This window comes from Ambystoma mexicanum, chromosome 11 (genome assembly GCF_040938575.1).
Source record: "Ambystoma mexicanum isolate Mex_15411 chromosome 11, UKY_AmexF1_1, whole genome shotgun sequence".
In the NCBI taxonomy this organism is placed as follows: Eukaryota; Metazoa; Chordata; class Amphibia; order Caudata; family Ambystomatidae; genus Ambystoma; species Ambystoma mexicanum.
The window spans coordinates 1,486,395,280-1,486,539,458 of NC_090934.1; the positions used below are offsets into that span (position 1 = coordinate 1,486,395,280).

At 45.9% G+C, this 144,179-nt stretch overlaps 1 protein-coding gene across 9 annotated transcripts; it reads left to right on the forward strand.

Annotated features, from left to right (window-relative positions):
- The first annotated feature begins 22,558 nt into the window (after window positions 1-22,558).
- On the forward strand, window positions 22,559-111,905 carry LOC138504630 (uncharacterized). Of its 9 annotated transcripts, none has more exons than XR_011279875.1 (13): window positions 22,559-24,592; window positions 24,676-24,751; window positions 25,526-26,435; window positions 26,882-26,949; window positions 37,810-70,999; window positions 73,266-76,082; window positions 78,673-81,490; window positions 84,081-99,577; window positions 100,958-107,939; window positions 109,965-110,074; window positions 110,194-110,296; window positions 110,565-110,637; window positions 111,125-111,905. XR_011279875.1 is itself a non-coding variant. In XM_069625227.1 (6 exons), exons 3-6 carry the CDS (start codon window positions 107,813-107,815, stop codon window positions 111,431-111,433), a joined length of 612 nt encoding a protein of 203 aa, XP_069481328.1. In that variant the 5' UTR covers window positions 93,653-95,337; window positions 96,762-99,577; window positions 100,958-107,812; the 3' UTR covers window positions 111,434-111,905. The 9 variants fall into 9 exon arrangements, 5 of the variants coding, with proteins under 5 accessions (XP_069481328.1, XP_069481330.1, XP_069481329.1 ...); XR_011279876.1 differs by having other exon boundaries at window positions 110,197-110,296; XR_011279877.1 differs by lacking the exon at window positions 100,958-107,939.
- Window positions 111,906-144,179: the final 32,274 nt, after the last annotated feature.

Consider the following 144,179-nt stretch of genomic DNA (forward strand, 5'->3'; position numbering starts at 1 on the left):
ACAATCCCCCCTCCCTCCAGTGAACACCCAGCACACAATCCCCCCCAGTGAACACCCAGCACACAATCCCTCATCCCCCCAATGAACACCCAGCACGCACTCCCCCTTCCCCCAGTGAACACCCAGCACACAATCCCCCCTCCCCCCAGTGAACACCCAGCACACAATCCCCCCAGTGAACACACAGCACACAATCCCTCATCCCCCCAGAGAACACCCAGCACACATTCCCCCCTCCCCAGTGAACACCCAGCACACAATCCCCCCTCCCCCCAGTGAACACCCAGGACACAATCCCCCCTCCCCCCAGTGAACACCCAGCACACAATCCCCCCCAGTGAACACCCAGCACACAATCCCTCATCCCCCCAGAGAACACCCAGCACACATTCCCCCCTCCCCAATGAACACCCAGCACACAATCCCCCCTCACCCCAGTGAACACCCAGCACACAATCCCCCCTCCCCCCAGTGAACACCCAGCACACAACCCCCCCAGTGAACACCCAGCACACAATCCCTCATCCCCCCAGAGAACACCCAGCACACATTCCCCCCTCCCCCAGTGAACACCCAGCACACATTCCCCCCTCCCCAGTGAACACCCAGCACACAATCCCCCCTCCCCCAGTGAACAACCAGCACACAATCCCCCCTCCCCAGTGAAGAACCAGCACACAATCCCCCAGTGAACAGCCAGCACACAATCCCCCCTCCCATTGTGTATTGCCTTTTTATTTATTATTTTTGTTTTTTCCTTCTCGCTCCGCACTCTCCTTTTGTTCCCCCTTCCATGCACTTCTCCCCTTTCCCCCTCTACCCTGCACTTGCACGTTCTCAATGTCACTGGGCCTAGTAAGATCGTTGTTTTTGTTCTCCCCTGTTCCCCTTCCCCTGCCTTGTCGCGCTCTGAAACACTTGTGTGTGAGCGCGACAGAAATAAAATATCAATATCAATATCCCCCAGTGAACACCCAGCACACAACCCCCCCTCCCCCAGTGAACACCCAGCACACAATCGCCCCCAGTGAACACCCAGCACACAATCCCCCCCAGTCACCTCCCAGCACACAATCCCCCCTCTCCCCAGTCAACTCCCAGCACACAATCCCCCCTCCCCCAGTCACCTCCCAGCACACAATCCCCCCTCTCCCCAGTCAACTCCCAGCACACAATCCCCCCTCCCCCAGTGAACTCCCCAGAACACAATCCCCCCTCCCCCCAGTGAACATCTAGCACACAATCCCCCTTCCCCCAGTGAAAGCCTAGCACACAATCCCCTCTCCCCCAGTGAACACCCAGCACACAATCTCCCCTCCCCAGTGAACACCCAGCACACAATCCCCCTCTCCCCAGTGAACACCCAGCACACAATCCCCCCCAGTGAACACCCAGCACACAATACCCCCCAGTCAACTCCCAGCACACAACCCCCCTCTCCCCAGTCAACTCCCAGCACACAATCCCCCCTCCCCCAGTGAACTCCCCAGCAAACAATCCTCCCTCCCTCCCCCAGTGAACATCTAGCATACAATCCCCCCTCCCCCCAGTGAAGACCCAGCACACAATCCCCCCTCCCCCAGTGAACACCCAGCACACAATCCCCCCTCCCCCCATTGAACACCCAGCACACAATCCCCTGTAGTGAACACCCAGCACACAAACCCCCCTCCCCCAGTGAACACCCAGCACACAATCCCCCCTCCCCCAGTGAACACCCAGCACACAATCCCCCCTCCCCCCAGTGAACACCCAGCACACAATCCCCCGCAGTGAACACCCAGCACACAATCCCCCCTCTCCCAGTGAACACCCAGCACACAATCCCCCCTTCCCCCAGTGAACACCCAGCACACAACCCCCCCTCCCCCAGTGAACACCCAGCACACAATCCCCCCCAGTGAACACCCAGCACACAATCCCCCCAGTGAACACCCAGCACACAATCCCTCCTCCCCCCAGTGAACACCCCAGCACACAATCCCCCCTCCCCCAGTGAACTCCCCAGCACACAATCTCCCTCCCCAGTGAACACCCAACACACAATCCCCCTCCCCCCAGTGAACACCCAGCACACAATCCCCCCCCCCAGTGAATACCAGGCACACAATCCCCCCTCCCCCCAGTGAACACCCAGCACACAATCCCCCCTTCCCCCAGTGAACACCCAGCACACAATCCCCCTTCGCCAGTGAACACCCAGCACACAATCTCCCTTCCCCAGTGAACACCCAACACACAATCCCCCCTCCCCCCAGTGAACACCCAGCACACAATCCCCTCCGGTGAACACCCAGCACACAATCCCCCCAGTGAACACCCAGCACACAATCCCCCCAGTGAACACCCAGCACACAATCCCCCCTACCCCCAGTGAACACCCCAGCACATAATCCCCCTCCCCCAGTGAACGCCCCAGCACACAATCCCCCTCTCCCCAGTGAACTCCCCAACACACAATCCCCCTCCCCCAGTGAACTCCCCAGCACACAATCTCCCTCCCCCAGTGAACACCCAACACACAATCCCCCTCCCCCCAGTGAACACCCAGCACACAACCCCCACCCCCAGTGAACACCAGGCACACAATCTCCCCTCCCCCAGTGAACACCCAGCACACAATCCCCCCTTCCCCCAGTGAACACCCAGCACACAATACCCCCTCCCCCCAGTGAACACCCAGCACACAATCCCCTCCAGTGAACACCCAGCACACAATCCCCCCCAGTGAACACCCAGCACACAATCCCCCCGGATGAACACCCAGCACACAATCCCTCCTTCCCCAGTGAACACTCAGCACACAATCCCCCCTCCCTCCAGTGAACACCCAGCACACAATCCCCCCTCCACCAGGGAACACCCAGCACACAATCTCCACTCCCCCAGTGAACACCCAGCACACAATCCCCACTCCCCCAGTGAACACCCAGCACACAATCCCCCTTGCCCCAGTGAACACCCAGCACACAATCCCCCCTCCCCCCAGTGAACACCCAGCACACAATCCCCCTTTCCCCCAATGAACACCCAGCACACAATACCCCCTCCCCCAGTGAACACCCAGCACACAATCCCCCCTTCCCCCAGTGCACTCCCCAAAACAGTGCATGTAGGTGCATGTCCTCAGGGCACATCCAACAATGCCATGTCCATCTATGATGGCCGTGGGCGCTTTCCAGGTCCTGGGCCCTCTGGTGTGTGGGATCTCAGGTAGTGCAATGAACGGCGCCTCGGTGAAGGTTCCAGGGATCCCTCCGTGGGTGTAGTGGAGGTCGATGGGACTGACCCAGTGACCTGCAGCTGCTGGCGGAGAAGGTTGTTTGATTCCCTTGTCTGCTCTGCATGTGCAGATACTGCCTCACACAACTCCCGTACCCTTTGGCCGAAACCTGTCAGGGCCGTGGTGCATTTCTCCACCACTTTCCGTGTGCGTGCGTTGTCTCGGGCCATGTACTTGCAGCCATGCCGTATGGCTCCACTGATGGCCTTGATGTGCCGGCTGTGCACTTTGGCCATGGACTCCACTTTTGCCTGTTTGGCCTCTATTATGTCCAGCCGTCCCATCACGGCAGCTCCCGTGATGAAAGCTACACCAGGTGCGGCTGGGACCGGGCAGGCAGCTGTGTGCTGCCTGGGGGCGTGGCTGCATGGGGACATGTTGCCAGCTGCGATGGGGCTGCTGTGGTCCGAGTGCCTATCATCTGGGGTGCCATATGATGGTGTGTCGATGTCAGGCTCTGGTGTGCGGACACGACGCACATGAACACGTGGGGTGGGTGCTACTGGTGTAATTGGCTCCAGGCTCGCATGAGGTGTGGACATCCCTTCGCAGTCGCCGGGTTGGGCGAACGCAACAGTCCTGGATGAGGTGCAGCTGTAGGTGTGTCTCCCTCATTGGGCTCTGCCCCACAGGTGGCTCACTCCACATCGCGTGTCTGCATGATGGGTTGGGGTGAGGTAGGCGCTGACCACCTGCGGCCATGTGGGTGCTGCAGCCGTCTGGTAGGGCTGCGGTGTGGTGATGTGGGATGGGTCCGGCGTCGGTGTGCTTCCGGGCGGCCCCTTTGCGGGTTGGTGGTGCTGGTCAAGGAGTGCTGCCTTGGCCACTGTGATGCAGTGGCCTTTTTACCGTCACCGTCATCCTGTGGTGATCCCTGTGTGCCTGTGGGGGACATAGGGTGTGGATTGAGTTGAGGGCGGTCTACATTGGTATCATGCATTTCATGCCATAAAGTGGATTGTAGACAGTAGCAATCATGGATTGCACTTGCATTGTGTTCTATCCCCATCTTGTGATTGGTGGAATGTGTCAGTGTGGAGGGACACTGCACGGACATGATTGTGTGTCATCATCACATGCGCCATGGGGATGCACCGTGCACATGGTGCTGGGGGTTGATTCATGCATACTCACACTCTACGTAGCTGTGCCATGGCCATGGATGTCTGTCCTCTGGCCTTTGTTTTGATGCAGTGCACGTACAGGAGTGTCTAGGGGGTGCTAAGGTACAGTGGTACTAAGGCTCAGTTATGGGTGTCTGCAGTGCCTCACACACATTCCATGCACATTAATTCACTCAGGGTCTGCATGTGTGGTCCTTTCAGATTCATGCATTTGGGGCTGGGGTCTCACCTGGAGCCTGCTAGATACCAGTGCCAGCCTCTGCTCCGCCAACTCCCTCTATGGTGCCCATGTCGATGAGCGCTGTCATCCTCTCCTCCCAGGGCGTGAAATCGGGTGGTGGTGGCCCTCCTCCAGTGCCCATGCTTGCACTCCTGGGCTGAGATAGTATGCCATGTACTCTCACACGCAGGTCATTGAGGCGCTTCCGACAGTCCTCCCCATCCTGGGGCACGCGCCCCACTGCAGACACCCTCTGGCTGATGTCCCGCCAGATCTGTGCACAACGCTGCCTGCTTGTCTTGCGCTGCTGTGCACTGTGTAGTTCATCATGGTGGGTCACTGCCTCCTCCACAAGTACAGCCAGCTCCTGGTCACTGAATTTAGGTTTCCGGATCCTGTCCAGGGTTGACTTGCCCCTAGTGCGCTCCTGTGACATTTTTACTCTTCCCGGGGGTGGATGGCTTGCAGGGGCTGTGATATTTGACGGATTGTGATTGCCAAGATGGCCGCCGCTTTATTTCCTGTTCCGCCGGTGATGTGTTTCCCGCCGCTAATAGCGTGTGCTATTGGCATGGCGGTAGCGCACAGTGCGCTGGATTTACGGGTTCTTGGCCGATTTCTACGTCGTGCGCTATTTGTGTTAACGCCATGATCCAACTTGTGATCTGGCGGCCTTTCCGCCGGGGGGCTTGGCATTAGCGCTAATACCACTCGACAGGAAATCCGCAGGATTACCGCCCAACTCGTGATGAGGCCCCTAGTGTCTTAACTTTATCTGAGACTCCAATTGTTGAATCTTTGATTCTAAGGGATGAATGGGAACTGAATGTCATTAGCTCGGTCTTGATTCCATTGAGGCACATCCAACTTGTTTTCATCCACGACTCGATGGAATTGTAGATGACCGATAGCTTGTTATTATCTGTGGTGTGGTAACCACTCAACTCCAAGATCAGTTGAGTATCATCTGCAAAGTTTGTGGAAAACACTCCCTTGCTTGTCAATAGGGTACATAAGCAGCGTAAGTGGGAGTGGAGGGGAGGTACTCTGGCGTGGGATAGAGGGATAGGCTGGTGGCCTGCCTGAGGCCGCCCTGCAAGATGCAACCACACATACAGGCCATCCACTGGTCTCACTCTTCATGTTGGAGGTACCTGAGTTTAGGAAGGAGATTGGTTGTGGCAAGCTCATCCTTAGGGTCCCTGAGACCCTCCAAGGAAGGGTGAGCTGACGCGGCCGGTCCCTGCTTGGATGCAGCTCACATCAGTGGAATCCTAGGGTCTAGATTTTAAGAATGGGTATGTTTAATAATGAGGGGTCCTCATTGGGATCCCTATAGAGTTCACTCTGGTGCCTGTCTGTTAATCACCATAGAACTCAGGGTGTAGCCCATCTCCTGTTTACAGCAATTTTATTTGGCAGGTGCAGCGCCCCTCCCTACCCAGCAGGCTGGGGCGTGGTATTCATGGGAACTGTCTCTGCTCCAGGGAAGGGAAGAGTACACCCTTGCACGGACCACGGCCGGTAAACCAGGGACGCTTAGCTGTTACAGTTTCCGTGTTGTGGTCAGGGACTCCTCGCTCACCGCTCCGGCGCTCCTACACTCCTAGGAGGCCTCTCTGGTCTAGAGGAATTAACACCTTCAAGGTTTCTGTCCTTAGACAGCAACTTTCCACACCATCCCCTTCCGGCTCCTTGGAGGCACGGCTCTCTGGCCACACTCTCTGTGGCCCTCTCAAACCACTGCCTCTCAGCATCTCTGTGGTCCGTTCTCCACCAGCCTCCCTCTGGGTGCTCAGACCTTATTGATAGCCTCTTAGCTCAGTCTCTGACTCTGGTTCCTTCGCCGGCTCCAACTCGCTCCTAGACTCTCATTTGGTTACTCCTTTTATACACCTGATGAGTAGTAACAGGCTTCAGGTAGCTACAATGTTCATTCAGTGCCTGATTTCGCCTGACCTTGTTAACGGGACATTCATGGAAATAGTAGCGTCCCTGTAGCTTTTCCGTCACAATGATATCTTGACTGTTTAAACGAGGAGCGTTCAGGAAAAAAAGGGGTTCTGGGTTACAGAATGTCATGTCTGCTGAGGGAATGTTGGATAGTGGGGGCTCTGAAAGGGGGTATACTATGTCTCACTGTTGGTTAATCCCTCCTCAATCCCAGAGGACCCTCCACCCAGGTGATCCTCCTTCACCAGTCCACCCCCAGGGTCGGGATCATAAAGCCATGGCCCTCCCCTGGCCACCTGTTTGGAAGATCCCCAGTAGGGGGAAGGGAAAAACCCTCAGGTTTTTCACACCATGCAAATTTAACTCCTTTCTTTAGCAATTGAGTAATGTGAGCTACTTTATGTGAGAAGTCTTTAATGAATCTTCTGTAGGAATGTGCAAATCTTGAAAAGCTTTGCACCTCCTTGTAGCCTGATTGAGACGCCCAATATCTCACTCTTGCTCCCTTACATGATTCATGTCAAGACCACCTCGGTATGGAATCGGCTCTTTTCAAGTTTTGCCAACAGTCAGGTTTTCTCTAAGCTTCTTCCATACCTTCCTCACATGCTCTGGGTGTTCGTCTTGACTGTGTGTGTAAATCAAAAGTTCGTCAATATAGACAAGCACAAAAACATCCATGAATACCCTTAACCCTTTGTTAATGAAGAACAGGAATGCAGCCGGAGCGCATCAGGGCGCGTCATACTGTCTTATTTAGAAACGCAGGTCGCATTGCCATTCACGTCACTGTAGCATAGATGTTTTGCTTTATTCAAAGATGCCTTATCTTATCCTGGTCGTGCAAGTATGTAACTAACTATTTCAACCGTTTAACTTAGCTATCGCCTTGTTTCCTCAGGGTTTTACTTTTCCCCATATTTGCCTTCTGTGTCCCCGCTTGTCATCTGTGCTGGCCCATAACTAGCACCTAGATGCCTCTGGGCTTTGAGCGCTGCTGTAAATGAAAAAATTAATAAAATAAATAAGCTGCCTCGGTGTATCTTTTATGGTAGGCTGTCTCTGTGGTGGTGCAAAAGCCTGGCACCATATGAGACGGTGGACAGTGTCTTCCCTCCTCTACTCGGGCACAGGGGCCTACAGGTCCAATATACCCTCAGATGCCGGCGCTTTCTGCTATCTGTGATAGGCCAGTGCAGTTACTGTTGGGGCTAATTGCGACAGTCTGGCTGTCGTGACAAGATTCTATCGGTGCCTCTAGTCGGACCGGCCTGCACCCCATTTCCTCCACCTCTGATGATGCTCATCAGTGGTTAGGACAGGGTGACCAGTTATTTGCTGGGTGCTTCGCCACGGGTGGTCATTTCTAGGGCGCTGTAGTTTTCAAACACATGCTGTCTAAATTCCTGCTTGTTCTCTTGTACGCCAAAAAGGAAGAAGACATCTTCATCATCTTCATACTTAGGCTCTTTCCCTTCAGTTGGTGTGAATTGAGCAACAGACTGTTTGTGCAGTAGTGCCCAAACTCTCAGTCTGGCATATTCTCTCGAGGGGGTGGCTGGTGACGGGGCTCGACAAACCCTTGCGAAGTGGTCAACCATCCTGCACCTCCCACATGGGGGACCTTTGGCAGGACATTCATTTACATGCGGTAGATACCATCCACACTGTGGGCAGGATGGAGCGTGTCCTGCACCAGAATCTTTCCTGGGCCATTCACTCTTTCTGAAGGTCTTACCTCCTTGCAGTCTCCGTACCACACAGACGTCTTCCAGCTTTAACGCCTTCATTGTCGCATCCATGGCAGATGCTGTCACTTCTGCGAGCCCATGGGATCGCCCCACCTCCAGGATTCTAGCCAGCATTATTCCTGGCTCCCAAAGGGTCTGTCTCCTCATTTTGGCAGAGTTGCACACAAAGATCATCGGTTGCCTGATTTCTTCCTCCTCATTTCCTATTGCGCAGGACAAGATGTCTCAATCTCCCATGGAATGCATCTAGGCTCTCGTCCTCATTCTGTCTCGCCAACCTCAACCAGAAGCGCTCGTAGTCGAGATTGACCATGCGAGTACAATATTCATTGAGCACCTCGAAAGCAGCAGTGTAGGGGTTGTCTCTGGGCTGCAGTGTCTTGAAAAGCTTGTGGACCGCTGGGTCTGCAGAGTACAGCATGGTAGATAGTTTGGCACATTCATTGATCTCAACATCCTGTGAGGAATCTGAGAGCGTCCTCACTTCTTTCCCCAAAATATCCTCCTCCTCGGGGGCTAGGGAAAGGCCATCAATTTTGGATCCTGACCCTGGGGTTGGATATATGATGGAGGATCTCTGGGGTGGAAGAGACGTGGGAGGGGTATGAGGCACCCTTGGATGAGATGCAGTAACCCCATTTCCCTTCATAGGGAGTTAAATATCCCCCAGGCCTTTAAAGGGTGTTATCAATCCTGTCCCTATTTTCCCATTGACACTCACCCACACGTTGTTTGCTTATTTATTTGTTTGTTTATTTATTTGTAATGCGCACCATACCCAGGGTTATCAGGGCGCAGAGGAACATGAAGAAACATGAATACTTTCAGCTTATAGTTACACAGGTTACATAGGAGGTATACAGTTTACAGATAAGATACCATGAGGAGGCTGAGTGCCAAATATATACACGCACAAGGGAATAATCAGAGTGTAATTACATCATTTACAAGGTTGAAATTAAACATATATTAAGCTTTGCAGTATCTATTACTGTGGGATCTGGCGGGTAAAGCTGTGAAGCATTAAGACAGAGGTCAGTCACTGGGGCAAGTTAGTGGTCTTTATCTCTGAGCCATTTAAGGGTGTTATGTCTGAAGTTCAGAAAGGTTTGGGGGGAGGGAGTTCCATAACTTGGTTGCTCTGACCGGGAAACTGCTCCCTCCAGCTTTTGTCAATTTGAACCTAGATCCGACTAGACACTCTGTGTTGGCAATCCTAGTTGGCCGGCTAGGAATGTTTCTGTTAATTCTCTCCACAAGGTAACGAGGTGCAGCAGTGTTCAGGCATTTATGGGTTAGCGATGCAGTTTTGAGCAGGATTTTGTCGCTGGTGGACAGCCATTTGTTCTGTCTCCTTGCCTCTGAGATCTGCTCCTTTCTAGTAATGCAGTGTGCCGCTCTCAAAGCATTATTCTGGAGGATTTGGATCTTTTTAACAATGTACTTGCTAGCGCCTAGGTACAGGGAGTGTCAGTAGTCCAATTTGAGCAAAATTAGGGCTCGGGCCAGTATGGTACAGCTATTCTTGGATAGATAAGGTTTGCCGGCTCTGATCAGCTGCATGTATATGCGGTGGCCGAGGCCATGGAATTGACCTGTTTAGCAAGGGTGAGGGTGGAGTCTAGGTAGAAACCTAGAGTTTTTACTTTTTTATCAACTTTAATGAGCTTGCCATCGATGTTAAAAGAGGTGTATTTGTGGCCAAGTTTATTGAGGTTGAATGCAGTTCCCAGAATGAGGAGCTCAGTTTTGTCATCATTCAGGCATAGACCTTGGGCCGCCATCCATGCCTGGATGATGAGATAGATATTATTTACCAAGGTCAAATCCTTGTCATAATCCCCGGTAAGTGGTATGAGAATCTGGGTAGCATCTGCATATTTAGTGTAGGTGACACCAAGATGGTCCAGATCATCGAAAAGGGGCTTAGTAAATATATTGTACGTTGTGGGTGAGACACAGGACCCCTGTAGCACACCACATGTAATAGGAATGGGGTCTGCTGCTGCTGATGGTGAGAAGACTCTCATAGTGCTGTTGCTCAGAAAGGATTGGATCCATGTTATGGCATCCTGTGAGTAGTGAGCTGCAGAGTTGAGGTGATTACATAAAACGTTATGGTCCACCAGATCAAAGGTGGTCGAAAGATCCAGGAGAAGTAGCAAAGCTGTGTTCCCCCTGTCCTCAAGTTAGTCAATCTGGGTTTTAAGATCAATCAGCACAGTTTTGGTGCCGTGTTGCGGCCTGAAACCTGATTCGTGGATTCCCAGGAGCTGATTGGACTCCAGATACTCCTGAATCTGGAGATGGGCCACCCGGTCTAAAAGTTTAAGTAAGATTGCACTGTGATGATAGGCCTATAATTGGTGGGTATGGTTGGATCTAAAGATTATTTTTTGAGGAGGGGAAGCTCCCAAGACTCCTTTAAATCATTGGGGATGGTGCCAGATAAGAAGGAGGCATTAATTAGCTTGGTTATGAAAGGTGCGAGGTGTCTCGCGGCATGTTTGATAATTTGTGCTGGGCACTTATCTCCCTGACAGTTTGAAGGTTTAAGGGATAGGATGATTTTTTCTACCTCAAGGACTGAGACTCTTGAGAAGCTGAAGCGTTGTGACGGATTATGGGGATGCGTGGAAGTACTGGCAGGTATGTCTGCGTTAGGTAATTTAGCTTTTTTATCTGCAATCTTGTTCTGGAGATGGGTAATTTTGTTAGTTAAGGCATTCTGAATATTAGAGCACCACAGGTTGTCCTTCACGCAGTTGTCTGACATGGTTAAAGTGGCTTCTGACTCTTTTAGGATTACAAAGAGTTCCTTTGTACTTGAATTTGCTTGGAGAATCCTGTTGTTATACGTTTCCTGTTTGGTAAGTATTATTTCTTTCTTATATCTGGACGAGATATTGATAAGGTACTGGGACGAGAAAGAGGACACCACGAACAACAACATGGAGAAGGGACTTCCCGAAAAAAAGAGAGTGAGTGGTCTAGTTGTCGGAAGACCAATCAGTCTGGTGAGAACTTTAAATTCGCCAGCACCTGTGGGGTTGGAGTGGCTGAAGCCAGCTGGCAGAGCCGGAGCCACAATCGGTGGCGTACACAAAGGCAAGAGGCTTGCAGGAGTGACAGAGAATGCAGAACTGAGGCAGCGAAAGCAGGACACGATGCGAGGTGGAGATCCAAGCTGAGCTGCTCGAGTGAAGCTGACGAGAGCCGGAGGACCTACAAGGAAGTGCCTGCCCCGACTGACAGCCTGCTGGTGAAAGAAGCTAAGCCGCTGAATGAAAGCATACCACAGATGCAAGGCATTGCATGGAGAAGCTGAACCGTGGCAGGCAGGAGACTCGCAGAACCACTGTATGCAGAAGCCAGTGAGTCCCCCTAGCGAAGGGGGCCCGGGCACGGCGAGAGGACGGCTGAGCCTGTGTGAAGTGTTGAACTTGAAGTATTTTTGAATACCAACCTGAAAGATAGAAGTAGTTTTGAATACCGACCTGAAAGATTGAAGTAGTTTTGAATACTGACCTGAAAGATTGAAAACTCAACAAGGAAGAAAAATGATGTGAAGAATGTGTTGGAAAGATATTGAACTTTAAGAATAAACATGGCCCAAAGCAGCAAATGAATCATAGAGCAAACATTGGTCAGCCTGAGAGAAAGTTGAAAAAGAATATTGATGCCATTCTTGTGGGTATAAGATTGAGTTAAGAGAGATCCTTTAGCCTGCCAGGCGAATAAACCAAACTCCACTGTAGAATGGAAACAGTGGCAACATGTGCGTAAAGGATTTTATGAGAAGCACCAAATATTGTGTATCGGTTGCGTGACCTGTAATATGTGGACCGTGCGGTCCAAAAACTGTGCCTACACTGAGAACACATGTCTATTGAATATAACAGATGTTTTGTGTTACAATAAACCAGCCATCAAAGATAATGGAAGTTTTGTGTTTCAGGTGAAAAAAATGTTCATATTGTGAACTTTATGAATGATAACTAGAGGAACTGGACGTATCCCAGGTCATTGAATATTGAAGATGCTGAAAGACTTGAAAGCTTGGGGAAGGGAACCCCTGTTGCATTGTGAACTATCTTGAAAGCTTGGGGAAGGGAATCCCTGGTGCATTGTGAGAGACTTGGAAGCTTGGGGAAGGGAACCCCTGTTTCATTGTGAAAGACTTGGAAGCTTGGGGAAGGGAACCCCTGGTGCATTGTGAACTATCTTGAAAGCTTGGGGAGTGAACCCCTGTTGCATTGTGAAAGACTTGGAAGTTTGGGGAAGGGAACCCCTGTTGCATTGTGAACTATCTTGTAAGCTTGTGGAAGGGAACCCCTGGTGCATTGTGAACGACTTGAAAGCTTTCGGAAGGAACCCCTGTTGCATTGTGAAAGACTTGGAAGCTTGGGGAAGGGAACCCCTGTTGCATTGTGAACTATCTTGAAAGCTTGGGGGAAGGGAACCCCTGTTGCATTGTGAAAGACTTGGAAGCTTGGGGAAGGGAACCCCTGGTGCATTGTGAGAGACTTGAAAGCTTGGGGAAGGGAACCCCTGTTGCATTGTGAGCGACTTGAAGCTTGGGGAAGGGAACCCCTGGTGCATTGTGAGAGACTTGAAGCTTGGGTAAGGGAACCCCTGTTGCATTGTGAACTATCTTGAAAGCTTGGGGAAGGGAACCCCTGTTGCATTGTGAACTATCTTGAAAGCTTGGGGAAGGGAACCGCTGTTGCATTGTGAGAGACTTGAAGCTTGGGATGTGAACCTGAAAAATTCTCCAACATGTAGATTGTAGTTGTAATAGATGTTATTACATATATCTCCAGATCTTTTCATGTCCCACCGGTCTGCTACACTTCCTCCTTCCAACTCCTCATAACATAACGCTCAACCTTCCAGGTTCCACATTCTCCTTACACATCTGTATTCCATACCTCACCCTCTGCAATGCTTGCATATAAGATGCTACACATCTCCCTTCTTTACTATTTGAACAAAGACATTTGCAACTATATTAATTCTAACACTGTATCTATCTCACAAAATCAATCAGACATAAGCACAAGGAAATATTAAATAAACAAAAAGATAGATTTCCTAGTTGACTTGTTTTGCTAACTAATGGTAAATGACACATAACAGTATAATAATAATAATACAGTGAGTCCAATTTAGTACATAGTTTTAACTAGTCAATTTTTTACATACATAGCAGGTATTTCAGGTAAGAAAGTTATATGTGCGGATAACTAACTTTTTGCTTTTGAGTAGGTGTGATGCTAGAAATGCATTGGAGGGACAGGCCCCCCTGTCCTTGTCCTGTAGTGCTTTTTCATGTGTGTTCTGTATTGTTTTCTGCCCAGGGTCCATGTGGGACTCCTGACAGTGCAGCTCTTCCTATTTTTGGTCACTGTAGACAGTCCCTTGGGATACCTTTATGGCACCCATGGGTGGGGGTACAACCCTGTACTCTTAGTGTATGTTTCCGGGCACCTGTGGGTGGCCCACACAGCAGGGTATGGGCTGGTGGCAGCTCCATGCTGAATTTGACAGGTACCCTGAGTATCCTCCATTTTGGGACACCCAGGCTCTGCCATTTGAATCCATTGATTCCTGATAGGAAACAAGATGGCCCCTATGGCCTCTTGCTTTCTATCGCCTGTTACCTTGTTTTCCCAAAGTCCCGGGAAGCCCTGACTCTGTCCCTTCCCCCTGACTGGCTGTGGGTGGAAGTTCCATATATGGTATTTTGGGGAAGTCCAGGCCAGACTGGCTGGAGCCTTCCCAATGGCGGTATGTTGTGGGTACGCCCTTAGAGTTGGACATGGGTGAATGGAGTGTGTGACCAATATGCACTTCATGTTATGAGTGTTTGGTTTCTGGTATGAAACACAATGAATGAGATAGCCCTGCCCGAAACTGGTATGAATGCACCGTGGAGTGCTAAGTGACTAGCTGCTTGTCCCAATACACATTCCTTGTTGTGAGTGTCTGGAGGGAGTAGAATGGCCTGAATGCACTGTGAGCCTGATTGGCTGCCTGCCCGCCCAAATGCCCTTCTGAATGATTGGTTGCCTGAGTGTGAACTGCAGAGTGAATGAGAGACCAAACAGTATATCTGGGGGCCTCTCACTGATGGAAATCGTTCAGAAGCTGAAGTCGATACTTGATGCTTACTCTTGAAGCCGAGGCCGGAAGAAGAAGGTGAATCGCTGTTTCCCTTCAACGCAATCTGAAAGCTGCTGTGTCTTCAAGAAATTGATCCAAGAGAGGACCTGGCTAGGAGACCTCTTCCCGAGCTACGAGGGACCATCGTGTACCAGCTAACCTTCGCAGAAGCACCCTGGAAGTCAGTCCTCGAAAGGCTGCCGACCGCAGACGGGGACCGCTGCAGAATCGCAAAGTGAAGCGCCCGGACATTGAAGCCAATCACTGATGACGATTATCATCGTCGACCAGACCTTCAACGCTCCATCGCCCAAGACATTCAAATCCAAGGGCTCTCTCGCTAGCACCGACGACCGCTTTGTCCCGCCGGAGAAAGTCAAGGCCACCGACGACCGAGGAGAATCCGCTGGTGGGTTTCCCGCCAACCAAAGACCACAAAGACGCTGACGACCCAACGCCCTTGCTGGGCCAAAGTTCTTCATTGGTTTGCTTTACTTTACTTTAATACATTTATATTGTGCAGCCATAAACCTGTAGGTGTGAGGGCGAAGACAAGACAAAAAGAAGAAAGGTCAGGCATACTAGTAGATCCGGAAGCGGAAGGAGAGTTTGAGGATCGTGTACTACTACTTGAAAAGGAAGGTTTTTAGGTCCTTCTTGAAGTTGTTCAGGTCTATAGAGTATCTCAACTGTAGTGGTAGGGTGTTCAAGATAGCTGGTGCCACAAAGGCAAAGGCACCCATTGGGCTTTTTTGGTTTTAAATTTGGGCTGGTGGAGCAGGTTCTGATTGTTGGAGCGAAGATTTCTGCGATTGGATTCTATTCCTATGTATCTTTGAAGGTAAATGGGCATAGTGCCCTTGAGACATTTGAAAGTAATAAGCATGAGTCTGAAGGTGATATGCGCATCCACGGGCAACCAGTGCAATGCGCGGCGTGCCTCAGACACATGTGCTCTGTAGGCCAGGCCCGAGATAACTCTGACTGCTCCATTCTGCACCACCTGAAGGCGACTAATGGTCTTTTTGCTAGCACCTGCTAAGAGGCTGCAACAATAATCCAATTTAGATCCTATGATGGCCCAAGCAATGGACTCTGCATTGGGTTGAGAGATAAATGGTCGCATGTGGGATAGCAATTTAATATAGTAGGTGGCTGAGGACACAGTACTAGCCACATAGGAATTCATAGTAAGAGATTGGTCCAGCACCACCCCTCGGATCTTAACTTTGGGGAGAGAGGGAATGAGAGCATTTCTAAGCTGAAAATGTTTATACGCTGGGTCTAATTTAGACAAGATGCTGTCAGATCCCACAACCATGAGTTCCGTCTTGCCTCGATTTAAGGCAAGATTATTAAGCATCATCCAGTGTTTGATGATTGTGAATATGTGATTTAGTTCTCTTTCATCCTGGTTGTGCTGACCCGTGAGGGGGATGACACATTGTGTGTCATCTGCGTAATTAGAGAATAAAATACCCTCCTGGGCAAGGTGGGCGAAGAAAGGAGTCATGAAAATATTATATATGCACGGAGACAGACTGGCTCCTTGAGGTACACCGAAGTGTATCTTAATAGCAGGAGCTTTGGCATGATGAGCGCATACTCTACTAGATCTATTAGAAAAAAAGGAGAGTAGCCAGTTAGTAGCGGACTGTGAGCAGTTGGCCACAGACATAAGCCTTTCTGCCAGTATGCTATGATCGACAAGGTTGAACGCCATGGGCGTAATTTTAGGGGGGTACGGGGGTGTTTGTCCCCCCCAACTTTCAGGGCACACTATTTTGTCCCCATTCATTTGAATGGGGCACCTTTTTTTCAGAGGTCATGTCCCCCCCATCATTTTCAGCAAAGTTTCTCCACTGTCGAACGCTGCCGATTGGTCCAGAGAGATGAGAAGAGAGGCCTTCTGATTGTCCATTCTCTGGAGCAGTTGTCACTTAAGATCCAGTAATGAAGTTTCAGTGCCGAAGCCTTGTCTAAACCCTGACTGGAAAGAATTGAGAATAGGGTGTGAATTAAGGTGTTGAGCCAACTGAATATAGGCAACTCGATCCAGTATCTTTAATTGGAACACTGTATTAGTTATTGGCCTATAGTTAGTGGGTACTCCTTGATCTAGACTAGGTTTTTTCAATAATGGGGTAACTCAGGCTTGTTTCAGGTCATCTGGAACCGTACAACTCTGAAGTGAGGCATTGACAAATTTACATATATCCTGTACCAGCGTGGGGGGGGCAGGTTTTAATGATAATGGAAGCACATGGATCCCCTTTGCAGTTAGTAGCTTTGAGTTTGTCGATAATGGAGGTTCTTTGCGGCAACAAACTATCATTGCAGAGGTGCACCGCATGCCTCATCTTCGCAGGACGCCCACGACAGATCGTCGACGAGCACCGCCAGGACCGAAGCTGCAGCTTCGCCGCCCTTGTTCACTCTTTTCTTCGTGGGATCTTGACAATCCGTGGCTCCTGTCTTAAAGGGAGTCACTCAAGAAGGATCCGTTGACGACCCAACGTCGAACTCTGCTAAACCAGGTACATTGGGGTGGTGGAACCTTTGTAGAAGGAGATAAGACTTTAATAGACAATGGTCTTCATTATAAGTTTGCCGGTCTGGGAACTACGATACCGGTAAGCATGCCGGTACCGTAGTTCCCGGACCGGCAAACTACGAGTTGTGCTCACGGGTGCCTTTCTGCCCGCCAGGTCAGACCTTGCAGGCAGAAAGGTGACCCTGCGAGCACAGCATGTCGGATGCACCGGCACCATTATACACAGTGCCAGTGCATCTGAACTCCCCATTCCCATTCAGCCCTATGGGGCCGAATGGGAATGGGGAGCATCTTTTTTCCGGAACCCGCAAATGGGCAATTACCGGGGCCGGCAGGGCTGTAATGACCCGGGAATTGCCCATTCGCGGGCGCCGGAAATAAAATGACACTGGCGGCAGCCTTGCCTGTATTACAGGCACGGCTACCGCCAATGTCATAACGAGGCCCAATATAAGGACTGGGCTTGTTGAATTACTTTATTTACAGGCTGCCCAGGTGGGGGATCCTCATACAGAACTGTGCCTGACCGTAGGGGTCCGGTATTCTGCCAATTGTTTAACTACTTGTTTTCTTCATAAGTCTACTGTTGGTTCACTTTATTAACTGTCAACAGTTGGTGCATTTTAAGGAAATCCAGAGTAATTGTGGTACCACATTGAGACTGTGTAGATTTAACATTTTAGAATGACCTGAGCACAAAGTGTGTTATTGTGATTGTGTACATAACGTGAACCTTATTTATATAAAGAACTGTGTTATCACTAACATAGTGTGTGGACATTCCTTTGTGGGTGCTTGGGAACTACACTGTTCTTAAGAAACAGCCTGAATCACCTCCTGAGAGCTTAAGCCTTGATTGCTAATCCACGTTTACCAAATAGAGAATCTTGGCTGGGGTCCTCTGTGCTTCTACTCTGCCATATAGAGGGCAGGAGTACAGATACCCCCTGTTGTCTGTGTCTACTTCATGATGCCTTCACAAGCCTCAAAATACATTTCCAGTCTTTCCACCCTTTCAGTCCATGAAGGTCCAAGGCTGGATGGGGTCGCAAATACGTCAAATTCAACTAACAGTGCTAGTGATCCCTGCTGTCGAGGCACTTAGCCAGCTGCTCTATCCTCATCGTCAGCCATGGGAGCGATGTGAGAGGCTCAGATAGGGCAACTTGCTTTGTGTGCACAAAGTGGGCTGAAGCGATCTGCGGGGCTGAAGTCATGGGTGAACAACTGCGTCCCTACGAGCAAATCTGGCTCTTGACCAGACCTCGATGCCTCACTGTGCCAGGGCTTTATGAGTGCATGCACAAGTATTGGGGAACATTTAGTGCGCAGCCTTTCTCTTGAAATGTACACCAAAGTCCTTTTACCCTTGAAATATTGTGCTGTATAGCTGTCCCAGGTACACAAGTACCTCAGAGTGGAGCTGCAACCCCTATAGGCCTGCAACGATGAACGTGTGAGTGTCTGGCAGGTCCTGATCATCTGAGTTCTCCTCTCCTTTTCCTTGACTGGCTTGTGGGGCCTCAGTTGCTGTGTGCTACACTGTAGATACAGATGAAAAAAGGCACATGAGCACTCCCAAGGAGACGCAATTCTCAGGGACACACACTCGAGGCATGTGCTGGATAACCCTGCCACTGGAGCAGTGGAGACCTTAATTTGGTCCTTCTCAAGGGTAGGTGTGCCTGCTTACCAACTTGTTTCCAGCTCCGGTCACAGAGCACACAATAATCACCCGTGTTTCTTTTTCCTAGAATCGTTCACGGAGCCCACAGGAAGCACCTTAGTATTCTTAAGCTCTGATCTTTTTTTTTCTGCTCTGTTCACGGTGTACACATAATTCGCTGTCCTCGAGGCCCAGGCACAGCCAGGGAAGAGCACGCTCTTTTTTTCAGTTCAGACCATGGAGCGCACAGCATGCACCGTCCTCGAGGCCCAGGAACACCCAGGGAGGAGTGCTCTCTGTCGCGAGCGGAACAGCATGAAAGCACAAGTGTTGCAAGGTTGGAATGAAAAAATACGCCGAATACCCTTCCAAAAACAAGCCCAAAAAAAGCTGACGCCTATCTCAATAAGCAGAAAAAACAAGCGCACACCTAAACGGCGTCGATAGGTCCCAAAAGTAAGAAACATAACAATAGTATAAACATACACAGAAAGAACGACATATTGTGTTAGAACTCAAATATTTTACTAGAATGACATGTTTCTGAAATGTAGTATACCTTGTTTCCATTTCTTGTATGTATGCTATTTAAAAGCATGCAAGTAGTTTCTCTGGTCTGTCACCCAACTGGTCCTTGGCTCCTTGATGAGTCGCTCTCCTTTGGTTTTTGGCTTCTTGAGCCTTGCAGCCCTTTTGACAAGCTGATAGTCTCTTGGTTGCTGTGGGAGGCCTTTGTCTTTGGTACATGGCCTCTGTTCCTACCGTTCATAGATGGTTGTGGACGACTGGTTTCTTGGCTTTTCTGTCTGCTGGTGCTCCTTCTACCATGGGCGCTGGGTGTTTCCATTGAGGGGTTCTGTGGGACGGCTGCTTGGGCTATTGGCGGTGCTTTTGTGCGTCACTGCTGCCTTGCTCTTCGCGCAAAGGGGGAAAGTGCCTTTGGTGACAGGGTTCTGTGGGTGTTACCATGTGATTCCTGCTATCTGCTGCATTTTTACTCTCAATGGATTGGTAATGGGATGCACATTTTCTCCTGGTCTGTGTGTTCCTTCATCATTCAGCGCATGCCTTCGGTATTCCTCCTATGTGAGTACTGGGACGAGGAAGAGGGACGTGGAGGTAATGTGGGGATTACTTACCGGTAAAATTCATTACTCCTAGTCATACTCTTACTAGCCTCAGTATTTGAGTCCCACCTCTACCTCCCGGACTGGCTGAATGACGAATTGACTTGGTTTAGGTAACTGAGATGGCTGAGTCTGAGGTGGGGTTATAGCCCCATCGGGGGAGGGGGGGTTCCTACGGAATAAACAGATGAGGTATTCCTGTTCTCCTCTGTTATTCTTCTTTTCCATTGCTTATAGTTCGATCCAACTATTGTCCATCACCTAGTACGGAGGAGATCCCCTTGCTTGGTACAAAAACCATAAATGCATGCATTTTTCCAACAACACATACCTGGTAAAGAGTCTTTAGCTGCTTTCAAAATAAAAAACATACACTTCCCTTTTTATTGCTGCCCCATCACACTTGATACACACGCCACTCCACCTAAAACACACAAAATAGCACTAAAACAACACCTCTGTCACTAAGAACACACCATGCCTGTAATCTGGGGCACACATTAAACACTTACGGACAGCATGCTTTATTGCCTGGTAAGCTCCCTGTTTTAGTCCGGGAAGAGGATTCTTGCAGTAAATGTGTTCAATTTCCAGCACTGATAGCTCTGGTCGCTATCATGGTGCAAAACAACAGATACTAACAACCAGTTTAATAGTTTCAGTAGTATGTTACTTCTTCCTTCCTAAAACAACTGACACTTCAATGCAGATCAGTTTGCAACCGCAATTTTAACTATTTGGCTTTCAAAAAAAATCTCCCCTACGTCTACGAAACATTGGCATATACCCAGAACATGATTTGCTCACTTTTGTTGCACAGAGTAGGGGTTCGCAGTGCAGGGCGCATTGCTCAAAGTAGTGGGAGCTGACACATAAGGATGTTGCTCCTGCAGCTCTGAAAAGCTCTGGATACAGACACCAATCCTGTTGTTTACAGACCGTTAGTAAGTAGCTCAAAGCCTGAGGAGCAGACAAACTACCACCTCAGAGAACGCAGGGGCCAACTTACTCTCTGCAATAGACAAAAGCACCCCATCCTCCAGAGACTCGAAAGGAGAACGGGTGTGAAGGCTCGATAAATGTGTGTCTGTTTCCACAGCGTGCTCCAACCTCCCCTTCAGGGAGATTCTTCCTTTCAGAGCTAGTACACACCTGTATGTCCCCACTGACAGCTTTCGAAAGATTCAGCACAAGCATGTCAAGCGCACACTGATGAAAAGTAAGGACACTATACCCTACTAACCGCTCCGACCGCCGCCTGTTACGCACCCTCCTTTTCAGATCCGCCAGAGTGCCAGGGGACCACTTGGTGGTGATAGTGTGCAGTACAAATCCTCTTTAACATTAACTTCCCGCCAATCCCCGCTGCTAATGAAACTTAGTAGCAGGGGTCGCGATAATGAAGCTTAGCAGGGCCACAGCAGTAAAGTGAACATGCACAATAATAAGCGTTGAATAAGGCTAGTAAGCGGACAAAAACCGCAACAACCAACCAGAATAAAACATAATCGACTTTGAGCAAAAAGAAGCCCACAGTCGCTTATTGTAAGCGGACATGGCAACACTGGAAGGCACAATGGGCAGACGCGATGCTGGCAGCTGCAGGGCACCACAAGTTACCAGGTGACCGCATCAGCATCGTGGGTGTCGGAACCCCCAGTCGCCTGTTGTGTGGGGCACTGTGATCACATAGGCTTGTCCCCATAATTCCCAGGTCACACAGAACTAACAAATCCCAGGTTGTGATCACACGTTACACATTAATGAGACAGACACAGGTATTTCAGTCAGTCAGCAGCCGCCATACTGTTCACGCATAGCTCTCAACCATTTGTCTCGGAAAGGCAGGTGAACACACCAGATTTTATTTTTGGCAGGTGAGAGGCCTATTGAAACGAATGGGCATGCAGGAGGCTTGGTGGGTAAGTCAGCTGTTTACAAGGCGGGTGACACCCGCCAAAAGTGTGTGAGTTGAGAGTTATGTTCACGTGCTGGCACGAGGATCCTTTTGTGGGGAGTGCGTCACAACATGGTCATGACTTACAACTTTAAAGGGGACATCACCACATTATTTTAGGAGGGAATGTTAAAAGATAGCAAATGTACTCATAGAAAGATCCTGAGTTTCCCACATGAATCAGAAGGGTTGGCAAGTATGGATATAAATGAATCTCATCCATACAATGGCATGTCTGAAGGTGAATACAACTAGATTATGGAATACAAATGTTCCATAAAATAAATAAATGGCAGTCCGATGACTGTGTTTTCACGGTTAATCAGAATATTAAGATGTAGTGTTTGTATTATATGTGTTGCACACACCACCGGACAGGTCTGTGTTTCATAATGAAGATATAGGACAGCCCCTTCCCATCATATCTTCCTGATAATCGTTTGTGCGTACCCTGATCTAATTCGGGGATGGCGGAGAGGGCCATTTTAAATGGAAGGAATGTCACGTGACATGCGCAGACTGCAAAATCAGTCACGTACTGACTGACGCGTCCGTGCGTCAACGGAAAGGAGAATACGCCGCACGAATAGGTACGTCACTGTGACGTCGCTACTGGTCACCTTCACCCTATAACCAATGGGAGGGCGGGGTGTGGCAAGGAAGGCACACTTTAGCCTATCACCATCGGGACTATATTTCGTGTTTCGTTCGCGGATGGATACTGTAAAATCTATAAAGGCCGCTGACTGAAGTGATGATGCGCATCATTCGACCAGGAAACTCTGTTGGGTAAGTTAGCGGGGTGGGGTGGACAGGGCCTATGTAGTGTCTGGTTCACGGCGCCATATGGGTTTAGTGGTCTGTGTTTGCGTAGTAGCGACGACGGAAGGGGCCGTTTGTTTTTCCCGCTCTACCTTCCTATTAAAGGCGCCGATTGACTTGGATCAAAGCAGCGGTATCGGGCCGCGGGACATTCGCTTTTAGCATACAATGACGGCGGGGGTTCAGTGTGAGTTTTAACGGATGTTGGGTCGGGGTTGGCTGTGTATGTGATGGCCGGGCCTTTTTTTATGAGATGGTAGTGATTCGTGAGACGGCGGATGACGCGGCGTTCCTTATTGAGCGCGAAATTGTAAGGTTGGTGTTAAATGGCGGGCGGAGGGCCGTAAAATTGCGGCCCTGCTTAGACGGCCTCCCAAGGTTGCGGTGTGACGTCACTGCTGAGAGAATGCGGTGAAATTTATCAGAGGATGATCCGGCGAGTTATGTGCGGCCGCGCGCCTTCTGCTCCTAAGATGGCGGCCGCGCGCCTTCTGCTCCTAAGATGGCGGCCGCGCGCCTTCTGCTCCTAAGATGGCGGCCGCGCGCCTTCTGCTCCTAAGATGGCGGCCGCGCGCCTTCTGCTCCTAAGATGGCGGCCGCGCGCCTTCTGCTCCTAAGATGGCGGCCGCACTTTACTTTCGTTAGACGATGGTGTCATTTCCCTAAAATGGGCCTTTTTAATTTCAGCATAGATGGAGTGTCTTAATGTTTGTCTACGTGGCACCGCGGTTTTTTTTAATACGGCATCTTACGATGGGCCTTGTACCCTGTGTTTATAAAAGCGATCGGTAGCTGGCTGTCCGGGTTCTTGCCGTCTGATTGGATTCAGTTGCATAGCTTGAGGGTAAACCACCCAATTGGGGGCAGGGGAGTTTGGGAACTGGTGGTAAACATGCCGATGGGGGGGTGTCTGGCGAGTTTGGGAACTGGTGGTAAACATGCCGATGGGGGGGTGTCTGGCGAGTTTGGGAACTGGTGGTAAACATGCCGATGGGGGGGGTGTCTGGCGAGTTTGGGAACTGGTGGTAAACATGCCGATGGGGGGGTGTCTGGCGAGTTTGGGAACTGGTGGTAAACATGCCGATGGGGTCTCTGGCGAGTTTGGGAACTGGTGGTAAACATGCCGATGGGGGGTGTCTGGCGAGTTTGGGAACTGGTGGTAAACATGCCGATGGGGGGTGTCTGGCGAGTTTGGGAACTGGTGGTAAACATGCCGATGGGGGGGGTGTCTGGCGAGTTTGGGAACTGGTGGTAAACATGCCGATGGGGGGGTGTCTGGCGAGTTTGGGAACTGGTGGTAAACATGCCGATGGGGGGGTGTCTGGCGAGTTTGGGAACTGGTGGTAAACATGCCGATGGGGGGTGTCTGGCGAGTTTGGGAACTGGTGGTAAACATGCCGATGGGGGGGTGTCTGGCGAGTTTGGGAACTGGTGGTAAACATGCCGATGGGGGGGTGTCTGGCGAGTTTGGGAACTGGTGGTAAACATGCCGATGGGGGGGTGTCTGGCGAGTTTGGGAACTGGTGGTAAACATGCCGATGGGGGGTGTCTGGCGAGTTTGGGAACTGGTGGTAAACATGCCGATGGGGGGGGTGTCTGGCGAGTTTGGGAACTGGTGGTAAACATGCCGATGGGGGTGTCTGGCGAGTTTGGAATCCTGTTGTATTGCTGCCGCGTTCATGGGGGGAGGAGCCTGTTGGCCGCGCCTGCGTGCAGTTTCAAGATGATTTTGGGGCGGGGGGGTTTAAGGCAGTGCAGGTTAGCTCCACGCTAGTCTTCCATGGACACGGGACAGCCCCCACCCTGCACAGCGGCTGCATCGGAAGCTTGTGAACTTAGCGCCCTGAAGCTGAAAAGCGCCTTGGACAGTGGCCGAAGCTTTTCACGGACTGACCGCCTGCTCCTGCAGCCCCATGGACATTGAACCTATGCCTCTTGGACACGGGGACTGGCGCTCTACCCTGGCCCTGGTAAAGCATGCTGCGGTGCCCGCCCTGCCCCCTCCAGCCCCGCACGCTGCCAGCGCAGTATCTAAACCTATGCTCTCTTCTAGGACTTGCCGCCCGGGCTGAAGGCGGCTCTGCTGCTTCTCGTGGAAGGCCGATGCTGGTGGAGCGCCCTGTGCAAAGGTGGAGCCCCGCTTGTTCAATATTGTCCGTGGGGGGGGTAACAGCGCATCTACTTGCCTGGGAACGGCAGGTTCCTGCTTTTCTGACAGCCTCTCTCCGTTGTAGTATGGAATGGTTTGTGGGGTGGGCGGGGGTAACCTGCTAGTATTCAGGCTTTCTAGGAGAATTGTTCCCTTGAGTCCCACTTAACTTAGCCGGAGAATGTGCTCGCTTTTATGGTTCCCCTCTTCCCGCTGCTCTAAATTAAGTGGCAATAAATAGCCCGTTTTAGAGCGGACCCCCCTGGCGTGACACCTGTTTGCAACGTGTCCCTTTGCCCCTAAGTGCTTCTCTACAATCCAAACCGGGCCATATGGGGGAACGTTCTATATGCCCTGGGTGGAAATTGGGTATCGGTTACAGCACTGCTGCATTATCCTCGTTTGGTATGTTTTTTTGCCACCTTCAGGTAATAAAATACAAAACGATTATTATAAACTACACATGAGATGTGAGTTGAATACATGTCTCCATCTGCTGACCCTTTAGCAAATGTTTATCAAGTAAGCGTTTTCCAATGGTACTTTGTGCTGTACATAATTGATGTCTAATGTACAACTTTTCACTTTACGTTTCTAATAAACTGAGAAATAAAACTGAACTTTCACTTTATTTTTGGGAGAGGTGTGATTGCTTAACTGAGTGTTTTTTTTATACGTTTACCTGCTAATATAAACTGGCACAGCCACGTTCTAGTTTAACAAACAGCTCTTTTCTTTTTCTTGGTTCCAACAGCTGGTGAAAGACCTAACATTTCTCGGAAAATCAGTGTGTATAAAATGGACAGTTGTGGCAATTCTAATGGCCTGATCTAGGTGTTCAGGGGCCTCGTGAGGGCCTGGTTCCGACTCTTCACGCGGATCCGGAGGTAAAGCGCCGCTCTGGTAGCGTCTTGCATTCGGCAGAGTAGGTGCTACCTGCATATAATGGAAGGTGCTCTGGAATTGGGCGTTGGAACATACGCGTTTTCTAGCCCTTTCCACGATGCCCGGTTGTTCCTTCCCAGCACATAACCCGTTCTTTTTGATTTCAGCAGTTGGTGCGATACCCAATCGGCTAAAACGTCAACACCTGCTGCTGAATTTAAGGCCGAGTTGTCACCACTAAGTACTTTTTAAATAGGGCAGCAAATGGACCCCTCCGTTCCCCCTACTATGCTCTGGACTACAAAGGTAAAAACATAATTTACATAAGTATGACTACAGGGTGTGTTGTGCCCAGCAGCATGGGTGCACACGCCGGTGAACTGAATTGAAACTGCACTTTAAAATCACAACGTCATGCGTGTTGGTTATTAAGGGACCTATACATGAATTCCCCTTACTGCTGTTGCGGGGGTATTTCTCACAATACCACATTTTAATATTAAATGGTATGCACACTTGAATCTACAGTAGTTGTTGGGGGGTTAGGGGGGTGCTGGCGGGCAGTCACTTTGTTGGCAGCAGTTGGCTGGCTTTCACGCCTTTCTTTGTGGTTCCCTGGTGTTTGCTTTCAGGTGTGAAGTGAAGCTTTCTGGGATTAGTCAGAGGTGTGGCTTGAAGCACTGATAGTTGCCCTCATGCCCTGTCCGCCGCGCCCCATGAAGTCTGGCTTTGGCTTATCGAGGGTTTCGCAGGGGCTCTCCCTCTTTATACACGTGCAGGTAAGGAAGCAGTGACCGGGGGGGGGCGGGGGGGTAGTATTTGCCGTTTGGTGCAGCTCTTTCTAATCCTAGTGTTCCAAGGGGGCGTGTAACTTTTGGGGTCTGGGCCGCACTCGCGGTTTTTATGCTCGCCTACTAGGACATGCCCAACGGCTTCCCATTGAGTGCGGTTGAATCAACCTTTACCATCTGCCGTGCCAGGGCATGTACGTGAGTTCCTGGTCCACCTTCTTAAAAATGCTTTAAACCCTACGTTTGTGGTTTCGACGACGCACAAGTAATACTTTATAAAAGGCCGGTATATAACGGGTATCTTGTGAGGTCAGTTTAAACCCCCTCTTGTCTTGATGCACAAGACACCAAGGCACGCTTATATTTTATCTAGCGCCAGATGTGTAGACTGTTATAAAAGTTCCCTGATAATAAATTGAAAACTTTTTTTATAGTGCAAGTTGGTGAAATCCAGAGTTCGGCTTCCGTGTTTATCAAAGCACTTGGATGACTGTCATTTGAGGTAAAGGAAACCATTGCTAAACTACTACACGTCCGTGCTAATTAAGACCACGTTTTCCATTACGGTTGGGCAGATCGCAAACTTTCAATGTCATTTGAATTCCATGCATATTTATAACGTGGAGACCATTTTTATACAATGCAGAATTGGGGGCAAGTTTGGTATTCGGCCGAATTACTGCCAACCTTGTTACCACAGCCTATTCTGTAGGATTAGTGGTAGTGTGGTTTACTGCTGGCAGTAATAGAATTATTGGCAGTTGACAAGGTTCGAAGTTCTGGCATATTAGTGCCCAACACATGACCCGGTCCGCGACAGGGAAGAGACAATATGTAGCAATGTCGATATTTACAGCAGTAATGTTCACGTTTAATGCAGAGTGAATGGAATTAATCTCTAAAACAGACCGGGAGGGGGTGGGGGGCATGTCGGTATTTGAAGCTCGTCACTTGCAGCAGTGATTTGCTACAATAAGATAAATGGCAAACCAAGTGGCTCAAAGTGTGGGCACGTGCATGTAGGGTTTTGTTGCGTTCTAAAGTTTGCTTATTGAAAGGCGTGTGGTGTGATAAGAGAGCATGGGACCTATACCAGTCTGAAAATGTGGTTCTCTCTGGGCATCGTCCCCTCCAGTGAACATTGTGAGCAACACAGGTTTGATCCCCAGGTCCGTGCTTGCAAACCTCGGTGTTATGAATATCCAATAATAATCAAGGCAGCCGGCTAGGCCACTCTGCCCAGCTGCTCCCCTGGTGGATCTCTCGCAAGTTTCCAGTGCTTGCTGCTGAAACGCTTGAAGGGTTGGTTCTCTTGTTTAAGGAAACTAGTCCAGCAGTCTGCTGTCCTTGAGGGTGGGATCAGACTACCCCCTGTTCGTACGGTGATTCCATTGAATGGGGTGTTTGAGTCATGTTCTTGGACTGGATCCCACTTGTAATTAGTTATTTGTAAGGTGCTAATACGCAGGTGAAGTGCTTAAAAAGGGGGAAAGGAACGAGGGACTACAGTAGTCTAAAGCAAGTGCGCGACAGGAGGATTGAGCTAATGGGGGCGGGGCAGAAGAGCATCCAATCAACTAGTGTACTGACTGCTTGTCTGATAGTGCAAGTAAATGCATGACAATGAGTGAGGAGAGAAGGGGGGCGGTGGGGAGGGGAGATAACCTCTCGAGCAATAGACTACCGTATTAGGGTCTGGCACTAATATGCTCGAGTATTTCAGGTACATCCAAGGGTGGGGAGCCAGAGGGAGGACGGACTTGCTAGGCCTAGAGTACGTTCAAGGTTGTGCGGGGGGAGGGGGCAGGCAAAGCCTGGGTTTCTCCTTTCATAAGACGAATTCTGGGTGTAGTAGTGCCGAGCACTGATGGGGTAGCCTGGGACTGAGGTGCACCAGGCGACAAGTCGGCACACTGAGCAGGTTGCAAAGAGGATCTTGGAGTCTCCGGAACTGGAGGTCTGCTCAAGACTGAGGCAACAAGGCTGTTCCAGATCTACCCCAAATCTGTTTGGAAAATCGGCTCACCCGCACAGAGTTGGAGGAGGCCGAGCGGGGGCACTAAGGGCAAATAAAACACGTACATTCGGGTAACTGGCTAATAATGCAGTGCTGTTAGGGTGTCAAAATAGAAAAGGCTTCTATTTAGTAACCAGCCTTTGGAGCATACAATTCTTAAGCGGGTTGCCCATGATCAAAGGGTAGCCACTGTCTGTTGCATTCGGTTGTTTGCATATGTGCATGTTGCCAAGTGTAGGAGATGGGTTTCGTCACCAGTTGGGTTTCCACTACACCTTTCAGCATGGATCATTCTAAAATTTGAGCCTGGTGTTTTCGGTTCAAACCTTTTTGTCTGCACATTCTGTCACACCTTACGCCATACTAAAATGCTCTGTACAGTTGCCCACACTGAAGTTAAGATTGCATGGCTCTAGTTTAATGAGCATTTGTAAGGGCCCTTGTCCGGGGCAATACCGCTACCTTTTGTCATCTATTAGATTAATATGCTCTTATGATATGATAGTTTATTTATGTAGCGCTTATACACGATGTTTCAAAGTGCTTCAAGATAAGGGTAAATACAGTGACATTCTTACAGGCCATGAACAGTAAGGATGTGAAATTAACTATCGTACTCGGCCTGGCGACATTTCAGATAGTGCAAGAGCTAAGACATAGATAAGGGAGGGAGGGGGAGAGTGGGAAAGATATGGAAACAGACAGGCGACTACCATACTAGGCCTGACGACATTTCTGGTAGAGCCGGAGAAAACAAAAGGTAGAACAGACGAGGTGAGGTGTCTGAATTTTTTCTGAGTGCACTGAACCACAGGGAAGAAACACTTATCAAGTGACAGAATCGCGGTCTGTTATCACTCACCATAGTGAGCTTGTCTTTTAATTTGCATCTTCTCAAATCGGGCGATGTTCCCACTTGCTTATACCGGATCCTGTCCTTCAGGGCTCACTTAAATCGACTCTTTGTGCGTCTCCCTGTGAGGCAACTGCTCCCGTTGAAAGGGACGAATACTGCCTGGCTGAAATGGTCACACACCCATTTGCCTTCCGTCTTGAAATGGGGAAATGTCTGCATACTTAATGCAGAAGCCCTGTTGGTGAACAAAGGGTGTTAAACTGTCAGCCAAAGACTTCATATCTATGTAGTGCCAAGTTACTGTTCACTAGTGCACTTGATGTTTATAACTGGGTTGAAATGCGAAAAAAGTGTGGCCAGCCCAATCAAATAGCAGCCTGGGCTGCATGCAGGTGCTTTATGCAGTTTGGGGTACACCAGACACTCTTCTTCCTTTCTTTGCTTATCACACGAAGTTTACTAGATTGCAAGGAATTTGAACCAGGCTTTCGTTGTCCCGAGCTGTGTATGGTCCTTGAATTTGCAAGAGTGAGCCGCCACAAATGCTTGGTTTGCAGAGCGGTTGTTAGACGTGGCATTTGCTCGAAAATCACAAGCCGTTGAATCATGGCGCTGCTCAGCTTTGTTTTGAGACCATGTGTGCACGATGATATAAAAGGACTGATGGACAGGGATTTTAACGAAGGCTGGCTTTTGAGGGCATTGTGCATCCTCCAGTTGCCAGAATGCCTCCCTGTGATAAGGGTGCCTCCTGAAGTCTACTTCCATCCCCCTAAGCTTCTAGTGTACACCCAGCATGGAAATTGGTGAAAAGGCTAGAACGAAAATTGTATGGGTTCCTAAATCCTTGATTTAGAAGATTGTTTGATATTTGAGCTTAACAATTGCCAGGCACAGTTCACAGATAACACTCAAATGGCTAATGGGGGGAGGGGGGGGGGGCACAAAAGAAAAGCTTGTAGTGGTTTCCTAAGAGGCAAAACCCACCATGGGCAGGTTGTTGGGATTAGAATGCCTCTGGTCTAGTTAGTATACCAGTTTATTTTTGTTGGATCATTTGGAAACATGAATGCCTAAGAATGACTACCTTTTCCTTTACCCTTCACACCTTGATGCACTTCACTTGTGTATATAAGCGCTCTACACATAATTACAATTTATTACATTGTCATGTTTCAATCAAAACATGAGCAAGTGGAGGGAAGAGGCAGGTGGTGACCACAAAGTATGGTCACTGCAACATGTTGACGGTAGGCTTTGTTTCACTGGGGAGGAACTTTGCCATGTTCACAATAGGCTTCGGTTCACTGGGGAGGAAGAGTTTTAAAATAACTACGGTTTGAAGGTAACGAGGCTGAGGGTTATTATAACTGCTTGTGGGCGGGTTTTTTTGGTACTCGCAGGCATGTGCGACTGCTCCTGAGCTTGACTGCCATGGCATTTGAGCATACACCTAGCACACGCTGGGTAACCAGGCATATATGTTGGCATGGATATTCACAGTCCAGCAGGACGTTTTAGAGCCACCAGTTCATAATGGTGGTCCCTTGGCTGACACCGACTGAATTCATCATTTCTGTGAGATGTGTCCTGTTCTCCCTAGGTGGCTGCTGCCCCTTTATAGGTGGAGCACTTGGGCCTATAGGGTTGGGTGGGAAAACTGAGCAGTAATGGCAAGCCCTGTGCTCGATTTACTTGCACGACCAAGGTGCTTATGCTATTTGCTATTATATCCAGATTTTTAAAAATGCTGTACTGAATGCATACACAAGAAAATGTTCATGTTTACAGGGGGGGGGGGGCGGGTCGATGGAAGATTAGCTGTTGCTGAACATAAATTGCAAAAAAGGGGCAGAAAAAAGATGAAGTGGAACTGAACAGCTAGTGTAGATGGTAAATCTCATGTAACTTAAAACTATTAGACTGCAATACCAAGACTATGGAACAGAAGCTGGCCGTTCAAAGAAAGATAACTGGGGGGGTGCAATGGAAAGGTTAAGTGAGATGGCGGGAAAGGGCTAGTGTAAGAACAACCAAAGCTACCAAATTACCCTCCCCACACTGCTACTAGCTACAATGCAGTCACTTCTGCTCCTCTCCCTATTATAACTTAAAACACACTACTCTTTCTCTCCTTCCTTCCTGACAAGCTAACCTACCTCCTCCAACACCTATCCGTCCTCAAACTCAACTTGTGTACTTTACCCTTACCTCATCAACTGAATATTGCACTACCACTCTAGGAGCTCTGCGCTACTCCAAACTATCATTCGTTCACTCCCCTCGATTGGTTGGTAGAGATGGGTGTGTTGGACACCTACACTCTTCCCACCTCAATGCCTCTCCAATCCACCATCTTTATTTAGTATTGCTCTGCCTCACTCGGTTCACATCCATCTATTGCCTCTTGTTCCCACTGGACATTCTTTGATCTTGGGCATCTCATGGATTCTCTTTCCAATAAACCACCTCATTCTCCTCCTAGGCCACTTTATAACCATCCCTCTACAACCATTTCTTAAATTTGAACTGCAGTCTTTTCTTGGTGAGCACACTCCACCCTATATTCATAACCTACCCACCCAAGAGGCAACTCTTTGGATCTGTTCATCTCCACCTCTCTTTCCCAGCCACTAAGTGTCACGTCATTCATATCTGATCAGTCAGTTGTTTTTACCATGATCTCCTTTCCATCCTCGCCCCTTGCTTCTCCTATTACTAAAAGGAAATTAAAACCATTTGCCATGCTCCCCTTTCTGAACTAGTTCTCTCTCCTTCACATCTGATACCTCTTCCACCAACACTGCCTTCTCCAGCCTCCTATCCCTACTTTGAATGCTCCTCTTCCCACTGCTTACTTTCACCCTCAAGTCTCAGCACCCTCAACCGTGGTTCACCCCATTCATAGTTCTATCCGCACAGACTTGCCTCGGCTGCTGTGCAAATGGAGGCGTACCCACTCGGATGACGGCCTGCACCTCTATCTCTGCCCTGAACTCTCTTGATAGAGCTAAAAGAGAATTCTATGTAACCCTCATTGACAAGTCTGGCTCCAACTCCACAATCGCAGCTAATGACCTAGATGAATACTTAGCTGCACATTTCCAAAGTGAGAGACTCTGAACCTTCCTCACACTCCAGCCTATTACATTTTAAACTCTATCATTGTATGCGCACTTGAGTCAACTAGTAAGTGCTCTCTATTGATGAAGGCTAATCTCTCTTGTGCCCCATCAGACCCTCTTGCTCAGCAGCTAGTCACACCTATAGCCTCTCACTTGCTGAACTCTTCAACCTGTCCTTTGGCTCTGCTTGCTTTTCCCTCTGTTTTTAAAACTGCCACGGCTGTCCCTAATAAAAAAGCAAGGGGCTGACCTGAACCTTCTGGCTAGCTTTTGTCGTGTCTCCTTCCGCACTACTATAGTGCTTGAAAGGGTTGTGTTCAACGGTCTTACCAATTTCTTAGACACCCGCAACCTTTAAGATCCCTACAAGCAGGTTTTCGCTCCCATCACAGTGGAAACTGCTCGCGTTAATTGCTGCCTTTGGCACGGTATATCATTGTGATATCCTTGATACTGTTCTTGGGATTCATGATCAAGCACGTTCCAGGATTGAATCCTACCTTGCACCATTCGGTCTCAAGATCTCTAACCTGGTGTTCCACAAGGCTCTCTTGGTTCCGCGCCTTGCTACGCTTCTGCTCTTGTGGCACTATCTCAACTCTTGAGAGTTTGGGTGGTGTCCACAATCAAAATTTTCAAAATGTCTGCCGTTACATGTGATGGCTACATACTGATGTTTAACTCTACCAAAACAGAAGTACTCTTCTTCTGTGCCAAACCACTCTTGTCTCAGTACACTGTACTACTGTGCCTGCCTCCTCCTCCTACATCTCCGCAACGATGCTTTCTGGCCTCTCGACAAGATCCTTAACGTTGCTACCAGGACTCTTTAAACCCCCTCACTTCACACCACTTTCCTCGTTGGATGGCTGACAGGGCCAGGTGTACATTTCTTCTCCAGCTTCACAAATCTACTATCGATAGTAAAACATCACTATCTACCCAACTCTACAAACCATCTCTGTTCTGTCTCCTCCCGTTTGGCTTCTCTCCTTGTGCTTCTGCTCTCTCTTCTTGCTCGCTCCACTTGATTAGAATTCTCTTCCCCTGAAACAGTCCATGGAATTTTTTCAACCAAACCTACCTCACCTCGGAGATACCATCTTAATTTACCTGCTAGCTAACCATTCCTCTTGCCTCTAACCTGCCTGTCTTGCTTCCTCTGCCTCCATTCTTGCACTTCACCCGTGGTCATGTCCTGAGCACAGCTGGCTGTACTTCCTACCTGCAATGTTGGCTGTCATGTTTGCCCATTTCTATATTGTCCCCGGTGACTGTTCCATTTACTCTGCTCCGCAACCTTGTTAGAATGTCCCTTCAACTTGCCCCATTGTAAGAAGCTCAATGCTTCCCATCAAATCTGATGTATCGCTCACTAAAGACCAAAATGTGTGTATTGTATGGAAGACAGAATAAAATATGCATGGATTACAGCAGGGAAGGAAATGGCACGCATTTGCGGCTGATTGTGTGGGGGAGGGGCAGGTGCGGAGGCAAGGGGTAGGAACATAAACTTGGCTTTGCTGAATTACAAGAACGTTAGAACAATTGGTGTTCGGTGCAGAGACCTCCATGATAATATCGGTGAAGTAAGGGCATACACATTTGGTAATCGGTGGATATGGAAGGGCCAACATAAGGTCCATAGTTGAAACTTCTGTGCGGGATACTGAAGCATAGAGTAAGCACCAGCGGAGCTGCTGGGTCCAGAACAAAAGGCAAACAATAGCTTGAAACCAGGATAAAAGTGGAGCCAAGCATATCATGAGAGACACCCATAATGTTGTGATCCACTGTCCAAAGCTGCAGATAAATACAATTGTATGAGAGACCTGGATTGCTGTTCAGGTGATTTTTTCCAGAATTGGCTCTGTACAGACTGAAGAACATGCTGAACACAGCCAGGCTTATGGTCTGAAAATGCTGGTAACTAGGCTACCAGGAGCTACATTTGGATCCCCAAGGAATTTGAGGCCATACAAACACACCTTTGTGTGAAGTTAACCCTGCTTGAGACTGTGTACAAATGAGCGTTGGGACCGATTTGGGAGAAATTGGAAGCATAACGTGTCTCCTAATTGACAATGTAAGTTTACATCTTCTCTGGGAATTGCACGTGTGCTCTGCTAAGAGCGCTAACACTTTAATTTACTCAAGTGTAGTAAAGCAAGTGAATAAAGAAATAGAACCAGGTAAGTCATCAATAATTTGAGAAAAAGTTAGCAAACAATGAATAGAACCTTATAATTAAGGTTCTAACCATAAAAGGTCCTTACCTAGCTAGAAAAGCAGGTCCCACTGTTTTTTGTGGGAGGCTAGGAATCCCTTTATGAAGATTGTACAAGTGGCTTGAGCCAACAACTAGTTATAGTTGTTACAAAGTGTAGGAAAAATACAGTGGGAAAGTCTTTAACAGACCATCTCCCAATCCAGCCACCTTCGGGGAGACACATAGGAGGGTACCAGGCTGGGCAAGTGAGAGATCGGGCTATGGCTTTACACCCATACAGCCCTATGGAGTCTGGAGCAAAAAAGGCTGTTTACTCACCCCCTGTCTAGTTCACGCTGTGCCCGCTCCTGAAGGAAATGGACAAAAAGATTGACTCTAAAATGCCGAATGCATGCTTAGTGTGCATTCGACATACTGGATTAGATTGCAGACCCAATAGGGGGTGGGGGGGTTGTGGGGGTTTCTCCCGCTCCTTCAGTTTGGTATTATGGGCTGTCGGGGTTTCCCCTGCATACATTAAGGAGTACCGTAGCTCAACTCGGGGTGGTGAATGTTGAAGCAAAGTAGCTCACCAGGACCTCTGGCTAGCCACAGCATGGTTCTGAGACTGTTCCATTGGCTGGATTTTTGAGCATAGGTTGGGACTAGTGGTCGAAGCACCAAGGAAGGTCTTCATGACATCTGCAAGAGGCAGGGCTTTGCCGGGCACGTGAAGAAAGGGCTGCCAGCGATCATCCGGCAACGTCCTCCCAACCAATGATCTGGTGAATGGCAGCAGATGTTGCCCTTCAATCTAGAATCAGGGCTGGGGTTGCCCCCCCCCCCCCCCGTCAGGAAGGATCTGCTTTACCATACTTTGAAAATCCATCTCCACGACAGGCAGATGGTCAAACTACAAGTTGCAAAGGACAGGTGAAAACCTTGTGCCACAGTCATTTTTGAGAATCTGGTACTCTAATGTCCATTGAGCAGTAAAATGCCAAAGTGTCGAAGACTATAAAGGAAATGCCACTTAACTATTTGCGGCCATCTGTATAAAATGTGCAACTAACCACAAAGTTAAAGGGCGACAAAAAGTCCCTACTACGATTCACATATTTGTGCAGGGCAAACCAAGCTTTACTATGGAGAACTCAGGGATGTCCTTTCACCAGAATGGCAGGAGTAGCAGAAGTGACATCATGACCCTTGGCCCCTTGATGACATCACGGGAAGTGATGTCATTTGATCACACCCTGAAGTGATAACGTGGGAAGCGATGGAACACGACCTTTCACCTGTTGACAAAACAGGAAGTGGCATCACAGCATTGTACACTACGTTTCGATATCACTATAATGTGATGTATATTTCATACAAGACTGGATCGCCATATGTATCGTTAATATCAGTGTGTATAGGTCCATATTACCAAATTACTGTGAATGCAAGCAGATGTCCATGGCCAAATGATAATGATGTGTTAGTATATAGCGCTTATGCGCTTTATATAGAAAAATTACACCCAATATCACCCAACCTGTGTTGGTACTCATTTATCGACCTCAGAAGGATGAAAGGCTGAGTTGAGGCGTTTAAGAACAGACTAAATCAGTGACTCACCCCCCTGAAGTGTGCCTGAAATAAACCTTTTTAATCAGTCTAGTAATTATTGTATAGAATTCTGGAAGAACACATTGTTATTCCTATTCTTTCTTATTTAGGGTCAGTGCTGAAAGTCCCACATGGTGCTGGCCCGTCAGTTGCAACCCCTAAATGACGTCCCTGGGACAACGGTTTTCCTGCACTGATGTCCATTAGGTGTAATCTATGTTCCCCTCAAAACAGGTGGGCTTAGTAAGGTGTAAGTGAAGCAAAAAGCTACACTTGCCTCAAGGTCAGGCCATGTTAACAGTGGGGGGGTGGGGGGGGGGTGTCCCATTGATGTCTATGGCGACAAGAACAAACGCTTGCTTACTGTGGGTCGAAGGCATGTAAAAGCATTGACGTGAGCAGGGTGAAAACTAGGCAAAGCTGAAAGGTGTGCACCGCGAATCAATCACTATTGCGAGGTAGCTAGGAATGAAGAGCAGTTTGGGAAAGTTTAGAGGGATCAGATGGAGGACGACTCATTTAAAGGACAAGCTGGCTCTAGATCAGGTTAGACATAAAGGAGATGCACTGGAGATGAGGGTAGATGGCTATGGGGTCTGGTGTGGAAGCAGTGGTAGTCAAACTTTTAGAGGGCGTGTCGCTCGCTCAGTGGTCAACAAATCTCTTCTGTCAAACGCTGCCCTGTCCTCTGCTTGGCAATCTGATCCCCTCTTTTTTTCTAGCAATATCTTAAGCACCTCCTCAAAGCTCTTTGAAATCAGTCTAGGTCTACACGCTCTGGCTGACCATATTCTAACTGCTTCCCCCTGCTCCCAAAGCCTCCGACTCATCCTCCATCTCACCTTGTATTCTGCCTCTGAACCATGACACTGGATGCTCTCAACTTTCCCTCCACTAAACAGAAATTGCAACCTGACAGTATGGACGGCTGTCGCTATTGCGTGTCTGGCGAGTAAGTTCAGCACTTTGACCTAAGTCTCCATTGCTCATGCCCACAGCCATAGATTGCCCCCCTCCACTCCCAATAAAACAGCTGAGGATAATGGGGTGCCTCCACCTGCACCCTCGGCATAAACCCCACTAATTTACTTCCCACAAGGTTGACTCCTTGCCTAGCTCTGGACTCTGCAAAGTCACACGCATATCCATTTTATCTGTTCTTGGCATTGCTGAGCTATCCATCATGGTTGCTCCTCGCTGTGACTTTCAGCACGTCCTCTGTGGATGGCTTTGCCAATTTTCTTTAAGGCACTGTATGGTCTACTTACTCTTCCTCCCTCCTTAGCACCACCTCAGCCCCTCAACCGTATATTTTTGTATTTGGGATTCAGAGGCTTGTCAATTATTGCACCATGCATGCGTTGGCCGGGTGAGGTGTTTTCAAGGAAGTGTCGACAGACGTTGTTGTAACGCTATCGGTACGCATGCAGGTACCCAGGAACCTTCACAGATTGATGCCTTCAGATTGTTTTATTCTGCCGTTGATGTGGTTGCAGTAGTCGGAGTGGCAATTTAATAACTGCATCTACCAATGATCCTAGATTGCACCAAAGATGTCCACACTGAAAACGATCTCCTTGCAGTGCCGATATCAGTGTATCACTGTCTACCAGTAAAAGTGGCCTCGAAAGAATGAGACGACGCCCTTTTGGTTTGGTCCCCAATGCAGCACCTACAAAGTTAGTATCCTGCCAACCTTCTGACGAAAAGGTAGGTGCCAAAGAGGTTCTTGAAGTAGATATTCTGTGAGAGACTAGTTGGGCCCAGAGGAAGCCATAGTATCTACATTTGAAGCAGAACATGCCGAGGAGTACCTTACTCATTAAAAACCAGCCATGCAGGGACAGCCATAGTCTTGCTTGCAGGTTTTACCATGTCTTTGCAGAAGGTATCTGCAATGCAACACTGTTGGTTATATAATTGGTTTTTTTTCGATACCTCTTCCCCTTCCCTACCTCCCAGCTGCCTCTGGGGGACACCCATTTATCTCCTGCATACTCTCCTCTCCCCAGCCCTCTTGTCCAGAGGACATCCCAGCAACCATGACTGCTGCCTTGTCACCCAGGCCTTTCCAGGCTGTTTGCCCCTCCCCCCCACGCCCCTCTCTCCACTGGGCCAATTGTGCACCTCCTACTCTGCCCCCTTTTTTATTTAGCTGCCTTTCCTGGTGAGGTTTCACGCTGGATTACATGAGAAACATCTTTTTTGGAGCACACAAGCAGGCCATCTTCAAAGGGTTGAAGAAGGGTAAAACACTTGGAGCGTTGGTTCCATACACCCAGAGATAGTACGTTTCTCATACACTACAGATGGAAATAGAAGATGTGTGTTGGGTGTGCTTGCTCCCTTTTTTCAATTGGTTTTGCGCTTAAGTCAGAAACAATGTCTGAGAAATGGAAACCATTTACTGGAAATAATGTATAATAGTGTAGATTGGATGGCTCAAAGTTCTTCACAGACCAGCTGTTATTAAAAATGTGGCAGCGAGCACTTGGCACTTGCTGCTAAGTTAAGCGATTCTTTCCCATACATCCTGGGTTTCTTGCATACATATAAATGCTTTTGCAGTTTCTCTGATCTGTCTGACAGGAGGCCTCTTTGGAGTTACACACTTTGCAGCATCGTGTTGTGCATAAGGGTTTGAGCGACATACAATAATCACATAAGATAATTAGCTCTGCAAATATAATGGATCGTTGGCAACTGGATAACAAAAATGATGCATTTCAAGTGCGGATATACTAAAATAAATAGCCTGCAGAAAAAGTTTGCTGAAAGCCGAAAAGTGACGACAATTCATCAAAAATGCTACTCTACAGAAATTCACATGTCTGTTGAATTTAGAATTATAAAAAGACCTGCTTCACGGCAAGTGCCCTGAGCACGTGATAGAGGAAGCTTCGCCAAAGGATCGCGTGGATTAATACAAATAAAAGTGCATCAGAGCTGCTAATGTGAATGATTTGGGAAAGATCTGCTTGCAATTCTTTGCCTCGTACAGTCCAGGATTCTGTCCACAAGGCATGGCCACAGCTTATGACGGAGAGAATAGCACAGGTAATGCAAGCTCACTGTCACCACTGGAAAGGCGTGAAATTGTCACACTGCTGTGTGACTGTTGGAGGGACTTGCAAGTTGCGAGACTGTTTGTTTTTCTGCAGTTTCAGTGTTTCAAAAAGATGTCATCCTCATTCATGGCTGGTTTGGGTAAATGGTCAAGTTCTGTAACAGGAGCTAGGAATTGCAAATTAAATTGTAAATGTCCTGACGTGCATTATTTTTGTGGGACTGGGCAGACTTGCGCCTATGGTGCGTTACGATCCCCACCGTTAGCACGGCTGTACCAAGGGTTGCATACTCTCGTCTTCTGTGAAGAAAGAAGGGTTGCTGGAAAGCCTTATGGTCAGATAAGTTCTGGCTGGTTATCCTAGTGTGCAAAAGAAGCAAATATTGTTTATAGTTGGGCTGTTAACTATTTTCTTGTGAGAGCGAGCTCAACTTGTTGGCCTTTGAGTTGTGTTGTGTGCCTCTAATGAGCCTTAAATGGCAATCCTGAATATTTATATGGAAGCAGCAAGAAGGCCATATAGCTATCAGCCTAAAACATGTCATTAGAGGGAACGCAACACTTCAAAGCTATGTGGTTATTAGTACATAAACAATACGATTTCTCTGTAAAAAAAAAACAAGTGATGAGCTAATCTGTTTGTCAAATGATTTCTTGAGTGTGGTTCTTTTGGTGTGGGTCAGGGTACAACTTGGTTTTTGTGTTCACAGCCTGGTGAAAATATTGTTCCTGCAATTGTCCCTAAACATTCCTTTGGTAACAATAAGAATTGCACAACTGCTGCAATATGATCTCTAGGCTTGAGATCTGCATCTTGGCTTGAAGTACTTGTTGCACCTGGACAACGGTAGCATGCTCGGCCTGAAATATTTCTTAGGACGGAGAGTGATGCTGCTTGCTTGGATTGGCTAAGTACAAAAAAACAAACCACTTCTCTCTTTATGTAACAAAAAAAAAATGTGCAGAGGAAATCTTTAGCTGTCAATTAATTGCTTGGGGACAGTATTTTGAGTTGGGGTGGTCAGGGCACAACTTGTATGTCTTTGTGTTCACAGCCTCGTGAGAATCTTGTCCCCGTGATGGGTCTAAAAATGCAACCCTGAAGTTTTGTTTGCTAATAGTACGAATTGCACCCATGCTGCAATATGTTCATCATGTTTGAGACCACTTGTCCTACACCTGGACCAAGGGTTACAAGCTCTCAGCCTAAAATATTGCTGAGAAGGGAAAGCGACGCTGCGTGGTTAGATAAGTACAATCAAAAATATGATTTCTCTTTTGTTTGGTTGTTAATTACTTGGGAAAGAGTTTGAGTTGGGGAGACGTAGGGGCGCAACTTGTTGGTCGTTTGCTCTCACAGACTTGTGAAGTATAGTGTGTTTTTGAAGAAGTTGCTTTCTATAGAAAACCTACATTTTGTTTTCGTGCTGCTTTCCGTTTTGCAAAATGTGACCCGTCTGTTGCATGTATCTGTACCTGCTTTGTATGTGTTTGCTTTGCCTCTGTTTTTCGAATTTGAAAATTGCACACATCGTTTAGTTGTGTGGTGGACAAGAATGGAGCAGAGTGAGAAGATGATGAAATCAGACTGTTGATTAAGAGAGAGGTGTGAATGAAGTTGAAAGGAGGGGAGCTGGGCAATCTGTCTTTTTACAGACCAGTCTGAAGTTACAGTGGCGTTTTCAGATGTGTGCTTTTTCCTGATCCGATGCAGCTGGAAGTAGAACATGTGTGTTTGGTGTGCTTTCTCCTTTTTTGTTTCAATAGAAAAGGAATTGAAAACTGCATCATCTATTGCTTTTGTGCTGGTCATAAGTAAGAAGCGGAATCCCTTTGAGAAATGGAAACCGTTGTAAATAAGTAGCAAGAAATGGTTGGAATTGCCTGATCAAGCGCCACGGTATGATCACAAATTGGAGAATGCATTTCAAGTACAGATATCACAAAATCAAATGAACGCCTAGTGCTACAAGTTTGCTGGAAGCAGGCAAGTGAATTGTATATGTTGAAGGAGGAGTGCCACTCTACAGAAATGGGTATGTCGGCTGAGTTAAGAATGATCAAAGGAACAAGCAATACCTGCTTTGAAAAGGAGTTTGTGCCTTACGCATGTAGCGGAGAATGCTTCACCAGTGGATTGCGTGAATGCATAAATGGAAGAAAAAGTGGATGAGAGCGAAGACTGAATTGATTAGAAAAGATGCGCTTGCAGCGCTCTTTTGTGTCAGACAGGCCTAGATTCTGTCCACCAGACATCCTCAGCAGCAGTCATGACACAGGTAATGTAAACTATTGTGCAACATTGGGGTGTCTTTGCAATTAATGAGCCTGTTTATTTTTCCTGAATTGTATTAGTCAATAATCCAGTGGGCTTTTATTATTTTATTTAAATCTTTGCATGCGCTTGCAGCAACTACTCTGGCTATGTAAAAATGCAATGGGCCTCATTACGAGGTAGGTGGTAAGGGATAACCGGCACCGGTAAGGACACCAGTGCCGGTAATCCCGTACCACCATATTCCGAGGTCCCTTAGCGGGGTCCCTTCCTTAACGCCGGGTTTTACCAGGCGTTATGGAAGGGACCCGTTAAGGGACTTCAGAGCTAATAACGGTACCGCAAATTGCGGTACCGTTATTAGCTCCATCCCCATTCCCATTGAGCCCTATGGGGGCTCGAATGGGAATGGGGAATGGTTCCCGGAATGGGGACTTATCGGGTCCTCCAAGGTTGGAATGACCCGGTAAGTCCCTATTTCGGGAACCCGGACCCGGAATGCGGTAAGGGGGTAGCCATGGTGCTAATAGCACCATGGCTACCTCCTACCTCGTAATGAGGCCCAATGTCCTCTTTTGACTGGTTGCACTAAAGTGCTTGTTTTCTAGCTTTTGTAGTTGTGTTGATGATTTGGGTGGAAATGTTTCCAAATTGTCTTAAAGTGCCAGTAGCGCTACTAAGTAAATGAATTGGTGACATTTCTCACTTTTGTATTGTTTTTGTGGGACTGTGCATGCTTTCTATATCTTCCAACCGGAACCTTTAAAGGAATACGTTTTCCGTTCTCGACGATCGGCCCTATATCTCAATTCTGAAAATTGCTTTGCTTAGCAGTAAGACTTGCACGCATGTTGCGCTAAACTCTCGTGTTTGAGACCCACATTTTTGTTTGGACAATTTGCTGTAATAATGTACCAAAGGGTTTGTAAAAAAAATGTCTGGTAAGATGCAATGCTATGTGGTCAGATAAGTACTAGATGACTGGTTATCCTAGTTTACAAAAAATACATTCCTTAATTTTATATAAAAAAGGCCAAGGACAGTTATTTGGTTCTTGATTTCTTGTGATCGTACTTGAGTTGGGGGCAAGTTGGGGCACAGCTTGTTGGTCTTTGTTTTCACAGCCTCGAGATTATCTAGTGCCTGCCATGAGTCTACAATGGCAATCCTGAAAATAGCTTTGGGAGCAGTAATCATTGTACCCATGCTGCAATTCGGTCTCCAGGTTTGCACCAATAAACTTTGATTGGAATACTTGTCATACAGCTAGTGTACGGATTACAGGCGATGTGCTTAGATAAGATTCCTCTTTCCTTTGGTTCTGGATAGTCTTTGAGTTGGGGCACAAGTGGAGGTGCACATCTTGTTGTTTTATGTTTTCACAGCCTCGTGAGAATCTTGTGCCTGCGATGGGCCTGGATGCTGCATTACCATCTCTAGTTTTGAATCCTCCATCTTTGCCTGGTATATTTGTCATAACAGCTGGACTACGGCAGCCTAAAAAATGTAATTCAAGGGAAAGCACCGCGTTAAAGCTACATGGTTAGATAAGTACATAAACAATCCAATATCTCACAAAAAGAAGTGATGAGGAATTGATTTTTGGGGGGTACTTAATTTGGAGGGGGGGGGCGTTCAGGGTACAACTTGTTTTTGTGTTCACAGCCTCGTGAAAATCTTGTTCCTGCGATTGCCTGAACATTTCTTTGGTAGCAGTATGAATTGCACCTGTGCTGTGCTACGAATTCTATGTTTGGGTCTTAGAACTTTGCTTGGAATATTTGTCATACAGCTCGACCAGGACTAACATTTCTGAGAAGTGAAGGCGATGCTGCTTGTTTGGCTAAGTAGAAAAAACAATACAATTTCTCTTTTTTACATTATTCCTTCGATTCCAATTGATTGCTTGGGGCAGTATTTGAGATGGGGGCTTCGGGGCACAACTTGTTGGTCTTTGTTTTCGCAGCCTCGTGAGAATCTGGTCCCTGCAATGGGCCTGCAACGGATTCCAGACATTTTTTTTGGCAACAATAAGAATTGCACAACTGCTGCAATATGATCTGTGGGCTTGAGGAAATGATGAGGAAATACTTATCGTACACCTGGACCACGGCTGCATGCTCTCTGCCTGAAATATTTCTGAGGAGGGATCGCGATGCTGCTTGTTTGGATTGGATGAGTACAAAAACCCAAACCACTTCTCTCAATGTAAAAAACAAAAAATTGAAGAGGAATTCTTTGGATGCCAATTGATTGCTTGGGGGGGGTACTCAATTTAGAGGCGGGGGCTTCCAGGGTACAACTTATTTTTGTGTTCACAGCCTCATGAAATTCTTGGTCCTGCGATCGGCCTGAACATTTCTTTGGTAGCAGTAAGAATTGCACCCATGCTGTGGTACGAGTTCTAGGTTTGAGTCTTGGAGCTTTGCTTGGAATACTTGTCGTACAGCTCGACCAGGACTAACATTTCTGAGAAGTGAAGGCGATGCTGCTTGTTTGGCTAAGTAGAAAAAAAGACCATTTCTCTTTTTGCGTTATTCTTTGGATGCCAATTGATTGCTTGGGCAGCATTTGAGTAGGGGGGATTCGGGGCACAACTTGTTGGTCTTTGTGTTCGCAGCCTCGTGAAAATCTCGTCCCTACGATGGTCCTGCAACGGATACCAGACATTTTGTTTGGTAACAGTAAGAATTGCACAACTGCTGCAATATGATCTCTAGGCTTGAGATCTGCATCTTGGCTTGAAGTACTTGTTGCACCTGGACAACGGTAGCATGCTCGGCCTGAAATATTTCTTAGGACGGAGAGTGATGCTGCTTGCTTGGATTGGCTAAGTACAAAAAAACAAACCACTTCTCTCTTTATGTAACAAAAAAAAAATGTGCAGAGGAAATCTTTAGTTGTCAATTAATTGCTTGGGGACAGTATTTTGAGTTGGGGTGGTCAGGGCACAACTTGTATGTCTTTGTGTTCACAGCCTCGTGAGAATCTTGTCCCCGTGATGGGTCTAAAAATGCAACCCTGAAGTTTTGTTTGCTAATAGTACGAATTGCACCCATGCTGCAATATGATCATCATGTTTGAGACCACTTGTCCTACACCTGGACCAAGGGTTACAAGCTCTCAGCCTAAAATATTGCCGAGAAGGGAAAGCGACGCTGCGTGGTTAGATAAGTACAATCAAAAATATGATTTCTCTTTTGTTTGGTTGTTAATTACTTGGGAAAGAGTTTGAGTTGGGGAGACGTAGGGGCGCAACTTGTTGGTCGTTTGCTCTCACAGACTTGTGAAGTATAGTGTGTTTTTGAAGAAGTTGCTTTCTATAGAAAACCTACATTTTGTTTTCGTGCTGCTTTCCGTTTTGCAAAATGTGACCCGTCTGTTGCATGTATCTGTACCTGCTTTGTATGTGTTTGCTTTGCCTCTGTTTTTCGAATTTGAAAATTGCACACATCGTTTAGTTGTGTGGTGGACAAGAATGGAGCAGAGTGAGAAGATGATGAAATCAGACTGTTGATTAAGAGAGAGGTGTGAATGAAGTTGAAAGGAGGGGAGCTGGGCAATCTGTCTTTTTACAGACCAGTCTGAAGTTAAAGTGGCGTTTTCAGATGTGTGCTTTTTCCTGATCCAATGCAGCTGGAAGTAGAACATGTGTGTTTGGTGTGCTTTCTCCTTTTTTGTTTCAATAGAAAAGGAATTGAAAACTGCATCATCTATTGCTTTTGTGCTGGTCATAAGTAAGAAGCGGAATCCCTTTGAGAAATGGAAACCGTTGTAAATAAGTAGCAAGAAATGGTTGGAATTGCCTGATCAAGCGCCACGGTATGATCACAAATTGGAGAATGCATTTCAAGTACAGATATCACAAAATCAAATGAACGCCTAGTGCAACAAGTTTGCTGGAAGCAGGCAAGTGAATTGTATATGTTGAAGGAGGAGTGCCACTCTACAGAAATGGGTATGTCAGCTGAGTTAAGAATGATCAAAGGAACAAGCAATACCTGCTTTGAAAAGGAGTTTGTGCCTTACGCATGTAGCGGAGAATGCTTCACCAGTGGATTGCGTGAATGCATAAATGGAAGAAAAAGTGGATGAGAGCGAAGACTGTGAATTGATTAGAAAAGATGCGCTTGCAGCGCTCTTTGTGTCAGACAGGCCTAGATTCTGTCCACCAGACATCCTCAGCAGCAGTCATGACACAGGTAATGTAAACTATTGTGCAACATTGGGGTGTCTTTGCAATTAATGAGCCTGTTTATTTTTCCTGAATTGTATTAGTCAATAATCCAGTGGGCTTTTATTATTTTATTTAAATCTTTGCATGCGCTTGCAGCAACTACTCTGGCTATGTAAAAATGCAATGGGCCTCATTACGAGGTAGGTGGTAAGGGATTACCGGCACCGGTAAGGACACCAGTGCCGGTAATCCTGTACCACCCTATTCCGAGGTCCCTTAGCGGGGTCCCTTCCTTAACGCCGGGTTTTACCAGGCGTTATGGAAGGGACCCGTTAAGGGACTTCAGAGCTAATAACGGTACCGCAATTTGCGGTACCGTTATTAGCTCCATCCCCATTCCCATTGAGCCCTATGGGGGCTCGAATGGGAATGGGGAATGGTTCCCGGAATGGGGACTTATCGGGTCCTCCAAGGTTGGAATGACCCGGTAAGTCCCTATTTCGGGAACCCGGACCCGGAATGCGGTAAGGGGGTAGCCATGGTGCTAATAGCACCATGGCTACCTCCTACCTCGTAATGAGGCCCAATGTCCTCTTTTGACTGGTTGCACTAAAGTGCTTGTTTTCTAGCTTTTGTAGTTGTGTTGATGATTTGGGTGGGAATGTTTCCAAATTGTCTTAAAGTGCCAGTAGCGCTACTAAGTAAATGAATTGGTGACATTTCTCACTTTTGTATTTCTTTTTGTGGGACTGTGCATGCTTTCTATATCTTCCAACCGGAACCTTTAAAGGAATACGTTTTCCGTTCTCGACGATCGGCCCTATATCTCAATTCTGAAAATTGCTTTGCTTAGCAGTAAGGCTTGCACGCATGTTGCGCTAAACTCTCGTGTTTGAGACCCACATTTTTGTTTGGACAATTTGCTGTACTGATGTACCAAAGGGTTTGTAAAAAAATGTCTGGTAAGATGCAATGCTATGTGGTCAGATAAGTACTAGATGACTGGTTATCCTAGTTTACAAAAAATGCATTCCTTAATTTTATATAAAAAAGGCCAAGGACAGTTATTTGGTTCTTGATTCCTTGTGATCGTACTTGAGTTGGGGGCAAGTTGGGGCACAGCTTGTTGGTCTTTGTTTTCACAGCCTCGAGATTATCTAGTGCCTGCCATGAGTCTACAATGGCAATCCTGAAAATAGCTTTGGGAGCAGTAATCATTGTACCCATGATGCAATTCGGTCTCCAGGTTTGCACCAATAAACTTTGATTGGAATACTTGTCATACAGCTAGTGTACGGATTACAGGCGATGTGCTTAGATAAGATTCCTCTTTCCTTTGGTTCTGGATAGTCTTTGAGTTGGGGCACAAGTGGAGGTGCACATCTTGTTGTTTTATGTTTTCACAGCCTCGTGAGAATCTTGTGCCTGCGATGGGCCTGGATGCTGCATTACCATCTCTAGTTTTGAATCCTCCATCTTTGCCTGGTATATTTGTCATAACAGCTGGACTACGGCAGCCTAAAAAATGTAATTCAAGGGAAAGCAACGCGTTAAAGCTACATGGTTAGATAAGTACATAAACAATCCAATATCTCACAAAAAGAAGTGATGAGGAATTGATTTTTGGGGGGTACTTAATTTGGAGGGGGGGGGCGGTAAGGGTACAACTTGTTTTTGTGTTCACAGCCTCGTGAAAATCTTGTTCCTGCGATTGCCTGAACATTTCTTTGGTAGCAGTATGAATTGCACCTGTGCTGTGCTACGAATTTTATGTTTGGGTCTTAGAGCTTTGCTTGGAATATTTGTCATACAGCTCGACCAGGACTAACATTTCTGAGAAGTGAAGGCGATGCTGCTTGTTTGGCTAAGTAGAAAAAACAATACAATTTCTCTTTTTTACATTATTCCTTCGATTCCAATTGATTGCTTGGGGCAGTATTTGAGATGGGGGCTTCGGGGCACAACTTGTTGGTCTTTGTTTTCGCAGCCTCGTGAGAATCTGGTCCCTGCAATGGGCCTGCAACGGATTCCAGACATTTTTTTTGGCAACAATAAGAATTGCACAACTGCTGCAATATGATCTGTGGGCTTGAGGAAATGATGAGGAAATACTTATCGTACACCTGGACCACGGCTGCATGCTCTCTGCCTGAAATATTTCTGAGGAGGGATCGCGATGCTGCTTGTTTGGATTGGATGAGTACAAAAACCCAAACCACTTCTCTCAATGTAAAAAACGAAAAATTGAAGAGGAATTCTTTGGATGCCAATTGATTGCTTGGGGGGGGGTACTCAATTTAGAGGCGGGGGCTTCCAGGGTACAACTTATTTTTGTGTTCACAGCCTCGTGAAATTCTTGGTCCTGCGATCGGCCTGAACATTTCTTTGGTAGCAGTAAGAATTGCACCCATGCTGTGGTACGAGTTCTAGGTTTGAGTCTTGGAGCTTTGCTTGGAATACTTGTCGTACAGCTCGACCAGGACTAACATTTCTGAGAAGTGAAGGCGATGCTGCTTGTTTGGCTAAGTAGAAAAAAAGACCATTTCTCTTTTTACGTTATTCTTTGGATACCAATTGATTGCTTGGGCAGCATTTGAGTAGGGGGGATTCGGGGCACAACTTGTTGGTCTTTGTGTTCGCAGCCTCGTGAAAATCTCGTCCCTACGATGGTCCTGCAACGGATACCAGACATTTTGTTTGGTAACAGTAAGAATTGCACAACTGCTGCAATATGATCTCTAGGCTTGAGATCTGCATCTTGGCTTGAAGTACTTGTTGCACCTGGACAACGGTAGCATGCTCGGCCTGAAATATTTCTTAGGACGGAGAGTGATGCTGCTTGCTTGGATTGGCTAAGTACAAAAAAACAAACCACTTCTCTCTTTATTTAACAAAAAAAAAATGTGCAGAGGAAATCTTTAGTTGTCAATTAATTGCTTGGGGACAGTATTTTGAGTTGGGGTTGTCAGGGCACAACTTGTATGTCTTTGTGTTCACAGCCTCGTGAGAATCTTGTCCCCGTGATGGGTCTAAAAATGCAACCCTGAAGTTTTGTTTGCTAATAGTACGAATTGCACCCATGCTGCAATATGATCATCATGTTTGAGACCACTTGTCCTACACCTGGACCAAGGGTTACAAGCTCTCAGCCTAAAATATTGCCGAGAAGGGAAAGCGACGCTGCGTGGTTAGATAAGTACAATCAAAAATATGATTTCTCTTTTGTTTGGTTGTTAATTACTTGGGAAAGAGTTTGAGTTGGGGGAGACGTAGGGGCGCAACTTGTTGGTCGTTTGCTCTCAAAGACTTGTGAAGTATAGTGTGTTTTTGAAGAAGTTGCTTTCTATAGAAAACCTACATTTTGTTTTCGTGCTGCTTTCCGTTTTGCAAAATGTGACCCGTCTGTTGCATGTATCTGTACCTGCTTTGTATGTGTTTGCTTTGCCTCTGTTTTTCGAATTTGAAAATTGCACACATCGTTTAGTTGTGTGGTGGACAAGAATGGAGCAGAGTGAGAAGATGATGAAATCAGACTGTTGATTAAGAGAGAGGTGTGAATGAAGTTGAAAGGAGGGGAGCTGGGCAATCTGTCTTTTTACAGACCAATCTGAAGTTACAGTGGCGTTTTCAGATGTGTGCTTTTTCCTGATCCGATGCAGCTGGAAGTAGAACATGTGTGTTTGGTGTGCTTGCTCCTTTTTTGTTTCAATAGAAAAGGAATTGAAAACTGCATCATCTATTGCTTTTGTGCTGGTCATAAGTAAGAAGCGGAATCCCTTTGGGAAATGGAAACCGTTGTAAATAAGTAGCAAGAAATGGTTGGAATTGCCTGATCAAGCGCCACGGTATGAACACAAATTGGAGAATGCATTTCAAGTACAGATATCACAAAATCAAATGAACGCCTAGTGCTACAAGTTTGCTGGAAGCAGGCAAGTGAATTGTATATGTTGAAGGAGGAGTGCCACGCTACAGAAATGGGTATGTCGGCTGAGTTAAGAATGATCAAAGGAACAAGCAATACCCGCTTTGAAAAGGAGTTTGTGCCTTACGCATGTAGCGGAGAATGCTTCACCAGTGGATTGCGTGAATGCATAAATGGAAGAAAAAGTTTATGAGAGCGAATACTGTGAATTGATTAGAAAAGATGCGCTTGCAGCGCTCTTTGTGTCAGACAGGCCTAGATTCTGTCCACCAGACATCCTCAGCAGCAGTCATGACACAGGTAATGTAAACTATTGTGCAACATTGGGGTGTCTTTGCAATTAATGAGCCTGTTTATTTTTCCTGAATTGTATTAGTCAATAATCCAGTGGGCTTTTATTATTTTATTTAAATCTTTGCATGCGCTTGCAGCAACTACTCTGGCTATGTAAAAATGCAATGGGCCTCATTACGAGGTAGGTGGTAAGGGATTACCGGCACCGGTAAGGACACCAGTGCCGGTAATCCCGTACCACCCTATTCCGAGGTCCCTTAGCGGGGTCCCTTCCTTAACGCCGGGTTTTACCAGGCGTTATGGAAGGGACCCGTTAAGGGACTTCAGAGCTAATAACGGTACCGCAAATTGCGGTACCGTTATTAGCTCCATCCCCATTCCCATTGAGCCCTATGGGGGCTCGAATGGGAATGGGGAATGGTTCCCGGAATGGGGACTTATCGGGTCCTCCAAGGTTGGAATGACCCGGTAAGTCCCTATTTCGGGAACCCGGACCCGGAATGCGGTAAGGGGGTAGCCATGGTGCTAATAGCACCATGGCTACCTCCTACCTCGTAATGAGGCCCAATGTCCTCTTTTGACTGGTTGCACTAAAGTGCTTGTTTTCTAGCTTTTGTAGTTGTGTTGATGATTTGGGTGGGAATGTTTCCAAATTGTCTTAAAGTGCCAGTAGCGCTACTAAGTAAATGAATTGGTGACATTTCTCACTTTTGTATTGTTTTTGTGGGACTGTGCATGCTTTCTATATCTTCCAACCGGAACCTTTAAAGGAATACGTTTTCCGTTCTCGACGATCGGCCCTATATCTCAATTCTGAAAATTGCTTTGCTTAGCAGTAAGACTTGCACGCATGTTGCACTAAACTCTCGTGTTTGAGACCCACATTTTTGTTTGGACAATTTGCTGTACTGATGTACCAAAGGGTTTGTAAAAAAATGTCTGGTAAGATGCAATGCTATGTGGTCAGATAAGTACTAGATGACTGGTTATCCTAGTTTACAAAAAATACATTCCTTAATTTTATATAAAAAAGGCCAAGGACAGTTATTTGGTTCTTGATTCCTTGTGATCGTACTTGAGTTGGGGGCAAGTTGGGGCACAGCTTGTTGGTCTTTGTTTTCACAGCCTCGAGATTATCTAGTGCCTGCCATGAGTCTACAATGGCAATCCTGAAAATAGCTTTGGGAGCAGTAATCATTGTACCCATGATGCAATTCGGTCTCCAGGTTTGCACCAATAAACTTTGATTGGAATACTTGTCATACAGCTAGTGTACGGATTACAGGCGATGTGCTTAGATAAGATTCCTCTTTCCTTTGGTTCTGGATAGTCTTTGAGTTGGGGCACAAGTGGAGGTGCACATCTTGTTGTTTTATGTTTTCACAGCCTCGTGAGAATCTTGTGCCTGCGATGGGCCTGGATGCTGCATTACCATCTCTAGTTTTGAATCCTCCATCTTTGCCTGGTATATTTGTCATAACAGCTGGACTACGGCAGCCTAAAAAATGTAATTCAAGGGAAAGCAACGCGTTAAAGCTACATGGTTAGATAAGTACATAAACAATCCAATATCTCACAAAAAGAAGTGATGAGGAATTGATTTTTGGGGGGTACTTAATTTGGAGGGGGGGGGGGCGGTAAGGGTACAACTTGTTTTTGTGTTCACAGCCTCGTGAAAATCTTGTTCCTGCGATTGCCTGAACATTTCTTTGGTAGCAGTATGAATTGCACCTGTGCTGTGCTACGAATTTTATGTTTGGGTCTTAGAGCTTTGCTTGGAATATTTGTCATACAGCTCGACCAGGACTAACATTTCTGAGAAGTGAAGGCGATGCTGCTTGTTTGGCTAAGTAGAAAAAACAATACAATTTCTCTTTTTTACATTATTCCTTCGATTCCAATTGATTGCTTGGGGCAGTATTTGAGATGGGGGCTTCGGGGCACAACTTGTTGGTCTTTGTTTTCGCAGCCTCGTGAGAATCTGGTCCCTGCAATGGGCCTGCAACGGATTCCAGACATTTTTTTTGGCAACAATAAGAATTGCACAACTGCTGCAATATGATCTGTGGGCTTGAGGAAATGATGAGGAAATACTTATCGTACACCTGGACCACGGCTGCATGCTCTCTGCCTGAAATATTTCTGAGGAGGGATCGCGATGCTGCTTGTTTGGATTGGATGAGTACAAAAACCCAAACCACTTCTCTCAATGTAAAAAACGAAAAATTGAAGAGGAATTCTTTGGATGCCAATTGATTGCTTGGGGGGGGGTACTCAATTTAGAGGCGGGGGCTTCCAGGGTACAACTTATTTTTGTGTTCACAGCCTCGTGAAATTCTTGGTCCTGCGATCGGCCTGAACATTTCTTTGGTAGCAGTAAGAATTGCACCCATGCTGTGGTACGAGTTCTAGGTTTGAGTCTTGGAGCTTTGCTTGGAATACTTGTCGTACAGCTCGACCAGGACTAACATTTCTGAGAAGTGAAGGCGATGCTGCTTGTTTGGCTAAGTAGAAAAAAAGACCATTTCTCTTTTTACGTTATTCTTTGGATACCAATTGATTGCTTGGGCAGCATTTGAGTAGGGGGGATTCGGGGCACAACTTGTTGGTCTTTGTGTTCGCAGCCTCGTGAAAATCTCGTCCCTACGATGGTCCTGCAACGGATACCAGACATTTTGTTTGGTAACAGTAAGAATTGCACAACTGCTGCAATATGATCTCTAGGCTTGAGATCTGCATCTTGGCTTGAAGTACTTGTTGCACCTGGACAACGGCAGCATGCTCGGCCTGAAATATTTCTTAGGACGGAGAGTGATGCTGCTTGCTTGGATTGGCTAAGTACAAAAAAACAAACCACTTCTCTCTTTATTTAACAAAAAAAAAATGTGCAGAGGAAATCTTTAGTTGTCAATTAATTGCTTGGGGACAGTATTTTGAGTTGGGGTTGTCAGGGCACAACTTGTATGTCTTTGTGTTCACAGCCTCGTGAGAATCTTGTCCCCGTGATGGGTCTAAAAATGCAACCCTGAAGTTTTGTTTGCTAATAGTACGAATTGCACCCATGCTGCAATATGATCATCATGTTTGAGACCACTTGTCCTACACCTGGACCAAGGGTTACAAGCTCTCAGCCTAAAATATTGCCGAGAAGGGAAAGCGACGCTGCGTGGTTAGATAAGTACAATCAAAAATATGATTTCTCTTTTGTTTGGTTGTTAATTACTTGGGAAAGAGTTTGAGTTGGGGGAGACGTAGGGGCGCAACTTGTTGGTCGTTTGCTCTCACAGACTTGTGAAGTATAGTGTGTTTTTGAAGAAGTTGCTTTCTATAGAAAACCTACATTTTGTTTTCGTGCTGCTTTCCGTTTTGCAAAATGTGACCCGTCTGTTGCATGTATCTGTACCTGCTTTGTATGTGTTTGCTTTGCCTCTGTTTTTCGAATTTGAAAATTGCACACATCGTTTAGTTGTGTGGTGGACAAGAATGGAGCAGAGTGAGAAGATGATGAAATCAGACTGTTGATTAAGAGAGAGGTGTGAATGAAGTTGAAAGGAGGGGAGCTGGGCAATCTGTCTTTTTACAGACCAATCTGAAGTTACAGTGGCGTTTTCAGATGTGTGCTTTTTCCTGATCCGATGCAGCTGGAAGTAGAACATGTGTGTTTGGTGTGCTTGCTCCTTTTTTGTTTCAATAGAAAAGGAATTGAAAACTGCATCATCTATTGCTTTTGTGCTGGTCATAAGTAAGAAGCGGAATCCCTTTGGGAAATGGAAACCGTTGTAAATAAGTAGCAAGAAATGGTTGGAATTGCCTGATCAAGCGCCACGGTATGAACACAAATTGGAGAATGCATTTCAAGTACAGATATCACAAAATCAAATGAACGCCTAGTGCTACAAGTTTGCTGGAAGCAGGCAAGTGAATTGTATATGTTGAAGGAGGAGTGCCACGCTACAGAAATGGGTATGTCGGCTGAGTTAAGAATGATCAAAGGAACAAGCAATACCCGCTTTGAAAAGGAGTTTGTGCCTTACGCATGTAGCGGAGAATGCTTCACCAGTGGATTGCGTGAATGCATAAATGGAAGAAAAAGTGGATGAGAGCGAAGACTGAATTGATTAGAAAAGATGCGCTTGCAGCGCTCTTTGTGTCAGACAGGCCTAGATTCTGTCCACCAGACATCCTCAGCAGCAGTCATGACACAGGTAATGTAAACTATTGTGCAACATTGGGGTGTCTTTGCAATTAATGAGCCTGTTTATTTTTCCTGAATTGTATTAGTCAATAATCCAGTGGGCTTTTATTATTTTATTTAAATCTTTGCATGCGCTTGCAGCAACTACTCTGGCTATGTAAAAATGCAATGGGCCTCATTACGAGGTAGGTGGTAAGGGATAACTGGCACCGGTAAGGACACCAGTGCCGGTAATCCCGTACCACCCTATTCCGAGGTCCCTTAGCGGGGTCCCTTCCTTAACGCCGGGTTTTACCAGGCGTTATGGAAGGGACCCGTTAAGGGACTTCAGAGCTAATAACAGTACCGCAAATTGCGGTACCGTTATTAGCTCCATCCCCATTCCCATTGAGCCCTATGGGGGCTCGAATGGGAATGGGGAATGGTTCCCGGAATGGGGACTTATCGGGTCCTCCAAGGTTGGAATGACCCGGTAAGTCCCTATTTCGGGAACCCGGACCCGGAATGCGGTAAGGGGGTAGCCATGGTGCTAATAGCACCATGGCTACCTCCTACCTCGTAATGAGGCCCAATGTCCTCTTTTGACTGGTTGCACTAAAGTGCTTGTTTTCTAGCTTTTGTAGTTGTGTTGATGTTTTGGGTGGAAATGTTTCCAAATTGTCTTAAAGTGCCAGTAGCGCTACTAAGTAAATGAATTGGTGACATTTCTCACTTTTGTATTGTTTTTGTGGGACTGTGCATGCTTTCTATATCTTCCAACCGGAACCTTTAAAGGAATACGTTTTCCGTTCTCGACGATCGGCCCTATATCTCAATTCTGAAAATTGCTTTGCTTAGCAGTAAGACTTGCACGCATGTTGCGCTAAACTCTCGTGTTTGAGACCCACATTTTTGTTTGGACAATTTGCTGTACTGATGTACCAAAGGGTTTGTAAAAAAATGTCTGGTAAGATGCAATGCTATGTGGTCAGATAAGTACTAGATGACTGGTTATCCTAGTTTACAAAAAATACATTCCTTAATTTTATATAAAAAAGGCCAAGGACAGTTATTTGGTTCTTGATTCCTTGTGATCGTACTTGAGTTGGGGGCAAGTTGGGGCACAGCTTGTTGGTCTTTGTTTTCACAGCCTCGAGATTATCTAGTGCCTGCCATGAGTCTACAATGGCAATCCTGAAAATAGCTTTGGGAGCAGTAATCATTGTACCCATGCTGCAATTCGGTCTCCAGGTTTGCACCAATAAACTTTGATTGGAATACTTGTCATACAGCTAGTGTACGGATTACAGGCGATGTGCTTAGATAAGATTCCTCTTTCCTTTGGTTCTGGATAGTCTTTGAGTTGGGGCACAAGTGGAGGTGCACATCTTGTTGTTTTATGTTTTCACAGCCTCGTGAGAATCTTGTGCCTGCGATGGGCCTGGATGCTGCATTACGATCTCTAGTTTTGAATCCTCCATCTTTGCCTGGTATATTTGTCATAACAGCTGGATTACGGCAGCCTAAAAAATGTAATTCAAGGGAAAGCAACGCGTTAAAGCTACATGGTTAGATAAGTACATAAACAATCCAATATCTCACAAAAAGAAGTGATGAGGAATTGATTTTTGGGGCGTACTTAATTTGGAGGGGGGGGGGGGCGGTAAGGGTACAACTTGTTTTTGTGTTCACAGCCTCGTGAAAATCTTGTTCCTGCGATTGCCTGAACATTTCTTTGGTAGCAGTATGAATTGCACCTGTGCTGTGCTACGAATTCTATGTTTGGGTCTTAGAGCTTTGCTTGGAATATTTGTCATACAGCTCGACCAGGACTAACATTTCTGAGAAGTGAAGGCGATGCTGCTTGTTTGGCTAAGTAGAAAAAACAATACAATTTCTCTTTTTTACATTATTCCTTCGATTCCAATTGATTGCTTGGGGCAGTATTTGAGATGGGGGCTTCGGGGCACAACTTGTTGGTCTTTGTTTTCGCAGCCTCGTGAGAATCTGGTCCCTGCAATGGGCCTGCAACGGATTCCAGACATTTTTTTTGGCAACAATAAGAATTGCACAACTGCTGCAATATGATCTGTGGGCTTGAGGAAATGATGAGGAAATACTTATCGTACACCTGGACCACGGCTGCATGCTCTCTGCCTGAAATATTTCTGAGGAGGGATCGCGATGCTGCTTGTTTGGATTGGATGAGTACAAAAACCCAAACCACTTCTCTCAATGTAAAAAACAAAAAATTGAAGAGGAATTCTTTGGATGCCAATTGATTGCTTGGGGGGGGTACTCAATTTAGAGGCGGGGGCTTCCAGGGTACAACTTATTTTTGTGTTCACAGCCTCATGAAATTCTTGGTCCTGCGATCGGCCTGAACATTTCTTTGGTAGCAGTAAGAATTGCACCCATGCTGTGGTACGAGTTCTAGGTTTGAGTCTTGGAGCTTTGCTTGGAATACTTGTCGTACAGCTCGACCAGGACTAACATTTCTGAGAAGTGAAGGCGATGCTGCTTGTTTGGCTAAGTAGAAAAAAAGACCATTTCTCTTTTTGCGTTATTCTTTGGATGCCAATTGATTGCTTGGGCAGCATTTGAGTAGGGGGGATTCGGGGCACAACTTGTTGGTCTTTGTGTTCGCAGCCTCGTGAAAATCTCGTCCCTACGATGGTCCTGCAACGGATACCAGACATTTTGTTTGGTAACAGTAAGAATTGCACAACTGCTGCAATATGATCTCTAGGCTTGAGATCTGCATCTTGGCTTGAAGTACTTGTTGCACCTGGACAACGGTAGCATGCTCGGCCTGAAATATTTCTTAGGACGGAGAGTGATGCTGCTTGCTTGGATTGGCTAAGTACAAAAAAACAAACCACTTCTCTCTTTATGTAACAAAAAAAAAATGTGCAGAGGAAATCTTTAGTTGTCAATTAATTGCTTGGGGACAGTATTTTGAGTTGGGGTGGTCAGGGCACAACTTGTATGTCTTTGTGTTCACAGCCTCGTGAGAATCTTGTCCCCGTGATGGGTCTAAAAATGCAACCCTGAAGTTTTGTTTGCTAATAGTACGAATTGCACCCATGCTGCAATATGATCATCATGTTTGAGACCACTTGTCCTACACCTGGACCAAGGGTTACAAGCTCTCAGCCTAAAATATTGCCGAGAAGGGAAAGCGACGCTGCGTGGTTAGATAAGTACAATCAAAAATATGATTTCTCTTTTGTTTGGTTGTTAATTACTTGGGAAAGAGTTTGAGTTGGGGAGACGTAGGGGCGCAACTTGTTGGTCGTTTGCTCTCACAGACTTGTGAAGTATAGTGTGTTTTTGAAGAAGTTGCTTTCTATAGAAAACCTACATTTTGTTTTCGTGCTGCTTTCCGTTTTGCAAAATGTGACCCGTCTGTTGCATGTATCTGTACCTGCTTTGTATGTGTTTGCTTTGCCTCTGTTTTTCGAATTTGAAAATTGCACACATCGTTTAGTTGTGTGGTGGACAAGAATGGAGCAGAGTGAGAAGATGATGAAATCAGACTGTTGATTAAGAGAGAGGTGTGAATGAAGTTGAAAGGAGGGGAGCTGGGCAATCTGTCTTTTTACAGACCAGTCTGAAGTTAAAGTGGCGTTTTCAGATGTGTGCTTTTTCCTGATCCAATGCAGCTGGAAGTAGAACATGTGTGTTTGGTGTGCTTTCTCCTTTTTTGTTTCAATAGAAAAGGAATTGAAAACTGCATCATCTATTGCTTTTGTGCTGGTCATAAGTAAGAAGCGGAATCCCTTTGAGAAATGGAAACCGTTGTAAATAAGTAGCAAGAAATGGTTGGAATTGCCTGATCAAGCGCCACGGTATGATCACAAATTGGAGAATGCATTTCAAGTACAGATATCACAAAATCAAATGAACGCCTAGTGCAACAAGTTTGCTGGAAGCAGGCAAGTGAATTGTATATGTTGAAGGAGGAGTGCCACTCTACAGAAATGGGTATGTCAGCTGAGTTAAGAATGATCAAAGGAACAAGCAATACCTGCTTTGAAAAGGAGTTTGTGCCTTACGCATGTAGCGGAGAATGCTTCACCAGTGGATTGCGTGAATGCATAAATGGAAGAAAAAGTGGATGAGAGCGAAGACTGTGAATTGATTAGAAAAGATGCGCTTGCAGCGCTCTTTGTGTCAGACAGGCCTAGATTCTGTCCACCAGACATCCTCAGCAGCAGTCATGACACAGGTAATGTAAACTATTGTGCAACATTGGGGTGTCTTTGCAATTAATGAGCCTGTTTATTTTTCCTGAATTGTATTAGTCAATAATCCAGTGGGCTTTTATTATTTTATTTAAATCTTTGCATGCGCTTGCAGCAACTACTCTGGCTATGTAAAAATGCAATGGGCCTCATTACGAGGTAGGTGGTAAGGGATTACCGGCACCGGTAAGGACACCAGTGCCGGTAATCCTGTACCACCCTATTCCGAGGTCCCTTAGCGGGGTCCCTTCCTTAACGCCGGGTTTTACCAGGCGTTATGGAAGGGACCCGTTAAGGGACTTCAGAGCTAATAACGGTACCGCAATTTGCGGTACCGTTATTAGCTCCATCCCCATTCCCATTGAGCCCTATGGGGGCTCGAATGGGAATGGGGAATGGTTCCCGGAATGGGGACTTATCGGGTCCTCCAAGGTTGGAATGACCCGGTAAGTCCCTATTTCGGGAACCCGGACCCGGAATGCGGTAAGGGGGTAGCCATGGTGCTAATAGCACCATGGCTACCTCCTACCTCGTAATGAGGCCCAATGTCCTCTTTTGACTGGTTGCACTAAAGTGCTTGTTTTCTAGCTTTTGTAGTTGTGTTGATGATTTGGGTGGGAATGTTTCCAAATTGTCTTAAAGTGCCAGTAGCGCTACTAAGTAAATGAATTGGTGACATTTCTCACTTTTGTATTGTTTTTGTGGGACTGTGCATGCTTTCTATATCTTCCAACCGGAACCTTTAAAGGAATACGTTTTCCGTTCTCGACGATCGGCCCTATATCTCAATTCTGAAAATTGCTTTGCTTAGCAGTAAGGCTTGCACGCATGTTGCGCTAAACTCTCGTGTTTGAGACCCACATTTTTGTTTGGACAATTTGCTGTACTGATGTACCAAAGGGTTTGTAAAAAAATGTCTGGTAAGATGCAATGCTATGTGGTCAGATAAGTACTAGATGACTGGTTATCCTAGTTTACAAAAAATGCATTCCTTAATTTTATATAAAAAAGGCCAAGGACAGTTATTTGGTTCTTGATTCCTTGTGATCGTACTTGAGTTGGGGGCAAGTTGGGGCACAGCTTGTTGGTCTTTGTTTTCACAGCCTCGAGATTATCTAGTGCCTGCCATGAGTCTACAATGGCAATCCTGAAAATAGCTTTGGGAGCAGTAATCATTGTACCCATGATGCAATTCGGTCTCCAGGTTTGCACCAATAAACTTTGATTGGAATACTTGTCATACAGCTAGTGTACGGATTACAGGCGATGTGCTTAGATAAGATTCCTCTTTCCTTTGGTTCTGGATAGTCTTTGAGTTGGGGCACAAGTGGAGGTGCACATCTTGTTGTTTTATGTTTTCACAGCCTCGTGAGAATCTTGTGCCTGCGATGGGCCTGGATGCTGCATTACCATCTCTAGTTTTGAATCCTCCATCTTTGCCTGGTATATTTGTCATAACAGCTGGACTACGGCAGCCTAAAAAATGTAATTCAAGGGAAAGCAACGCGTTAAAGCTACATGGTTAGATAAGTACATAAACAATCCAATATCTCACAAAAAGAAGTGATGAGGAATTGATTTTTGGGGGGTACTTAATTTGGAGGGGGGGGGCGGTAAGGGTACAACTTGTTTTTGTGTTCACAGCCTCGTGAAAATCTTGTTCCTGCGATTGCCTGAACATTTCTTTGGTAGCAGTATGAATTGCACCTGTGCTGTGCTACGAATTTTATGTTTGGGTCTTAGAGCTTTGCTTGGAATATTTGTCATACAGCTCGACCAGGACTAACATTTCTGAGAAGTGAAGGCGATGCTGCTTGTTTGGCTAAGTAGAAAAAACAATACAATTTCTCTTTTTTACATTATTCCTTCGATTCCAATTGATTGCTTGGGGCAGTATTTGAGATGGGGGCTTCGGGGCACAACTTGTTGGTCTTTGTTTTCGCAGCCTCGTGAGAATCTGGTCCCTGCAATGGGCCTGCAACGGATTCCAGACATTTTTTTTGGCAACAATAAGAATTGCACAACTGCTGCAATATGATCTGTGGGCTTGAGGAAATGATGAGGAAATACTTATCGTACACCTGGACCACGGCTGCATGCTCTCTGCCTGAAATATTTCTGAGGAGGGATCGCGATGCTGCTTGTTTGGATTGGATGAGTACAAAAACCCAAACCACTTCTCTCAATGTAAAAAACGAAAAATTGAAGAGGAATTCTTTGGATGCCAATTGATTGCTTGGGGGGGGGTACTCAATTTAGAGGCGGGGGCTTCCAGGGTACAACTTATTTTTGTGTTCACAGCCTCGTGAAATTCTTGGTCCTGCGATCGGCCTGAACATTTCTTTGGTAGCAGTAAGAATTGCACCCATGCTGTGGTACGAGTTCTAGGTTTGAGTCTTGGAGCTTTGCTTGGAATACTTGTCGTACAGCTCGACCAGGACTAACATTTCTGAGAAGTGAAGGCGATGCTGCTTGTTTGGCTAAGTAGAAAAAAAGACCATTTCTCTTTTTACGTTATTCTTTGGATACCAATTGATTGCTTGGGCAGCATTTGAGTAGGGGGGATTCGGGGCACAACTTGTTGGTCTTTGTGTTCGCAGCCTCGTGAAAATCTCGTCCCTACGATGGTCCTGCAACGGATACCAGACATTTTGTTTGGTAACAGTAAGAATTGCACAACTGCTGCAATATGATCTCTAGGCTTGAGATCTGCATCTTGGCTTGAAGTACTTGTTGCACCTGGACAACGGTAGCATGCTCGGCCTGAAATATTTCTTAGGACGGAGAGTGATGCTGCTTGCTTGGATTGGCTAAGTACAAAAAAACAAACCACTTCTCTCTTTATTTAACAAAAAAAAAATGTGCAGAGGAAATCTTTAGTTGTCAATTAATTGCTTGGGGACAGTATTTTGAGTTGGGGTTGTCAGGGCACAACTTGTATGTCTTTGTGTTCACAGCCTCGTGAGAATCTTGTCCCCGTGATGGGTCTAAAAATGCAACCCTGAAGTTTTGTTTGCTAATAGTACGAATTGCACCCATGCTGCAATATGATCATCATGTTTGAGACCACTTGTCCTACACCTGGACCAAGGGTTACAAGCTCTCAGCCTAAAATATTGCCGAGAAGGGAAAGCGACGCTGCGTGGTTAGATAAGTACAATCAAAAATATGATTTCTCTTTTGTTTGGTTGTTAATTACTTGGGAAAGAGTTTGAGTTGGGGGAGACGTAGGGGCGCAACTTGTTGGTCGTTTGCTCTCAAAGACTTGTGAAGTATAGTGTGTTTTTGAAGAAGTTGCTTTCTATAGAAAACCTACATTTTGTTTTCGTGCTGCTTTCCGTTTTGCAAAATGTGACCCGTCTGTTGCATGTATCTGTACCTGCTTTGTATGTGTTTGCTTTGCCTCTGTTTTTCGAATTTGAAAATTGCACACATCGTTTAGTTGTGTGGTGGACAAGAATGGAGCAGAGTGAGAAGATGATGAAATCAGACTGTTGATTAAGAGAGAGGTGTGAATGAAGTTGAAAGGAGGGGAGCTGGGCAATCTGTCTTTTTACAGACCAATCTGAAGTTACAGTGGCGTTTTCAGATGTGTGCTTTTTCCTGATCCGATGCAGCTGGAAGTAGAACATGTGTGTTTGGTGTGCTTGCTCCTTTTTTGTTTCAATAGAAAAGGAATTGAAAACTGCATCATCTATTGCTTTTGTGCTGGTCATAAGTAAGAAGCGGAATCCCTTTGGGAAATGGAAACCGTTGTAAATAAGTAGCAAGAAATGGTTGGAATTGCCTGATCAAGCGCCACGGTATGAACACAAATTGGAGAATGCATTTCAAGTACAGATATCACAAAATCAAATGAACGCCTAGTGCTACAAGTTTGCTGGAAGCAGGCAAGTGAATTGTATATGTTGAAGGAGGAGTGCCACGCTACAGAAATGGGTATGTCGGCTGAGTTAAGAATGATCAAAGGAACAAGCAATACCCGCTTTGAAAAGGAGTTTGTGCCTTACGCATGTAGCGGAGAATGCTTCACCAGTGGATTGCGTGAATGCATAAATGGAAGAAAAAGTTTATGAGAGCGAATACTGTGAATTGATTAGAAAAGATGCGCTTGCAGCGCTCTTTGTGTCAGACAGGCCTAGATTCTGTCCACCAGACATCCTCAGCAGCAGTCATGACACAGGTAATGTAAACTATTGTGCAACATTGGGGTGTCTTTGCAATTAATGAGCCTGTTTATTTTTCCTGAATTGTATTAGTCAATAATCCAGTGGGCTTTTATTATTTTATTTAAATCTTTGCATGCGCTTGCAGCAACTACTCTGGCTATGTAAAAATGCAATGGGCCTCATTACGAGGTAGGTGGTAAGGGATTACCGGCACCGGTAAGGACACCAGTGCCGGTAATCCCGTACCACCCTATTCCGAGGTCCCTTAGCGGGGTCCCTTCCTTAACGCCGGGTTTTACCAGGCGTTATGGAAGGGACCCGTTAAGGGACTTCAGAGCTAATAACGGTACCGCAAATTGCGGTACCGTTATTAGCTCCATCCCCATTCCCATTGAGCCCTATGGGGGCTCGAATGGGAATGGGGAATGGTTCCCGGAATGGGGACTTATCGGGTCCTCCAAGGTTGGAATGACCCGGTAAGTCCCTATTTCGGGAACCCGGACCCGGAATGCGGTAAGGGGGTAGCCATGGTGCTAATAGCACCATGGCTACCTCCTACCTCGTAATGAGGCCCAATGTCCTCTTTTGACTGGTTGCACTAAAGTGCTTGTTTTCTAGCTTTTGTAGTTGTGTTGATGATTTGGGTGGGAATGTTTCCAAATTGTCTTAAAGTGCCAGTAGCGCTACTAAGTAAATGAATTGGTGACATTTCTCACTTTTGTATTGTTTTTGTGGGACTGTGCATGCTTTCTATATCTTCCAACCGGAACCTTTAAAGGAATACGTTTTCCGTTCTCGACGATCGGCCCTATATCTCAATTCTGAAAATTGCTTTGCTTAGCAGTAAGACTTGCACGCATGTTGCACTAAACTCTCGTGTTTGAGACCCACATTTTTGTTTGGACAATTTGCTGTACTGATGTACCAAAGGGTTTGTAAAAAAATGTCTGGTAAGATGCAATGCTATGTGGTCAGATAAGTACTAGATGACTGGTTATCCTAGTTTACAAAAAATACATTCCTTAATTTTATATAAAAAAGGCCAAGGACAGTTATTTGGTTCTTGATTCCTTGTGATCGTACTTGAGTTGGGGGCAAGTTGGGGCACAGCTTGTTGGTCTTTGTTTTCACAGCCTCGAGATTATCTAGTGCCTGCCATGAGTCTACAATGGCAATCCTGAAAATAGCTTTGGGAGCAGTAATCATTGTACCCATGATGCAATTCGGTCTCCAGGTTTGCACCAATAAACTTTGATTGGAATACTTGTCATACAGCTAGTGTACGGATTACAGGCGATGTGCTTAGATAAGATTCCTCTTTCCTTTGGTTCTGGATAGTCTTTGAGTTGGGGCACAAGTGGAGGTGCACATCTTGTTGTTTTATGTTTTCACAGCCTCGTGAGAATCTTGTGCCTGCGATGGGCCTGGATGCTGCATTACCATCTCTAGTTTTGAATCCTCCATCTTTGCCTGGTATATTTGTCATAACAGCTGGACTACGGCAGCCTAAAAAATGTAATTCAAGGGAAAGCAACGCGTTAAAGCTACATGGTTAGATAAGTACATAAACAATCCAATATCTCACAAAAAGAAGTGATGAGGAATTGATTTTTGGGGGGTACTTAATTTGGAGGGGGGGGGGGCGGTAAGGGTACAACTTGTTTTTGTGTTCACAGCCTCGTGAAAATCTTGTTCCTGCGATTGCCTGAACATTTCTTTGGTAGCAGTATGAATTGCACCTGTGCTGTGCTACGAATTTTATGTTTGGGTCTTAGAGCTTTGCTTGGAATATTTGTCATACAGCTCGACCAGGACTAACATTTCTGAGAAGTGAAGGCGATGCTGCTTGTTTGGCTAAGTAGAAAAAACAATACAATTTCTCTTTTTTACATTATTCCTTCGATTCCAATTGATTGCTTGGGGCAGTATTTGAGATGGGGGCTTCGGGGCACAACTTGTTGGTCTTTGTTTTCGCAGCCTCGTGAGAATCTGGTCCCTGCAATGGGCCTGCAACGGATTCCAGACATTTTTTTTGGCAACAATAAGAATTGCACAACTGCTGCAATATGATCTGTGGGCTTGAGGAAATGATGAGGAAATACTTATCGTACACCTGGACCACGGCTGCATGCTCTCTGCCTGAAATATTTCTGAGGAGGGATCGCGATGCTGCTTGTTTGGATTGGATGAGTACAAAAACCCAAACCACTTCTCTCAATGTAAAAAACGAAAAATTGAAGAGGAATTCTTTGGATGCCAATTGATTGCTTGGGGGGGGGTACTCAATTTAGAGGCGGGGGCTTCCAGGGTACAACTTATTTTTGTGTTCACAGCCTCGTGAAATTCTTGGTCCTGCGATCGGCCTGAACATTTCTTTGGTAGCAGTAAGAATTGCACCCATGCTGTGGTACGAGTTCTAGGTTTGAGTCTTGGAGCTTTGCTTGGAATACTTGTCGTACAGCTCGACCAGGACTAACATTTCTGAGAAGTGAAGGCGATGCTGCTTGTTTGGCTAAGTAGAAAAAAAGACCATTTCTCTTTTTACGTTATTCTTTGGATACCAATTGATTGCTTGGGCAGCATTTGAGTAGGGGGGATTCGGGGCACAACTTGTTGGTCTTTGTGTTCGCAGCCTCGTGAAAATCTCGTCCCTACGATGGTCCTGCAACGGATACCAGACATTTTGTTTGGTAACAGTAAGAATTGCACAACTGCTGCAATATGATCTCTAGGCTTGAGATCTGCATCTTGGCTTGAAGTACTTGTTGCACCTGGACAACGGCAGCATGCTCGGCCTGAAATATTTCTTAGGACGGAGAGTGATGCTGCTTGCTTGGATTGGCTAAGTACAAAAAAACAAACCACTTCTCTCTTTATTTAACAAAAAAAAAATGTGCAGAGGAAATCTTTAGTTGTCAATTAATTGCTTGGGGACAGTATTTTGAGTTGGGGTTGTCAGGGCACAACTTGTATGTCTTTGTGTTCACAGCCTCGTGAGAATCTTGTCCCCGTGATGGGTCTAAAAATGCAACCCTGAAGTTTTGTTTGCTAATAGTACGAATTGCACCCATGCTGCAATATGATCATCATGTTTGAGACCACTTGTCCTACACCTGGACCAAGGGTTACAAGCTCTCAGCCTAAAATATTGCCGAGAAGGGAAAGCGACGCTGCGTGGTTAGATAAGTACAATCAAAAATATGATTTCTCTTTTGTTTGGTTGTTAATTACTTGGGAAAGAGTTTGAGTTGGGGGAGACGTAGGGGCGCAACTTGTTGGTCGTTTGCTCTCACAGACTTGTGAAGTATAGTGTGTTTTTGAAGAAGTTGCTTTCTATAGAAAACCTACATTTTGTTTTCGTGCTGCTTTCCGTTTTGCAAAATGTGACCCGTCTGTTGCATGTATCTGTACCTGCTTTGTATGTGTTTGCTTTGCCTCTGTTTTTCGAATTTGAAAATTGCACACATCGTTTAGTTGTGTGGTGGACAAGAATGGAGCAGAGTGAGAAGATGATGAAATCAGACTGTTGATTAAGAGAGAGGTGTGAATGAAGTTGAAAGGAGGGGAGCTGGGCAATCTGTCTTTTTACAGACCAATCTGAAGTTACAGTGGCGTTTTCAGATGTGTGCTTTTTCCTGATCCGATGCAGCTGGAAGTAGAACATGTGTGTTTGGTGTGCTTGCTCCTTTTTTGTTTCAATAGAAAAGGAATTGAAAACTGCATCATCTATTGCTTTTGTGCTGGTCATAAGTAAGAAGCGGAATCCCTTTGGGAAATGGAAACCGTTGTAAATAAGTAGCAAGAAATGGTTGGAATTGCCTGATCAAGCGCCACGGTATGAACACAAATTGGAGAATGCATTTCAAGTACAGATATCACAAAATCAAATGAACGCCTAGTGCTACAAGTTTGCTGGAAGCAGGCAAGTGAATTGTATATGTTGAAGGAGGAGTGCCACGCTACAGAAATGGGTATGTCGGCTGAGTTAAGAATGATCAAAGGAACAAGCAATACCCGCTTTGAAAAGGAGTTTGTGCCTTACGCATGTAGCGGAGAATGCTTCACCAGTGGATTGCGTGAATGCATAAATGGAAGAAAAAGTGGATGAGAGCGAAGACTGAATTGATTAGAAAAGATGCGCTTGCAGCGCTCTTTGTGTCAGACAGGCCTAGATTCTGTCCACCAGACATCCTCAGCAGCAGTCATGACACAGGTAATGTAAACTATTGTGCAACATTGGGGTGTCTTTGCAATTAATGAGCCTGTTTATTTTTCCTGAATTGTATTAGTCAATAATCCAGTGGGCTTTTATTATTTTATTTAAATCTTTGCATGCGCTTGCAGCAACTACTCTGGCTATGTAAAAATGCAATGGGCCTCATTACGAGGTAGGTGGTAAGGGATAACTGGCACCGGTAAGGACACCAGTGCCGGTAATCCCGTACCACCCTATTCCGAGGTCCCTTAGCGGGGTCCCTTCCTTAACGCCGGGTTTTACCAGGCGTTATGGAAGGGACCCGTTAAGGGACTTCAGAGCTAATAACAGTACCGCAAATTGCGGTACCGTTATTAGCTCCATCCCCATTCCCATTGAGCCCTATGGGGGCTCGAATGGGAATGGGGAATGGTTCCCGGAATGGGGACTTATCGGGTCCTCCAAGGTTGGAATGACCCGGTAAGTCCCTATTTCGGGAACCCGGACCCGGAATGCGGTAAGGGGGTAGACATGGTGCTAATAGCACCATGGCTACCTCGTAATGAGGCCCAATGTCCTCTTTTGACTGGTTGCACTAAAGTGCTTGTTTTCTAGCTTTTGTAGTTGTGTTGATGATTTGGGTGGAAATGTTTCCAAATTGTCTTAAAGTGCCAGTAGCGCTACTAAGTAAATGAATTGGTGACATTTCTCACTTTTGTATTGTTTTTGTGGGACTGTGCATGCTTTCTATATCTTCCAACCGGAACCTTTAAAGGAATACGTTTTCCGTTCTCGACGATCGGCCCTATATCTCAATTCTGAAAATTGCTTTGCTTAGCAGTAAGACTTGCACGCATGTTGCGCTAAACTCTCGTGTTTGAGACCCACATTTTTGTTTGGACAATTTGCTGTACTGATGTACCAAAGGGTTTGTAAAAAAATGTCTGGTAAGATGCAATGCTATGTGGTCAGATAAGTACTAGATGACAGGTTATCCTAGTTTACAAAAAATACATTCCTTAATTTTATATAAAAAAGGCCAAGGACAGTTATTTGGTTCTTGATTCCTTGTGATCGTACTTGAGTTGGGGGCAAGTTGGGGCACAGCTTGTTGGTCTTTGTTTTCACAGCCTCGAGATTATCTAGTGCCTGCCATGAGTCTACAATGGCAATCCTGAAAATAGCTTTGGGAGCAGTAATCATTGTACCCATGATGCAATTCGGTCTCCAGGTTTGCACCAATAAACTTTGATTGGAATACTTGTCATACAGCTAGTGTACGGATTACAGGCGATGTGCTTAGATAAGATTCCTCTTTCCTTTGGTTCTGGATAGTCTTTGAGTTGGGGCACAAGTGGAGGTGCACATCTTGTTGTTTTATGTTTTCACAGCCTCGTGAGAATCTTGTGCCTGCGATGGGCCTGGATGCTGCATTACCATCTCTAGTTTTGAATCCTCCATCTTTGCCTGGTATATTTGTCATAACAGCTGGATTACGGCAGCCTAAAAAATGTAATTCAAGGGAAAGCAACGCGTTAAAGCTACATGGTTAGATAAGTACATAAACAATCCAATATCTCACAAAAAGAAGTGATGAGGAATTGATTTTTGGGGGGTACTTAATTTGGAGGGGGGGGGCGGTAAGGGTACAACTTGTTTTTGTGTTCACAGCCTCGTGAAAATCTTGTTCCTGCGATTGCCTGAACATTTCTTTGGTAGCAGTATGAATTGCACCTGTGCTGTGCTACGAATTCTATGTTTGGGTCTTAGAGCTTTGCTTGGAATATTTGTCATACAGCTCGACCAGGACTAACATTTCTGAGAAGTGAAGGCGATGCTGCTTGTTTGGCTAAGTAGAAAAAACAATACAATTTCTCTTTTTTACATTATTCCTTCGATTCCAATTGATTGCTTGGGGCAGTATTTGAGATGGGGGCTTCGGGGCACAACTTGTTGGTCTTTGTTTTCGCAGCCTCGTGAGAATCTGGTCCCTGCAATGGGCCTGCAACGGATTCCAGACATTTTTTTTGGCAACAATAAGAATTGCACAACTGCTGCAATATGATATGTAGGCTTGAGGAAATGATGAGGAAATACTTATCGTACACCTGGACCACGGCTGCATGCTCTCTGCCTGAAATATTTCTGAGGAGGGATCGCGATGCTGCTTGTTTGGATTGGATGAGTACAAAAACCCAAACCACTTCTCTCAATGTAAAAAACGAAAAATTGAAGAGGAATTCTTTGGATGCCAATTGATTGCTTGGGGGGGTACTCAATTTAGAGGCGGGGGCTTCCAGGGTACAACTTATTTTTGTGTTCACAGCCTCGTGAAATTCTTGGTCCTGCGATCGGCCTGAACATTTCTTTGGTAGCAGTAAGAATTGCACCCATGCTGTGGTACGAGTTCTAGGTTTGAGTCTTGGAGCTTTGTTTGGAATACTTGTCGTACAGCTCGACCAGGACTAACATTTCTGAGAAGTGAAGGCGATGCTGCTTGTTTGGCTAAGTAGAAAAAAAGACCATTTCTCTTTTTACGTTATTCTTTGGATGCCAATTGATTGCTTGGGCAGCATTTGAGTAGGGGGGATTCGGGGCACAACTTGTTGGTCTTTGTGTTCGCAGCCTCGTGAAAATCTCGTCCCTACGATGGTCCTGCAACGGATACCAGACATTTTGTTTGGTAACAGTAAGAATTGCACAACTGCTGCAATATGATCTCTAGGCTTGAGATCTGCATCTTGGCTTGAAGTACTTGTTGCACCTGGACAACGGTAGCATGCTCGGCCTGAAATATTTCTTAGGACGGAGAGTGATGCTGCTTGCTTGGATTGGCTAAGTACAAAAAAACAAACCACTTCTCTCTTTATGTAACAAAAAAAAAATGTGCAGAGGAAATCTTTAGTTGTCAATTAATTGCTTGGGGACAGTATTTTGAGTTGGGGTGGTCAGGGCACAACTTGTATGTCTTTGTGTTCACAGCCTCGTGAGAATCTTGTCCCCGTGATGGGTCTAAAAATGCAACCCTGAAGTTTTGTTTGCTAATAGTACGAATTGCACCCATGCTGCAATATGATCATCATGTTTGAGACCACTTGTCCTACACCTGGACCAAGGGTTACAAGCTCTCAGCCTAAAATATTGCCGAGAAGGGAAAGCGACGCTGCGTGGTTAGATAAGTACAATCAAAAATATGATTTCTCTTTTGTTTGGTTGTTAATTACTTGGGAAAGAGTTTGAGTTGGGGGAGACGTAGGGGCGCAACTTGTTGGTCGTTTGCTCTCACAGACTTGTGAAGTATAGTGTGTTTTTGAAGAAGTTGCTTTCTATAGAAAACCTACATTTTGTTTTCGTGCTGCTTTCCGTTTTGCAAAATGTGACCCGTCTGTTGCATGTATCTGTACCTGCTTTGTATGTGTTTGCTTTGCCTCTGTTTTTCGAATTTGAAAATTGCACACATCGTTTAGTTGTGTGGTGGACAAGAATGGAGCAGAGTGAGAAGATGATGAAATCAGACTGTTGATTAAGAGAGAGGTGTGAATGAAGTTGAAAGGAGGGGAGCTGGGCAATCTGTCTTTTTACAGACCAATCTGAAGTTACAGTGGCGTTTTCAGATGTGTGCTTTTTCCTGATCCGATGCAGCTGGAAGTAGAACATGTGTGTTTGGTGTGCTTGCTCCTTTTTTGTTTCAATAGAAAAGGAATTGAAAACTGCATCATCTATTGCTTTTGTGCTGGTCATAAGTAAGAAGCGGAATCCCTTTGGGAAATGGAAACCGTTGTAAATAAGTAGCAAGAAATGGTTGGAATTGCCTGATCAAGCGCCACGGTATGAACACAAATTGGAGAATGCATTTCAAGTACAGATATCACAAAATCAAATGAACGCCTAGTGCTACAAGTTTGCTGGAAGCAGGCAAGTGAATTGTATATGTTGAAGGAGGAGTGCCACGCTACAGAAATGGGTATGTCGGGTGAGTTAAGAATGATCAAAGGAACAAGCAATACCTGCTTTGAAAAGGAGTTTGTGCCTTACGCATGTAGCGGAGAATGCTTCACCAGTGGATTGCGTGAATGCATAAATGGAAGAAAAAGTGGATGAGAGCGAAGACTGTGAATTGATTAGAAAAGATGCGCTTGCAGCGCTCTTTGTGTCAGACAGGCCTAGATTCTGTCCACCAGACATCCTCAGCAGCAGTCATGACACAGGTAATGTAAACTATTGTGCAACATTGGGGTGTCTTTGCAATTAATGAGCCTGTTTATTTTTCCTGAATTGTATTAGTCAATAATCCAGTGGGCTTTTATTATTTTATTTAAATCTTTTCATGCACTTGCAGCAACTACTCTGGCTATGTAAAAATGCAATGGGCCTCATTACGAGGTAGGTGGTAAGGGATAACCGGCACCGGTAAGGACACCAGTGCCGGTAATCCCGTACCACCCTATTCCGAGGTCCCTTAGCGGGGTCCCTTCCTTAACGCCAGGTTTTACCAGGCGTTATGGAAGGGACCTGTTAAGGGACTTCAGAGCTAATAACGGTACCGCAAATTGCGGTACCGTTATTAGCTCCATCCCCATTCCCATTGAGCCCTATGGGGGCTCGAATGGGAATGGGGAATGGTTCCCGGAATGGGGACTTATCGGGTCCTCCAAGGTTGGAATGACCCGGTAAGTCCCTATTTCGGGAACCCGGACCCGGAATGCGGTAAGGGGGTAGCCATGGTGCTAATAGCACCATGGCTACCTCCTACCTCGTAATGAGGCCCAATGTCCTCTTTTGACTGGTTGCACTAAAGTGCTTGTTTTCTAGCTTTTGTAGTTGTGTTGATGATTTGGGTGGAAATGTTTCCAAATTGTCTTAAAGTGCCAGTAGCGCTACTAAGTAAATGAATTGGTGACATTTCTCACTTTTGTATTGTTTTTGTGGGACTGTGCATGCTTTCTATATCTTCCAACCGGACCCTTTAAAGGAATACATTTTCCGTTCTCGACGATCGGCCCTATATCTCAATTCTGAAAATTGCTTTGCTTAGCAGTAAGACTTGCACGCATGTTGCGCTAAACTCTCGTGTTTGAGACCCACATTTTTGTTTGGACAATTTGCTGTACTGATGTACCAAAGGGTTTGTAAAAAAATGTCTGGTAAGATGCAATGCTATGTGGTCAGATAAGTACTAGATGACTGGTTATCCTAGTTTACAAAAAATACATTCCTTAATTTTATATAAAAAAGGCCAAGGACAGTTATTTGGTTCTTGATTCCTTGTGATCGTACTTGAGTTGGGGGCAAGTTGGGGCACAGCTTGTTGGTCTTTGTTTTCACAGCCTCGAGATTATCTAGTAAAAACAAAGAGGTGATGGCTGGAAGGTTTAGAATTAATCTTAACCACTGGCAATGCTCTGGGCAACCCTTCAGACCACCGTTCTTCGCCTGCCAAGCCATTACAGAAGGGAAATACCATATGCAAATCAGGCTTGGCCCCACCCCAAAAGGGGCAGTCCAGCCCGAACTGCTAGGCCACATCCCCTCTGCACGAGACCACAAGCATCCCCAAACATGTTTCGCCCTTGTTGGGGCTCATCAGTGAGGAGTAGCTTGGGTCTCTAGGCCCAGCAGGCACGGGACCCACGTCTGGGCATACCCGTCCCACTCGGGGTGACATAGCAAAAACAAAGAGGTGATGGCTGGAAGGTTTAGAATTAATCTTAACCACTGGCAATGCTCTGGGCAACCCTCCAGACCACCGTTCTTCGCCTGCCAAGCCATTACAGAAGGGAAATACCATATGCAAATCAGGCTTGGCCCCACCCCAAAAGGGGCAGTCCAGCCCGAACTGCTAGGCCACATCCCCTCTGCACGAGACCACAAGCATCCCCAAACATGTTTCGCCCTTGTTGGGGCTCATCAGTGAGGAGTAGCTTGGGTCTCTAGGCCCAGCAGGCACGGGACCCACGTCTGGGCATACCCGTCCCACTCGGGGTGACATAGCAAAAACAAAGAGGTGATGGCTGGAAGGTTTAGAATTAATCTTAACCACTGGCAATGCTCTGGGCAACCCTCCAGACCACCGTTCTTCGCCTGCCAAGCCATTACAGAAGGGAAATACCATATGCAAATCAGGCTTGGCCCCACCCCAAAAGGGAGGGTTGCCCAGAGCATTGCCAGTGGTTAAGATTAATTCTAAACCTTCCAGCCATCACCTCTTTGTTTTTGCGAGATTATCTAGTGCCTGCCATGAGTCTACAATGGCAATCCTGAAAATAGCTTTGGGAGCAGTAATCATTGTACCCATGCTGCAATTCGGTCTCCAGGTTTGCACCAATAAACTTTGATTGGAATACTTGTCATACAGCTAGTGTACGGATTACAGGCGATGTGCTTAGATAAGATTCCTCTTTCCTTTGGTTCTGGATAGTCTTTGAGTTGGGGCACAAGTGGAGGTGCACATCTTGTTGTTTTATGTTTTCACAGCCTCGTGAGAATCTTGTGCCTGCGATGGGCCTGGATGCTGCATTACCATCTCTAGTTTTGAATCCTCCATCTTTGCCTGGTATATTTGTCATAACAGCTGGATTACGGCAGCCTAAAAAAATGTAATTCAAGGGAAAGCACCGCGTTAAAGCTACATGGTTAGATAAGTACATAAACAATCCAATATCTCACAAAAAGAAGTGATGAGGAATTGATTTTTGGGGGGTACTTAATTTGGAGGGGGGGGGGCGTTCAGGGTACAACTTGTTTTTGTGTTCACAGCCTCGTGAAAATCTTGTTCCTGCGATTGCCTGAACATTTCTTTGGTAGCAGTATGAATTGCACCTGTGCTGTGCTACGAATTCTATGTTTGGGTCTTAGAGCTTTGCTTGGAATATTTGTCATACAGCTCGACCAGGACTAACATTTCTGAGAAGTGAAGGCGATGCTGCTTGTTTGGCTAAGTAGAAAAAACAATACAATTTCTCTTTTTTACATTATTCCTTCGATTCCAATTGATTGCTTGGGGCAGTATTTGAGATGGGGGCTTCGGGGCACAACTTGTTGGTCTTTGTTTTCACAGCCTCGTGAGAATCTGGTCCCTGCAATGGGCCTGCAACGGATTCGAGACATTTTTTTTGGCAACAATAAGAATTGCACAACTGCTGCAATATGATCTGTAGGCTTGAGGAAATGATGAGGAAATACTTATCGTACACCTGGACCACGGCTGCATGCTCTCTGCCTGAAATATTTCTGAGGAGGGATCGCGATGCTGCTTGTTTGGATTGGATGAGTACAAAAACCCAAACCACTTCTCTCAATGTAAAAAACAAAAAATTGAAGAGGAATTCTTTGGATGCCAATTGATTGCTTGGGGGGGGTACTCAATTTAGAGGCGGGGGCTTCCAGGGTACAACTTATTTTTGTGTTCACAGCCTCGTGAAATTCTTGGTCCTGCGATCGGCCTGAACATTTTGTTGGTAGCAGTAAGAATTGCACCCATGCTGTGGTACGAGTTCTAGGTTTGAGTCTTGGAGCTTTGCTTGGAATACTTGTCGTACAGCTCGACCAGGACTAACATTTCTGAGAAGTGAAGGCGATGCTGCTTGTTTGGCTAAGTAGAAAAAAAGACCATTTCTCTTTTTACGTTATTCTTTGGATGCCAATTGATTGCTTGGGCAGCATTTGACTAGGGGGGATTCGTAGCACAACTTGTTGGTCTTTGTGTTCGCAGCCTCGTGAAAATCTCGTCCCTACGATGGTCCTGCAACAGATACCAGACATTTTGTTTGGTAACAGTAAGAATTGCACAACTGCTGCAATATGATCTCTAGGCTTGAGATCTGCATCTTGGCTTGAAGTACTTGTTGCACCTGGACAACGGTAGCATGCTCGGCCTGAAATATTTCTTAGGACGGAGAGTGATGCTGCTTGCTTGGATTGGCTAAGTACAAAAAAACAAACCACTTCTCTCTTTATGTAACAAAAAAAAAATGTGCAGAGGAAATCTTTAGTTGTCAATTAATTGCTTGGGGACAGTATTTTGAGTTGGGGTGGTCAGGGCACAACTTGTATGTCTTTGTGTTCACAGCCTCGTGAGAATCTTGTCCCGGTGATGGGTCTAAAAATGCAACCCTGAAGTTTTGTTTGCTAATAGTACGAATTGCACCCATGCTGCAATATGATCATCATGTTTGAGACCACTTGTCCTACACCTGGACCAAGGGTTACAAGCTCTCAGCCTAAAATATTGCCGAGAAGGGAAAGCGACGCTGCGTGGTTAGATAAGTACAATCAAAAATATGATTTCTCTTTTGTTTGGTTGTTAATTACTTGGGAAAGAGTTTGAGTTGGGGAGACGTAGGGGCGCAACTTGTTGGTCGTTTGCTCTCACAGACTTGTGAAGTATAGTGTGTTTTTGAAGAAGTTGCTTTCTATAGAAAACCTACATTTTGTTTTCGTGCTGCTTTCCGTTTTGCAAAATGTGACCCGTCTGTTGCATGTATCTGTACCTGCTTTGTATGTGTTTGCTTTGCCTCTGTTTTTCGAATTTGAAAATTGCACACATCGTTTAGTTGTGTGGTGGACAAGAATGGAGCAGAGTGAGAAGATGATGAAATCAGAGTGTTGATTAAGAGAGAGGTGTGAATGAAGTTGAAAGGAGGGGAGCTGGGCAATCTGTCTTTTTACAGACCAGTCTGAAGTTAAAGTGGCGTTTTCAGATGTGCTTTTTCCTGATCCAATGCAGCTGGAAGTAGAACATGTGTGTTTGGTGTGCTTTCTCCTTTTTTGTTTCAATAGAAAAGGAATTGAAAACTGCATCATCTATTGCTTTTGTGCTGGTCATAAGTAAGAAGCGGAATCCCTTTGAGAAATGGAAACCGTTGTAAATAAGTAGCAAGAAATGGTTGGAATTGCCTGATCAAGCGCCACGGTATGATCACAAATTGGAGAATGCATTTCAAGTACAGATATCACAAAATCAAATGAACGCCTAGTGCAACAAGTTTGCTGGAAGCAGGCAAGTGAATTGTATATGTTGAAGGAGGAGTGCCACTCTACAGAAATGGGTATGTCGGCTGAGTTAAGAATGATCAAAGGAACAAGCAATACCTGCTTTGAAAAGGAGTTTGTGCCTTATGCATGTAGCGGAGAATGCTTCACCAGTGGATTGCGTGAATGCATAAATGGAAGAAAAAGTGGATGAGAGCGAAGACTGTGAATTGATTAGAAAAGATGCGCTTGCAGCGCTCTTTGTGTCAGACAGGCCTAGATTCTGTCCACCAGACATCCTCAGCAGCAGTCATGACACAGGTAATGTAAACTATTGTGCAACATTGGGGTGTTTTTGCAATTAATGAGCCTGTTTATTTTTCCTGAATTGTATTAGTCAATAATCCAGTGGGCTTTTATTATTTTATTTAAATCTTTGCATGCGCTTGCAGCAACTACTCTGGCTATGTAAAAATGCAATGGGCCTCATTACGAGGTAGGTGGTAAGGGATTACCGGCACCGGTAAGGACACCAGTGCCGGTAATCCCGTACCACCCTATTCCGAGGTCCCTTAGCGGGGTCCCTTCCTTAACGCCGGGTTTTACCAGGCGTTATGGAAGGGACCCGTTAAGGGACTTCAGAGCTAATAACGGTACCGCAAATTGCGGTACCGTTATTTGCTCCATCCCCATTCCCATTGAGCCCTATGGGGGCTCGAATGGGAATGGGGAATGGTTCCCGGAATGGGGACTTATCGGGTCCTCCAAGGTTGGAATGACCCGGTAAGTCCCTATTTCGGGAACCCGGACCCGGAATGCGGTAAGGGGGTAGCCACGGTGCTAATAGCACCATGGCTACCTCCTACCTCGTAATGAGGCCCAATGTCCTCTTTTGACTGGTTGCACTAAAGTGCTTGTTTTCTAGCTTTTGTAGTTGTGTTGATGTTTTGGGTGGAAATGTTTCCAAATTGTCTTAAAGTGCCAGTAGCGCTACTAAGTAAATGAATTGGTGACATTTCTCACTTTTGTATTGTTTTTGTGGGACTGTGCATGCTTTCTATATCTTCCAACCGGAACCTTTAAAGGAATACGTTTTCCGTTCTCGACGATCGGCCCTATATCTCAATTCTGAAAATTGCTTTGCTTAGCAGTAAGACTTGCACGCATGTTGCGCTAAACTCTCGTGTTTGAGACCCACATTTTTGTTTGGACAATTTGCTGTACTGATGTACCAAAGGGTTTGTAAAAAAATGTCTGGTAAGATGCAATGCTATGTGGTCAGATAAGTACTAGATGACTGGTTATCCTAGTTTACAAAAAATACATTCCTTAATTTTATATAAAAAAGGCCAAGGACAGTTATTTGGTTCTTGATTCCTTGTGATCGTACTTGAGTTGGGGGCAAGTTGGGGCACAGCTTGTTGGTCTTTGTTTTCACAGCCTCGAGATTATCTAGTAAAAACAAAGAGGTGATGGCTGGAAGGTTTAGAATTAATCTTAACCACTGGCAATGCTCTGGGCAACCCTCCAGACCACCGTTCTTCGCCTGCCAAGCCATTACAGAAGGGAAATACCATATGCAAATCAGGCTTGGCCCCACCCCAAAAGGGGCAGTCCAGCCCGAACTGCTAGGCCACATCCCCTCTGCACGAGACCACAAGCATCCCCAAACATGTTTCGCCCTTGTTGGGGCTCATCAGTGAGGAGTAGCTTGGGTCTCTAGGCCCAGCAGGCACGGGACCCACGTCTGGGCATACCCGTCCCACTAGGGGTGACATAGCAAAAACAAAGAGGTGATGGCTGGAAGGTTTAGAATTAATCTTAACCACTGGCAATGCTCTGGGCAACCCTCCAGACCACCGTTCTTCGCCTGCCAAGCCATTACAGAAGGGAAATACCATATGCAAATCAGGCTTGGCCCCACCCCAAAAGGGGCAGTCCAGCCCGAACTGCTAGGCCACATCCCCTCTGCACGAGACCACAAGCATCCCCAAACATGTTTCGCCCTTGTTGGGGCTCATCAGTGAGGAGTAGCTTGGGTCTCTAGGCCCAGCAGGCACGGGACCCACGTCTGGGCATACCCGTCCCACTCGGGGTGACATAGCAAAAACAAAGAGGTGATGGCTGGAAGGTTTAGAATTAATCTTAACCACTGGCAATGCTCTGGGCAACCCTCCAGACCACCGTTCTTCGCCTGCCAAGCCATTACAGAAGGGAAATACCATATGCAAATCAGGCTTGGCCCCACCCCAAAAGGGGCAGTCCAGCCCGAACTGCTAGGCCACATCCCCTCTGCACGAGACCACAAGCATCCCCAAACATGTTTCGCCCTTGTTGGGGCTCATCAGTGAGGAGTAGCTTGGGTCTCTAGGCCCAGCAGGCACGGGACCCACGTCTGGGCATACCCGTCCCACTCGGGGTGACATAGCAAAAACAAAGAGGTGATGGCTGGAAGGTTTAGAATTAATCTTAACCACTGGCAATGCTCTGGGCAACCCTCCAGACCACCGTTCTTCGCCTGCCAAGCCATTACAGAAGGGAAATACCATATGCAAATCAGGCTTGGCCCCACCCCAAAAGGGAGGGTTGCCCAGAGCATTGCCAGTGGTTAAGATTAATTCTAAACCTTCCAGCCATCACCTCTTTGTTTTTGCGAGATTATCTAGTGCCTGCCATGAGTCTACAATGGCAATCCTGAAAATAGCTTTGGGAGCAGTAATCATTGTACCCATGCTGCAATTCGGTCTCCAGGTTTGCACCAATAAACTTTGATTGGAATACTTGTCATACAGCTAGTGTACGGATTACAGGTGATGTGCTTAGATAAGATTCCTCTTTCCTTTGGTTCTGGATAGTCTTTGAGTTGGGGCACAAGTGGAGGTGCACATCTTGTTGTTTTATGTTTTCACAGCCTCGTGAGAATCTTGTGCCTGCGATGGGCCTGGATGCTGCATTACCATCTCTAGTTTTGAATCCTCCATCTTTGCCTGGTATATTTGTCATAACAGCTGTATTACGGCAGCCTAAAAAAATGTAATTCAAGGGAAAGCACCGCGTTAAAGCTACATGGTTAGATAAGTACATAAACAATCCAATATCTCACAAAAAGAAGTGATGAGGAATTGATTTTTGGGGGGTACTTAATTTGGAGGGGGGGGGGCGTTCAGGGTACAACTTGTTTTTGTGTTCACAGCCTCGTGAAAATCTTGTTCCTGCGATTGCCTGAACATTTCTTTGGTAGCAGTATGAATTGCACCTGTGCTGTGCTACGAATTCTATGTTTGGGTCTTAGAGCTTTGCTTGGAATATTTGTCATACAGCTCGACCAGGACTAACATTTCTGAGAAGTGAAGGCGATGCTGCTTGTTTGGCTAAGTAGAAAAAACAATACAATTTCTCTTTTTTACATTATTCCTTCGATTCCAATTGATTGCTTGGGGCAGTATTTGAGATGGGGGCTTCGGGGCACAACTTGTTGGTCTTTGTTTTCACAGCCTCGTGAGAATCTGGTCCCTGCAATGGGCCTGCAACGGATTCGAGACATTTTTTTTGGCAACAATAAGAATTGCACAACTGCTGCAATATGATCTGTAGGCTTGAGGAAATGATGAGGAAATACTTATCGTACACCTGGACCACGGCTGCATGCTCTCTGCCTGAAATATTTCTGAGGAGGGATCGCGATGCTGCTTGTTTGGATTGGATGAGTACAAAAACCCAAACCACTTCTCTCAATGTAAAAAACAAAAAATTGAAGAGGAATTCTTTGGATGCCAATTGATTGCTTGGGGGGGGTACTCAATTTAGAGGCGGGGGCTTCCAGGGTACAACTTATTTTTGTGTTCACAGCCTCGTGAAATTCTTGGTCCTGCGATCGGCCTGAACATTTTGTTGGTAGCAGTAAGAATTGCACCCATGCTGTGGTACGAGTTCTAGGTTTGAGTCTTGGAGCTTTGCTTGGAATACTTGTCGTACAGCTCGACCAGGACTAACATTTCTGAGAAGTGAAGGCGATGCTGCTTGTTTGGCTAAGTAGAAAAAAAGACCATTTCTCTTTTTACGTTATTCTTTGGATGCCAATTGATTGCTTGGGCAGCATTTGACTAGGGGGGATTCGTAGCACAACTTGTTGGTCTTTGTGTTCGCAGCCTCGTGAAAATCTCGTCCCTACGATGGTCCTGCAACAGATACCAGACATTTTGTTTGGTAACAGTAAGAATTGCACAACTGCTGCAATATGATCTCTAGGCTTGAGATCTGCATCTTGGCTTGAAGTACTTGTTGCACCTGGACAACGGTAGCATGCTCGGCCTGAAATATTTCTTAGGACGGAGAGTGATGCTGCTTGCTTGGATTGGCTAAGTACAAAAAAACAAACCACTTCTCTCTTTATGTAACAAAAAAAAAATGTGCAGAGGAAATCTTTAGTTGTCAATTAATTGCTTGGGGACAGTATTTTGAGTTGGGGTGGTCAGGGCACAACTTGTATGTCTTTGTGTTCACAGCCTCGTGAGAATCTTGTCCCGGTGATGGGTCTAAAAATGCAACCCTGAAGTTTTGTTTGCTAATAGTACGAATTGCACCCATGCTGCAATATGATCATCATGTTTGAGACCACTTGTCCTACACCTGGACCAAGGGTTACAAGCTCTCAGCCTAAAATATTGCCGAGAAGGGAAAGCGACGCTGCGTGGTTAGATAAGTACAATCAAAAATATGATTTCTCTTTTGTTTGGTTGTTAATTACTTGGGAAAGAGTTTGAGTTGGGGAGACGTAGGGGTGCAACTTGTTGGTCGTTTGCTCTCACAGACTTGTGAAGTATAGTGTGTTTTTGAAGAAGTTGCTTTCTATAGAAAACTACATTTTGTTTTCGTGCTGCTTTCCGTTTTGCAAAATGTGACCCGTCTGTTGCATGTATCTGTACCTGCTTTGTATGTGTTTGCTTTGCCTCTGTTTTTCGAATTTGAAAATTGCACACATCGTTTAGTTGTGTGGTGGACAAGAATGGAGCAGAGTGAGAAGATGATGAAATCAGAGTGTTGATTAAGAGAGAGGTGTGAATGAAGTTGAAAGGAGGGGAGCTGGGCAATCTGTCTTTTTACAGACCAGTCTGAAGTTAAAGTGGCGTTTTCAGATGTGTGCTTTTTCCTGATCCAATGCAGCTGGAAGTAGAACATGTGTGTTTGGTGTGCTTTCTCCTTTTTTGTTTCAATAGAAAAGGAATTGAAAACTGCATCATCTATTGCTTTTGTGCTGGTCATAAGTAAGAAGCGGAATCCCTTTGAGAAATGGAAACCGTTGTAAATAAGTAGCAAGAAATGGTTGGAATTGCCTGATCAAGCGCCACGGTATGATCACAAATTGGAGAATGCATTTCAAGTACAGATATCACAAAATCAAATGAACGCCTAGTGCAACAAGTTTGCTGGAAGCAGGCAAGTGAATTGTATATGTTGAAGGAGGAGTGCCACTCTACAGAAATGGGTATGTCGGCTGAGTTAAGAATGATCAAAGGAACAAGCAATACCTGCTTTGAAAAGGAGTTTGTGCCTTATGCATGTAGCGGAGAATGCTTCACCAGTGGATTGCGTGAATGCATAAATGGAAGAAAAAGTGGATGAGAGCGAAGACTGTGAATTGATTAGAAAAGATGCGCTTGCAGCGCTCTTTGTGTCAGACAGGCCTAGATTCTGTCCACCAGACATCCTCAGCAGCAGTCATGACACAGGTAATGTAAACTATTGTGCAACATTGGGGTGTTTTTGCAATTAATGAGCCTGTTTATTTTTCCTGAATTGTATTAGTCAATAATCCAGTGGGCTTTTATTATTTTATTTAAATCTTTGCATGCGCTTGCAGCAACTACTCTGGCTATGTAAAAATGCAATGGGCCTCATTACGAGGTAGGTGGTAAGGGATTACCGGCACCGGTAAGGACACCAGTGCCGGTAATCCCGTACCACCCTATTCCGAGGTCCCTTAGCGGGGTCCCTTCCTTAACGCCGGGTTTTACCAGGCGTTATGGAAGGGACCCGTTAAGGGACTTCAGAGCTAATAACGGTACCGCAAATTGCGGTACCGTTATTTGCTCCATCCCCATTCCCATTGAGCCCTATGGGGGCTCGAATGGGAATGGGGAATGGTTCCCGGAATGGGGACTTATCGGGTCCTCCAAGGTTGGAATGACCCGGTAAGTCCCTATTTCGGGAACCCGGACCCGGAATGCGGTAAGGGGGTAGCCACGGTGCTAATAGCACCATGGCTACCTCCTACCTCGTAATGAGGCCCAATGTCCTCTTTTGACTGGTTGCACTAAAGTGCTTGTTTTCTAGCTTTTGTAGTTGTGTTGATGTTTTGGGTGGAAATGTTTCCAAATTGTCTTAAAGTGCCAGTAGCGCTACTAAGTAAATGAATTGGTGACATTTCTCACTTTTGTATTGTTTTTGTGGGACTGTGCATGCTTTCTATATCTTCCAACCGGAACCTTTAAAGGAATACGTTTTCCGTTCTCGACGATCGGCCCTATATCTCAATTCTGAAAATTGCTTTGCTTAGCAGTAAGACTTGCACGCATGTTGCGCTAAACTCTCGTGTTTGAGACCCACATTTTTGTTTGGACAATTTGCTGTACTGATGTACCAAAGGGTTTGTAAAAAAATGTCTGGTAAGATGCAATGCTATGTGGTCAGATAAGTACTAGATGACTGGTTATCCTAGTTTACAAAAAATACATTCCTTAATTTTATATAAAAAAGGCCAAGGACAGTTATTTGGTTCTTGATTCCTTGTGATCGTACTTGAGTTGGGGGCAAGTTGGGGCACAGCTTGTTGGTCTTTGTTTTCACAGCCTCGAGATTATCTAGTAAAAACAAAGAGGTGATGGCTGGAAGGTTTAGAATTAATCTTAACCACTGGCAATGCTCTGGGCAACCCTCCAGACCACCGTTCTTCGCCTGCCAAGCCATTACAGAAGGGAAATACCATATGCAAATCAGGCTTGGCCCCACCCCAAAAGGGGCAGTCCAGCCCGAACTGCTAGGCCACATCCCCTCTGCACGAGACCACAAGCATCCCCAAACATGTTTCGCCCTTGTTGGGGCTCATCAGTGAGGAGTAGCTTGGGTCTCTAGGCCCAGCAGGCACGGGACCCACGTCTGGGCATACCCGTCCCACTAGGGGTGACATAGCAAAAACAAAGAGGTGATGGCTGGAAGGTTTAGAATTAATCTTAACCACTGGCAATGCTCTGGGCAACCCTCCAGACCACCGTTCTTCGCCTGCCAAGCCATTACAGAAGGGAAATACCATATGCAAATCAGGCTTGGCCCCACCCCAAAAGGGGCAGTCCAGCCCGAACTGCTAGGCCACATCCCCTCTGCACGAGACCACAAGCATCCCCAAACATGTTTCGCCCTTGTTGGGGCTCATCAGTGAGGAGTAGCTTGGGTCTCTAGGCCCAGCAGGCACGGGACCCACGTCTGGGCATACCCGTCCCACTCGGGGTGACATAGCAAAAACAAAGAGGTGATGGCTGGAAGGTTTAGAATTAATCTTAACCACTGGCAATGCTCTGGGCAACCCTCCAGACCACCGTTCTTCGCCTGCCAAGCCATTACAGAAGGGAAATACCATATGCAAATCAGGCTTGGCCCCACCCCAAAAGGGGCAGTCCAGCCCGAACTGCTAGGCCACATCCCCTCTGCACGAGACCACAAGCATCCCCAAACATGTTTCGCCCTTGTTGGGGCTCATCAGTGAGGAGTAGCTTGGGTCTCTAGGCCCAGCAGGCACGGGACCCACGTCTGGGCATACCCGTCCCACTCGGGGTGACATAGCAAAAACAAAGAGGTGATGGCTGGAAGGTTTAGAATTAATCTTAACCACTGGCAATGCTCTGGGCAACCCTCCAGACCACCGTTCTTCGCCTGCCAAGCCATTACAGAAGGGAAATACCATATGCAAATCAGGCTTGGCCCCACCCCAAAAGGGAGGGTTGCCCAGAGCATTGCCAGTGGTTAAGATTAATTCTAAACCTTCCAGCCATCACCTCTTTGTTTTTGCGAGATTATCTAGTGCCTGCCATGAGTCTACAATGGCAATCCTGAAAATAGCTTTGGGAGCAGTAATCATTGTACCCATGCTGCAATTCGGTCTCCAGGTTTGCACCAATAAACTTTGATTGGAATACTTGTCATACAGCTAGTGTACGGATTACAGGTGATGTGCTTAGATAAGATTCCTCTTTCCTTTGGTTCTGGATAGTCTTTGAGTTGGGGCACAAGTGGAGGTGCACATCTTGTTGTTTTATGTTTTCACAGCCTCGTGAGAATCTTGTGCCTGCGATGGGCCTGGATGCTGCATTACCATCTCTAGTTTTGAATCCTCCATCTTTGCCTGGTATATTTGTCATAACAGCTGTATTACGGCAGCCTAAAAAAATGTAATTCAAGGGAAAGCACCGCGTTAAAGCTACATGGTTAGATAAGTACATAAACAATCCAATATCTCACAAAAAGAAGTGATGAGGAATTGATTTTTGGGGGGTACTTAATTTGGAGGGGGGGGGGCGTTCAGGGTACAACTTGTTTTTGTGTTCACAGCCTCGTGAAAATCTTGTTCCTGCGATTGCCTGAACATTTCTTTGGTAGCAGTATGAATTGCACCTGTGCTGTGCTACGAATTCTATGTTTGGGTCTTAGAGCTTTGCTTGGAATATTTGTCATACAGCTCGACCAGGACTAACATTTCTGAGAAGTGAAGGCGATGCTGCTTGTTTGGCTAAGTAGAAAAAACAATACAATTTCTCTTTTTTACATTATTCCTTCGATTCCAATTGATTGCTTGGGGCAGTATTTGAGATGGGGGCTTCGGGGCACAACTTGTTGGTCTTTGTTTTCACAGCCTCGTGAGAATCTGGTCCCTGCAATGGGCCTGCAACGGATTCGAGACATTTTTTTTGGCAACAATAAGAATTGCACAACTGCTGCAATATGATCTGTAGGCTTGAGGAAATGATGAGGAAATACTTATCGTACACCTGGACCACGGCTGCATGCTCTCTGCCTGAAATATTTCTGAGGAGGGATCGCGATGCTGCTTGTTTGGATTGGATGAGTACAAAAACCCAAACCACTTCTCTCAATGTAAAAAACAAAAAATTGAAGAGGAATTCTTTGGATGCCAATTGATTGCTTGGGGGGGGTACTCAATTTAGAGGCGGGGGCTTCCAGGGTACAACTTATTTTTGTGTTCACAGCCTCGTGAAATTCTTGGTCCTGCGATCGGCCTGAACATTTTGTTGGTAGCAGTAAGAATTGCACCCATGCTGTGGTACGAGTTCTAGGTTTGAGTCTTGGAGCTTTGCTTGGAATACTTGTCGTACAGCTCGACCAGGACTAACATTTCTGAGAAGTGAAGGCGATGCTGCTTGTTTGGCCAAGTAGAAAAAAAGACCATTTCTCTTTTTACGTTATTCTTTGGATGCCAATTGATTGCTTGGGCAGCATTTGACTAGGGGGGATTCGTAGCACAACTTGTTGGTCTTTGTGTTCGCAGCCTCGTGAAAATCTCGTCCCTACGATGGTCCTGCAACAGATACCAGACATTTTGTTTGGTAACAGTAAGAATTGCACAACTGCTGCAATATGATCTCTAGGCTTGAGATCTGCATCTTGGCTTGAAGTACTTGTTGCACCTGGACAACGGTAGCATGCTCGGCCTGAAATATTTCTTAGGACGGAGAGTGATGCTGCTTGCTTGGATTGGCTAAGTACAAAAAAACAAACCACTTCTCTCTTTATGTAACAAAAAAAAAATGTGCAGAGGAAATCTTTAGTTGTCAATTAATTGCTTGGGGACAGTATTTTGAGTTGGGGTGGTCAGGGCACAACTTGTATGTCTTTGTGTTCACAGCCTCGTGAGAATCTTGTCCCGGTGATGGGTCTAAAAATGCAACCCTGAAGTTTTGTTTGCTAATAGTACGAATTGCACCCATGCTGCAATATGATCATCATGTTTGAGACCACTTGTCCTACACCTGGACCAAGGGTTACAAGCTCTCAGCCTAAAATATTGCCGAGAAGGGAAAGCGACGCTGCGTGGTTAGATAAGTACAATCAAAAATATGATTTCTCTTTTGTTTGGTTGTTAATTACTTGGGAAAGAGTTTGAGTTGGGGAGACGTAGGGGTGCAACTTGTTGGTCGTTTGCTCTCACAGACTTGTGAAGTATAGTGTGTTTTTGAAGAAGTTGCTTTCTATAGAAAACTACATTTTGTTTTCGTGCTGCTTTCCGTTTTGCAAAATGTGACCCGTCTGTTGCATGTATCTGTACCTGCTTTGTATGTGTTTGCTTTGCCTCTGTTTTTCGAATTTGAAAATTGCACACATCGTTTAGTTGTGTGGTGGACAAGAATGGAGCAGAGTGAGAAGATGATGAAATCAGAGTGTTGATTAAGAGAGAGGTGTGAATGAAGTTGAAAGGAGGGGAGCTGGGCAATCTGTCTTTTTACAGACCAGTCTGAAGTTAAAGTGGCGTTTTCAGATGTGTGCTTTTTCCTGATCCAATGCAGCTGGAAGTAGAACATGTGTGTTTGGTGTGCTTTCTCCTTTTTTGTTTCAATAGAAAAGGAATTGAAAACTGCATCATCTATTGCTTTTGTGCTGGTCATAAGTAAGAAGCGGAATCCCTTTGAGAAATGGAAACCGTTGTAAATAAGTAGCAAGAAATGGTTGGAATTGCCTGATCAAGCGCCACGGTATGATCACAAATTGGAGAATGCATTTCAAGTACAGATATCACAAAATCAAATGAACGCCTAGTGCAACAAGTTTGCTGGAAGCAGGCAAGTGAATTGTATATGTTGAAGGAGGAGTGCCACTCTACAGAAATGGGTATGTCGGCTGAGTTAAGAATGATCAAAGGAACAAGCAATACCTGCTTTGAAAAGGAGTTTGTGCCTTATGCATGTAGCGGAGAATGCTTCACCAGTGGATTGCGTGAATGCATAAATGGAAGAAAAAGTGGATGAGAGCGAAGACTGTGAATTGATTAGAAAAGATGCGCTTGCAGCGCTCTTTGTGTCAGACAGGCCTAGATTCTGTCCACCAGACATCCTCAGCAGCAGTCATGACACAGGTAATGTAAACTATTGTGCAACATTGGGGTGTTTTTGCAATTAATGAGCCTGTTTATTTTTCCTGAATTGTATTAGTCAATAATCCAGTGGGCTTTTATTATTTTATTTAAATCTTTGCATGCGCTTGCAGCAACTACTCTGGCTATGTAAAAATGCAATGGGCCTCATTACGAGGTAGGTGGTAAGGGATTACCGGCACTGGTGTCCTTACCGGTGCCGGTAATCCCTTACCGGCACCGGTAAGGACACCAGTGCCGGTAATCCCGTACCACCCTATTCCGAGGTCCCTTAGCGGGGTCCCTTCCTTAACGCCGGGTTTTACCAGGCGTTATGGAAGGGACCCGTTAAGGGACTTCAGAGCTAATAACGGTACCGCAAATTGCGGTACCGTTATTTGCTCCATCCCCATTCCCATTGAGCCCTATGGGGGCTCGAATGGGAATGGGGAATGGTTCCCGGAATGGGGACTTATCGGGTCCTCCAAGGTTGGAATGACCCGGTAAGTCCCTATTTCGGGAACCCGGACCCGGAATGCGGTAAGGGGGTAGCCACGGTGCTAATAGCACCATGGCTACCTCCTACCTCGTAATGAGGCCCAATGTCCTCTTTTGACTGGTTGCACTAAAGTGCTTGTTTTCTAGCTTTTGTAGTTGTGTTGATGTTTTGGGTGGAAATGTTTCCAAATTGTCTTAAAGTGCCAGTAGCGCTACTAAGTAAATGAATTGGTGATATTTCTCACTTTTGTATTGTTTTTGTGGGACTGTGCATGCTTTCTATATCTTCCAACCGGAACCTTTAAAGGAATACGTTTTCCGTTCTCGACGATCGGCCCTATATCTCAATTCTGAAAATTGCTTTGCTTAGCAGTAAGACTTGCACGCATGTTGCGCTAAACTCTCGTGTTTGAGACCCACATTTTTGTTTGGACAATTTGCTGTACTGATGTACCAAAGGGTTTGTAAAAAAATGTCTGGTAAGATGCAATGCTATGTGGTCAGATAAGTACTAGATGACTGGTTATCCTAGTTTACAAAAAATACATTCCTTTTTTTATATTTTATATAAAAAAGGCCAAGGACAGTTATTTGGTTCTTGATTCCTTGTGATCGTACTTGAGTTGGGGGCAAGTTGGGGCACAGCTTGTTGGTCTTTGTTTTCACAGCCTCGAGATTATCTAGTGCCTGCCATGAGTCTACAATGGCAATCCTGAAAATAGCTTTGGGAGCAGTAATCATTGTACCCATGCTGCAATTCGGTCTCCAGGTTTGCACCAATAAACTTTGATTGGAATACTTGTCATACAGCTAGTGTACGGATTACAGGCGATGTGCTTAGATAAGATTCCTCTTTCCTTTGGTTCTGGATAGTCTTTGAGTTGGGGCACAAGTGGAGGTGCACATCTTGTTGTTTTATGTTTTCACAGCCTCGTGAGAATCTTGTGCCTGCGATGGGCCTGGATGCTGCATTACCATCTCTAGTTTTGAATCCTCCATCTTTGCCTGGTATATTTGTTATAACAGCTGGACTACGGCAGCCTAAAAAATGTAATTCAAGGGAAAGCAACGCGTTAAAGCTACATGGTTAGATAAGTACATAAACAATCCAATATCTCACAAAAAGAAGTGATGAGGAATTGATTTTTGGGGGGTACTTAATTTGGAGGGGGGGGGGGCGTTCAGGGTACAACTTGTTTTTGTGTTCACAGCCTCGTGAAAATCTTGTTCCTGCGATTGCCTGAACATTTCTTTGGTAGCAGTATGAATTGCACCTGTGCTGTGCTACGAATTCTATGTTTGGGTCTTAGAGCTTTGCTTGGAATATTTGTCATACAGCTCGACCAGGACTAACATTTCTGAGAAGTGAAGGCGATGCTGCTTGTTTGGCTAAGTAGAAAAAACAATACAATTTCTCTTTTTTACATTATTCCTTCGATTCCAATTGATTGCTTGGGGCAGTATTTGAGATGGGGGCTTCGGGGCACAACTTGTTGGTCTTTGTTTTCACAGCCTCGTGAGAATCTGGTCCCTGCAATGGGCCTGCAACGGATTCCAGACATTTTTTTTGGCAACAATAAGAATTGCACAACTGCTGCAATATGATCTGTAGGCTTGAGGAAATGATGAGGAAATACTTATCGTACACCTGGACCACGGCTGCATGCTCTCTGCCTGAAATATTTCTGAGGAGGGATCGCGATGCTGCTTGTTTGGATTGGATGAGTACAAAAACCCAAACCACTTCTCTCAATGTAAAAAACAAAAAATTGAAGAGGAATTCTTTGGATGCCAATTGATTGCTTGGGGGGGTACTCAATTTAGAGGCGGGGGCTTCCAGGGTACAACTTATTTTTGTGTTCACAGCCTCGTGAAATTCTTGGTCCTGCGATCGGCCTGAACATTTCTTTGGTAGCAGTAAGAATTGCACCCATGCTGTGGTACGAGTTCTAGGTTTGAGTCTTGGAGCTTTGCTTGGAATACTTGTCGTACAGCTCGACCAGGACTAACATTTCTGAGAAGTGAAGGCGATGCTGCTTGTTTGGCTAAGTAGAAAAAAAGACCATTTCTCTTTTTACGTTATTCTTTGGATGCCAATTGATTGCTTGGGCAGCATTTGAGTAGGGGGGATTCGGGGCACAACTTGTTGGTCTTTGTGTTCGCAGCCTCGTGAAAATCTCGTCCCTACGATGGTCCTGCAACGGATACCAGACATTTTGTTTGGTAACAGTAAGAATTGCACAACTGCTGCAATATGATCTCTAGGCTTGAGATCTGCATCTTGGCTTGAAGTACTTGTTGCACCTGGACAACGGTAGCATGCTCGGCCTGAAATATTTCTTAGGACGGAGAGTGATGCTGCTTGCTTGGATTGGCTAAGTACAAAAAAACAAACCACTTCTCTCTTTATGTAACAAAAAAAAAATGTGCAGAGGAAATCTTTAGTTGTCAATTAATTGCTTGGGGACAGTATTTTGAGTTGGGGTGGTCAGGGCACAACTTGTATGTCTTTGTGTTCACAGCCTCGTGAGAATCTTGTCCCCGTGATGGGTCTAAAAATGCAACCCTGAAGTTTTGTTTGCTAATAGTACGAATTGCACCCATGCTGCAATATGATCATCATGTTTGAGACCACTTGTCCTACACCTGGACCAAGGGTTACAAGCTCTCAGCCTAAAATATTGCCGAGAAGGGAAAGCGACGCTGCGTGGTTAGATAAGTACAATCAAAAATATGATTTCTCTTTTGTTTGGTTGTTAATTACTTGGGAAAGAGTTTGAGTTGGGGAGACGTAGGGGCGCAACTTGTTGGTCGTTTGCTCTCACAGACTTGTGAAGTATAGTGTGTTTTTGAAGAAGTTGCTTTCTATAGAAAACCTACATTTTGTTTTCGTGCTGCTTTCCGTTTTGCAAAATGTGACCCGTCTGTTGCATGTATCTGTACCTGCTTTGTATGTGTTTGCTTTGCCTCTGTTTTTCGAATTTGAAAATTGCACACATCGTTTAGTTGTGTGGTGGACAAGAATGGAGCAGAGTGAGAAGATGATGAAATCAGAGTGTTGATTAAGAGAGAGGTGTGAATGAAGTTGAAAGGAGGGGAGCTGGGCAATCTGTCTTTTTACAGAACAGTCTGAAGTTAAAGTGGCGTTTTCAGATGTGTGCTTTTTCCTGATCCAATGCAGCTGGAAGTAGAACATGTGTGTTTAGTGTGCTTTCTCCTTTTTTGTTTCAATAGAAAAGGAATTGAAAACTGCATATCTATTGCTTTTGTGCTGGTCATAAGTAAGAAGCGGAATCCCTTTGAGAAATGGAAACCGTTGTAAATAAGTAGCAAGAAATGGTTGGAATTGCCTGATCAAGCGCCACGGTATGATCACAAATTGGAGAATGCATTTCAAGTACAGATATCACAAAATCAAATGAACGCCTAGTGCAACAAGTTTGCTGGAAGCAGGCAAGTGAATTGTATATGTTGAAGGAGGAGTGCCACTCTACAGAAATGGGTATGTCGGCTGAGTTAAGAATGATCAAAGGAACAAGCAATACCTGCTTTGAAAAGGAGTTTGTGCCTTACGCATGTAGCGGAGAATGCTTCACCAGTGGATTGCGTGAATGCATAAATGGAAGAAAAAGTGGATGAGAGCGAAGACTGTGAATTGATTAGAAAAGATGCGCTTGCAGCGCTCTTTGTGTCAGACAGGCCTAGATTCTGTCCACCAGACATCCTCAGCAGCAGTCATGACACAGGTAATGTAAACTATTGTGCAACATTGGGGTGTTTTTGCAATTAATGAGCCTGTTTATTTTTCCTGAATTGTATTAGTCAATAATCCAGTGGGCTTTTATTATTTTATTTAAATCTTTGCATGCGCTTGCAGCAACTACTCTGGCTATGTAAAAATGCAATGGGCCTCATTACGAGGTAGGTGGTAAGGGATTACCGGCACCGGTAAGGACACCAGTGCCGGTAATCCCGTACCACCCTATTCCGAGGTCCCTTAGCGGGGTCCCTTCCTTAACGCCGGGTTTTACCAGGCGTTATGGAAGGGACCCGTTAAGGGACTTCAGAGCTAATAACGGTACCGCAAATTGCGGTACCGTTATTAGCTCCATCCCCATTCCCATTGAGCCCTATGGGGGCTCGAATGGGAATGGGGAATGGTTCCCGGAATGGGGACTTATCGGGTCCTCCAAGGTTGGAATGACCCGGTAAGTCCCTATTTCGGGAACCCGGACCCGGAATGCGGTAAGGGGGTAGCCATGGTGCTAATAGCACCATGGCTACCTCCTACCTCGTAATGAGGCCCAATGTCCTCTTTTGACTGGTTGCACTAAAGTGCTTGTTTTCTAGCTTTTGTAGTTGTGTTGATGTTTTGGGTGGAAATGTTTCCAAATTGTCTTAAAGTGCCAGTAGCGCTACTAAGTAAATGAATTGGTGACATTTCTCACTTTTGTATTGTTTTTGTGGGACTGTGCATGCTTTCTATATCTTCCAACCGGAACCTTTAAAGGAATACGTTTTCCGTTCTCGACGATCGGCCCTATATCTCAATTCTGAAAATTGCTTTGCTTAGCAGTAAGACTTGCACGCATGTTGCGCTAAACTCTCGTGTTTGAGACCCACATTTTTGTTTGGACAATTTGCTGTACTGATGTACCAAAGGGTTTGTAAAAAAATGTCTGGTAAGATGCAATGCTATGTGGTCAGATAAGTACTAGATGACTGGTTATCCTAGTTTACAAAAAATACATTCCTTAATTTTATATAAAAAAGGCCAAGGACAGTTATTTGGTTCTTGATTCCTTGTGATCGTACTTGAGTTGGGGGCAAGTTGGGGCACAGCTTGTTGGTCTTTGTTTTCACAGCCTCGAGATTATCTAGTGCCTGCCATGAGTCTACAATGGCAATCCTGAAAATAGCTTTGGGAGCAGTAATCATTGTACCCATGCTGCAATTCGGTCTCCAGGTTTGCACCAATAAACTTTGATTGGAATACTTGTCATACAGCTAGTGTACGGATTACAGGCGATGTGCTTAGATAAGATTCCTCTTTCCTTTGGTTCTGGATAGTCTTTGAGTTGGGGCACAAGTGGAGGTGCACATCTTGTTGTTTTATGTTTTCACAGCCTCGTGAGAATCTTGTGCCTGCGATGGGCCTGGATGCTGCATTACGATCTCTAGTTTTGAATCCTCCATCTTTGCCTGGTATATTTGTCATAACAGCTGGATTACGGCAGCCTAAAAAATGTAATTCAAGGGAAAGCAACGCGTTAAAGCTACATGGTTAGATAAGTACATAAACAATCCAATATCTCACAAAAAGAAGTGATGAGGAATTGATTTTTGGGGCGTACTTAATTTGGAGGGGGGGGGGGCGGTAAGGGTACAACTTGTTTTTGTGTTCACAGCCTCGTGAAAATCTTGTTCCTGCGATTGCCTGAACATTTCTTTGGTAGCAGTATGAATTGCACCTGTGCTGTGCTACGAATTCTATGTTTGGGTCTTAGAGCTTTGCTTGGAATATTTGTCATACAGCTCGACCAGGACTAACATTTCTGAGAAGTGAAGGCGATGCTGCTTGTTTGGCTAAGTAGAAAAAACAATACAATTTCTCTTTTTTACATTATTCCTTCGATTCCAATTGATTGCTTGGGGCAGTATTTGAGATGGGGGCTTCGGGGCACAACTTGTTGGTCTTTGTTTTCACAGCCTCGTGAGAATCTGGTCCCTGCAATGGGCCTGCAACGGATTCGAGACATTTTTTTTGGCAACAATAAGAATTGCACAACTGCTGCAATATGATCTGTAGGCTTGAGGAAATGATGAGGAAATACTTATCGTACACCTGGACCACGGCTGCATGCTCTCTGCCTGAAATATTTCTGAGGAGGGATCGCGATGCTGCTTGTTTGGATTGGATGAGTACAAAAACCCAAACCACTTCTCTCAATGTAAAAAACAAAAAATTGAAGAGGAATTCTTTGGATGCCAATTGATTGCTTGGGGGGGGTACTCAATTTAGAGGCGGGGGCTTCCAGGGTACAACTTATTTTTGTGTTCACAGCCTCGTGAAATTCTTGGTCCTGCGATCGGCCTGAACATTTTGTTGGTAGCAGTAAGAATTGCACCCATGCTGTGGTACGAGTTCTAGGTTTGAGTCTTGGAGCTTTGCTTGGAATACTTGTCGTACAGCTCGACCAGGACTAACATTTCTGAGAAGTGAAGGCGATGCTGCTTGTTTGGCCAAGTAGAAAAAAAGACCATTTCTCTTTTTACGTTATTCTTTGGATGCCAATTGATTGCTTGGGCAGCATTTGACTAGGGGGGATTCGTAGCACAACTTGTTGGTCTTTGTGTTCGCAGCCTCGTGAAAATCTCGTCCCTACGATGGTCCTGCAACAGATACCAGACATTTTGTTTGGTAACAGTAAGAATTGCACAACTGCTGCAATATGATCTCTAGGCTTGAGATCTGCATCTTGGCTTGAAGTACTTGTTGCACCTGGACAACGGTAGCATGCTCGGCCTGAAATATTTCTTAGGACGGAGAGTGATGCTGCTTGCTTGGATTGGCTAAGTACAAAAAAACAAACCACTTCTCTCTTTATGTAACAAAAAAAAAATGTGCAGAGGAAATCTTTAGTTGTCAATTAATTGCTTGGGGACAGTATTTTGAGTTGGGGTGGTCAGGGCACAACTTGTATGTCTTTGTGTTCACAGCCTCGTGAGAATCTTGTCCCGGTGATGGGTCTAAAAATGCAACCCTGAAGTTTTGTTTGCTAATAGTACGAATTGCACCCATGCTGCAATATGATCATCATGTTTGAGACCACTTGTCCTACACCTGGACCAAGGGTTACAAGCTCTCAGCCTAAAATATTGCCGAGAAGGGAAAGCGACGCTGCGTGGTTAGATAAGTACAATCAAAAATATGATTTCTCTTTTGTTTGGTTGTTAATTACTTGGGAAAGAGTTTGAGTTGGGGAGACGTAGGGGTGCAACTTGTTGGTCGTTTGCTCTCACAGACTTGTGAAGTATAGTGTGTTTTTGAAGAAGTTGCTTTCTATAGAAAACTACATTTTGTTTTCGTGCTGCTTTCCGTTTTGCAAAATGTGACCCGTCTGTTGCATGTATCTGTACCTGCTTTGTATGTGTTTGCTTTGCCTCTGTTTTTCGAATTTGAAAATTGCACACATCGTTTAGTTGTGTGGTGGACAAGAATGGAGCAGAGTGAGAAGATGATGAAATCAGAGTGTTGATTAAGAGAGAGGTGTGAATGAAGTTGAAAGGAGGGGAGCTGGGCAATCTGTCTTTTTACAGACCAGTCTGAAGTTAAAGTGGCGTTTTCAGATGTGTGCTTTTTCCTGATCCAATGCAGCTGGAAGTAGAACATGTGTGTTTGGTGTGCTTTCTCCTTTTTTGTTTCAATAGAAAAGGAATTGAAAACTGCATCATCTATTGCTTTTGTGCTGGTCATAAGTAAGAAGCGGAATCCCTTTGAGAAATGGAAACCGTTGTAAATAAGTAGCAAGAAATGGTTGGAATTGCCTGATCAAGCGCCACGGTATGATCACAAATTGGAGAATGCATTTCAAGTACAGATATCACAAAATCAAATGAACGCCTAGTGCAACAAGTTTGCTGGAAGCAGGCAAGTGAATTGTATATGTTGAAGGAGGAGTGCCACTCTACAGAAATGGGTATGTCGGCTGAGTTAAGAATGATCAAAGGAACAAGCAATACCTGCTTTGAAAAGGAGTTTGTGCCTTATGCATGTAGCGGAGAATGCTTCACCAGTGGATTGCGTGAATGCATAAATGGAAGAAAAAGTGGATGAGAGCGAAGACTGTGAATTGATTAGAAAAGATGCGCTTGCAGCGCTCTTTGTGTCAGACAGGCCTAGATTCTGTCCACCAGACATCCTCAGCAGCAGTCATGACACAGGTAATGTAAACTATTGTGCAACATTGGGGTGTTTTTGCAATTAATGAGCCTGTTTATTTTTCCTGAATTGTATTAGTCAATAATCCAGTGGGCTTTTATTATTTTATTTAAATCTTTGCATGCGCTTGCAGCAACTACTCTGGCTATGTAAAAATGCAATGGGCCTCATTACGAGGTAGGTGGTAAGGGATTACCGGCACTGGTGTCCTTACCGGTGCCGGTAATCCCTTACCGGCACCGGTAAGGACACCAGTGCCGGTAATCCCGTACCACCCTATTCCGAGGTCCCTTAGCGGGGTCCCTTCCTTAACGCCGGGTTTTACCAGGCGTTATGGAAGGGACCCGTTAAGGGACTTCAGAGCTAATAACGGTACCGCAAATTGCGGTACCGTTATTTGCTCCATCCCCATTCCCATTGAGCCCTATGGGGGCTCGAATGGGAATGGGGAATGGTTCCCGGAATGGGGACTTATCGGGTCCTCCAAGGTTGGAATGACCCGGTAAGTCCCTATTTCGGGAACCCGGACCCGGAATGCGGTAAGGGGGTAGCCACGGTGCTAATAGCACCATGGCTACCTCCTACCTCGTAATGAGGCCCAATGTCCTCTTTTGACTGGTTGCACTAAAGTGCTTGTTTTCTAGCTTTTGTAGTTGTGTTGATGTTTTGGGTGGAAATGTTTCCAAATTGTCTTAAAGTGCCAGTAGCGCTACTAAGTAAATGAATTGGTGATATTTCTCACTTTTGTATTGTTTTTGTGGGACTGTGCATGCTTTCTATATCTTCCAACCGGAACCTTTAAAGGAATACGTTTTCCGTTCTCGACGATCGGCCCTATATCTCAATTCTGAAAATTGCTTTGCTTAGCAGTAAGACTTGCACGCATGTTGCGCTAAACTCTCGTGTTTGAGACCCACATTTTTGTTTGGACAATTTGCTGTACTGATGTACCAAAGGGTTTGTAAAAAAATGTCTGGTAAGATGCAATGCTATGTGGTCAGATAAGTACTAGATGACTGGTTATCCTAGTTTACAAAAAATACATTCCTTTTTTTATATTTTATATAAAAAAGGCCAAGGACAGTTATTTGGTTCTTGATTCCTTGTGATCGTACTTGAGTTGGGGGCAAGTTGGGGCACAGCTTGTTGGTCTTTGTTTTCACAGCCTCGAGATTATCTAGTGCCTGCCATGAGTCTACAATGGCAATCCTGAAAATAGCTTTGGGAGCAGTAATCATTGTACCCATGCTGCAATTCGGTCTCCAGGTTTGCACCAATAAACTTTGATTGGAATACTTGTCATACAGCTAGTGTACGGATTACAGGCGATGTGCTTAGATAAGATTCCTCTTTCCTTTGGTTCTGGATAGTCTTTGAGTTGGGGCACAAGTGGAGGTGCACATCTTGTTGTTTTATGTTTTCACAGCCTCGTGAGAATCTTGTGCCTGCGATGGGCCTGGATGCTGCATTACCATCTCTAGTTTTGAATCCTCCATCTTTGCCTGGTATATTTGTTATAACAGCTGGACTACGGCAGCCTAAAAAATGTAATTCAAGGGAAAGCAACGCGTTAAAGCTACATGGTTAGATAAGTACATAAACAATCCAATATCTCACAAAAAGAAGTGATGAGGAATTGATTTTTGGGGGGTACTTAATTTGGAGGGGGGGGGGCGTTCAGGGTACAACTTGTTTTTGTGTTCACAGCCTCGTGAAAATCTTGTTCCTGCGATTGCCTGAACATTTCTTTGGTAGCAGTATGAATTGCACCTGTGCTGTGCTACGAATTCTATGTTTGGGTCTTAGAGCTTTGCTTGGAATATTTGTCATACAGCTCGACCAGGACTAACATTTCTGAGAAGTGAAGGCGATGCTGCTTGTTTGGCTAAGTAGAAAAAACAATACAATTTCTCTTTTTTACATTATTCCTTCGATTCCAATTGATTGCTTGGGGCAGTATTTGAGATGGGGGCTTCGGGGCACAACTTGTTGGTCTTTGTTTTCACAGCCTCGTGAGAATCTGGTCCCTGCAATGGGCCTGCAACGGATTCCAGACATTTTTTTTGGCAACAATAAGAATTGCACAACTGCTGCAATATGATCTGTAGGCTTGAGGAAATGATGAGGAAATACTTATCGTACACCTGGACCACGGCTGCATGCTCTCTGCCTGAAATATTTCTGAGGAGGGATCGCGATGCTGCTTGTTTGGATTGGATGAGTACAAAAACCCAAACCACTTCTCTCAATGTAAAAAACAAAAAATTGAAGAGGAATTCTTTGGATGCCAATTGATTGCTTGGGGGGGTACTCAATTTAGAGGCGGGGGCTTCCAGGGTACAACTTATTTTTGTGTTCACAGCCTCGTGAAATTCTTGGTCCTGCGATCGGCCTGAACATTTCTTTGGTAGCAGTAAGAATTGCACCCATGCTGTGGTACGAGTTCTAGGTTTGAGTCTTGGAGCTTTGCTTGGAATACTTGTCGTACAGCTCGACCAGGACTAACATTTCTGAGAAGTGAAGGCGATGCTGCTTGTTTGGCTAAGTAGAAAAAAAGACCATTTCTCTTTTTACGTTATTCTTTGGATGCCAATTGATTGCTTGGGCAGCATTTGAGTAGGGGGGATTCGGGGCACAACTTGTTGGTCTTTGTGTTCGCAGCCTCGTGAAAATCTCGTCCCTACGATGGTCCTGCAACGGATACCAGACATTTTGTTTGGTAACAGTAAGAATTGCACAACTGCTGCAATATGATCTCTAGGCTTGAGATCTGCATCTTGGCTTGAAGTACTTGTTGCACCTGGACAACGGTAGCATGCTCGGCCTGAAATATTTCTTAGGACGGAGAGTGATGCTGCTTGCTTGGATTGGCTAAGTACAAAAAAACAAACCACTTCTCTCTTTATGTAACAAAAAAAAAATGTGCAGAGGAAATCTTTAGTTGTCAATTAATTGCTTGGGGACAGTATTTTGAGTTGGGGTGGTCAGGGCACAACTTGTATGTCTTTGTGTTCACAGCCTCGTGAGAATCTTGTCCCCGTGATGGGTCTAAAAATGCAACCCTGAAGTTTTGTTTGCTAATAGTACGAATTGCACCCATGCTGCAATATGATCATCATGTTTGAGACCACTTGTCCTACACCTGGACCAAGGGTTACAAGCTCTCAGCCTAAAATATTGCCGAGAAGGGAAAGCGACGCTGCGTGGTTAGATAAGTACAATCAAAAATATGATTTCTCTTTTGTTTGGTTGTTAATTACTTGGGAAAGAGTTTGAGTTGGGGAGACGTAGGGGCGCAACTTGTTGGTCGTTTGCTCTCACAGACTTGTGAAGTATAGTGTGTTTTTGAAGAAGTTGCTTTCTATAGAAAACCTACATTTTGTTTTCGTGCTGCTTTCCGTTTTGCAAAATGTGACCCGTCTGTTGCATGTATCTGTACCTGCTTTGTATGTGTTTGCTTTGCCTCTGTTTTTCGAATTTGAAAATTGCACACATCGTTTAGTTGTGTGGTGGACAAGAATGGAGCAGAGTGAGAAGATGATGAAATCAGAGTGTTGATTAAGAGAGAGGTGTGAATGAAGTTGAAAGGAGGGGAGCTGGGCAATCTGTCTTTTTACAGAACAGTCTGAAGTTAAAGTGGCGTTTTCAGATGTGTGCTTTTTCCTGATCCAATGCAGCTGGAAGTAGAACATGTGTGTTTAGTGTGCTTTCTCCTTTTTTGTTTCAATAGAAAAGGAATTGAAAACTGCATATCTATTGCTTTTGTGCTGGTCATAAGTAAGAAGCGGAATCCCTTTGAGAAATGGAAACCGTTGTAAATAAGTAGCAAGAAATGGTTGGAATTGCCTGATCAAGCGCCACGGTATGATCACAAATTGGAGAATGCATTTCAAGTACAGATATCACAAAATCAAATGAACGCCTAGTGCAACAAGTTTGCTGGAAGCAGGCAAGTGAATTGTATATGTTGAAGGAGGAGTGCCACTCTACAGAAATGGGTATGTCGGCTGAGTTAAGAATGATCAAAGGAACAAGCAATACCTGCTTTGAAAAGGAGTTTGTGCCTTACGCATGTAGCGGAGAATGCTTCACCAGTGGATTGCGTGAATGCATAAATGGAAGAAAAAGTGGATGAGAGCGAAGACTGTGAATTGATTAGAAAAGATGCGCTTGCAGCGCTCTTTGTGTCAGACAGGCCTAGATTCTGTCCACCAGACATCCTCAGCAGCAGTCATGACACAGGTAATGTAAACTATTGTGCAACATTGGGGTGTTTTTGCAATTAATGAGCCTGTTTATTTTTCCTGAATTGTATTAGTCAATAATCCAGTGGGCTTTTATTATTTTATTTAAATCTTTGCATGCGCTTGCAGCAACTACTCTGGCTATGTAAAAATGCAATGGGCCTCATTACGAGGTAGGTGGTAAGGGATTACCGGCACCGGTAAGGACACCAGTGCCGGTAATCCCGTACCACCCTATTCCGAGGTCCCTTAGCGGGGTCCCTTCCTTAACGCCGGGTTTTACCAGGCGTTATGGAAGGGACCCGTTAAGGGACTTCAGAGCTAATAACGGTACCGCAAATTGCGGTACCGTTATTAGCTCCATCCCCATTCCCATTGAGCCCTATGGGGGCTCGAATGGGAATGGGGAATGGTTCCCGGAATGGGGACTTATCGGGTCCTCCAAGGTTGGAATGACCCGGTAAGTCCCTATTTCGGGAACCCGGACCCGGAATGCGGTAAGGGGGTAGCCATGGTGCTAATAGCACCATGGCTACCTCCTACCTCGTAATGAGGCCCAATGTCCTCTTTTGACTGGTTGCACTAAAGTGCTTGTTTTCTAGCTTTTGTAGTTGTGTTGATGTTTTGGGTGGAAATGTTTCCAAATTGTCTTAAAGTGCCAGTAGCGCTACTAAGTAAATGAATTGGTGACATTTCTCACTTTTGTATTGTTTTTGTGGGACTGTGCATGCTTTCTATATCTTCCAACCGGAACCTTTAAAGGAATACGTTTTCCGTTCTCGACGATCGGCCCTATATCTCAATTCTGAAAATTGCTTTGCTTAGCAGTAAGACTTGCACGCATGTTGCGCTAAACTCTCGTGTTTGAGACCCACATTTTTGTTTGGACAATTTGCTGTACTGATGTACCAAAGGGTTTGTAAAAAAATGTCTGGTAAGATGCAATGCTATGTGGTCAGATAAGTACTAGATGACTGGTTATCCTAGTTTACAAAAAATACATTCCTTAATTTTATATAAAAAAGGCCAAGGACAGTTATTTGGTTCTTGATTCCTTGTGATCGTACTTGAGTTGGGGGCAAGTTGGGGCACAGCTTGTTGGTCTTTGTTTTCACAGCCTCGAGATTATCTAGTGCCTGCCATGAGTCTACAATGGCAATCCTGAAAATAGCTTTGGGAGCAGTAATCATTGTACCCATGCTGCAATTCGGTCTCCAGGTTTGCACCAATAAACTTTGATTGGAATACTTGTCATACAGCTAGTGTACGGATTACAGGCGATGTGCTTAGATAAGATTCCTCTTTCCTTTGGTTCTGGATAGTCTTTGAGTTGGGGCACAAGTGGAGGTGCACATCTTGTTGTTTTATGTTTTCACAGCCTCGTGAGAATCTTGTGCCTGCGATGGGCCTGGATGCTGCATTACGATCTCTAGTTTTGAATCCTCCATCTTTGCCTGGTATATTTGTCATAACAGCTGGATTACGGCAGCCTAAAAAATGTAATTCAAGGGAAAGCAACGCGTTAAAGCTACATGGTTAGATAAGTACATAAACAATCCAATATCTCACAAAAAGAAGTGATGAGGAATTGATTTTTGGGGCGTACTTAATTTGGAGGGGGGGGGGGCGGTAAGGGTACAACTTGTTTTTGTGTTCACAGCCTCGTGAAAATCTTGTTCCTGCGATTGCCTGAACATTTCTTTGGTAGCAGTATGAATTGCACCTGTGCTGTGCTACGAATTCTATGTTTGGGTCTTAGAGCTTTGCTTGGAATATTTGTCATACAGCTCGACCAGGACTAACATTTCTGAGAAGTGAAGGCGATGCTGCTTGTTTGGCTAAGTAGAAAAAACAATACAATTTCTCTTTTTTACATTATTCCTTCGATTCCAATTGATTGCTTGGGGCAGTATTTGAGATGGGGGCTTCGGGGCACAACTTGTTGGTCTTTGTTTTCGCAGCCTCGTGAGAATCTGGTCCCTGCAATGGGCCTGCAACGGATTCCAGACATTTTTTTTGGCAACAATAAGAATTGCACAACTGCTGCAATATGATCTGTGGGCTTGAGGAAATGATGAGGAAATACTTATCGTACACCTGGACCACGGCTGCATGCTCTCTGCCTGAAATATTTCTGAGGAGGGATCGCGATGCTGCTTGTTTGGATTGGATGAGTACAAAAACCCAAACCACTTCTCTCAATGTAAAAAACAAAAAATTGAAGCGGAATTCTTTGGATGCCAATTGATTGCTTGGGGGGATACTCAATTTAGAGGCGGGGGCTTCCAGGGTACAACTTATTTTTGTGTTCACAGCCTCGTGAAAATCTTGGTCCTGCGATCGGCCTGAACATTTCTTTGGTAGCAGTAAGAATTGCACCCATGCTGTGGTACGAGTTCTAGATTTGAGTCTTGGAGCTTTGCTTGGAATACTTGTCGTACAGCTCGACCAGGACTAACATTTCTGAGAAGTGAAGGCGATGCTGCTTGTTTGGCTAAGTAGAAAAAAAGACCATTTCTCTTTTTACGTTATTCTTTGGATGCCAATTGATTGCTTGGGCAGCATTTGAGTAGGGGGGATTCGTAGCACAACTTGTTGGTCTTTGTGTTCGCAGCCTCGTGAAAATCTCGTCCCTATGATGGTCCTGCAACAGATACCAGACATTTTGTTTGGTAACAGTAAGAATTGCACAACTGCTGCAATATGATCTCTAGGCTTGAGATCTGCATCTTGGCTTGAAGTACTTGTTGCACCTGGACAACGGTAGCATGCTCGGCCTGAAATATTTCTTAGGACGGAGAGTGATGCTGCTTGCTTGGATTGGCTAAGTACAAAAAGACAAACCACTTCTCTCTTTATGTAACAAAAAAAATGTGCAGAGGAAATCTTTAGTTGTCAATTAATTGCTTGGGGACAGTATTTTGAGTTGGGGTGGTCAGGGCACAACTTGTATGTCTTTGTGTTCACAGCCTCGTGAGAATCTTGTCCCTGTGATGGGTCTAAAAATGCAACCCTGAAGTTTTGTTTGCTAATAGTACGAATTGCACCCATGCTGCAATATGATCATCATGTTTGAGACCACTTGTCCTACACCTGGACCAAGGGTTACAAGCTCTCAGCCTAAAATATTGCCGAGAAGGGAAAGCGACGCTGCGTGGTTAGATAAGTACAATCAAAAATATGATTTCTCTTTTGTTTGGTTGTTAATTACTTGGGAAACAGTTTGAGTTGGGGGAGACGTAGGGGCGCAACTTGTTGGTCGTTTGCTCTCACAGACTTGTGAAGTATAGTGTGTTTTTGAAGAAGTTGCTTTCTATAGAAAACCTACATTTTGTTTTCGTGCCGCTTTCCGTTTTGCAAAATGTGACCCGTCTGTTGCATGTATCTGTACCTGCTTTGTATGTGTTTGCTTTGCCTCTGTTTTTCGAATTTGAAAATTGCACACATCGTTTAGTTGTGTGGTGGACAAGAATGGAGCAGAGTGAGAAGATGATGAAATCAGACTGTTGATTAAGAGAGAGGTGTGAATGAATTTGAAAGGAGGGGAGCTGGACAATCTGTCTTTTTACAGACCAGTCTGAAGTTACAGTGGCGTTTTCAGATGTGTGCTTTTTCCTGATCCGATGCAGCTGGAAGTAGAACATGTGTGTTTGGTGTGCTTTCTCCTTTTTTGTTTCAATAGAAAAGGAATTGAAAACTGCATCATCTATTGCTTTTGTGCTGGTCATAAGTAAGAAGCGGAATCCCTTTGAGAAATGGAAACCGTTGTAAATAAGTAGCAAGAAATGGTTGGAATTGCCTGATCAAGCGCCACGGTATGATCACAAATTGGAGAATGCATTTCAAGTACAGATATCACAAAATCAAATGAACGCCTAGTGCTACAAGTTTGCTGGAAGCAGGCAAGTGAATTGTATATGTTGAAGGAGGAGTGCCACTCTACAGAAATGGGTATGTCGGCTGAGTTAAGAATGATCAAAGGAACAAGCAATACCTGCTTTGAAAAGGAGTTTGTGCCTTACGCATGTAGCGGAGAATGCTTCACCGGTGGATTGCGTGAATGCATAAATGGAAGAAAAAGTGGATGAGAGAGAAGACTGAATTGATTAGAAAAGATGCGCTTGCAGCGCTCTTTGTGTCAGCCAGGCCTAGATTCTGTCCATCAGACATCCTCAGCAGCAGTCATGACAGGTAATGTAAACTATTGTGCAACATTGGGGTGTCTTTGCAATTAATGAGCCTGTTTATTTTTCCTGAATTGTATTAGTCAATAATCCAGTGGGCTTTTATTATTTTATTTCAATCTTTGCATGCGCTTGCAGCAACTACTCTGGCTATGTAAAAATGCAATAGTCTTTTGAAAAGATGCAATGTCCTCTTTTGACTGGTTGCACTAGAGTGCTTGTTTTCTAGCCTTTGTAGTTATGTTGATGATTTGGGTGAAAATGATTCCAAATTGTCTTAAAGTGCCAGTAGAGCTACTAAGTAAAAGAATTGGTGACATTTCTCACTTTTGTATTGTTTTTGTGGGACTTTGCATGCTTTCTATATCTTCCAACCGGAACCTTTAAAGGAATACATTTTCCGTTCTCGACGATCGGCCCTATATCTCAATTCTGAAAATGGCTTTGCTTAACAATAAGACTTGAACGCATGTTGCGTTAAACTCTTGTGTTTGAGACCCACATTTTTGTTTGGACAATTTGCTGTACTGATGTACAAAAGGGTTTGTAAAAAAATATCGGGGAAGATGCGATGCTATGTCGTCTTATAAGTACTAGATGACTGGTTATCCTAGTTTACAAAAAATACATTCCTTAATTTTATATAAAAAAGTGAAGGACAGTTATTTGTTTCTTGATTCCTTGTGATCGTACTTGCGTTGGGGGCAAGTTGGGGCACCGCTTGTTGGTCTTTGTTTTCACAGCCTCGAGATTATCTAGTGCCTGCCATGAGCCTACTGAACATAGCTTTGGGAGCAGTAATCATTGTGTACCCAGGCTGCAATTCGGTCTGCAGGTTTGCACCTATAAACTTTGATTGCAATACTTGTCATACAGCTAGTGCACGGATTACAGGCGATGTGCTTAGATAAGATTCATCTGTCTGGATAGTATTTGAGTTGGGGGACAAGTGGAGGTGCACATCTTGTTTTCACAGCCTCGTGAGAATCTTGTGCCTGTGATGGGCCTGGATGCTGCATTACCATCTCTAGTTTTGAATCCTCCGTCTTTGCCTGGTATATTTGTCATAACAGCTGGACTAAGTCAGCCTAAAAAATGTAATTGAAGGGAAAGCAACGCGTTAAAGCTACATGGTTAGATAAGTACATAAACAATCCAATATCTCACAAAAAGAAGTCATGAGGAATTCTGTTAGTCAATTGATTTTTGAGTGGTACTTAATTTGGACGGGGGGGCATTCAAGGTACAACTTGTGTTTGTGTTCACAGCCTCTTGAAAATCTTGTTCCTGCGATTGCCTGAACATTTCTTTGGTAGCAGTATGAATTGCACCAGTGCTGTGCTACGCATTCTAGGTTTGCGTCTTGTCATACAGCTCGACCAGGACTAACATTTGTGAGACGTGAAGGTGATGCTGCTTGTTTGGCTAAGTAGAAAAACAATACAATTTCTCTTTTTACATAATTCTTTCTATTCCAGTTGATTGCTTGGGGCAGTATTTGAGATGGGGGATTCGGGACACAACTTGTTGGTCTTTGTGTTTGCAGCCTCGTGAGAATCTGGTCCCTGCAATGGGCCAGCAACGGATTCCAGAATTTCTTTTTTGGCAACAATAAGAATTGCTCAACTGCTACAATATAATCTCTATGCTTGAGGAAAAGATGAGGAAATACTTATCGTACACCTGGACCACGGTTGCATGCTTTCTGCCTGAAATATTTGTGAGGACGGATGGCGATGCTGCTTGTTTGGATTGGATGAGTACAAACACCCAAACCACTTCTCTCAATGTAAAAAAATAAAAATTGAAGAGGAATTCTTGGGATGCCAATTGATTGCTTGGGTGGGGGGACTCAATTTAGAGGCGGGTGGGCGTCCAGGGTACAACTTGTTTTTGTGTTCACAGCCTCGGGAAAATCTTGGTCCTGAGATCGGCCTGAACATTTATTTGGTAGCAGTAAGAATTGCACCCATGCTGTGGTACGAGTTCTAGGTTTGAGTCTTGGAGCTTTGCTTGGAATACTTGTCGTACAGCTCGACCAGGACTAACATTTCTGAGAAGTGAAGGCGATGCTGCTTGTTTGGCTAAGTAGAAAAAAAGACAATTTCTCTTTTTACGTTATTCTTTGGATGCCAATTGATTGCTTGGGGCAGTATTTGAGATGGGGGCTTCGGGGCACAACTTATTGGTCTTTGTGTTTGCAGCCTCGTGAGAATCTGGTCCCTGCAATGGGCCAGCAACGGATTCCAGACATTTTTTTGGGCAACAATAAGAATTGCACAACTGCTGCAATATGATCTCTAGGCTTGAGGAAAAGATGAGGAAATACTTATCGTACACCTGGACTACGGTTGCATGTTTTCTGCCTGAAATATTTGTGAGGACGGATGGCAATGCTGCTTGCTTGGATTGGATGAGTACAAACACCCAAACCACTTCTCTGAATGTAAAAAAATAATAATTGAAGAGGAATTCTTGGGATGCCAATTGATTGCTTGGGGGGGGATAACTCAATTTAGAGGCCGTTGGGCGTCCAGGGTACAACTTGTTTTTGTGTTCACAGCCTCGGGAAAATCTTGGTCCTGCGATCGGCCTGAACATTTATTTGGTAGCAGTAAGAATTGCACCCATGCTGTGGTACGAGTTCTAGGTTTGAGTCTTGGAGCTTTACTTGGAATACTTGTCATACAGCTGGACCAGGACTAACATTTCTGAGAAGTGAAGGCGATGCTGCTTGTTTGGCTAAGTAGAAAAAAAGACAATTTCTCTTTTTACGTTATTCTTTGGATGCCAATTGATTGCTTGGGCAGCATTTGAGTAGGGGGTATTCAGGGCACAACTCGTTGGTCTTTGTGTTCGCAGCCTCGTGAAAATCTCATCCCTGCGATCGTCCTGCAACAGATTCCTGAAATGTTGTTTGGTAACCGTAAGAATTGCGCCACTACTGCAATATGATCATCTTTTTAAAGACCAATCTGATGTTGAGGTGGCAGCAAGCACCCCCATTGGATAAGTGCAGTGACTGCCTTACAAATATTATCTGCTTCCTTCTCGTACTGCTTTCGTTTTGACCAAATGTTTGCTTTTTCTGATCTGATGCAGCTAGAAGTATAGCATGTCTGTTTGGTGTGTTTTCTCCTTTTTGTTTCTTTAAAAAATATACTGCTTTCATCGATTGGTTTTGTACTGGTCTTAAGTAAGAAGCAGAATCCCTTTGAGAAATGGAAACCGTTAATTTGGGCACAGGAAATGAAGTTTGAAGGTGTGCGATCTGACATTAAAATAACCTTTGAACACCTGGAATATTGGAAAAGTAACTGTTTACCCTGGAATCTTGGACCACATCTGTTTAAGGAAGAGTTAATTATCTTCTGGTGGAAGGAGGCCTCTTTTTGCAGCTACACCTGTCGTAGTGGATTTGGAAAAGCAGTATTGTGTAGCTGCAGAAGGTTTAGAGCCACTTACAAGTGTTAGATTTTGAAATTGAGAAGGAGTTTGGTTGATGTGGTGATTGGAGAAATGGCATCCACAAAGTTCTTTATAGACCATCACTGTTGCTTCGAGGACCAACAAGTTTGACGATGTAGCATTGTAAGGAAAATGTGTGTCCTTTCTGTGCATAGTGTTGGGGTGCCGACAGCTTTCTGTTTTGACATTTTCCAGAAATGGCTTCTGACACGTTCCCAACAGATCAGATGCTCACCAAAAGGCAATATCTTGTTAGAACTTCTAAAAAAGTAACAAAAAATATTTACCAGCTCTACAAATGCTTTGAATTCCCTGATCAAGCATCGCTGTATGAACACAGATTGGAGAATCCATTTCAAGTAGCGATATCACAAAATAAAATTAACACCTACTGTTACAAGTTTGCTGGAAGCAGGCAAGTGAATTGTATATGTTGAAGGAGGAGTGCCACTCTACAGAAATGGGTATGTCGGCTGAGTTAAGAATGATCAAAGGAACAAGCAATACCTGCTTTGAAAAGGAGTTTGTGCCTTACGCATGTAGCGGAGAATGCTTCACCGGTGGATTGCGTGAATGCATAAATGGAAGAAAAAGTGGATGAGAGAGAAGACTGTGAATTGATCAGAAAAGATGCGCTTGCAGCGCTCTTTGTGTCAGACAGACCTAGATTCTGTCCACCAGACATCGTCACCAGCAGTCATAACACAGGTAATGTTAAGCTTGTTGTCCATTCTGGAAATGCACAAAACTGTAACGCTATTGTGCAACATTGGGGTGTCTTTGCATGTAATGAGCCTGTTTATTTTTCCTGAATTGTATTAGTCAATAATCCAATGGGCTTTTATTGTTTTATTTAAATCTGTGCATGCACTTGCAGCAACTACTTGCAATAGTCTTTTGGAAAGATGCATTGTTGTTCTCTTTTGACTGGTTGCACTAGAGTGCTTGTTTTCTAGCCTTTGTAGTTGTGTTGATGATTTTGGTGAACATTTTTCCAAATTTTCTTAAAGTGCTTTAGTAGAGCTACTAGGTAAATGAATTGGTGACATTTCACACATTTTTATTGTTTTTGTGGGGCTTTGCGTGCTTTATCTACCAACAGGAACCTTTAAATTCATTAATTTTGAGTTCTCAGTGATGGGCCCTATACCTCGATTCTGAAAATTGCTTTGCTTAACAGTAAGACTTGCACCCATGTTGCGTCATACTCCTGATGTTGGGAGCATCTACACCTGCTCATTTTTGTGTTCACGGCCTCTAGAGAATCTAGGACCTACCTACCCTTAGAGAACAATGTTGATATATTTATTTTTTTGATTCCTTCTGTTTAAAATGACACAATAAATAATGACAAACATTTTTAGTGACACTTGAATAACAAAAAAAAGTAAATTACTTTTTAAACATTTTTATTTGGGGGTCCTCTCCACTCCCCCCTCACCCACAGTTTTTCGGTCCCTTATGCCACCCCCACATATACTTTTATAAAAAATGTCGATTTTATTTTCGTTATTTAGGTGTCACTGAAAATGTTTGTCGTTATGTATTTTTCGTTATTAACACTGTAAACAGGTTTATTAACAGTGAGAATTGTCCCGATCCTGCAAAAATGATCCCTAGTCCTTTTGATTGGAATGCTTGTCATACATCTGGATGAAGGAGTTTAGGCTCTCAGCCTAATGTATTTCAACAAAGGAATGGGCCACTGGGTTAGATAAGTACCAAAGCAATGTGAAGTCCCTCTTTATGGAAGAAGTCCAAACACCAATTGATTTTCTGGGATACTTTTTTGGGTATGGGGAAGATGTATGTTTGCAACATGTCGGTCTTTTGTGTTCACAGCCTATTAAGAATATTGCAGTTGGTCTGAAAATGCAATCTTGAAAATAGCTATGGAACAGTAAGAATTGCACCCATGCTGCAGTACTAACAGTATGTTTGGGACCTATATCTTTGTAATAGTGTTGTGCCAAGTGTTAACAGGCTAAGCCTTGCAAATGATTTAAAAATTACGCTGGGCCCGTGTTATGTAGAATTTCTGTATTACCCAAATTGGTCACTTAAAATTGTTCAAATGAACAATTGACCGAATTTAAAGGGTCACAATTGACCTTTTCACAATTGACCGAATATATATATATATATATATATATATATATATATATATGGGTTTTGGGGGGTTTGGCGTTGGTTGGGGGGTCGTGGGGGGTTCCCCCCACATATATGGTACAATTGACCTTCACAATTCGGTCAATTGTGAAAAGGTCAATTGTCATTTGAGCAGTTGTAAAACGATCAATTCGTATAGAACCGAATTTCCAGCTTGTGTAATTCTCCCCCTTAGTGAGTCCCCCAACACTTTTTGCTGGACTACTGGGTTTTTTCTAACTCGCCTGAGTGGGAACCTTTTTCCTCACTCACCTTTTAGCATTTCATCTCTTGGCACTGCTCACAACTGTCGGGCAGTGTCATCATCTGAGCACGGCCTTTCAGGCTTTACCGTTCAATAGTGTCTAGTTTGACCATATTGACTCTAGTGACGCAAGTGCAACGGATAGCTGCCAAACCTATTTTGCTGAAAATTGCAGGATAACACTTTTCTGGCACCTGTCTTACAATTGGGAATCTGAATATTCAGGTTGATTAGTTAACAAAATAAGGTTTAACAATCTCTGTCCATGACACAGACACTCAAAGGCTATGTCCTGTCCTTGCTGTATCTGTCTTATATAGTGGACACACTCTCTGGATTGTTGAGGGACCACAAGGTCCTGAATATTGACTTCTTTGCCGCGTGCCACAGGATGTTACATTACTAGCTCGAGTCTTCTCTTTTCAACTTTGTAAGTATCCAGTGTGGCTCTTGTTAAACACATTAAATATAGTGATATCACACAATCTTTGTCCAGGACATTAAACTCTTACATGTGATGTTCTGTTCTTTTTTGTGCCCTTTTTATAGCAGATGCACACCTTGAATTGCTGAGGATCTCTAGGTCCAGAATACTGATTTCCTTTGCTTTAGACCTGCCTTTTAACCGTCTTCTGGATACGCCAGATAGGAGGTGAGCTCATACATAATGCTAGGCCATTATAGCGTTGGGTCTTACCTGGGTCTTGCAACATCTGATGCAGACATTGATTTTGCCCATGGGTCACAGAACTTAGAACAGTGACTTGCTGTGTAATCTTCCATTTCTAGAAGCTTGTCTTCCCTTTAGACGTTACATTCATAGAGACTTCCCACCTCTGCCTTTGCCTCCACTGACATCCTGTAAAAACACCTCAATCTTTGAGTATTCTTATACATTTTTTCCTCATTTCAATTCCCAGGAGCAGTGGAATCTTTCCTTTGATCATCTTATATTTTACCCATTGGTGCCGATTGGACCATGGAAATAATAAGGTAAATTACAATGATTACGGTCCCCTCTAGAAACAAATATCTGACCTATAGTTGTATGATATTATTCGAGGCTTTGTCAATATACTCATGGACATGAGATGGGAATCTGGAAACGCGTTTTATTGCAAGTTTTTCTTTATATACAAGCTTTATGTAGAGCATGACCCCTGAATACACTAATCATTTGAATAACTTCATTCAAAAATTTGGCTTTCTCCAGCCTCCATTAGTGAGCAGGGGATGCAAGGTCCCCGGACTTGGGTAACTTTTTCTTTGTCCACTCCTCTCCCTGGAATTGTTAGCAAGTTGCAATGTACTCAACCCGCTGCCAGGAATTGCACTAAAATGTCACGGCCATAGCCAAATCTGCTGCCTATGATACTCCTCATTAATGCTGGTGCTTAGGCTTTGTTAGACTGAAAGCCCTAGTCTGTCGCACTGGTTTGATGTCCTTATTGTGTTCAGATTTTCTCTGTCTTGTTTTCAGGGTTTTTTCCCCCGATGTGTTTCAAACCTGGGATTCACCAGTGACTGGAATACAGATCGCCCTGTAACTTCCTCCAATGCCCTGTGGCTGTGCCTGCACTTAACTAACTTGTCGGATGCTGCCTTGTCCCGAACCCGCACTCCAGTCGATGCATCAGGACTGTGTTCATCAACGCTGGAACTTCTTGCAGTGATTCAGTCACCAGAGCTAGGATTCCCTCTTCACATAAAGGACTGTGGAATACCTGAACACCAGCAAACAATCGCCTTTGTCTCCCCACTTCTATATCAAGAATTCTTGTTGGAGTAAATACTATACCCCACATGACCAAAAGCCTGCTGAAATCAAGTTTACAACTTCTAAAGCCGCTGCCCAACTATGGGGTTAGTTACTTGGGTGACCAAGCGGGTTGAAGTCCTCCATGAGGCGGGTGGTGATGCACCCAGTTTGTGTGGGGAGGGATTCCTTTGTCATCTCCCTCTTGGTCCATGCCTGTCTGGTCCAGTCCTGAGCTGCTGAACCCTGCAGACCCCCAAAAGCATCTGTCTCAGCTAACTAACAAAAGAACTGAATCCAACACCCCTGGGGAAAACGGGGACGTGAATAAAACAACAAACTTCTGGCCTTCTTATCTTCATGAAGATCTGCATGGGCGAAAAAGAGTTGCACGCAAAGTGTTCCACTAACATCACTCTTTAAGGATCATTAGTACCTGTTATCCTTTTCTGAAGGCCCAGAGGAGTGATAATTACTTTTTTGTATTAAATATCTTGAAATGCTAGTCTCTTTCAATGTCTCTTGTAGATGAGTTGTATTGGTGTCTGTGATTAAGTAAATCTTCCTTTTATATTTACTTTACTTCCTAACTGTCTCTATCCTATAGGACCTAACACAACTAGTTTGAATAACCATAACTTGAGTTGGGAGAATTGTGCCTGTAACTTACTTTTTCCAGCATGGGTTCTGGCATGGATTCACATGCTCATGAATAATGAATATTCCCCGTCGCCGGGCTGAGAATCCTTGGTAAGAGAAAAAGCAGTTTCACTTTAAAACTGTATTGCTCCAGCATGGGGTCTGGCATGGATTCATGACATGCTCATGAATATTCCCTGACAGGCCGGGAATCTCCTCTAAAAGGTTTATAGTGTTTCCATTGGAAAAAAAGCATTGACATACCAAAGCATCAACAGCCCATAGAGAAAAAAAGAAACAACCATTCCGTCGAAACTAACGCATCGACAATAAACACATCATTATTTACCGAAAAATAAAAACATGTTATATGTAGGCAACTTAGTATACAAAGGATATACGTACAACCAAGAAAGGGAAAGAAAAGACAAAATATATTGGAAGTGTAGTGAATATTATGTCAAAGAGTGTGTAGAAAGAGCCATAACACATGCGGATAACGTGGTGACTAACGGAGAACATGATCACATGCCGGACAGTACTACCATAATGATTAAAAAGACACTAATGGAAATTAAAAATAGGGCGGAAGACAACCCGGCTGAACCGAGTGGTTCAGTAATTAGTAGAATGTGTGGGGAAATACCAATACATGTGGCGGTGCAAATGCCGGAGACTAAAATCACCCAAAGAAAGTTAAACAGAATGAAAAAAAAGAAAGAAAACCTGCCACTAGCACCAACGTCATATGATGAAATAGAAATACTTGAAGGAGTGCAGAAAACGGAGAAGGGAGAACAATTTCATATGAGAACATTGGATGTAAAGAAAGAAAAAATAGTAATATTTGCCACAAATGAAAACATTACACACCTAAAAAATTGTGGCATGGAGACTCAACGTTCAAAGTATGTCCGCGACCATTCTCACAGTTTTACAGTATACATGCGATGGTACACGAGACACTAATATCGCTAGTGTACATTTTAATGCCAGGAAAGACTGAGGACATTTAGAAAATAGTATTTCGAACAGTGAAAGAAGCCATCCAGCCTGAAAATCCGGGAATCATGATGATGGTCTATGAAATGTCACAAATTAAAGCATTCACTGAAATTTACCTGACCACAACAGTACAAGGCTGTTTATTCCATTTTTCCCAGGCTATATGGAGGAAAATCCAGAAATGTGGCAAACAAACTAAGTACATACAAGACACGGAATGTCAACACAACGTTAAACAACTTTGGGCGCCTGCCTTCGTGAAACCTGAAAATGTGGAAGAGTACTATGAAAAGTGAATCGGAACAGAATACTATGAAACTAACACAAAATATTTTGCAGAATATTTGGATTACCTACAGATCCAAAATGCAGCATCCAGACTACTCCTCAAACTATCAAGAAGAGAACACATCACTCCTGCCCTAAAAACACTGCACTGGCTCCCAGTAAAACAGCTTATCACCTTCAAAACAATGTGCATAACTCATAGGGCAATCAATGGACAAGGAGCAGAATTCCTACAAAAGAAAATAATCTACAAGCCAACAAGACTCCTCAGGTCAAGCAATGAAATCCGCCTGGAACCAAAACCATACCTCAAGAAAAAACTTGGAGGCACCTCCTTCTACCACTTAGCTGCAAAACCTGGAACAACATCCCAAAAGAAATAAGAAACACCAAAGATCACCTCAAATTTAGGAAATTACTAAAAACCTGGCTCTTCAACACCACAGACTGAAACTGAAAATTGAAACAGAACGGAAAAGGGATGACTAAATGAGAGTGGACACGGACAACTCCCAGTACCGACTGTAGACAACTCCCTATGTAGAGAAGATCCCATGGCATCTGGACAAGGGACGCCGGTAAGAGAGGAACACAGGCGACACCCATGGAGACTGAGTCAACAACCCACCCTAACCCCACCCAACACCCGCACTCGCTCCTTAGTTTCCACCAGGTACCACAGTGTGGTGGAATTGTCGGGATATTGGCAATCGCCACACTAGCTGAGCTGTGGACATTGGCAGATGCACCAGCCGTATGAGTGGGAAGGGAAGACAGGTAGCGCTGCAGGGGAGGAGGGGGCTGGATGTGAAAGGGACCTTGAAGGCCAGACGGACCCAGATCAGGACAGAGACACAGGGGTGCGCCCGCACCCCACCTGGGGAGATTACAGAAGCCCAGTGCCTCAATTCGGGTTAAAGATGCCAACTAACCAATTGCACTAACAATTTCCCCCTCTGCATACACCTCTCAAACTCCAAACCAAACACAACCACAAACCTACAGCACAACAAACTGCACAAACTTCACTACATTGCAACAACAAAACAAACACAAATAGACTCGCACAACAGTGCATGACGACTACCGGCCGCAAACACCCCAGGCCCAGCAAATTGACCCACCGGGCTAAGGCCGCCAAGAGAACATCACTGCTCTCTTGCACTTTTCCAGCTTCCTCCCACTAACCCCCCCCCTCCCTTCCTCTTACAGACCCGCCAGAGCGCCAGGGGACCACTCCAGTGGTGATAGTGCGCGGAACAAATGTCCTTTAACATTAACCTAGAAAGCAATTGGATAGGCCAACTCACGAGAAGTGGGACAAGAAGACGTCCCAGATACATCAAAAATATGTGGAACTGTTACCAAGCAGTAATGGAACAACGTGCATGAATTAACAATTTGATGGAAGGTTGGCACAACAAAATAAACAAACGCTTTAACACATCAAATCCCAACCTGTGCCACTTATTAAAGGAATAAAAAATACAACAGCCAAGCCAAGAGGTGAAACTTGCACAAACACTGTCATTGGGACATACTCATCACAGAAAAAAAAATACAGGGAATACGAGGAACGACTACAAACGTCTGCATGAATACGAAACAATGGATTGGTCTCCAATATATCCAAACGAACTACGATGCAGAACCATCCAGATAAACCATAAACGACATCCAGCAAAAGTAAAACATAATCCATACCATGATAAACAATCCACAATGAACAACCAACCCAAAGAAAAAAAAAGCCCAAGAAAAAAATAAAATAAAAACCAATCCAGTTCCGGACAATAACAACATAATCCAAATATCGAAAAAGAAGAATCCAAAGGGAAAAAAAATAAACAGTGAAAAAACTCTAGGAGTAATACGCACAGCCCGACGAACCAACTGATGCATCCAGCAGGACTTTAAAAATGGAGTCTGCGTACACATCACCTAAACGTTGTACGTATGACGCAAGGGAGAATTTGAAACCCAAAGCATTGAAAACTTAAAACCAACATCGCTATCAAGTGGTGGAAAAAAATAACAGTACAATGTCCAAAAAAAAGTATGTTTAAGTAAAATAAAAGTTGGAAAATTAAAAAAAAGTTTAATTTAAAGCACAATATAAGAGTTTATTTAAAGTTATATGAAAGTTTGTAAATTAATAAATGTTTAGGTAAAAACACGATAAAAGCCTCCGGTTTTTTATTTTCTGTTAAAGTTACAAATTACACATTTCGATGGTTCCATCAAATTATATTGCAACGAAATGGACATTTGATGGAATGGTATTTCGTTGGATATAATTCAATGGATTGGTATTAGATGCATTGGTATTCGATGGATTGACCAGCTACCCTTCTAAACTAATCGCTGCACTCTGGGGCATACTGCCCCCCCAGCCAAAGACTGCCCTTTCCCTAACCCCCTCCTCTGGCAGCCATATTCAGATTTTTACTGCACTTTCAAGTTGGGAGTCTTTGTGTTTTGCTCTGTAAGATATTCTAAGTTTTTTGCTCTTTTTCGATAAAGTCCTATATTTGTCAAACAGAGCCTGTGTACTCTTTCTCTCCATCGGCTGACAAGTGGGGATCCGTTTGCCCCTCAAGGGCAAGAATCGTTGGAAGTTACATCGAGGATTCCAGAAGGCCATCAGGCCTACTCCGGACATATTGTAAGAGAAGAAAGAGGGAAATTCCCTTTTCAAGCTCTGCTCCAACTGCAGACTGTGTAACGTGTTTGTAGAGGACAAACGCCTTCAGTGCCTCTACTGTCTCCATCCAGACCACAGGGAAGCGGATTGAGAAATCTGCTGCAGGTTCTCCAAGCGAACCATGAAGGATAGTCGCAGTAGACAGGTGGCGTGACTGAGCGCCAAGGCCTTTACCCTGTGCTCCATGCAGGGGCATGCCTCACCCAGGGCCGGCCGGTCCGAGTAGCGGGCTTCTAAGTCCTATGAGTGCACCCTTTCCGTGGGGGCCCTAGTCGAGGCCAAGCACCGTGAGTCTGTTTCCATCGCCATGCAAGCAGTCCCGCGATGGGAAGGGCGCTCTCAGCTTCACCATCTGCCTCCATCTCCAGCCATCGATCCAGCTCCTCCTCAAAGAGGAAGAAGCCTGAGAAGCCGAGGGTGCAAGAGAAGGCTATCGACCTGCCAAGAAGGCCCAGGCGGCCCAAGAGAAGTCATTGGTGATCGAGGTGATGGTGGGGGCCGCATTCACAAAGGCCATAGGGGCTGACCCAGTCAAGGTAGCCCCGTCTGCGCCCAGAATATACCTACCCCCGAGGTGGGAGGCCAGGGCAATGGAGAGCACACCGGAAAAAGAGGATGCTGTCACGAAGCCCGAACCCGACCACTCAGGATGCAAAAAGGGGGCAGAGGGCTGTCAGAACTGGTTACTGAATCCCACACCAGATGTTTCCTGCTCAACTCTTCACTTAACAGCTGAGTCGGAAACCCCAGGAAAGGGAAAGGGGTAGTGGATAAAATAACAAATGACTGACACTGCCCTCTTCAGTTTCCTGGAATCTGGTACCTGCAGTAAAATAAAAGGCACTTGGTTAGCGATGAAGCCGTAGTAAATTGTTTGCCTCTATACTTTTCATACTCTTACATCCCGTCCCCTTTCCTCCATACTGCATGCATGGGCGTCCCTCGCGAGGGACGGGAGACAGAACCTTTTTCACCAGAAAAATGTTCCCTTTTAAATTTAGAGGCGTGCGTGGGCACCGTCCGGGGAAAAATGCACTCCCCTGACTCCGCCTACCGGTGCCACTCCTCAGTCCCCTTTTCCGCGTCGACGGGAATGGCCGATTTCACCTGCGCTCCTGGGTTTGGCTTCGGCCATTTAATACCACGCCCTCTTGATACTTCTATCTTTTTGTCAACCAGGTACGGGCGCCACGCTCCTCCCCGGCGATGGCGACTTCTGTGGGCTTCAGCAGGTGTCCAGCCTGCAAGGGGCTCTTCCCTACGTCCAATCCCCACGCCCTTTGCCTCCACTGCCCTGGCCCTGACCACAGCTGGAAAGGTTGTACCACGCACTTACTCCACGCGCATTGAAGAACAGGCAAGCTTGGGGAAGGGAGTTCTTTGAAGGGTTGCCTCCAGAGGATCTGAAGGACTTCGTCAGACAGAAATCTAGGCCCAAAAGAGGGCCACTGTTTTCCATCGCCCCCCATAAGGGCGACTCCTTCCCAAGGAAATGCCTGAGCAGGAGGAACCTTTCTGGTTGCACCAACATAAGTACCGAGGCTAGTCCAGCTGCAGAGGGGTTATCAGATCCTTCCGGGCACAGTGCTGAAGGACCGCAAGGTTCTTTTTCCAGGTGTACACATGAGGGGCAACGCCCTAGTACCGGCCTAATGTCCGAAGGGGGCGACTGCATGCAGCACTACCAGCGACACTGCCTAGGGCAATATGCCTTCCAGGCACCGACCTGAGGTGCAGGGTAGGTCTCACGCTCCACCGCCAAGAGTCTTGGAGGAGGCCGGACCCAGTGAGCCAAGCACCAAGACTTTGGCACGCAGCTCGACAAAATGGCTGCCACGCCAGATAAGTTACAGGCTGGAACTGGTGTCAACATGGTACGTGACCAACAGTTTATCCATCACCAGGGCAGGTTTCCCCTGCAACCGAGGCAGAGGGCACTCCAGCCCCAGCAGCCGCCAGCCACCCCATCAATATCATCGGCCACCTCTTCAGCCTCCGAAGACCGGTTCTTTGAAAGGTTCCTAGTGCTGATGCAAACTCCTCAGATGGGGGCCGTCCTTTCGGGATGCGATCAGGGACATGCTCCCTCCGGTCACTACCAGCGCCCATAGTCATTCCTCCTTTGGCTCAGATGCCTGAGGCCCCAGTGCAACCCTGCTGCCCCTGCCAGCTCCTTTGATTCTGGCTCACCTACCTCCCATAGTACAGGGTCCACACCAGCCTCGGTAGCAGACACTGGTTCCGGTATCCACACCGCAGCCCACAGCGCCCAGTACTTCTCCACCTGCTCCGGACCAACCGGACACTCGGGTAGACACAGACGAGAGGGGGAGGAGGACCCTGACACGCCGTCTTCAGCCAAGGCCTTCTATGAACGGCTTGCAGGTTTGGCAGAATATTTGGGGTGTTCCGCAACCAGAGGTCGAAGAACCGGAGGAAGGGGTCTTGGCAGAAGTCCTCACTCTACACTCCCTGCTAGGACAGGTATCCCGATGCAAATGGACGTTGTTGCCTTGGGCAAGAAGGGGTGGCTCAAGCCACTTTTGGCCCAGCCTGTCACTCTGCGCCGCAACGCCAAGTGTAGGCAAATGGAGGGGGGTCCGCTCTTGCTCTAGGCACATTCTCAGCGGCACTCTTCGGTGATAGCTGCAGCGTCACTCTACTCTACGCCTCAGTCGTCCTCTGCATCCTCGTCCTCGGCGCTGCTAGGCAAGGAGGAGAAGATCTTGCCTGTGTCAATCCAACGTGGGTGCCATGCTGTCAGCCGTTAACCAAAAGCTTTGGCAGAGAATAGTCGACTTGCTTCTCCAGCATTGGATCTTTCATAGATTCAGATGCTTGAATATTCCCCGTCGTCAGACTGGGAATCCTCGGTGATAAATTAAATAATAATAATAATTTTTTTTTTTAAATATATATATATATATATATATATATATACACACTGCCACCTAGCAGTGCATGTACATAGCCCATTATAGCCTATGAGCCACTTCATTGTGTAGTCCCTCCACCTCACTTTGGTCCTTTATGGCCCCAGCCAATGAGGTGGCAGGGCTTAAGCTCCGCCCCCGGCAGCCATCTTCAGATTTTTCACCGCAGTCTATCAGACACAGGGAATCCTCAAGCTCTCTGAGCTTTTTCAAATTCTTTCTACTTTTGTGTGGAATATATTTGTAAAATATATTCCATCTTGTTCCCCTTCTTAGGGGCTTTCTTTCTAAATTAACCTTGGTGGTAAAACTTGTTGTTTTCCTCTCAAAATCGTCGACTGAACTTCTCTTCAGGAATGGAGGCACCTCAGGCTGTCAGGAAGCCTTCCCTGTTCAGGGACTGCACGAGGTGCAAGAAGAAATTGGTTTACTACAAGGACCCCCACGAGCATTGCATTTATTGTCTGTACCCACATGACATTAAAAAATGTGAGATTTGTAAAACTTTTTCCACCAAGACCCTTCATGACCGGCATAGAAGACTCCTTTCATACCTGGAATCCAGGGCTCAATCTTCGGACGAAGAGTCTGTCAGAACAGCTCCTGTCCAATCCAGCATTCCATCTGAGAGGCAAACTTCAAAGAGAAGGGCCTCTTCAGTGGAAAGGAGTTCCTCTCCCAAATCCAAAAAGAGGAAGCTGGAATTGATACCCTTTCTGCCTCCAGTTGACCTGTCAAGCCAGAAAAAGTCAGCAAAATCTGCCTCCAGAGGTAAGGAGGAGTTTGCAAAAAACGGGGGGGGGGCAGTCGTCGGCGGGTAAACCGCCCACGAATGAAGGGAAAGGTAAAGGCCAGTCATCGGCCATACCGTCGACGAAACCAGCATCGACGATGACGACGCTTAAGACATCGTCGACAGTTAGATCATCGTCATCGGACATGTCGACCGCGAAGCAATCGTCGACGAGCAAGAAACACCACTCGTCCACGAAGCATTCGTCCATGACGCAGTCGTCCACGGAACACACTCCACATTCGCCGACGAAGCCCTCGTCGACGGGAAAATGTCAGTCGTCGCCGACGAATCCCTCGTCGACTGGAAAATCTCAGTCGTCGACGGGAAAATCTCAGTCGACAGCGAAGCCTTCGTCGACGGGACAATCTCAGTCGTCGACGGGAAAATCTCGGTCGGTGGCGAAGCCCTCGTCGACGGGAAAATCTCAGTCGTCGACGAGGATAACATCATCCATAACGCCTTCAGAGGCACCGCAAATTTCGGCAGTTACAGAGGAATTACTGCCTCTCACTCTTGAAGCTTCTGTCATTACAAGCAATATCATTGAGAAGAATACTGTAACTGAACCTCTGGTACAGCAATTTTCACCTTTGGGGCACATGGCAGAACTTCCGGATATAATTCTTCAGGAAGAATTCTCCGATGCGGAAGTGGTGGAAGAGTCCATCGGTCCCTTACCGAAACAATACAGCCCTCCTTGGCACCCGTCCACGGGAGAATCCGAATATCCTCATGACCCGGTGCTCATGTTATCCGTGCAGAGGATTGTAGAAGAATTTTACAAACGGCAAAGGGAGAAGCAAATTCCGATTAATCCCATTCCTAGAGAGTCATCCCCGATTCCAGGCACATCGGGTTGCTCTCCTTACAAGAGTAGACCGCAAAAACGGATGAGATCACCTGCTCGAAGACCGAGGAGCAGCACCCACAGTGCTTCACCTACAAGAGTCCCGTCACCACAGTCATCACATAGACCGCGATCTCCGGACGTAGATCCCACCATGGTACCGTCCACCATCTCGGTATCAGACTGGCAGGAGGATCCTTTTGGTGAATTTTCGGAACCAGAAGAAGGAGAAATTACTCAGGAGCCAGACGCACCCAGTGATTGGGATGACTACGTCGTCGAGAAGCCCAGGAGGAGAGACTCGCCGGGCAAGGCCTCACCACCGGATGATCTCGTCTCTTTCCACACCATAATAGGTAAAGCCGCAGAACTGTTTAAAATTCAGGTTTCTTCGGAGGAAAGGCAATCAGTGCTCTACGAGCACAGGGACAAACGAAGGAGGACAGTGACCACAATTCCCCTCCTCGATACCATCTGGGATTCCGGATCCAAGATCCTATCTACGCCCTTATCGACTCCGGCGTTGGTGTCCAGGCCAGAAAAGAAATATAAAGCTCCGGATTCGGGACCGCTTTGTTTAAGGGGTCATACGAAACCGGACTCAGTTATTACAGTGGCGGCCAGAAAGAAACTCGCCAACCCCTCCTCACCGTTGTCGGCCCCACCGGATAAGGACGGACGTAAATTGGAAGCCATGGGCAGGAAAGTATCATCTTCTGCATCACTTAGAATCAGAGCGGGTAATGCACTGGCCATGACCGCAAGATTCGATCGCGAGCTTTGGCTCCGCATGTCTAACTTGGCGAAACAATTACCACCGGAGCTCCAGGAGGAGGCAAAATCCATAATCGCGGATGGTGAAGCAACATCGGATCACATGATCGACGCAGCAGTTGATGTGGCCGAATCAGGCTTCAGACAGATGGCGCACGGCACAGTGCTCAGAAGGCAGGCCTGGATGAAGGCTACTAACTTTAGACCTGAAGTTCAGGCGCAGATACTAGACATGCCATTTGACGGCCAAGATCTCTTTGGGAAAAAGATAGACGACCATTTGAAGGCAATCAAGACAGACACTGACACAGCCAGAGCCATCAGTTCTTTAAAGGACAAAAGTAAGGACCATCGGTCTTTTCGTCCCTTTAGAGGTTCATCTTCCAAGTTCAGGGGATACAGTCGTTCCTCCTATGGTCAAAAAGCACAAGGCGGCACGTACCAAGCCAATAAATATCAGTCATCCAACAGATACGCCCATAGAGGCAGACGTGGCTCCGCCCAGAAGTCGCAAGGCAAGCAGAACTGACGACCAATCTCCCCCCCCCCTTCGCCACGCCCCGGTGGGGGGAAGGGTGAGCCAGTTTTTCCAGCGCTGGCGGTCAATTACATCGGACAAATGGGTGTTACAGGTGATCCGAAAGGGTCACACCTTGGAATTTCTGGACCAACCTCCTTCCCTGCCTCCAACTCCCCGCAGAGTGCATATGCTAAGACAGGTCATGTCCGAAGTGCAAAAACTGCTCCAGAAGGCAGCAGTAGAACCAGTACCCTATTCTCAGAGGGGAAAAGGTTTCTACTCCCGATTCTTCCTCGTCAGAAAGAAAAACGGTTAATGGAGGCCCATCTTGGACCTGAGGGCTCTCAACAAGTTCATCAAGCGCATAACTTTCAAGATGGTAGCTCTACAAGGGGTGCTACCTTGGTTAAACAAGCACGACTTCTTGGCCACTTTAGACTTGGAGGATGCATACTTCCACATTCCGATCCATCCAGCACACAGGCAGTTCCTCAGGTTCACAGTGGGAGGGCTCCACTTTCAGTTTCAAGTGCTTCCGTTCGGTCTAAAATCGGCGCCAAGAGTTTTCACGAAATGCCTGGCACCGGTAGCGGCAAGTCTCAGGAGAGCAGGAACGGACGTTTTTCCATACCTGGACGATTGGCTGATAAAGGCAAGTTCAGCTGCAAAGGCTTGTTCGGCAGTGTCGAGGACGGTCAACCTCCTAAAAGAGTTAGGTTTCTCCATCAACCAGACAAAGTCCTGCCTCGTTCCCAGCAAGGTAGCTCTCTTCCTGGGAGCCGAGCTCGACTCCAGCATTCCCAGAGTGAGACCATCCACAGAGAGAATAGCAGCGATTCTACGCTTAACTTCGAACTTCCTACAGAAAGAGACAACATCTGTACGCTCTTACAAATCCCTATTGGGCATGATGTCATCATGCATATTCCTCATACCGAACTGCAGGCTTCGCATGAGGCCGGTTCAGGAAGCTCTGGACCACCAATGGAAACAAGCTTTCGGATGCTGGGAAAACATTGTCCAGATTCCATCGACGTTGCACAAGGCCCTTCGATGGTGGAACGCTCCGAGGAATCTTCTACAGGGAATGCCGTTTCAAGCACCGACATCGACCCTCCTGCTGCGGACGGACACTTCCTTATCAGGCTGGGGCGCTCATCTTGCGGACCTCCAAACCAAGGGATCTTGGTCGGCACGAGAGTCCCAGCTCCACATCAACGTGTTGGAGCTCAGGGCCGTAAGGTTGGCGCTGAAAGCCTTCCTACCGGTTATAGCTGGTCAAGTTCTTACGGTCCAGACAGACAACACGACCTCCATGCACTATACAAACAAGCAGGGAGGCACGAGGTCTCAGATTCTGTCGCAAGAAGCCCAACAGCTATGGGCATGGGCCTTGCGCTACGGGATACAGATCAGGGCAGAGCACCTTCCAGGAGTAGACAATGTCCTAGCGGACAGATTAAGCAGAGAATACACAGCGTCACACGAGTGGGAGTTGGACGACAGAGAAACCCGACGGATATTTGCCTTATGGGGCCATCCGCAGATCGACCTTTTCGCCACCAGGAACAACAAAAAATGCAAGAGATTTGCATCAAGATACCCCGAGCACCAATCGCTGGGAGACGCGTTCTCAGTGGATTGGTCGGGGAAGCTCCTCTACGCCTTCCCACCCATTCCCCTCATGTCGAGGGTACTTCGCAGGGTGAAAGAACAGGATTGTTCCTTGATTCTTATTGCACCCGATTGGGCACGGCAAGTCTGGTACCCGACGCTGAGACATCTATCCTGCAAAACCCTGATTCGTTTCAAATCACATCAATATCTACTGACACAACAGAACCGCAAGGTCCTCCACCACGACCCGAGGAGCCTGTCCCTCAAAGCATGGTTCCTGAGCAGCGTAAACTGATGCACCTAAAGTTACCATCAGAATGCTGGGATATCATCAGGGCCGCTAGAGCCCCGTCCACGCAACTCACCTACACCAGAAAATGGACCAGGTTTTCCAAATGGTGCGAGACCTCTGCGATCGATCCCCTCACGGCCTCGGTTGATCAAATTCTGCCTTACTTGTTGCACCTGGCTAAATCAGGGCTCTCACTGTCCTCTATCAAGGTCCATCTGTCAGCCATAGCGGCCTACACAGTAACCGCGGAGACGCAAGCCTTACTCTCCTTACCAGCGATCAAGATCTTCCTGAAAGGGCTGATGCGTACTTATCCGCCTACACCTTCACCAGTTCCGGACTGGAACCTCAACACCGTCTTAACAGCCCTCATGCAACCTCCCTTCGAGCCCATACATAGATGCGATATGAAATTCTTGTCCTGGAAGACATCCTTCCTGGTAGCCATAACATCGGCCAGAAGGATCAGTGAGTTGCAAGCTTTGTCTTCGGAACCTCCGTTTACCTTGTTCCAGAAGGACTGCGTCATCTTAAGGCCTCACCCGAAGTTCCTCCCCAGGGTACTTTCGGAGATGTCGTTCACTGAGCGCATTGTTTTACCAACCTTCTTCCAGAATCACGCTTCGGAAGCGGAAAGGACATTACACTCTCTAGACGTTTCTAGGGTGTTGAAGTTTTACTTGCAAAGAACCAAGGAGTTCCGCTCCTCAAACCGGCTATTCATTTCCTTCTCTGGCCGTACCAAGGGCCAACATATATCCAAACAAAGCCTGGCACGCTGGGTATCGTCCTGCATCACCCACTGTCATCAGTTGAAAGGCGACCCTTTAACTAGACCGCCGTCTGCGCACTCCACCAGAGGAAGGGCGGCGTCAACAGCATTCCACGCAGGGGTGGCCTTGAAAGACATATGCAGAGCTGCCACGTGGAGCACTCTGCATACTTTCGCGAAACACTACTGCCTGACTGAAGATACCAACAAAGAAACTGCAGTTGGACAGGCAGTGCTCCGCCATCTCTTTGTATAAGGTAGGACCAGCCTCCTTTCCCACCTTTCCCGAAGTATGTAACCGTTGTGTTGCTGCATGGTAAAGGTTTGATCAGAAATATGTTTTTCTGTAATTATGCATATCTGTTTATAATGGTGGCATGTTTTAACTGCTTGGTATTCTATTCAAGCATCTGAATCTATGAAAGATCCAATGCTGGAGAAGTCTTAGTTACTTACCTGTAACTGTATTTCTCCAGCATTGGTATCTTTCATAGATTCACATGCGCCCGCCCGCCTCCCCTGAGAGGCTGCTCCTATGCTCGGCATCCATCATACTGTAATCTCTACGGTTCAAAATCTGAAGATGGCTGCCGGGGGCGGAGCTTAAGCCCTGCCACCTCATTGGCTGGGGCCATAAAGGACCAAAGTGAGGTGGAGGGACTACACAATGAAGTGGCTCATAGGCTATAATGGGCTATGTACATGCACTGCTAGGTGGCAGTGTATATATATGTATATATATATATATATATATATATATATATATTTAAAAAAAATTATTATTATTATTTAATTTATCACCGAGGATTCCCAGTCTGACGACGGGGAATATTCAAGCATCTGAATCTATGAAAGATACCAATGCTGGAGAAATACAGTTACAGGTAAGTAACTAAGACTTCCAGAACTTCTGGTGCAGAGCCAAGCACGCTTCAAAGCGGGGCTGGCAGATACCTCTGGCCGGGCCATATGCATTGCCATGGACATGAGGACTGCCTGGCTTTGCACTACTAAGTTTAACCCAGACGTCCAGACACGCATATTGGACCTTCCATTTGAGGGTAATGACCTCTTACACTCCACCACCGATGAGGAATTAGATAAAAAGACGAACATCTCGCAAACTGCAAAGTCTTTATCCTAATGAAGGCCACGCCCAAGGGGCAGGTGTTCGGCGAGTTCCGGGGCTTCCAAGGACGGAGGTCGAAACGGCCTGACCGTTCTGAAGAGGGAAAATGGGAAAGTCCCTTCCCCCCATTCTCATCCAAACCATGGCCTAGAACGTCACGGCCCAAGCACCCCCCGCGAGAGGAATTCAACCCGCTCACCTCCACACCAGACATCAAGATCCACTGCGGCCATGGAGCCTGCCCACTGATGAAACCACGTGCAGGAACCTCAGGTGGAACTGACGTCGACTTTATGGACCAACTCGATTAGAACAGTAACCACAAACGCCATCATCGTTAGAGATGCCATGACGACATAGCCAACAGAAAAAAACACACGTGCCACCACGCACATCGGTCACTCACACAGCAACCTGCACGAAGAACATGCTCGGTGCTATGACACAGAGAACCGTATACACCCACAGACATGCATCGTTGTTATTTTCCACATAGGCCGCCTACAGCACTGCAGAAACGCAAGATGCCTGAAGAGCTTGTGTATATGCTTGCAGACGCTTTCTCGCCACTAACGCCATAAAGACGCCACCCTACATGTCTACTAATGCATATGACCCTCTGCCGCCCCTCGCGACCCCCATTTTTTGCTCATGTACCACCACCCAGAAAACCAGGCCCAAGTAGGCCACAAAGCAAAGAGTCCCCAGGCAGAAGCTTCTCAGACAAAAACTGCAAAGCGCTGATCACGCAGACCGAGCCCCAACGAGAGCCCACAGCCAAGGCTGCGATGTTGCAATCTACATGCCAAGCTCCCCGCGCCAAGGTTACACCTGCCACTGGTAAACGCTCTTAAGAGCCGAAATACTAATCAAATGCTCATAATTCTGCTCCAGCCACGGTCTCGCCACACATGTCCAAGCCGACCTGACACAATGCCAAGCCTACGGGACAGAAGAGCGCTGGGGTCTCACGCCTCGGACACAGTTTGCAACAATAAAGTGACAAATTGGACACCTACAGCGATGGGATAGACATGCACACCAGCCACTAGTCAGACCTGTCCATTGTCCGTCACTGACACGTAGTCACACATTGTTGCCAGCATCAGGTACACCGCGAGCTGGGAACGACGACGGTCCCAGGCTTGAGGGCTCGCGGATGAACCAATCAGAATACGAGGGGCACATCATGATGCCAGTATAGTCCAGCCAATCACCAAGTGTCCCCTTGTAACAAATTTGTTGTAGCAATTGTTAGGGATGGCCCACGTGTACCACCTGACCCTTCCTCACCCAATAATACCCTTTCCTATAGGTAACTATACTAACCCTACCACTCGGGGAGCCAACCCGAAGTGGCGCTAGGTTTTGGGGATAGTTTTCCCAGGTGACGCAAGTAGCGCGTCATACAACTGTAAAAAGGGCCTACGAGCCCACTAATGATGAGAGCCTCCCGGATGCATCTGGTTCTGGGAGTTTGTCCCTGCCTGTAATAAACAGCAGTATCTACCTTGCTCTTGTGTGTGCCTCATACTCCTTTTGGGACGCGGGAGGAGTTGGGGCCTCCCCAGCCCCGGAGGTCCGCGGATGGCCCTGGCGGCCCCCAGGAAATCACCCAGACAAGTTGGAGGCACTGCTGAGATCTGTTTGAGGTCTACCTAACCCAAGGGCAACCACTACAGGACCTCTTGCATCGAGGTGGCCAGGCAGCGTGGCCTCCTCTGCCATTGCCCCCTTTTGAGGACTACAGCACCATTGTGGAACTACGAGACGACCGTACAGCACAATCCGGAGATTGGCCGTCAGGATACGACTTGAGAAGTATCCCGCCCGCGGTTGGCGAGTGTCCAGACGTGGGGAGGCGGCAGCGAACTGATTGGGAGGGGTGCCTGCGGTCGAGCAGCCCCGGCACACGAGGACTTGATGTGAATATGGCACACACAACCAGCAATGTAATGTTGTGCGAGAGGGGGGGGGGATTGTAAAGAGGGTTGTGGGCAGTTGTTACAGTGTGGTGAAAAAGGTTTTGACTAATAAGCGGCGATAGATGTGTGAGGTGTAGCGGGACAGGCACGAGGGCCGTCCCCTACAGCCCCACAGAGCGAATTGGGTGGGGCTTTGAGCACCCACGTATGACTGGCAGATCGCACGGATTGGTCTAGATCGCGGACACCTGTATGCAGGAGTTGTGGCTTTCCTATGAGTTGACGTTGTAGATCAATCATTAGATGAGGATCCCTACTAGTTGAGTGTTTTAGCTCGGTGGGTAGATGACATATTCCCACAGGAGGTAGCTAGATTGTTTCCCAAGTGCGGAAGATAATTGGCTGGTTAAGCTCCCCCGGAGAGGGGACTTGTCACACGCGAGGCGACACAGCATGCGCAGACAGATTATAATTCTCCAGCATTGGATCTTTCATGGATTCACATGCTTAGAATATTCCCCGTCGTCAGACTGGGACCCCTCGGGGCACATATATATAGCCTTTTCCTATAGGAAAACTTCTGACACTTTTGTGTCCTATCTGCGTCCTTTTGGGGCCCGCCTAAGCATGCCCCGTAGGATGTCGCGGTATAAGAGCCCCACCCCCGCGGCTCCCTTCAGATTTCAACCGTCTCCAAAGTAGTGGGATCTCCTCGCGTCGTCTTACTATTTGGTACAAGGTTGTGTACTTGAAGTTGGAGTTAGGAGAATTTTTCCTTCATGTCGGGAAAGGCGCTGTTCCGCCCGTGCGCGACGTGCGGCTTGAAAAAAGTTTACGAGGGGGATGGACATATGGATTGTATATACTGTCTCCACCCTCATCATTCAGCTGATAACTGTGACATATGCAAAGGGTTTTCTCAAAAGACCCTCCAAGACCGCAATCGACGACTGGTGGCATGGTTGAATGATGGAGCGGGGGCATACCCCCTTCTGAGGTAGGCTCCACACAATCGACAAAAACATCACACCGCGCTGTATCGTCGGAACCACCGGCGAAGAAATCTCGACCGACCGAGAAAGAGTCATCGTGGAGTCATTCAGCTAAAGAATCTTCGACGAGAAAATCGTCATCTTCGTCAAAAAAGCATGACATGGAAAGGCCGAAATCCTCCTCAGGCGATCACCATAGATCGACCACGAGTCGAGAGTCGGGTAAAAGCAGGCCAAGTGCAGAAAAGGCGGGAACGCCTAAACCACCTGCTAAGCCACCGTCGTCGACGGCGGTCCAGTCAACGGCCTCCTCCCTCCCACTGACGCACGTGGTATCTACCATCCCGCTGACAACGACAGCGACGGTGGCCTCGCCGACGGAGGTTCTACAGGCCTGGAGGCCTGAAGTTTTCGATCCGATCCCTCCGGATACTTTACTGCAGGAACAGGCAGTGTTGCTGTCCTCGGGAGAGGACGAGAGCGTGGGAATAGCTGGCCCGGCAGACCTCGGGCTACGAGTGGTTGACAAGTTGTCAACGAGGGGATCCGGAATTCCGGCGGCTGCCTCTCTTCTCAATCCTCAATCTGTTTTGTCGTTGGAGATTCTGTCCACGCTTCAGTCTTTATTACAGTCGTTGGACCAGAGACTACCTCAGGTAAACCCGCCAGTGTCACCCGTCGACGAGCCGGGCCCGTCCCGTCCACCGACTCACTTACGAACGCCAGTCTCAGCACCACAGGCACCCCAAGAGGAAGGTGAGCTGCCAGATTCGGAGTCTGACAGAGGAGCCATGTCGGATATCTCCTCATCCCCCTCCAGGGATCCAGTCTGGGAATCAGAGGTGGAATTAGAAACCCCAAGGAGCCCTGCTCAGCCGTCCCCCCCGGATGATATTGCATCATTCCATTCTATGATGGAGAAGGCGTGTAAGGAATTCGGTTTGTCCCAGGAGGAACAGAAAAAGGATTGTTTTCTTTTCGACCACATGGGTAAGAGAAGGAGGTCAGTGTTTTCAATACCCATACTAGATCATGTGTGGAAGGAGGGTTTGCAGACAATGCGTCACCCCTTTTCGGAACCGGCGGTAAAAGGTCGCCTTGAAAAAAAATTCAAGGCTCCAGAGTCTACCCCCAAGTGCTTATCCTCCCAAACAACGCCTGAATCGGCGGTATGTCGGCGGCAGCGGCGAGGAAAGCTTAGGCCCAGCGCAAGTGCACGACTCCGCCTGAAAACGAGGCAAGACGTCAGGATGCCTTCGGCAAAAAAGTGCTATCTGTGGGAGCAACTACAGTAAAGGCTGCAAACTCTCTGGCTATTGTAGCCAGATACTACAGAGAAATGTGGCACAGGCTGGCTCCGTTGCTGGATCATCTTCCGGAAGAGCATAGGAAGGTGGCGATGTTACTCGCCCGAGAGGGTGAGGAAGCCTCCAATCACGCAATAAACATCGCAGTGGACCTCGCTGAATCAGGCTTCAAGCAAATCAATAATGGGGTCGTGTTACGACGACGGTCATGGCATAAGTGTACCTGCTTCATGCCAGAGGAACAATACAAAATATTAGATATACCCTTTGAGGGAGACCTTCTATTCGGAGAGAAAGTAGATGAGGCCCTGAAGGGAATGAAAGAGGACTCTGACACAGCTACAAGTCTTTTCGTCCCTTTAGAGGGGCTTCAGGTAATTCCAGATTCTCTGCGTCAGGAGACAGATCCTTCAGTAGGTTGGCTAACCCCTCCCAGGGATACAGGCATGCTTCTCAAGCAGCAAACCGATGCCGGAACTTCCAGACCTCCAGGAAGAGACCATCCTATCCGTCGTCATCGTCGAGAGAGAGGAAAAACAAAGATCAGCAATGACGAGCAACACACCGTTCTGGGAGGAAGAGTATCAGCCTATGTCGACGAATGGGAACGAATAACGACAGATCAATGGGTGCTGGACACAATAAGGAACATACAATCTCTACAATTCAAGTGCAGCCCTCCGCAAATTCCACCTGCGTTCGTCGCTCATTCCCATCTGAGGGTACTGCAACAGGAGATAACACTCATGTTAGCAAAAGGTGCGATAGAATTAGTTCCAGCATCACAGAAAGGTCAAGGGGTTTACTCAAGATACTTTGTCGTGAAAAAGCCAGACGGAAAATGGCTTCCCATTCTAGACTTACGCGATCTCAACAAGTCCTTAAAGAGCCTAAAATTCAAAATGCTCACGCTCCAGGAAGTGATCTGAGCCGTTCAAGAAGGGGATTTTCTGGCGTCCATGGATTTGCAGGACGTGTACTTCCATATTCCAATGTGTCGGAAGCACAGGAACGTCCTGAGGTTTGTGATAGGGCGGACTCACTACCAGTTCACGGTTCTTCCCTTTGGGCTCAAAACCTCCCCCAGAACGTTCACGAAATGCCTGGCCCCAGTAGCGGCCGGGCTAAGAAGGCAGGGCCACCATGTATACCCATATCTCGACAACTGGCTGGTAAGGGGATCCTCCCCAGCGTCGACCAACACAAGTTTGCAAGCCACCATGCAGCTTCTACAACAGCTGGGATTCGCCATAAACTTAAAAAAAATCCTCGTTGATGCCATCGAGAATGTTGGTGTTCCTGGGGGCACAGTTCGAAACCCAGTCGGGGCTAGTGAAGCCTTCCCTCGACAGAATCTCAAAGCTCAACCAACTGGCGGGTCGACTACGGCGAAACACCAAGCTTTCAGTGAGAAAATACGTTTCGGTCCTAGGGGCCATGGCATCCTGCATCCATCTGGTGGCCAACTGTCACCTATTCATGAGGCCAGTTCAGGAGTCCTGGCGGACCGGTGGACACAGGCCCAAGGATCGTGGTCAGACAAGATAATCATCGACGACGACAAACTGCTTCGGGCTCTTCGGTGGTAGCAGAGTTTCCACAACCTGAACAGTGGTGTACCCCTACAGGACCTGGAGTTCCAGCTAACCATAGTCACGGATGCATCTCTAACCGCCTGGGGAGCTCACATGGGCACTCTTCAAACGCAAGGTTGTTGGTCTCAAACGGAGTCACTCCTACACATCAATGTGTTAGAGCTCAAAGCAGTGCGATGGGCCTTGAAGGCGTTCCTACCACACATCAAGGGATCGAGAGTACGAGTGCTGACGGACAATACGACGGCCATGTTTTATTTGAGAAAGCAAGGGGGTACGCGATCCAGGACCCTTTCCATGGAGGCCCAGAAAGTGTGGCATTGGGCATTAAAGCACGAGATATCCATCGTGGCTCACCATCTCCCGGGAGTGAGGAACTCGCAGGCGGATTCCCTCAGCAGAAGGATGGCCCAGATACACGAATGGGAAATGGACACAGTTCAGCTGACGAAAGTTTTCGAGAAATGGGGTCACCCCCCACTGGACGTCTTCGCAACGAAGGAAAACAAGAAATGCGAGCAATTCGCAAGCAGATGGCCTCAGGAGGGTTCCATGGGGGAGGCGTTCTCCTTCCCATGGACGGACAAGTTCCTTTATGCTTTTCCTCCGTTCCCCCTCATACGGAGGACGGTGCAGTGGATACTCAGGTACAGTTGCCGGGTAATTCTAGTGGCACCATACTGGCCGAGGCAACTGTGGTTTTCCAACCTGCTTCACTTGTCGCTGGAACAACCAATAGCATTTCCGAGGGTCCCGAACCTACTGTCCCGGGACAAAGGTATGGTGTGGCATCACGACCCGGACAGTCTCAGCCTCACAGCCTGGCTCCTGACTTTTCGGAATTTGGTACCTTAGACGTTTCGGAGGATTGCCAAAAAATTCTGCAAGCGGCTCGGGCCCCTTCTACCAACAAATCTTACACCTATAAGTGGCGAAGGTTCTGTGAGTGGTGTCGAGGACAACAAGGACTACACCCGTTAAAGGTGACTCCAGAGCAAGTTCTGCCTTATCTTCTTCACTTGGCAGAGGGAGGTTTATCTTTCACATCGTTAACGGTGCACCTGGCGGCCATCTCTAGGTTCACAAGGAAGAGACAGTCTTCTCCTTTATTCAGCGACAGGTTAGTGAAACACTTCATGAGGGGTTTATTTTGAATTTTTCCCCCAGTAAAACGTTTTCCACCAACATGGAGTCTCAACGTAGTGCTGGCAGGCTTAATGAGACCACCCTTTGAGCCTATGGCCACTTCGGCCATGAAATTCATATCGTGGAAGTTGGCGTTCTTAATTGCTATCACGTCAGCTAGGAGAATCTCGGAACTGCAAGCGTTGGTCGTAGACCCTCCATACCTAAGATTCTTTAAAGACAAGGTGGTTCGGGCAACTAATCCTACTTTCGTTCCGAAAGTTCCTACAGTGTATCACAAACACTCGTCCATTGTCCTCCCTACTTTCTTCGCGACCCCATCATCGGCAGCGGAAAAAGCTCTTCATACCTTAGACGTTAAGAGGGCCCTAAAGTTTTACCTACATCGTACACAAGAACTCAGGTCTACTCGACAACTGTTCATCGCGTATGGTCCGTCGACGAGAGGAAATGCAATTTCTAAGCAAGGACTGGCTCGGTGGGTCTCGTCGACGATTGCGTTTTGCCACTCCAAGGCCAGAAGGCCGCTGCAAGGGCATACTAGAGCCCATTCTACAAGATCAACTTCCTCTTCAGCAGCTTTATGGGCAGGAATTCCGCTAACGGACATATGCCAGGCTGCGGCATGGTCGGTGCCCCACACGTTTACCCGCCACTACTGCCTTGCGAGGCAGCATGCGGACGAGGTGCAGATGGGAAGAGCAGTCCTGCGCCATCTGTTTCAATAAGGTAAGCTCTGCACTCTGGAGAGTTTTTTCTACCTGTTGGTGACCGTATGCTTTATGGAGGTACAGATATATGGGTAAACTTATTTCTTGTGTACCTATGCATTATGTATTTTTTGTGGGTGTATGTTGCATTGCATTCTCACCGCCGTCTTCCAGTTTACTGCTACACAATCTATTCTAAGCATGTGAATCCATGAAAGATCCAATGCTGGAGAAGGGAATAGTTTCTTACCTGTAACTCCATTTCTCCAGCATTGGTATCTTTCATGGATTCACATGCGCCCGCCGGCCTCCCCAGGATGCAATGTATATGCTTGATAGGTTTAACCCTTCCTACTTTGGAGGGGCCGAAATCTGAAGGGAGCCGCGGAGGCGGGGATTTTATACCGCGACGTCCTACGGGGCATGCGTAGGCGGGCCCCAAAAGGACGTAGATAGGACACAAAAGTGTCAGAAGTTTTCCTATAGGAAAAGGCTATATATGTGTACCGAGGGGTCCCAGTCTGACGACGGGGAATATTCTAAGCATGTGAATCCATGAAAGACACCAATGCTGGAGAAATGGAGTTACAGGTAAGAAACTATTCCCTTGTTTATCGTTTGTTGAATACTCCACTCCAGACGCAGTGGGAAGACAGCCGTGGGGTTAACGGAGAATAAAAGTGTTAAGGATATCACACGTTCATTGGCTTTGTAACACGTTGTAGAGGTTGGTGATGTCACCCGTAGGGCTTGTATAGGACACGATCATCTCGTTCTCATCCAGGGGTGGTCGAGACAAGGAAACGCGGTAAGGGAGGGTGAAGGGGGAGAGGCGGCCGCGCACGCAGAACACCAGCCCGCGCTCGACAAGAGGGGCGGGAGGGGATAGGGAAGTACAAAAATGCGCGGGCAGTGAGGACGGGGGGAGGAGGAGGAGCAGGAGCTAAGCTGAAGGTGTGCCAAGTATCGGCAACACAGGAAGGTTGGGCAGCTCAAAAGCACGCCACACATGACACGCAGCCGCAGGGGGCTCCGTGCACCACGGCCGAAGGGGGCCATAATTGAACATCGGGAGAACAGAACAGTATAAAAGCATTGTAATAAAAGATTGCTTTCCCTTACAGCGGAAAGTCGGAAGTCCCCAATTTACGCAGCAAGGTAAAAGGGTGATATCGAAAAGAGCGTAAATTGTAAAATGTACACCAACTACGGGTTAGGGGTGGGATTAGGGCACAGAGCAAGCGCTTTAACAACACCTCTCCAACACATCTGCATGACTTTAACACAGCACAGAAAAATAGTAAAATATAGCATTGAGTGAACACAAGGAACAGACAACAAGCTAAGGATACCCTGGCTGCCTAACAGCAGCTTTGATATGTGTACCCAACAAGCCCTGCTAGCATACCTACACAATACATACAAGGGGAAGAAGCTAGCGAGTCATTTAGAAATTTTCGATCTCTGGAAGATGTTCCATGGGTGTGCACCAGGAATGTTCGCCATGCAGGGGGTAAACGAGGAGAAAGAGGTAAAAGAGGAGAAGGTGAATGGAGGGGGCGGGAGTACAGCGCGGAAAAACCCACCCAGTACTGAAGAAAGTGAGGAAGAATTAGAAGGATTGTTCGCAGTGTCAGAGGTAAAGAAGGAAGGTGAAGGGGAAATACTGATAGCTAAAGAAGTGAGGAAGGGGGGTTGTATCCAGTAACAGAGTTGAGAGAAGCAGCACGCTCACAACTAACAGCAGCTGAGGGATATTCCAACCCTGCATACAGCCCACCACCATACGCGCCAACGGATAGCTACCAAAAGGGGGCAGGGTGAACAGCACGGCAGAAACAAAACTAAAAGAGGCAAAAACGGGGGGCAGACAACGGGCCCTGGGAGACTTTGCAAACTTAGAGCCAGATGAATGGATAGCAGCACAAGGGCTTCTGGGGGGCGCTAACGAGGAGGAGGAGGAAGCCGTGAGGAAGGTAAGTAAGGAAGAGACAGACCACCTACAGACAGTGCACCGGGTAAGTAAAAAGGTGACGGGTCAATTGTCACAGGACGAGGAAGAGATGTTGGAGGAAAGACTGTCAGAATTAAGGGAAGTACGGAGCGCACTGATCAGACAGTTCGAGCAGGAAGGCGCGGGAAAGAAAGGAAGAAAAGAACGCAAATAAGGAATAAAAGGCGAGAGTGAAGGAACAAGAGGAAGAAGGGAAAAAGGAAGAAGTGCGGATAAGGGCGATTGCGGAAAGAGTGGCACCCATGGAGCAACGGGAGATGAGAAAGGAGGAGGAGGAGCGAGAAGAGAATGACAAGGAAATGGGACTATGGAAAAAGAAAATAATATCAGAGACCGTGTGAAAATATGAAGAAGGGAAGGTTTATAGAAAGCATATTGAAAAGGGAGGGGGGAATATGGGCAAGCGAGGAAGGGGAGGAAAAGATATTAGGAAAGGTGAGCGACGCAGTAATGGATGAACTCTGCAGAGCACGAGCGGAAATAGGTGGTGAGTTAGTAAAGAAAAAGAATGAAGAAAGAGGAGAGAGGAGGATGGAGCAAAAAAGTATACGCGTCAGGATAAGGAAGTTGCGACAACATCAACACAAAGGCCCGCGGAGAGGGGAGGTGTGTACACGGGCATAGACTTAATAGATTTAAAGACAGTAACGGCGGGGGGGGAAACGCACAGAGTGATAGGGAAAGTTTAGGTAACTTATACATAACACACACTGACTGTGGCTCACCCTGGGAATGTGGGACACGGGGAGAACAAAACACAGAAGAAATGAAAAGTAGGCAAATAAACAGAAAAACACCACGGCCACTAACACCAACCCCACTACACATGCCATATGTCAACCGGCTTAGGGACCTCCCGGGGCGCAAGCAAGAAGAGCGAGTTGACACACACAGAATGGGGCAGGAAGGCAACAGAAGGGGGAACAAGAACATAGGTAGTGATAGAGCAGCATACTGCAATATTGACAGAATCGAGGAGCTACCTAACATGGAAGAGGACGGCGAATACACTGACATATCCCCACACAGACGAACGCCAGGGGAGGTGTGGGAGTACAATTTAATGCCACTCCTAGAGAGAGGGGGATCTAGACCACAATATGTCCCATGGAAACATGCAGATAAAGAAAATATTAAATGCAGACTTCCATCTCTGAGTGGAGGAGCTGGGAAGTGGATATATGAAATGGAAAAACACACTGCAGGTCAAAGGTTAGCAGTAAGTGATGTGAAAGGGTTGCTAATTTCAATACTGGGGGATGCTGCAGACGACATTTGGAAGAGGGCCGGAATCCCAGGGGTAACAATAAACGACACGTCACATGATGGAGCGCCATTTGCTAACTGTAGGCACCCTCTATGGCAGGCATTGAGGGTCCAATACCCAGACACCTCAGACATAGGAGCAATAACGTCACGCAAGATGCTTGAGAACGAAGATCCTGTTGATTACATCCAGGAAATTCAGAAGTGGCGCCTGGAAATACGGGAACCATGAGACAAAAAACTAGCAATATTTTATCACATACTGGTGCAAGGGCTCCCAGAGCAAGTGCAGAGACAATTGAAGACATTAGTGGGAATGGAAGCTAAGGTATGGCCAGAGATACAGCTGACAATAGTGCACCACTGCAGGATGTGGCAATAAAAGATGAAACAAAAGGAGGAAGATAGAAAGACAGAGGAAGCGAAATTGGTTCAAAAGAAACTATCCAAATATGCCATGGATGGCGCACTAATAACAGCACCAACCACCACCCAGGTCACAGTGACACAAGACACTACACAACCACAGGTAGCACCACTACAACAAGCACAAATAATGACACAGCAGATGCCACCACTGTATTCAGCACACATGGGAGGGGGTTATATGCAAATGGTGAATGGGCACTCAAACAACTACAGGGGGAGAGGATTTGGCCCAGCTACACCACAACAAGGGGGAGGGTTCCGGGGTTACAATCAATATGGACAGCAGGGGTACTCGGACAATACGGGGGGGGATACCCATGGCAAGCACAAGAGCCACCAACATGCTGGATATGTGGGCTGGTAGGACACATGTCACGCACATGTAGAATGAGACCGGCACAAGCAGCTTGGGAAGAACAAGGACAGCAGGGGCATAATGGGGAACAACAATTTTACCAACAACAGCAGCCACAACAGGGGGCAGGAGCACTACCACAACAGCAAGCTACACAGCAACCCCTACCCCAGCAAGTACAACTGCAACCACCACCACAACTTCAAACATACACACAACACGTACAGCAACAACAGGCACAGCAAGCACAACTGCAACCACAGCCACAACCTCAAACATACACACAACAACAACAGCAAGTACAACATGTACAGCAACAACAGGCACAGCAAGCACCACTGCAGCCACAGCTAGAAATTCAAAAATACACACCGCAACAACAGGCGGTTACAGCACAACAGCAACAGATCCAAACAGTGCAGCAGCTTACACAAATACAATACAACGCAATATCATCCACTAATGCACCTATACAACAGACACAGCTGGGGAGGGTGACAATATTGGGTCACAACCCTTACACACGGAACGGACAGTCACAATACCCACAATAGGACAGCCCACAGATGTCCTTGATGTGTCCCATCCTATCAGTAACACCTAACCCTGCGGAGGAACCACGCATATAAGTGGTGATAGGTGACAAAAAATGTTCCTTCCTAGTAGACACAGGGGCCACTAGGTCCTGTATAAGGGAGGGAAAGTTCAACTTGTCAGGCGAAGCTATGCACACTCAAGGATTTTCTGGGGCTCGAGGGTTGGTTCCCTTCACTGATAACATCTCCTTATCTGTAGGAGATCACGATATGTCTCTCCCACTGCTATATTGAAAACAATCACCAGTAAACATACTAGGGAGAGACATCATGAGCAGGCTCAACATGACCATCTCCTTTACTGAAAAGGAAATAGTTTGCTCCACACCAGGCGCCAAATACTGCAGGCTTATTGTGGCAAGACAGTGGCCAGGGCACAACCAGTAGATGGAGACATCTTCCAATACGGAACAGACATGGCAATAGCATGGCTACCAGGAATTGAAGGCAACATTTGGAGGAGACAAGCAGTTTACCTTTTCAGACCCGAAACACCTGCTCGTGAAAAGGAAGGAGCCATGATATTAGTGAGCATTGAGAGTGTTGTGGCAGCCACAGACTACATTGCAGTGCATGCCCAGGATAAGGAGGGGAAGAGCATGGAAAGCAGTAATAGCACTAGCTGAGGGATACCGAATAACACAGGTATCAGATGAGGAGCTCTTCTCGGATGATAATGGAGATGGGGAGATGGTGTTTGAGATGAGCGTCAGCATTTGGTTAAGCATGACATACAAAGAAGTAGCACAGAAAATGGCAATGGCACTAGAGGTGCCAGCCACTACAGAAGTTCCATTTTCCGAGGATAACCTAGCAGCAGTACCAGCATCTCTATGGACCACTAGTTCATATGATGTAGGTTGCATAAAAAGTATTAGAGGAGTAAAGATAAAGTTGAAAAAAGGGGCAATGCTGCCCAGAGTAAAGCAATACCCACTATCCAAGGAGGCAGATGAGGGGATATATGAAACAATAACCGCCCTAGTGAATCAAGGAATACTGGTACCATCAGAGTCCACGTGCAACACTGCGGTGTATCCTGTGCGCAAGGCAAAGGGAGGGTCCTGGCGTTTCATCCACGATCTAAGACCCCTCTATCACATTGTAGAAGCAGAATACCCTATAGCAGCTAACCCAGCCACTATATTGTGCGGAATGCCTGCAGAGGCATCACGGTTCACTGTGATTGACCTCAAAAACGCCTTCTCAATACCTCTACACCCTGACTCACAAGATCTAACAAGTTTCACATATACAAAATGGAAACACACAAGACTGCCACAAGGGTACTGCGAGTCACCATCAATTTTGAACAGAGTGATACAAATGGATTTGGGTAACATTGACATGGAAAGCACGGTGCTGCAGTATGTAGATGACATCATCATCTGCAACACCACAGACGAGAAGTGCAGGAAGGACTCTGTAAAATGTTCATAGTGTTAGCTGAGAAAGGGTACAAGGTCGACAAGGAGAACTTGCAGTCACTACCAAGAACAAGTGCTCTACATAGGCCAGCTCATTTCACAAAAAGGAAGAAACATTTCACCACAAAGAGCACAAGCAATAACGAACACACCACAGCCACAGACAGTGAGAGAATTGCAGCAATGTTTAGGTCTATGCAACTACTGCAGGGCATGGGTTTTTGACTACAGCTCATACATAGGACCACTGCTTGAGGCCGTCAGAGAAGCACAGTGGGGGGGGGGAATGTTGGGATGGACAAGAGAAATGACAGAGGCCTTCAATGAACTGAAACATGCCATCTCAACTGCACCAGTACTAGCCACACCAAACTATGAAGAACAATTCTACATATTCTCACATTGTGATACAGCAGTAATGAAAGCAGTACTGACACAAAAAACAAGCATGGGACACAAACCAGTAGCATTTTACAGTGGACATTTGGATCCTGTAATGATGGGTCACTTCCCGTGTAGAAAAAGGTTGATTATTGATGCACACCTCAAATTAAATGGCAGTGAAACATACATTTAAGAGATGCTGTAGATTAATTTTAGGTGCGGGGGAGGAACTGGGGCCATGGCACAAGACCCCTACAAACAAGACACAATTGGAATGAGGATTCAACAAGGGAACCCTCCCGTCCACTGCACACTTTAGGATGTTTGGACTAAGTCCACTACTGTTTTCTCATATTAATAAAAAAAACATATAAACCAAAGAGTTCAGTTGTGTGTTTTTATAGCAAAAGTTTATATCTAAAGTGTCAAATACACAATATTTCAAAAGGAGAAACATTTACAAATTCAAGAAGCAAAGCAGTGCAACAGTAGGTCACAATAAATTTGAAACAATGGTGGAATCCAATTCATGTGGTGAAGTGTTTCGAGGATACTTTCCTCTTCTTCATATGGCCAAAATTGAATTCTTCATACAAAAGGAAAGAAATAAAGGGGAGAACGTTTTTACAAGTTTTTTTATACCTTGAGGTAATTCATTAAACTCATGCTGTACATTTCAGTCTTATCTGTGAGCCAGAACAAACTACATTGTCAGAGAAATTATATTTAATCTAGTACCACAAGGGCACATTCATTCCCAGTTAAATTCAGGGTGAGGGGAGGAGAAGAGGTTCAGAGAGACGTTTCTAGTCCAGTGCAAGAGAAGTCGTCGTTCGAAAGTGTTTAGAAAGAATGTAGGTAGGTAAAGAAGCCATATAGGACAAGATATAAGAGAGTTTAATTACCAGTAAGCAAAATGTTCGATGGCATCGGGTGCAGATAGAGGTCCTTGGTAGTGAATCAGGCAATGGCCCTCATTACAACTCAGGCGGTAAGGGGTTTACGGCGCCGTAAACAGCGCCGACCCTTACCGCCTGAGTACGAGGTCCCTTAGCGCCATGGCGGATTTAACACCTGCTTTTAGCAGGTGTTAAAATCCATGGCGCTAAGGGACCATGGAGTTAATTACGCCACCGTAATTTACGGTGGCGTAATTAACGCCTTCCCCACTCCCATTATGCCCTATGGGGCAAAAATGGGAATGGGGAAGGGTAAATGGGGATTGGGGACTTACCGCCCCGCCAAGGTCGGAATGGGGCGGTAAGTCCGCCAACCACCATGGCGTAAACGTAGTTTACGCCATGGTGGTAAAGTCACGGCCCAGGCGGTAACTTACCGCCTGGGTCGTGATGAGGCCCAATGTGTAGATCCTCCACGGGAAATATAGTTTGCTGTAGTCAAGAGGAAGTCACAGCTGCAACAAAAAATGAGGAGCAAGTGAGTAGAAATCAAACTATGATGAAAGGTAAGTTCAACCCTAGGCACTAGACGAAATGTAGCACCTGTGGAGTGTACAAGAGGAGTGGCAAGTGCTGGAGAAAATATTCGAACGGCGTGGAAGCCTGATATATTCGGGGTTCATTCACGTTAAACACTGTGTAACTTCTGTTCAACGTTCATCAAGAGTCAGCAAAGCACTCTAGAGAATACGATATAAGTGTGAGCTTGAGAGGAATACTAAAACAACATATATTGATACAATACTATCCACAACTAAAGTGTTAGCTGATGAAAAAAATACCTTGTGGTATACGCTTAGCAGTTATGGTGCGCGAGCTGTCAGGCACAGCGTGCTGGCAATGCGCTTTCTTCAGTGGGCGGTTTGTAAGGATAGGAACTCGGGCAAAACAAATACAGTGCACATGTGCACTACGAGTCTCAATGCGCAGATGATGATCTGTGAAAAAGTGTAACGGAGAATTAACCCTGATCGAGGTTAAGAAAGTACTTAAACTAGAAATCTCAATGGGGTAGACAATGGGGGTCATTACGACCCAGGAGGTAAGTACGCCAACTTTACCACCATGGTGTAAACTATGTTTACACCATGGTGGATGGCGGATTTACTGCCCCATTCCAAGGTGAGTGGGGCGGTAAATCCCCATTTCCCATTTTACCCTTCCTCATTCCCATTTTTGCCCCATAGGGCATAATGGGAGTGGGGAAGGCGCTAATGATGCCACCGTAAATTACGGTGGCGTAATTAGCACCAAGGCGGTTTAGCGCCATGGATTTTAACGGCTGCTAAAAGCAGCCGTTAAAATCGGAATCAGGCGTTAAGGGTTAACGACGGCGTTTACCCTTAACGCCTGAGTTGTAATGAGGCCCAATGCCTGGTAACGTGCGCTTACCTGCACAATAGGAGACCAATTGCAAAGACAGCTGCCGCCGGTCAACGCGTCCTAGCAGCTATGGGAACGGCGCGCAATGTGGAAGAAAAAGGTTGGCGAATGTGAAGATAGAGAAGGGACTAAAGCAGTCACCTAAGGGATCGGCCATCTTAGAATGGAGTAAGAAGTCATCGGGTGAGCCCGCCGAGGTAAACCACAATGTGTCAAGAGGAGTGAAAGTATATGTGGAATAAATAATAAAATTGATGAAAATAAAGATAAAAAATAAAGGGAAAATAGAAGAAGTATGAAGAGAAAATGTAAACAATACTAATGAGAAATCCTGCAGAGTCAACAAAAAGAACTATTCAATGGAGAAGTAGACAGATTAGGAGGTGCCACTGAAATACAGAAACGTCCAAATGAAACAAGTGCCATCCGCCGGAGTCCAAATGAAAGAGGGAATTTTAACCACTCACAAGGTTAATTCGCATAGTGTATGGCTGAAGGGTGGACAAAAGAAAATAAGTACAGTTTGTATACATAAGTTGTCGTCCAACATAGAACACAAGAATTCATTATATGTATATACATTTTAGTTCAACCTTCAGTGGAGTATGTATTAAAAGGATATCAAGAGAAGCTAGCACTTTGGTCGAATATTTTAAAGCTAAAAAAATCCCTAGCGGTCTGAGAGTCTACTTGAGACCAACTTTGTGTAGTGAAAATAAAGCGTTCATAAAGAAGTGGGATCAAATTCTCAACAAGTGCTCCCTAGATCTTATACTCTTAACAATAGAAGAATTATCTAAATCTCTTGAAACTATTGACTCCGAAATTAAGACTGTCCAAGAACAAATATCCAAACTGAAAACAACAAAAAATCTGGCAGAAATTTTGGAGGACATCAATTCAATTCAAAACTGGCCAACCACAAAACGGAAATCGAACAGAGAAAGTTGCGTAAATTCAAGAGAGACACTTTTGACTATTTAAATGACATAGTCAGGAATACTACCAACAAAGGAACTTTTATCGCAACAGACAATGCAATACAGGTTCAACAAACTCTGGCAACAGTAGTGATAGCAGCATTGGCAAACCTATACTGAGACCTACATCGGAAGAAACCAACCAACAAGACTTATCTGAGGAGAGAAATAGATCTAGAGCGTTAAGAATTCCAAGCTCCCCAACAAACAAAGAAATTGACCCTAACTCATCTACTGGGGCTTTTTTAGGCCTAAGAGAAAAACCAGGAGAGGGAAGAAAGCCTCAAACAAAAAAGAAAAACAAATAGGGATTAACAACCTGGTGGTGAATATCTCCAGTAAGTCTCTAACAACAGAACAACTTAATCTACTTAATAAAGGACTCTCTTTTGTGCCCACTTGTAACACCTCGCTCTTCCAGGAGAAGATCTGCTTACACAGATTGCTGAGAAAACTACGGCTAAAAATCTTCTTTGCTACACAACCAGAAATGGCACCTGAACCAACCCAAGATGACTTGCTGGAAATTCGCCCAAAAAGCACATTTGACCCCCATGTTCAGAATTCTATCTTGAACTTGTTTGAGAAAGGTGTTCTCCAAGATTTAAGTAAGATTAATTACAAGAGAAAAACACCCATCAATATTAAGAATCGTCAACTTGATTTGATTGATGACTTAGCTAAAAGTGAAGAGATCACCATCAAACCAGCAGATAAGGGGGGTGCCATAGTTATTATGGACACATCTTTCTACAACAAGAAATGTATTGAACTTCTTAATGACATGGACACTTATGTTGCACTGGATAGAGATCCACTACCGGAGATTAGAATATTGATAAACAGAACGCTACTCAAGGCAAAGGAAAACGAGTGGATCAGCGATAAGACTCATGAATTTCTAACCAACTCCCATCCTATCACTCCAGTCTTCTACGTACTCCCCAAGATGCACAAAGACAATCCTCCTCTCTATTGTAGCAGGAACGGAGAGT

What these genes read in the sequence shown, in the direction of transcription:
- LOC138504630 (XM_069625227.1), top strand. Translation starts at nt 107,813, where the DNA reads ATGGAAGAAAAAGTGGATGAGAGAGAAGACTGTGAATTGATCAGAAAA. An exon ending in CTGGATACGCCAGATAGGAG is followed by an intron (nt 110,297 to 110,564) that starts GTGAGCTCATAC and finishes TTCAATTCCCAG; the next exon opens with GAGCAGTGGAATCTTTCCTT. An exon ending in TGGACCATGGAAATAATAAG is followed by an intron (nt 110,638 to 111,124) that starts GTAAATTACAAT and finishes TCTTGTTTTCAG; the next exon opens with GGTTTTTTCCCCCGATGTGT.